Consider the following 123,892-nt stretch of genomic DNA (forward strand, 5'->3'; position numbering starts at 1 on the left):
TTTCTGTTTTAACATTTTGTTATAACCTAAAACTATATTTAACACACTGCTTAAGAAAATTAATGCAGCATACTTTCTAACACAACACATTTAATATTTATTTGAATATTTGCAAAAAGCCAATCATAAAATATGCATTTTTTGCAATCCTGATCCCGTTGTTCTACTTTCAGGCTCCCTGCAGTGAAAATCCACCCTAATGAAACACTTCCCTCAGTAATTGGATTTCCACTGCAAACCAAGTCATTATGCTGATTGCCCTCGTGCTTTTGGAGATGAGACAAGTGGCAGTGAGTGGCAGCTCTGGCTCCTGCATCCCTGTGGTGGAAAGTCAAGTCATGAGAGGAAGAGCTGCTGTGTGTGCGAGGTTCAGGAGTCACTGGCTCCAAATGTTCTGCTTCTTCTCCTAAAAGGGGGCAGGGGAGAGGCTCTGAAGTGGGCAGGGGACTTCCAGGAGCGTGTCCCAGCTGTGGTGGCATTGCCAGGGTGCCCTCCCTGGCTGAGTGACAGGCATTATTCCCAGTCTGTGGTGCAGAGCTGCTCAGGGCAGGGCTGGCTGTGTCCCTGCTGGGAATGCACAGAGCTCCAGCCCACAGCAATGCCAGGTGGGAGAAGGAGCAGGGAAACAATGGGTACCAAAGGTGTGCGCCAGCAGCAGAGCTGGGATCAGACCCAGGCTCCTCTGAGCTTCCTGATTTTGGAGATTGTGGGAACCCAGAACATCCCTCTGGCTGGCCAGGACGGCCAGGACCCTGCCAGGGGGCTCAGAGACCGTGGCACAGAGCCCAAAACACCTGTGGGTTTGATTATAACCCGTGGAGCAAATTACCAACCTTGTATGAAGATCAGCAAGCCACAACAGTTTAGGTAGAATAATAGTGAAGTTATCACGGGGTGGAAAAGTAGATTTTGGGGTTTTTGGTATGGGGATTCAAGAGGCAAGATGAAGGGATCTGGGCATGCCCAGCCTTTCTCCTTCTTCTTCCTGGCCTCCATCTTCTGCTGTGAAGTTGGCACTTTTAGATTGGTTTAGAGTAGAAGCTCACTGCCTAACATAGGTGATAGGTATTGGAAAGTAATTGTAAATATTGTACATGTAGTTTTTAGTATAAAGACATAACACCACCCCGGGGGCAGAGTGCCTGGAACTGTCCTGCTGGACGGACCTCAGCAGGGCAGGAGAAGATTTTTTACAGATAAGATAAAATAAACAACTCTGAGACCGAGGAATGAAGAGCCCTGACTCCTTCTTCAAGTGCAGGGCTGGGAAAAGAGACTTTCTAACTTTTCTTGGGGTCGCTCTGACAAGCCAAAGATCCCAACAGGAGATCTCAGCTGAGCTGGTGCCAAAAATCTACTCCTGCCTGGTGGAAAAGAGGTGAAGGGAATTTTAGGACACTCTTGGAACAACCACAATTCCAGCTGGGGTTCCAGCAGGGCTTTGTCATCGTGGTTTGATCAACAGCACATGTCTGCCTGTGCCATCTCCTCCCCCTTTTGTTTTCCAGGTTCTTGAGTCACACAGGGAAATGTCAGGCTTTAAAAAAAACCCACAGAACAAAATGCAAAGCCCCAGTGAAAAGGAAAATGCAGCTGCAATCCCAAGGTTGCCTTTCTGGTTGGTTGTGACTGAAATCCTTCCAGCAGTGCCATGAGGCCTCACAAAGACAAAATGCCATTGGGAATGGAGGTGCCTGGCTGGATTTGGGACTGGTGAAATGCACAGCACAAGAGGAAATGGTCACAGGTTGCACCAGGGAAGGTTTAAGTTGCACATTAGGGGAAATCTCATCATGGAAAGGGTTATCCGGCCCAGAGTGGTGGTGGAGTCCCCAAAGCTGTGTGGATGCGGCACTTGGGGACGTGGTTTAGTGTTGGCCTTGGCAGTGCTGGAATAACAGCTGGACTCGATGATCTCAGACCATTTTCCTAACCCAGAGCTGATGCCAGTTCCCAGGGAGCTCAGTGCTGGTTCCCATCCCAGCTCTGGGGTCACTCTCCCTCTTCCCTCGTGTCCCCATGGCCAGAGGTCAGTGGGAAGAGCAGAAACCCTGGACATGGCTGGCTGGCAGCTGGCAGGAGCTTCCCAAACCTGAGCACACAGACAATTTATTCCATATCCAACCCAGTGCTGTGACAGATCCCAGTGTCCATCTCCATCCTCTCCACCTCTCCACACACCAGGATGGGCAGATGGACTCATCCACTCATCCCCTCTCCCCACCAGCAGCCAGGTGGGATTGGGAAGCAGGGCTGGATTCAGGCTGCCAAGGGGCAAAGCAGCAATGCCAGGAAGAGCCTTTGAGGAAATCTGGGATCCCAGCCACTGCTGGAATGCTGAGCCGGAGGTCAGTGTGACGTGTGGAGCCCCTGTGTGAGGAGAGGCCATGGCTGGGGCAGCACCTCAGTGGTGCTCTGAGTATTCCAGAGTGGGCTTGGAAAGCCAGGTGTCTGCTGAGGAAGGCAGGAGCCTCCCTGGAAATGGAAAATGCAAACCCCCTCCCTCTGGATTATTGTAATTTTGAAATTACGAGGCTTTCAGGCAAAGATATGGGAGTAGGAATAACAGTTCTTTATTAGGGGAAAAAAAAAAAAAAAAGAGAAAATATACAAATAAAAATGCAGTAATACAAAACAACAGTGAGAGAATCAGAAATGGACCTGGCACTCCGTGGGTCAGTCCCATCCCATGGGGGCTCAGCCCTCCTGCAGTGCCAGCTGTGGCTCTGCTGCAGCAGGGATCCTGTACAAGGGGGGAGTTTTCCTCTGCAGCTCCAGGGCTGCTGCAGATGGGCCTGGGCTCCCTCTGGCAATGCAGGGCAGCAGAAAGCTGCTCCTCTGGCAATGCAGGGGGCAAAGGCTGCTGTGCTGTGCCAGGCCCAGATTGGATCCAGGTAGGAATGCTTGGCTCCTCCCCTGGGCGGAGCATCTCCCCATGGGATGCTGGGATGGGATCAGCCCTGCAGGGACACTCAGTGGCCATGGACAGCAGAGATCTCCTGGAGGGAGGGTTGGCTGGGGGAGAGATAAAGAAAAAACTGCCCCATGGACAGAGAGAACTGCCCCAGCTCTGACAGATGGGAATACAACACACAACCCCAGCCACATCTTGCATTCCCAAGCTAAATCACAGTGCCTCTGGGCAATGTGGAGCAAACTGGGAAAATCCCCTCCAAAGACCTTTGGGAAAGCCAAAAATCACGGAGACAGGGCTTGGGAGGGAGAATTCTGGGGACTGTCCAACAGATAAACCACATACAGGTGAGGGAACACACAGGTGGTGGGAGAACACCTGGGGAATAAATCAAAGGTATTGTCCTGCATGTGTGACAGCATCCCCCTGATCTGAGGGAAGGAGCAGCTCTCCTGTGAGGAAAGGTTGGGAGAATTGGGATTGTTCAGCCTGGAAAAGAGATGGCTAAAGAGTGACCTAATCATGGTCTTCAGGTACCTCATGGGAGCCTGTAAGGAAGATGGAGAAAAACTTTTCACAAGGGCTTGGAATGACAGGACACAGGGAATGGCTTCCCAATGCCAGAGGGCAGGGATGGATGGGAGATTGGAAACTGAGAATTCCTGGCTGGGAGGGTGGGGAGGCCCTGGCAAAGAGAAGCTGTGGCTGCTCCATTCCTGGAAGTGCCCAAGGCCAGGTTGGAGGGAACTTGGAGCATCCTGGGATGGTGGAAGGTGTCCCTGCCATGGCAGGGGGTGGATTGGGATGGGATTTAAAGTCCCTTCCATCCCAAACCACTCTGGAATTCTGTGGTTCTCTGGAATTTTAAGCAGGCATGTGCAGACATGAACCGCCAGTGTGGCCTTTCCCTATCTTATCCAAATGTGGCTTTGAGATCTGCCTGGAAATTCAGGGGAAAAGAGAAGTTTAATATCCCCATTATCCAGCAATGCAGAGGCAATGCAGCCCTGCTGTGCCGTTCCCAGGGGGGAGAGGTGAGTGCTGGAGCCTTTTTGATCTAATGAAAACAGTGCATAATGATCCCCAACGGCAAGGAGCTCCAGCCAGGGAAAAGTTCCAGCTGGAAATTGTTGGTTTTCTCAGCTTTTACAGAGATGGGGCAACTCAGAGGCGTTTTAAAAGATTTTATTCCATTATCAGTCTCGATGAATAGTGAGATACAAGAGATGTAAAACTCAGTGTCATTCTATCAGAAGCCAACCCTTTTCCTGGTCACAATACTTTATAAATGTTTTTCAGCCTATCAGCTTTTGCCGCACAATGCTGCTATTCTAACACCAATCACCTGTATTTTTTTTCCCCACGTGGTCCTGCTACAATGCATCTCTTACAGTTCTAATTCTCTAAAATATCTGGTCTTTTTTGCAAAACCATCTTTTGAAACTTGTTGAAACTTGTTTCTAGTTCAGTGTCTCTCTCAGCAATGTCATCTCTACTCCACGGCCTTCCTAAGGCTTATCAGAGCCTTATCTCAGAGTTTGCATACAGATCGACAAGGCTGTGTGAGCTTTCTGTCAGGTTCTGAGAATAATCCTCTACAAACATATTTCCCACAGAAATGAGGTGCACATTTTTAAGGCAAGGGGATGAATCCCTGGAGCAGCCTGCCCTGGGATGGAATGAAGGCTCTGGCACATGGAGCCTTGCAGCCTCACCTGGATCTGGGAGGGAGAGTCTGTGTGGAACCACCAGCTGTGGTCAGACATCAAAACTGCTGCCCTGAAACCTGGGATGTGTGTTTGCCATGGGAAACAATCCTACATAGGATTTCAGGTTTGGGATGGAAGGGATCTTAAAGCTCATCCCAGTGGCAGGGACACCTTCCACTATCCCAGGCTCCCAGTGCCCAGCCTGACCTTGGGCACTGCCAGGGATCCAGGGGCAGCCACAGCTGCTCTGGCAATTCCAGCCCAGCCAGGAATTCCCAATTCCCAATCTCCCATCCATCCCTGCCCTCTGGCACTGGGAGCCATTCCCTGGCTCCTGTCCCTCCATGCCTTGTCCCCAGTCCCTCTCCAGCTCTCCTGGAGCCCCTTCAGGCCCTGCCAGGGGCTCTGAGCTCTCCCTGGAGCCTTCTCCTCTCCAGGGGAACACCCCCAGCTGTCCCAGCCTGGCTCCAGCCCTTGGAGCATCTGAGGGACAAATCTACACAACCATTTATTTTTCTATACTCTATTTCCATACTCCATTTCCCTAACACTTCTTCTGGCCCCCCACAGCAAGACACCAGGATGTCACCCCACACTTTGACCCATGGGTTTGTAAAGAAGGGGCTGTGTCCCCCCAGCTGGGGTTCCATTGATCACTGAGCCACATCTCTGTTTGCCCAGTGACCCAAAATACCAAATGATCACATCTTAATCCAGCAGCACACGGGCCCAGGGAATACATTTGTAACACTTTCACTTAATTTATTCACACAATCAGATTAGTACATGAATGTGTGCTGAGCCCTGTCTCTGTTACTGTCCAGGGATATTTCTCCCTGCATCTGGATGTCTGACAGTTTGTTTACATTATCACAGACATGAATAACTTAAATTATTTGGCTTAGCATCCTGAACAGCCTCTATTTCAGCCGCCTGCAGTGGCAGCTCCCAGTGAATTTTAATAAGCCATTAACAATGTGTGCAGGATTTGTTGTTGTCAGCAGAAGGATGGGGGCACAGATATTTCCTGAGGGCTACAAAAGGATTAATAATTTCTTTTTCTGTAGAGCTGATCTGCCTGGCAAGGTGGGGCATTCCCAGAGCACAGACCTTTCCCTGACTCCTGAGGGAATGGCTGGGCCAGGGCAGGTTTGGGTCGGATTTTAGGGAAAGGTTCTTCCCCCAGAGGGTGCTGGCACTGCCCAGGGTCCCCAGGGAATGGGCACATTCCCAAGGCTTCCAGAGCTCCAGAAGTGTTTGGACAGCACTGCCAGGGGTGCCCAGGGTGGGATTTCAGGTGTCTATGCAGGGCCAGGAGCTGATCAATGATCCCTGTGGGTCCCTCAGGATTTTCCCTCAGAATATCTCAGGATGTTCTGTGGTTCCGTGACCTGGCAGGGGCTGTGCTGTCACCTCTCAGCTTATTCTCTTTAAGGAAACTCTTTAAAAAGAAAAGGGATCATGGTTGTGAGGAATGAAATCCTGGAGATGGGAGCTCTTTTTCAGGGTAGTAACTGGTAGTTGATGTTAACCAAGTTGATAGGGTCTTAATTTGAAGTGTTGGTCTGTTGTTAAACACTGAATGTTAGAGTTCTAGGACTTGCCTTTAGTTGCCGCTGTTAGATGTTACTATTTTACCCTGTATTTGTATCTCTCCCCGTCATACTCTGTATTTGTGCCCCTTTCCGTCTCACCCCGGATTTGTATCCCTTCCCCTCAGGAACCATTTCCCTGCTCCCCTGCTCCCAGGAGGCCTTGCACCCGGGCTGAATTCAAATGAGAGGCTGTGGGAACTACATGAACCCTCTCAAAACGACAAACCAGCGCATAAACTTTGACTTTAACCCACCAGAACCACACTAAACAACAACATCGCCTTCCTAAGGACTCTCGTGAGGAGGGAAGCCCCAGCTCTGCCGAGAGACAAAGCTGCACTCTTCCTCCTCAGCGTGGTCCTGTGGGAGCAGCGGCGGTGAGCGCAACCCCTCGGGTTCCCCACCCAGACCTGTCTTTAATAAAGGCCTTTTAAAGGAGCTGCTCTCCTGACCCTGTTTATTACAATGGTCACTGCCCAGTTCTTTCCCATCTTTAATAAAGGCCTTTGAAAGGAGCTGCTCTCCTGGCCCTGTTTATTACAATGGTCACTGCCCAGTTCTTTCCCATCTTTAATAAAGGCCTTTGAAAGGAGCTGCTCTCCTGGCCCTCTTTATTACAATGGTCACTGCCCAGTTCTTTCCCATCCTCGTGCAGGTTCCTCCACAGCCCTGCTCTTGTTGCCCACAATCAGTTGTCTGGAATTCCCTGGTTTGGAGCTGAAGCATCCAAGCCATCGTGTGAGTGCCACTGGGGATCTGCCATGACTGTGTGAAAAACGCCAATCACTTGCTTTTAAAATTTTAAAAGTTTAATAGTAATAAAATGGTTATAAAATAGTGACACAATTAGAGTAATAACAATTTGGACAAATTGAATTAGGACAATATGAGACAATAAAAAACAAAGAGTTACGGACGTCCAGGTACCTTTTTCTGGGCATCACAAGCCCGAAAAAGGACACCCATTAACAAAGGATTAACCCTTAAAAACAATAGCCTGTTGCATATTCATACACTTCATACATGATGCATAAATTCCATTCAAACACAGGATTCCGTCTGGTCGGTGTCAGCTCCTTCCTTCTAATCCTAACAGCGCCTCCAAGGTGGGAAGAAGTTTGTTTCTTCTGATAAGAAGGCAATAAATTCCCTTTCTCTGAAAGATTTAGTTGTCCTGTGGCTGCTATCTCGCTGCAAGTCCTTTCTTTTAAACAAAGCATCTTACATAGCATAGTTTCTATTTTAACAATTTTTATAGCCTAAAACTATATTTAACACACTACTTAAGAAAATACAGCATTACTTTCTAACACAACACAATACAATATTCATTTGAATATTTGCAAAAAGCCAATCATAAAATACATGCATTTTTCACAACTGCATTTCCAGCAGCTCTGGGGCTCCTCAGGGCCCTGCTGCAGCCTTGGGAGCGGCTGTGCCCCAAACCCCTCTGTGCAGGAGGGTTTGTAGCCATGGGGTGCCCACATGTGCTGGTGGCTGAGTGCCCTCAGGAGTTACCTGCTCAAAAAGAGAGAAAAGCAGCTCCAGGTGTGTTGCAGACATCTTTTCATTAAAAATCCTTTCCTTGGGATTTTTCCCTCCTGAGAAGCTGAGGGAACAAAATGTAAACAATGGTTATCTGCTGCTGTGGAATGCAACAGGTGCATCTGTGATTGGCCTCGTGTGGATGTTTGGAATTAATGGCCAGTCACAGTCAGCTGGCTCAGACACAGAGCCCGAGTCACAAACCTTTGTTGATTCATTCTTTTCTATTCTTAGCCAGCCTTCTGATGAGAACTTTTTCTTCTATTCTTTTTAGTATAGTTTTAATGTAATATATATCATAAAATAATAAATCAAGCCTTCTGAAACATGAAGTCAGATCTACATCTCTTCCCTTATCCTCAGACCCCTGTGACCACCATCACACAGGTGCTCAGGGCTGGTTTGGGACCAGGTTTGTGCTGGTCCCAAATGGGGGAGAGGCATCAGGAGCACATCCCTGTGCTCAGGATGGAGCAGAACTCCCCCTTCCCAGGCAGCTGCCTCTCCCCCAAAAGCAAAAATCTCCTCCCAAAAGCAGAAATCATGGGGGGCTCCCACATCCTGCAGATCCTGGGGACACCCAGCAGCCCCCAAATCTGGGGGTGAACAGGAGCCCAGCACCAGTGACAGGACAGCCAAAATCCCTCCTGCTCCCTTCTCTGCTCTGTTCTGTGTAAACAGGATGGAAATGGTTCCAGGGTGCTCCCAGGGGGACACTGCCTTCACACAGCCCTGGGAGCTGCAGGGAATGCTGGCAGAGCAGGTTAATGAGGGGTGACACAGCATGTGGGGGTGGTGGGGAGGTGTTTGGGAGTTTGGGTTCTTCATCCCATCTGATGGGCTCCAGGAGAGGCCACAAAAATCATCAGAGGGCCAGAGATGCTCTGCTCTGGAGCCAGGCTGGGAGAGCTGGGAATGTTCACCTGGAGAAGGATCTAGGGAGAGCTCAGAGCCCCTTGCAGCACTCCATGTTCCTGGGAAACTGGGAAAGCCTCAGGCACTGGAAATATCGCTGGAAAGAGGGGGAAATCCCCACTGTGGGTGAGGAGGGTGAGGAGGTGGCACCAGCCTTCAGCAGGGGCAGCTGCCCTGGCAGAGCACAGGAGTCCTGGCTGCTCCAGGGAGGGATGCTGCAGCTCTTTCCTCACATACAGAGCACAAAATTGGAGACTTCGTGATTTTTTTTTAGTTTTATTTGTTGGGGATTTTTGGTTTGGGGATGATGAGCCAAGCAGCTGGTGTTGGGGTAAGCCCTGGGGAGCTCCAGGCTCTCCAGAGCACCACGGAGCTGGAGAGAGCCCTGAATTCCTGCTCTGACAGCCCCAACCCTTCTTTTCTTCAAGGCAGCATCTTCCTAATCACTGGTGCCATGAAACAACCTGCTCCAAGTGTGTGCTGAGGGTCTGTGAAATCTGGGGTGTGGGATGTGCTGCCACATCCAATGGGAGGATTTGGGATGTAAATGGGAGAATTTTGGGGTGTAAATGGGAGGATTTTGGGGTGTAAATGGATTCAAACTGCCAGAGGGCAGGGATGGATGGGATATTGGGAAGGAATTCCTGGTTGGGAGGGTGGGCAGGCTCTGGCACAGGGTGCCCAGAGCAGCTGTGGCTGCCCCTGGATCCCTGGCAGTGTCCCAGCCCAGGCTGGACAGGGTTTGGAGCAGCCTGGGACGGTGGGAGGCGTCCCTGCCATGGCAGGGGTGGCACTGGATGAGTTTTGAGGTCTCTTCCAACCCAAACCATTCCATGATTCCACAGGCTGGGATGGCAGAATTTGTCTCATGGCCAGATCAGGCAGCAGCAGACCTGGAGGATGGGATTTCAAACAGAATGGCATAACAAAAAAAATGAAAAGGATTTTATTAGAACATTTCACAAGGGAAGTTTTCACCAGAGCTGGGGGACTGTGACCAACACATGCAGAAATGGCCTCTCCAGTTCTCCCCAAGTAAAAACTCTTCACAACCAAATCCTGAACTCAAGCAAAGCCACATCTTAACCTCACTCCTCCCACCACCCCGCTGAGCCCAGAGCAGCATCCCAGCAGGAGCAGCACCCACCTGGGCACAGGTGACACCCAAGGGACACATCCCCCATGCCAGGGGTGTGAGACACAGCCCCCCAAGGCTGTGCCAGGCTGGATGAGAGGCAGGAGGCTCGGAGGGAGCAGCTAAAACGGGATTTGCGCACTCTCTCCTATTTTTGCAATGCTTTAGTCACAGCACCACGTCCTCCCTGGATATTTTTATCTGTTGCAGTTGGGAAGAGCATCCTCGGGAATGCGGCTCCTTACGCAACAGCCCCTGCACGCTGCTGGCCCCAGCCCCTGCTGCTCTGGCTCCTCAGGTGCAGCTTTTCTGCTTCTCAGGTGCTGTGCTGCTTCAGTGTGTGGGGCTGGGGGGACATCAGGGGATGCTGAGCTCTGTGCACAGAGCAGGGAGACAAAACAATGCCTGCTCTAGTTGGGCACCAAGGACAGATTGTTGCGTTGTGATTTCAGGGTTTACCTCAGAACCTTGAGTTCTCCCCTGATAATTCCCTGCCAGGTGTGTCAGTCACCTCTCCTTCCCTCTCCCAGCACTGTCTGTCAGTCCTGCAATTCCAGAAGGGTTGGAGTAATTGGCAGATTCACAGGATGGGGGCATTGGGCCATCCAGGTGTCCTTTGTCCCTTGTACCTGGCTGGTGGCTCCCCACCCCTTCCCTGCCCCTCTCCCGGGGTAAAAGGGTGAGCAAACCCTTGGGGTGGGAGTTCTGTTGGAGCTGTTGCTGCATTCAGAGGCCTGTGGGCCAGAATAAAGCTCTGGATCAAAACCCTCCATCATAACCAACTCCTTTCCTTCACCATCACCTTAAAGCTTCTCTGCCAGAGGGAAACCTGAGCTCCTGCAAGCCTGGAACTGTCTCCAAGCTTCCACCTGCAGCATCCAGCTAGCCAAAGGTGTTTGTGGGGTGAAAACACCGCAGTTGCTGCTATTTGGTTCAGCACCAAGGGCCACACAAACTCAGGCACGTCCTGTCCAGCTATATTGGTAATATTCCAGTAATACTGGTAATATTTGTTGTGAATATATACCAATATATTGGTAATATTCATAGCAAATGATCCAAATCTCAGGCCCAAGAGCACAAACAACGTGGGCTGGAGAGAGAAAAACAAGCAGGGTGGGACTGCATGGGCTAAAGCTGGAATGGGACAATTGTGGTTATTAATTGTTGTGGGGGTCCTCAGAATGAGGTGAGAGATGAGAATTGACTCCAAGTTCTCAGAAGGCTGATATTATATTATATTATATTATATTATATTATATTATATTATATTATATTATATTATATTATATTATTATCATACTATACTATATTATACTATATCATATCATATTATAATGGTTTACTAAAACTACACTAAAGAAAGAGAAAAGAGACATCAGAAGGCTAGACAAGAATGATAATAAAAACCCTATGACTGACCAGAGTCCTGACACAGCTGGACTGGGATTGGTCATTAATTAAAACCAATTCACACTGAACCAATCAAAGATGAACCTGTTGGTGAGCAACCTCCAAACCACATTCCAAGCAAGCAGATAAGTCCTGTTTACATTTCTTTCCTGAGGCTTCTCAGGAGAAAAACCCTGGCAAAAAGATTTTTCATAAAATATGTCAGTGACAGACAATGAACTGCAAGGTGCAAATGGAGCAGAACTGATCCCAGGGACAGAGCCCGTGCCCGGCCGTGCATTTTGGGGCCATTTTGGTTGATCTTGGGTGCAGCCCTGGCTGGGCTCTGGTGCTGCCCAAGATGGATCCATGGAGGAGATGCTCTGAATAAATCCCTGCTTTATTCTGGAGCTCCATCCAGCCTCTGCTCTAGGGCAGCCTTCCCTCCGTGTCCTGGGAGGGGATGTGGGAGCTCAGGCAGAGCCTGGGGAGAGTCAGGAGCATTTTATGGCCTCGCTGCTCTGGGTCAGAGGAAGGAAACACCTTCCTGCTGTTTGTGACCTTTGGAATTTGAGCTGTTTGCCCCTGCACAGGTGGTTTTGGAAGGGAGCTTGGCAGGAATCATCTCTCACATGGATGGAGAAGGAGCCGCTGCTCCCTGAGAGTTTCCCTGCACTTATAAAATCCCTGGGAATGCTGGCAGAGCCATCTGTGACTTCAGCCTGACTTTGCCTTCCCCTCCTGCCCTTCCAGAGCATCCCTGGAGGTGGCACCTCCTGCTGGGCCCCTTCCCTTTCCCTGTCACCACATTGAAAAGCTTTGTTGGGAAGGGATCAGCTGAGCTGCCTCCGAGGCAGGCTCAGGTTGGCAGCCCCTGGAAGTGCAAAATGTGTTTTTTTTAAGAATTAAAACCATCACCAGTGGGGCCTCTGACTTATTCCTCTGCCTGGAGATTAAAACTTCCTGGGGCTTCTTGAAATTTTGCCATGAAAAGTAATTTCTCTTATAAATACAATGAGTCAGTGATGCCTGGGAATTGTTGTGTGGAAGAGCTTTCTTCCAGAGTCATCCTCTTTTAAAAAGGCAAATGTCTTGTTTATTCCTTACTTGGATAAAGGTTTTTCTTCACCATTTATTATTTCCTGTGAGTCAGGGCACCTTGTAAGGTTGTCTCATTCTCCAGCTGGTTATTTATATATACAAGGGGTAGATAATGACAACCATTAATTGGGAATTAAGGAATTGTATTCAGTCCTTTCTTGCTGCACAAAGGAAGAAGCACAGCTGTAATGAGCACCAGGAGAGGAGTTCCTCACCAGGGCTATTCAGGGCTAAAGAAACATCCTTAAAAATTGAATTAATGGCCTGTTTTGAAAGCCAGTGTAAAGGTGATTGAAGCCATTTCAGGCACAGCTCGCTGCCACAGAGGCCCTTTCAGACCTTGGAAAATATTTTCAAAATACAGATTAAAGAGAGTAAATTATGAAGTATTTTCAAAACCATTAATCCTCTGCATGAAGCATGGGATCCCTGGAAGTGTCCAGGGCCAGGCTGGATGGGGATGGAGCCACCTGGGACAGTGGAAGGTGTCCCTGCCATGGCAGGGGATGGGACTGTGTGGGTTTTAAGGTCCCTTCCAAACCATTTTGAAAGCTTTTCCATTTTTGTTCTGTTTAGATAAACAGAGAAGCTCCCTTTAGTTTATAGGAATTTTTTCCACAGCCAGGCAGCATTTGCAGTGTGGGGACATCTGTCAAAAATGATTCATTCCTTCCCCTCCTCTCTCCGCTGGTATTTTCCTCCCAGCCATAATGATAATAATCATTTTTCTCTCTTGATCTTCCTCACACTTCAGTATTTGGGGTGTCCCTTGCCCCAGGGGGGGATTGGTGGGGAGAGAGAGGGGTGGGAGGGAGACGAGGAGCATGGCATGGGGACATGTCTGACAGCCACCTCCTCTGCAGGGCACAGAGCCATGGAACCAGGGAATGGTTTGGGCTGGAAGGGACTTAAATCCCATCCCACACCCCCAGTGGGAGGGCCACCCCCCACCGTCCCAGGCTGCTCCCAGCCCTGTCCAGCCTGGCCTTGGGCACTGCCGGGGATCCAGGGGCAGCCACAGCTGCTCTGGGCACCCTGTGCCAGTGAGGTGGCACGGCCAGCCTGGCACTGCCTCCAGCTCTGTGTGACCAGGCCGGATGTCCCCAAACCATCACAGGACCAGCACAGAGCTCCTCTGTTATTATCACTTGGACATTTACACAAAAATGCTCTGAGGGCTGGATTTCCTCTGCTCTGGAGCCAGGCTGGGAGAGCTGGGGGAGCTCCCCTGGAGAGGAGGAGGCTCCAGGGAGAGCTCAGAGCCCCTGGCAGGGCCTGAAGGGGCTCCAGGAGAGCTGGAGAGGGACTGGGGACAAGGGATGGAGGGACAGGACACAGGGAATGGCTCCCAGTGCCAGAGGGCAGGGATGGGTGGGAGATTGGGAATTGGGAATTCCTGGCTGGGCTGGGATTGCCAGAGCAGCTGTGGCTGCCCCTGGATCCCTGGCAGTGCCCAGGGCCAGGCTGGACATTGGGGCACCCTGGGACAGTGGGAGGTGTCCCTGCCATGGCAGGGGTGGAATGGGATGGACTTTAAGGTCCTTTTCCAATCCAAACCACTCCAGGACTCTCTGATATTTAACTCCTCTCAGTCCAGCTGTGGAATGCACATCCCCAGAGCCCCCCAGCCCATGGAGGGCTCAGGCAGCAGCTGCTGAGCAGATATAAATAGGGAGCTTTTGGCTCCTGTTTCCAAGTGCAGCAGGCAGAGCCGGCTCTGCTCCGCTCGGGCGGTGCTAAATATTCCCGAGCTCAGTGACAGAGAAGACAATGGGGAAGATCTCAGGCGTTGGGATCCTGTTCTCTGCTCATTCCCTGTGCCCACCTCCCGCTCCTCCCACTCCCAGGTACAGATGGAGCTGCAGCATCCTCCAAGGGCTGGGAGGGAAAGGGAGCTGGGAATCCACTTCTCCTGCCTGCACAGCCTGCTCGGACAGGCCATGCTCCTGTGAGAAATAGCGACTCACTTTCGTGAATAATGTGTATTTTATGATTGGCTTTTCACAAATACTCAAATGAATATTGTATGTGTGGTGTTAGAAAGTGATGCTGGGTTAATTCTCTTAAGCAGTGTGTTAAATATAGTTTAGGTTATAACATAATGTTGAAATAGAAACTGTGCTATGTAGGATACTTTTTTTTCTAAAGAAAGGACTTGCACTGAGATAGCAGCCACAGGACACCTGAATCTTTCAGAGAAAGAGAATTTATTGCTCCATTATCAGAAGAAATGAGCTTCTTCCTGCCTTGCTCAGCCCTGAAGACGCCGTCAGGATTCAGAGGAAGAAGCTGACACTGCCCAGACAGAATCCTGTGTTTGAATGGAATTTATGCATCATGGATGAGCTGTACGAATATGCAACAGGCTGTTGCTTTTAAGGGTTAATCCTCTGTTAATGTGGGGCCTTTTTCAGGCTTATTTTGCCCAGAAAAGGCACCCGGACTGTCTGTAACACTTTGTTTCTATTGTCTCATATTGTCCTAATTCAAATTGTCCAAATAATTATTACTCTAATTATATTGCTATTTTTACAACCATTTTATTACTATTAAACTTTTGAAATTTTAAAAACAAGTGATTGGCGTTTTTTCACAGGATCCATTGGGGCCATCGCTGCTGAGCAGCCCCAGCACCAGCACTGCTCCATCCTCATTGGGAACGCTCCTCTGTCACAGACACATTTTATGGAAAATCCTTTCATTAGGATCTTTTCTCCTGAGAAGCTGGGAAGCTTCAGCTTCTCCATGTTTTGGTGCTTTGGAATGTGATTTGGAGAATTGTTTACCCAGCATGTGAAATTGTTTTCACTTGATGACCAATGACAGCCACCTGTGTCAAGGCTGTGAGAAGTCACAAGGTTTTATTGTCACTCCTTTCTTTTCTATTCCTTGCTAGCCTTCTGATGAAATCCTTTCTTCTATTCTTTTAGTATAGTTTTAATACATCCTTTTCTTTTAATATAATATATATAATAAAATAATAAATCAGCCTTCTGAAACATGGAGTCAAGATTCGCACCTCTTCACTTGTTGGGGTTGGTTGCAAACTCAACACTCCTGCTCGACCCAGGCCCCCTTGCTTTAAGCCTTTATTTTTTATAATAAATACTGAAATCAGTATTTATTATAAAATAATATCACTTTAGTACCAGGACCCTGCTCTCATTTGTAACAAATCCAATCCCTGAGCCACCAGAGGCCACTGACTTGGAAAAGGGTCAATGTCACTGTAGGACACAAAATAACATGAGGGCACACACTGCTGTTCTCAAGGTGGAAAAAGGAAAGTTTATTTTCTGACTCCAACATTTATAGATTTTCAAAAGTGACAGTGGATTGGAGGGTGACAGTGCCACCTCTCCAGTGACACTGGACAAACCAACAGTCCATCAAGTTTCTCCTCCTCCACAAAAGAATACAAAACAATAAGTTATTTACAGAAAGTGTGTGAGAAAGTTCATTACAAGAGTGTAAACATCAGAAGGCTTAGAAAAATCTTAAAAAATCAGAGTGACAGGTCACTCATTCCCTTTGTGTTCACTGCTGGAGACACTCCTAGCCCAGGGTCCACTGTCAGAACCTTACAGAGAATTACATTCCTCTGGGTGCCCTGGAGGACTCAAACCCCTGCCTGGGGGGCTCAGAGACCCTGGCAAGGAGCCCAAGGCTCCTGTGCCTTTGATTTAGCCCTTGGAAAAAACAATCACCAACCTTTACATGAAGAATTACAGGTCAAGAGAGTTTAAGTAGAATAATGGTTAGTTTGTCATGGGGTGAAAAATAGATTTTTGGGGTTTTTAGAATGGATGTTCAGGAGGCAAGATGGAGGAATCTGGGCTTGTCCAGCCTTTCTCCTTATTCTTTTTCTTGGCCCTCATCTTCTGGGTGGTGTTGGCATTTTTGGATTGGTTTAAGGTAGAAACTCAGTGTAACATAGGTGATAGGTACTGGGAAGTTATGGCGAATAATGTACAGGTAGTTTTTAGTATAAAAAGATAACACCACCTCAACCAGACCTGCCAGACAGACCTCAGCAGGTCAGAGAAAGAATGTTATACATAAGAAATAACAAACAACCCTGAGAACAAGAATAGAAGAGTTCTGACTCCTTCTTTGATTGCCAGGCTGGGAGAAGAGGCTTGTACACACCTCAGAGTCACTGTGAGCAGCAGAGATTCTGAGACTCCACCACCCCTCCATTCTTAAATGGACACTGCTGCCATTCCAGAGCATCCTTCCCCAAATCCCTTCCCTTCTCCAGCCTCCCATCAGCAGCTGCTGCTGCTTTTGATGCCCACTGCAGATGGGATCATTTGATCTCCAGATTTCTCAGTGCAGCCAAGTCGGAGCTTGCAATTTCCTTTCAGCTGCATTAAGTTCCTGCATGATTTTCAATTCACTCCTCCTTTGTGGGGGATGAATAGAGACGGGTGTTCTCTGTCAAAGAAGGTTTATTAAAATGCAAATAAACTTCAAGCTGAAGGTCCATTTCCACTGAAAATCACTTACATCAACAGGGAATATTAAATTTGGTCACAAGGACTGGGAAGCAGAATAAGGAGGGAACAAAGCATCTCTGCCACAAAGAGATGCTTTGGGTTAAGGCATCAGCCCGAGCTCCAGGCAGGCAGAGCTGGCATTTCCCATGCCAGGTGTCCTGCCTGCCTTCTTGGAAAAGTTCAGGCCAGGTCAGCCACTTTTGAGGAAGAAATAAAAGCTGCAGGGGAGGGTGGACGAGTCCATGGTGAGGACTCTGGGGAGAATTGCTAAATTCAAGCAGTGGCACCTTCTCCATCCATGGCTGAAGCTGCCCAGAACTGGCAGGGTGGGAATGGCCATGGATTGCCCTCCAGGGAGGCTGGAGGGAGCTGCTGGTGATGAGGAGGAGGGAAAGGGGGAGGAACGCACCTGTGAGCTCAGAGGGGAGCAGTCTGCAGATTCCCAGCTTTCCTCCTCCTTCCAAGTGCAGCAGCACCTCTGGCTGAGGTCACACCTCACCAGGGACCACCAGGGATGCTCCTGGAGCAGCTCCCACCAAAGTGCCTGGAGAGGGGCTGGGGACAAGGGATGGAGGGACAGGACACAGGGGATGGCTCCCAGTGCCAGAGGGCAGGGATGGATGGGAGATTGGGAATTCCTGGCTGTGAGGGTGGGCAGGCCCTGGCACAGAGTGCCCAGAGAAGCTGTGGCAGCCCCTGGATCCCTGGTTGGACATGGTTTGGAGCAGCCTGGGACAGTGGGAGGTGTCCCTGCCATGGCAGGGGTGGCACTGGATGAGTTTTAAGGTCCCTTCTAACCCAAACCACTCCATGACTTTATGCTTCCATGAATCACGGCACACAGACCCAATTCCTGCCATCCCAGGTGGGCACTGCCCAAAATAATCCCCTCAAATCCCCCCAATCCTGGAGGATCCAGAGGGAGGAGAGAGAAGGGAGCACATCCTGGGGGGGTGAGGGAGGATCCAGCACAATCCCTGCCTGCAGGGCATTCCCAGCCCTGCCAGACCCCAGGGAGCTCTGGCACTCGGTGATTGATGTCCCTGTGGCCATTTGCAGCCAGGGAGGCCAAAGCCCTGACCAGAATCCATCCAGGTTGCCATGGCAGCAGGAACAAAAAATTTAAAGAAAAAATAAAAACAAGAAAGGAGAAAAAAAAATGTCTTAGGTAAGGGAGAAGGAATCTCCAGCAAAATAAAAAAGCCAAGATGATCTCAGTGCCAGCACAGACCTGGTGGAAGCTCCTGTGGGAAGAGGGAGGTGTGGTGGCACAGGGAGGGATGATGGATGGATGCAGAGCAGTTGTGGGAGGAGGAGGAGGAGGAGGAGGAGGAAGGAGGGTGCAGCATTACCAGTTTGTCGCTCTCCTTCAGGGAGGAAAAAAAGCCCTTTAGAGCTTTATGGGATGTCTGGATCAGGTGTCACAGCCCAGACACTCCAAAAAATTCCCTTTTTTACAGACAGAAATGCTGCAGTGTTTCCCTTTTCTTTCCCAATTGCTCATGCCTCACCCTGGCTCTGGGCATCCAGTGACTGAAACATCCCATCAAAGCAGATTTGTTCCTTACCTGGGCTTCTCCAAGGTCTAAAAGGACTGGACTGACTCATTTTAATTCCCTCCATTTTCTTTTTTTTGGTTCATTTTTCCAGTCCTGTTCCCCACACCCCTCTCTGCTCCCAGCAGTTCTGCACTGAGACACAAAATGGAATTACAGGGAATAATTTGGGTTGGAAGGGACCTTAAAGTGCATTCCACTTCACCCCTGCCATGGCAGGGACACCTTGCACTATCCCAGGTTGCTCCAAGCCCTGTCCAGCCTGGCCTTGGAATTTCCAGGGATCCAGGGACAGCCACAGCTGCTCTGGGCAAAGAAGTGTACAGACCTTTCATTTTCCTGGCATTTTAGCAGCCTTTTCACATGGACTGGTTGTGAGTGAAGTCTCCACACAAATTATGCCTTTTCTGCTTTGCTGGAAAGAGCCTTTGGAGTTTCTTTCCGAAAAACACAAAGCCAAAAGCAGGGAGGAAGAATGAAAATCTTCAAAAAAATTGTCCAGTAAATCCCACGGAGCGCTGATGTCCTGGTGTCCACATTTTCCTTTTGCCATGGTCTAGACCTTGCTTTTCCCTCATCTCCTTTGTGCTGGAGAGCTGCCTCAGCTCCAGCACGGCAAAGGCAGCCAGGAAAAAAAGGGAAAGGTTTTTCTTGGAGAGGTTTTGGTCCCTGCATCAGGGGACTGGCAGGTGCCATTCCCTTGGCAGGATCCCAAGGCCTGGAGTCACATAGGCAAGGAGCTCTTCTGTCCCAAAATCCTGCTGGATCCACCCTGACAGAGAGGTGCAGTGAGGACACTCCAGGTGCAGGGAGGTGATCACACAAAATGGCCCAGAGGATGGATCCTTCATCCTTCCCACATCCCCTCCTCTTCACCTGCTCCAACATTGTGACCATGTTCACAGGGGTCTCAGGTTGAGGGGAGAGACGAGGATCTGACTCCATGTTTCAGAAGGCTTGATTTATTATTTTATTATATATGTTACATTAAAACTATACTAAAAGAATAGAAGAAAAGGTTTCATCTCAAAAGGTTTCATCTCTAAGAGTAGAATAGGAAGAAATGAATAACAAATGTTTGTGGCTTGGACAGAGAGTCTGAGCCAGCTGACTGTGATTGGCCATTAATTAAAAACAACCACGTGAGACCAATCACAGATGCACCTGTTGCATTCCACAGCAGCAGATAATTAATGTTTACATTTTGTTCCTGAGGCCTCTCAGCTTCTCAGGAGAAAAAAATCCTAAGGAAAGGATTTTCCATAAAAGATGTCTGCAACACAAAATCTCCTTTCCCCATGTCCGAGCCAGATGGGATGCACCTCTTCTATCCCTGAACCCAGGCTGGATGCTTCAGGGCTAGACCCCCTGAATTTGCAAGGCATGTGCCTGTGCATGGCAGGAACACCCCCAAAGAAGGATTTCCCACTTTTTTGGAATTAACCTTGGCATTGGAACAGCAGGAGGTAGCAGTGGTGTGTGGGAGGACTAACCTTGGCTATCCATGGTTGGACAACGGATTCATCCCAGGATGTTTCCACTGCCACCTGGGATGAGATCAAATCACAAAACCCTGAAATATCTCAGTGTGCCAGTTTCTGTCTGTTTTGCCCTTTTATTGAGATTTAAAACTCTGGTATGCCAGCCAGAGGTGAGTGTGCATGAGGAGTGGGCAGCCAGGAATGGGAACAAGCCTGGTTTGCTTCTCTCACATCTCCTCAGCTCTTCCACCACCACCCCCTGGATTCATCAGAGCGTGTCACTGCAGGCAGCTGGGAACACCCACGCCAGGGATCCGTGCTGGGAACGGGGGGGGGGACACCTTGGGAAGCAGAGATTCCTCTGGGAAGGGCCAGGGACAGCCATCCCAGCCAGGCCTGGAGCATGGGATCCACCACCCCATCCCTGAGGGGCAGCTGAAGGATTTGGGAAGGGTGTCCCTGCTGCTGGGCTTCCCACAGCCTTCAGGGTAGGAGCTTTTGCCCAAATCTCAAGCTGCAGCAAAGGAAATTTAGGTTGGATACTAGAAAAAGTTTTTTACAGAAAGGGAGATAAAGTTCTGGAATGGCTGCCCAGGGAGGTGGTGGAGTGCCCATCCCTGGGTGTGTTTAACAAAGCCTGGATGTGGCACTGGGTGCCAGGGCTGAGTTGAGGTGCTGGGGCTGGGTTGGACTCGATGATCTTGAAAGTCTCTCCCAGCCCAGGGATTCTGTGAGTTCTGTGATTCTGTGGATTCTGTGAATTCCGTGAATTCTGTGAATTCTGTGAATATGGAAGGGTTGATTCTGTCATTGCCTCTGGCACTGTCTGGCCACCACTGTGGCTTCAGGTCAGGTCAACTTTTGTCTGCCAGGCCCTCACATCTGGCCCCCAGACCTGAGTGACCCCAGGGAGAGGAATACCTCTCACAGCACCTGGCCAGGACATGCCCTCTCTTCACCCTTGGGAATCCTCTTCTCATGCTGGAGATCCTGGAACAGAAATCCCAGTGACACCAGCAGCAGGAAACCCAGGCCAGGCTGGAGCAACCTGGGCTGGTGGAAGGGCAGTGGGTTGGGACTGGATGGTCTTGAAGTTTCCTTCCCACTCAAACCATTCCAGGATTCCATGAAGCTCACCTTGAGGAATTGTGGCACCTTCTGCTGACCTTGGCAGGACATTCCCAGCCTCTGGTGAAGGCTCTGCAGCAGGGGAGGCTCCTGGAGCCTGAGCATTCCCTGAAGGCCACTTGGAGCAACTTGAGAAAAACTCATCCCATGGGAATCATCCCATCCATCTCATCCCAGGCCACCATGAAGTCACCCACACCTGAGCAAGTCTCCCAGGCTCTCTTCCCAAGACCCTGTCACAGAATCACAGAATCTCAGAATCACAGAATCACAGAATCACAGAATCAATCACAGAATCACAGAACAATGAGGTTGGAAGAGACCTCTGAGATCATTGAGTCCAATTTATGCCCTAACACCTCACCCAGACTACAGCACCCAGTGCCATGTCCTGTCTGTTTTTAAACACATCCAGAGATGGTGATTCCACCACCTCCCTGGGAAGAGCATCCAGTGCTTTATTATTCTTCTGGTGAAAAATTTCTTCCTAATATCCAACCTATCCCTTCCCTGATGTAGCTGGAGGCTGTGTCCTCTGGTTCTGTCAGAGACCGACCCCACCTGTCTGCAGCCTCCCTTCCGGAAGGTGTGGAGAGCAATGAGGACATCTCTGAGTCTCCTCTTCTCCAGGCTGAGCACCCCCAGCTCCCTCAGGGGTTCCTCACAGGGTTTGTGTTGCCAGCCCCTCTCCAGCCTTGTTGCCTCCTCTGGATCATCTCAACATCCTTCCCAAGCTGAGGGGCCAGTGCTGGGCACAGGTCTCAGGGTTTGGCCTCACCAATGTCAGGTACAGGGGCAGAATGACCTCCCTGTCCTGCTGGCCACACCATTCCTGACCCAGGCCAGGAGCCCTTGGCCTTCTTGGCCACCAGGGCACTCTGCTGGCTCATGGTCAGCCTCTGCTGACCAGCACCCCCAGGTCCCTTTGTGCCTGGGCACTGTCCAGCCCCTCTGTCCCCAGCTTGTAACCTTGTAGGGGATTTTTGTGCCCAAAACATAGAACTTGGCACTTTGACTTTTTAAACTTCATCCTGTTGGACTCTGCCCATCCATCCCTGCCTGATTTCAGCTCTCTGATTTGGTGATGGAGCCCTTGGGCAGAGGCACAGGTCAGGGCTGTCCCACACCTGGGAGGGAGCCCCTAAAACACTCCTGGGGTGTCCTCCCTGCAGGCTGGCTCTCCAAGCTCCCCAGAGCTGCCACCTGCACGGGCAGCTTTTCCAGAAGCCCAGATTTCATGGATTTAGTGGTTTATTTTGTGGTTATTTCGAGCAGATGGACACTGGCACCGGTTTCATGGGTCTCCCCTCACACGTAACCACAGCAGGTGCTGAGCAGCTGCTCTGAGCACCTCCAGCCCATCCCCAACACAAACCCCAAAGAACACAGGGAAGGCAGGTTGGCTCCCAAAGTTGTGCAAAGCATCTAACCTGGAGATAATTTTCCCCTGTAATTAGAGGAATGTTAAACACCGTTACATAATGGCTGCAGATTCCAGGTCAGATCCTCCATACGTCATGGAAGCATGGAGTGTTTTGACATTTATGGGAATGCTTCTTATTTTTAGTTAGTTTGGTTGCCATGGCAGCGAGGAGAAATCTGCACCAGGCTCAGCCATACATTAGATTTGAGCCTCCCACTTGATACATCCAAAAAAGTTTTCAGTTGCTCTCCTCCAAAGTTCTCAGCCAGAAGCTGGGAGGAGTGGAAGGAGGCTTGGAAGGAAAATATCCCACTCCATCCATTAATGGGAAAGCTGCTCCTGAAGGCCTCTCTAACACCTGGGTGACTCATCAGCAGATCCACTTTAATTCTTCTGTTTAGATATAATTTAGAGTTTAGAATTTAAAACTTTAAAATTTAGAGTTTATTTTAAGAGATGTCTGTACTGCAGAGGTTAGGAGATCATTTTGAATGAGCAGCTTTCTGCTCAAAGGAAGCAGAAATTGGCTGAAAATGGGAATATCAGAGAATCCCAGAATGGTTTGGGTTTGAAGGACCTTCAAGTTCATCTCATTCCACCCCTGCCAAGGCAGGGACACCTCCCACTATCCCAGGTTTCTCCAAACCCTGTCTAACCTGACCTTGGACACTTCCAGGGCAGGTCAAACAAGCCTTGAGCTGTTTGTGAAGCCAATAAATTTTGGACAAAGCTTCTTTTTCAATGCCGAAGGCACAGGGAATGTCCCACCTGCAGCACATCTGAAGCACCAAGTGTTCCAGCTGAGCCTTTGGGTAGCAGGGAGAGGAGAATGGAGACGAACTGGCCGTGGGAGGAAGGACAGATTTTTCTGGTGGGATGAATTTAATGTTGCTGTTCTCCAAAATGAGTCACAAGCTGGAGAAGTGGGGCATTAATCCCAGAGGGGATGAGTAAGTGGGCAGGCTGGTCAAAGGAGCATCACAATTTAGACTTGAAGCTCTGCTCTTCCCCTGTATTAGCAATGGGTTCTGCTCGGTTTTGATAAAAAATCAGAAATTTTCCACCAGCTCCTGGGAGTAAGAAAAAATAATGACTTAAAAATAAATGATGTCACCCTTGAAAGTAAGCAGCACATTGAGATGTACAGATTTTTTTTTCAGAACATCTCGCTCTGAGGCATCATTTGAGCTTGAACTTCTCCAGTCAGACATGCCCAGATCCTGGCACCTCGCCAGGCTGGCTCATACTTGATGGAGCAATTTTGCCACCTTATTTTCAGAAGTGATTTCCAGAGATGTTTTTGAGCAGCATTATCCCTGCCAATGCCCATGGTCATAGCTGGAATTCCTCAGGGAAAAACAATCTTCTTTGGCACTGGGGGTTTATCCCTACCCTGTGCTACCAATTAAATGCTGGGTTTAATCAGCAGAGTTTGTGCTTGATGCCTTGTGCAGGCTGCCCTAGAGCAGAGGCTGGATGGAGCTCCAGAATAAAGCAGGGATTTGTTCAAAGCATCTCCTCCATGGATCCACCTTGGGCAGCACCAGAGCCCAGCCAGGGCTGCACCCAAGATCAACCAAAATGGCCCCAAAATGCACGGCCGGGCACGGGGTCTGTCCCTGGGATCAGTTCTGCTCCATTTGCACCTTGCAGTTCATTGTCCCATCCCAGCTTTAGCCCCTGCAGTCCCACCCTGCTTGTTTTTCTCTCTGCAGCCCACGGTGTTTGTGCTCCTGGGCTGAGATTTGGATCATTTGTCCTTGGTGCCCAGCTGGAGCAGGAATTGTTTTGTCTCCCTGCTCTGTGCTCAGTGGTCACCATCCGCTCATATGAAACCCAGACCCTGACACTAAAGCAGCACAGAATGTGAAAAATAGAAAAGCTGAACCTGAGGCATCATGCTCAGCAATTGTAATTAAAGTCTGACAGAGGATAAAACCATTAAATCAGTTCCACAGTTACTGTTGCCATTAGAGTTTCTCAGGACCCTGTGCCAGAGCAAGGAGCAGCCTTGGACACCTCCACAGCTCCTTGGGAAGGGTTGGAGCAGTCATGAACCAGGGGTTGTTTCACACCCACTCCGTGTGGGTGGTGATGAACAACTCTGCTGGTGTTGCTCATCAGCCAAACAAGCCCTGAGTGTTTGGGGAGAGAGAGGGGGAAGCAGAGAAATCCCTGAATCATGGAATGGTTTGGGTTGGAAGGAACCTTCAGGATCATCCAGTGCCACCCCTGCCATGGCAGGGACACCTCCCACCATCCCAGGCTGCTCCAAGCCCTGTCCAACCTGGCCTTGGGCACTGCCAGGGATCCAGGGGCAGCCACAGCTGCTCTGGCAATTCCAGCCCAGCCAGGAATTCCCAATTCCCAATCTCCCACCCATCCCTGCCCTCTGGCACTGGCAGCCATTCCCTGGCTCCTGTCCCTCCATCCCTTGTCCCCAGTCCCTCTGCAGCTCTCCTGGAGCCCCTTCAGGCCCTGCCAGGGGCTCTGAGCTCTCCCTGGAGCCTTCTCCTCTCCAGGTGAGCACCCCCAGCTCTCCCAGCCTGGCTCCAGAGGGGCTCCAGCCCTTGGAGCAGCTCCATGGATTCCTCTGGACTCTCTCCAGCAGCTCCACATCCTCCTTGTGCTGAGCCTCTTTGTCTTCCTCCTACACAACAGGAAAAATTCTGAGTGTTTTGCCATTGGGAAGCTTTCCTTTAACTTCCACAATCCATCCAACCCCAGGAAACCTCAGCAGCTCCCTGCCAGCAGTGAGGCAGCAGAGCTGGCATTGCCCTCAGCCTGCAGCAGCCCAGAGTGGTGGGAAGGAACTTGTCCTGTGTAAAGGGAAGCTGATTCTGGAGAACTGGGCATCAAAATGCTCAAAAACTGCAAGGTCTGGCTACAGGCACAAAGCATTTCCTGGATCCTTTATGTTTGTGACATTGGGCAAAGATGCCACCTGTATTCAATGGATTCGATCATCCACAGAAATCTGGCATCTGAGGAGACTTTAGAAACAAATGGAAAAGGTTTCCAGCTTTCTGAGCTCCTGAAATGGTGCTCAGAGCAAATGATGTCTCCAGTAGAAGCTCTGGAGGTTGTTCTGGGAGGCAGCTCCTGCCAGAACTCTGGGAGCCCTGGAACCTTTCCAGGCACGGTGCCAGCATTCCTGACCATGCTCCTGGCACCAGAGAGCAGAGTGACCTCAGCTCCTCTCCTGCTGCCAGGAGCTGTCCCCGGGACAGGGAAATCAGGATGTGGGTGAGCTGAGGGAGCAGGATGAGCTCAGGGATGCTGATTTCAAGGTCATGCACACAGGGACTCACAAACGAGGATTGCTCCTGTCAGCCAAGAGCTCATCCTCTCAAAAGGATGGAGGAGGAGGAGGAGGAGGGCGTATTGGTTGGTGACAGGATGAATTATGAGCTGCCAATGTCTTGGAGTCATAAAAAGGCAGCTCCAAGCTCTGGCTGCATCTGCTGAGATGTCCCCAGGGGGAACAGGGAGAGGGTTCCAGCACAAGGGGTTCTACAGGAGTAGCACAGATCCTGTGTAGGGACCAGGCTGTCACAGACATCTTTTATGGAAAATCCTTTCCTTAGGATCCTTTCTCCTCCTGAGAAGCTGAGAGGCCTCAGGAACAAAATGTAAACATTGGTTATCTGCTGCTGTGGGATGCAACAGGTGCATCTGTGATTGGTCTCATAGAGTTGTTCCAAATTAATGGCCAATCACAGTCAGCTGGCTTGGACTCTGTCCAAGAGAGAAGCCTTTGTTATCATTCTTTCCTTTCTATTCTTAGCTAGCCTTCTGATGAAATCCTTTCGTCTATTCTTTTATTATAGTTTTAATGTAATATATATCAGAAAATAATAAATCAGCCTTCTGAAACATGGAGTCAGATCCTCATCTCTCCCCTCCTCCTCAGACCCCTGCGAACACCGTCACACCAGACACCACATGTGGGACCTCCAAGGACAAGAGGAAACACATTCCCAGAGCCTGGAGCCCGGTTTCCCTCATGGCAGTGGAAAATCTGCTTGCATCAGACACCTGAGGCCTCTCTGGAAAGGTTCTGGTGCTCCCAATTCTCTCCTCTGAGGAGCTCGGAGCCTTTGTCCATTCTCTGATTTATCTGCTCAAGGTGTTCCGGGTGTGGGATGAATAAAGAGACTGCAGAGTTGTTGTCTTGGTTCATTCTTCTTTTATTTATGAGCTCTAGCCCAGCTCAGATATTTATTACCATTCACCAAGAGGATCCAACAGCACTTATAGAGTCTAAATTATTTTAATTTATCTCAACCCAGTGGTGGCTTCCACATTCTCCAGGGCAGAGCCTGGTTACAACAGGAGATGCACCAACAGCAGGAGATGGAGGAACTTCTACAGCAGGAAAATTCAGGATAATTTTCATCATGGAAAGGTTTGTCAAGCATTAGAAGGGACCCCTGGGGTGGTTTGGAGTCCCCATCCCTGGAGGTGTCCAGGGAATCACTGGAGGTGGCACATTGTTATTGTGGGGACCCAGGTGAAGGAAGGAATGATGAATCTGACTCCATGTTCTCAGAAGGATAATTTATTATTTTATGATGCTGTATTATATAAAAGAATACTATACTAAGCTATACTAAAGAATACAGAAAGGATATAGACAGAAGGCTAAAAAGATAATAATGAAAACTTGTGACTCTTTCCAGAGTCTTGACACAGCTTGGTCAATAAGTCAAAACAATTCCCAGAAAACCAATGGAACAATCATCTGTTGGATAACCAATCTCCAAACACATTCCACATGAGCACAACACAGGAGAAGCAAATTAGATAAGAATTTGTTTTCCTTTTTCTCTGAGGCTTTTCATATTCCCAGGAGAAATCCTGGGCAAAGGGTTTTTTCCAGAAAATGTGATTGCCACGGTGGCACTCAGTGCTCTGGGCTGGGGACAAGGTGGGGATCAAGGCTGGACTCGATGATCCCAGAGATCTTTTCCAGCCTCACAGATTCCATGGCTCTGTGTGAAGGTGAGAGCCACAGGAGAACAGCAGGAGCCAGATGAGAACCAGACAATTTCTCCACCCTTTAACTGACCCCAGCCACGTCAGACGAACCAATGCTGAAGCTGGGTCAAGTAATTATTGCAGGTCCAGAGCTGTGCAGCTCTCAGGGCAGGGACAAGTGTGATGGGGCTGTGTGACAGCTGTAAATAAAGCACAGCCAGAGCGTGAGCAGCACTCAAGCTGCAGTGCCAAGCAGAAATCAGCTCCATGTTCATGACCAGGGGTTGCTTCCAAAGGCACTGGCTGTGCTCCTCTCTCTGCCCATTTCCATGAGCAGCAGCATCACTCCAGCAGGAACGGCAATCCCAGACCTGCCAGGGTGAAAAATGGCCACAGGAAACAAGAGGCAAACGAGGAATGATGGTTTTATTTCAGCAAAGGGCAGCTCGAGGAGGGAGAGCGGGGGAAAAAAATGAGCAGCTCTGAGCAGAGACACCAACAGGGAGCAAATGAGGAATGTTCAGCTGAGTCCAGGGGAAGCCACGGCCAATACAGAGCCTGAGGAAACAGAAAGGGAGGAACAAAGCACACTGGAATGGAAAAAGGAAGCTCTCAGGAAATCCTTTTCTCCTTATCACTTGTCCTTCCTTGTCAGGCTGAGAAATGGTGGTGCCTTCCTTGGGCATCTGGGCTTCCCCCCTGCCTGAAAATCAGTGTGGGAGCTGGGAATTGCAGCTGGTCCCTGAATGCCAGGACCTACCTGGCCCCACGGCAGAGGGGAAGGAGCTCCTCAGTGGGTCCTGACAAGCAGGGGACTCACAGCCCTCGGTGCCCCCAGGATTTTTGCCATCCCTCACCATGGAAACAGGTGCCATGGGCAGGGACACCTTCCACTACCCAAGGTGGCTCCAAACCCCATCCAGCCTGGCCTGGAACACTTCCAGGGATGCAGGGGCAGCCACAGCTGCTCTGGGCACCCTGTGCCAGGACCTGCCCACCTTCACAAGGAGAATTTGTCCCTAATATCTGCTCTAAATCTTCTCTCTTTTAACTTCAATCCATTCCCTGTGTCCTGTCTCTCCATCCCTTGTTCCCAATTCCTTCCCAGCTCTCCTTTAAGCCAGGGGCTCTGAGCTCTCCCTGGAGCCTTCTCTTCCTTAGGTGAACATTCCCAGCTCTCCTAGCCTGGGTCCAGCCCTTGGAGCATCTCCATAGCCTCCTCTGGACTCACTCCAGCAGCTCCAGGTCCTTCTGCTGTGGGGAGATGGTCCATCTGATGTGCCCAGCCCAAAGCCATCACAGGGGGCACAGAGCATCGGCCAGCCCAAATTTATGCACAGAGAGAGGGAAATAGGAGATAACACAGCGGCATCCCGAGCAATCCCATTTTTCCATTGGCTGCGCAGGACCCGCTGTGCCGCTCTGTTGCCAGGAGGGTTTAAGACCTCAGCCGACCTTGGGAGCGAGCAGGGCTGAGAGGCAAAGCCGCGGGAGCCCCTCGGGGCCGCTGTCCCCGCTCTCCAGTGGCGGAGCGCGTCCCCACGGGGGCGTCCCAGCCTCAGCGACCGCGTCCCGCTGCCCACGCCGGGATCACCGCAGGGCACCGGGCACCGCTCCGCTGCCATCCCCGGAGAGCCGCGGCACCGCCAGCACCGCACGCGTGCGGTCACGCCAGTCAGTACAATTACACCCTCACGGCCGCATCCGTCAGCGGGTCCCTTGCACTGCCAAAGTCACCTCGTGAGGGCAGAGGGGAAAGCGCAGGAGCGCTCCTGGATCCCGGGGAGGGGATGCTGCGGGCACAGCGGGGCTGTGGAGCCGCTTCCCGGGAGCCGGGGAAGGGAAGATGAGCGGGCAGAGAAGCGGGAAGAGGAGCGGACAGAGCAGTGTCAGGCCCGGGACCGCCGCTCTCCCTCACGGACCCCGCAGCGGCGCCGCAGCCCCGAGCGCAGCCCCCGCAGCGGAGCCGCGGGGCGGGCCCGCGAGTTGACGGACGGGCGTATCAGCCAATCGCAGGGCGCAGCGCACCCCCGCGCCGGCGGGCGGGCCAATGGCGGGGCGGGGGGGCGGGGCCCGGCGGCGCGCGCGGCGGCGAGCGGCGAGCGGGCGGCAGTCAGCGCCGAGGCGCGGTGCGGTGCGGGTCGCTCCTCGGGCTCCTGCCGCGGCCGTCGGAGCCGCGCCGCCGCCCTCCTCCTTCCCTCCCCTATGGAAGAGATGGAAGAGGAGCTGAAATGCCCGGTGTGCGGCTCCTTTTACCGGGAGCCCATCATCCTGCCCTGCTCGCACAACCTGTGCCAGGCGTGCGCCCGCAACATCCTGGTGCAGACGCCCGACTCGGAGTCTCCGCAGAGTCGCCGCGCCTCGGGCTCGGCCGTCTCCGACTATGACTACCTGGACCTGGACAAGATGAGCCTGTACAGCGAGGCGGACAGCGGCTACGGCTCCTACGGGGGCTTCGCCAGCGCTCCCACCACGCCGTGCCAGAAGTCCCCGAACGGGGTCCGCGTGTTCCCGCCGGCCGCGCCGCCTCCTCCCGCCGCGCTGGCGCCGCCGCCGCCGCCGCGCAACGCGTGCCTGACGTGCCCGCAGTGCCACCGCAGCCTGGTGCTGGACGAGCGCGGGCTGCGGGGCTTCCCCCGCAACCGCCTGCTCGAGGGCGTCATCGACCGCTACCAGCAGGGCAGGGCGGCGGCCCTGCGCTGCCAGCTCTGCGAGAAGGCGCCCAAGGAGGCGGCCGTGATGTGCGAGCAGTGCGACGTGTTCTACTGCGACCCGTGCCGCCTGCGGTGCCACCCGCCGCGGGGACCGCTGGCCAAGCACCGCCTGGTGCCGCCGGCCCAGGGCCGCGTCAGCCGCCGGCTCAGCCCCCGCAAGATCTCCACCTGCACCGACCACGAGCTGGAGAACCACAGCATGTACTGCGTGCAGTGCAAGAGCCCCGTGTGCTACCAGTGCCTGGAGGAGGGCAAGCACTCCAGCCACGAGGTCAAGGCGCTGGGAGCCATGTGGAAGCTGCACAAGGTGAGCCGTGGCTTGTGCCAGCAGCCGCAGCAGAGCCGCCTTGTGCCCACAGGTTCCATCTTCCCCGGCTGGCAGGGTGGGAGCATCTCCGGCCATCCCATCCTCAGCCATTCCATCCTTGGTCATCCTCATCCCTGGCCATCCCATCCTTGGTCATCACATCCTCTCCTGTCCGATCCTCGGCCATCCCATCCTCAGCCCATCCCATCTTCGGCCATCTTCATCTTTGGCCATCCCATCATTGGTCATCGCATCGTCTCCTGTCCGATCCTCGGCCATCCCATCCCCAGCCATCCTCATCCTCGGCCATCCCATCTCCAGCCATCCTCATCTTCGGCCATCCCATCCCCAGCCATCCTCATCCTCGGCCATCCCATCTCCAGCCATCCTCATCCTCGGCCATTCCATTCCTATTCCCTTCCATTCCCATCTTCGGCCATCCTCATCCTCGGCCATTCCCATCCCCAGCTGTCCCATCCTCTCCCATCCCATCCCCGGCCATCCTCATCCTCGGCCATTCCCATCCCCGGCCATTCCTCATCCTCAGCCATTCTCATCCTCTCCCGTCCCGTGTAGTCCCCTTGGCATCGTGCAGATGATGCTCCCCTGATGCGGGTCCCCAAAGGAGCTGGCAGGGTCCCCTGGGGGTGGCTCGGGGACATCCGCGCCGCAGGGCTGGGAAAGCAACAGGAGCGATGGTTTGGGGAGGAGGAGGAGGAGGGAGGCGTGGATGCACCGTGGGAGCCGCTGGGAGCCACCTCCTGCCGCACTCGGAGTCACCGGGAGGAGGAGGAGGAGGCAGCGGGCAGCTGGAGCTGTCCCTGAATACTGATCAGCTGCACTCGCTCCCCACGCGTCCGTGCTGGAGCTTGAGGCAGGGATGTGGCCATCATCATCATCTTCAGCTCCTCCATGCTCTGCCTCCCTTCCCGCCCTGCTCGCAGCAGGGGCCGAGGGAACTGGGGCAGAAGTGAGCGGGACACGGGCGGACAGGGATGGGCGTCATTCCCTGCATGAACATCGCCCTAATTGGCCCCGCTCCAGCAGATGGGAGCAGGTGGGGGTGACCTGTGACACGGGGCTGGGGAGGGTGTGACCTCCCGGTGGGAGGGACCTGGCTGGGATTGCTTTCCAGGAATAACTCGGGATGCTCTGGCTGGATGCAGATCTCTGGGATGGAGCTCTGCACCCCAGTTGGGTCAGTGGGTGCATGCAGGGACAGGCTGTCACTGTCACAGTGCCCCCCAAAAAGGGGATAAGCACGTTATGCTGTGGGGAGAATGTTTGGTGGTGCTTTGGAAGGGTTTGATGGTGCTTTCCTGACCACCTTATGCTGTGGGGAGAAGGTTTGGTGGTGCTATTTGGAAGGGTTTGATGGTGCTTTCCTGACCACCTTATGCTGTGGGGAGAAGGTTTGGTGGTGCTATTTGGAAGGGTTTGATGGTGCTTTCCTGACCACCTTATGCTGTGGGGAGAAGGTTTGGTGGTGCTATTTGGAAGGGTTTGATGGTGCTTTCCTGACCACCTTATGCTGTGGGGAGAAGGTTTGGTGGTGCTCTTTGGAAGGGTTTGATGGTGCTTTCCTGACCACCTTATGCTGTGAGGAGAAGGTTTGGTGGTGCTCTTTGGAAGGGTTTGATGGTGCTTTCCTGACCACCTTATGCTGTGGGGAGAAGGTTTGGTGGTGCTCTTTGGAAGGGTTTGATGGTGCTTTCCTGACCACCTTATGCTGTGGGGAGGTTTGATGGTGCTTTTTGGAAGGGGCTTTTCCTGGCCCCCTTTGCTGGGAGCAGGAGCAGCTCCTCTCTGGATGTTCAGAGCTCTTGTGCAGATGTGCCAGACCAGTTTGGTGTCCCTGTCCCCATCCATGGGGTGCAATCCCTGATCCCAGGGTGCTGGCAGTGGCGTGGGATGCCCAGGGTCAGGGTGGCACAGGTGACAGGGCAGCTGCTGACAGGAGGCAGAGGATGGAGCCAGGATCCTGTGGAGTGGAGCAGAGGGATGAGAAGCAACAGGCAGAGTTTGGAACACAGGGAATTCCACCTGGAGAGCTTTACTCTCCTTGGAAAGAGCTTGGAGCAGCCTGGTCTGCCCTGGTGGGAGGTGTCTGCCCATGGCACAGAGGTTGGAATGAAATGAGCTTTAGCTTTTCCTTCCAAATCCCTTTTCCCAGGGGAGAGCTTTAGCCAAGTGCTGTTTCATTGATGTAACTGACAGATGAGGATAATGTAACATTATTTCAAATTATGATCTTGGACCGTGGAGCATCATCTGTCTGGAGAGAGCTGTGGTTCTGCAGGGTTCACTGCTATTACCTGGTGCTAGTTTGCTTTTTAGGGGAGGGGAGGAGTCCGTGGAGTTAAATGTGGTGTTAAGGAATAATTGAAGGAGTGATTTGGAATAAGGAATAATTGAAGGAGTGATTTCAGGGCCAGAGCTCAGATTGCTCCTTGAGATGCCATCTAACAAAATTAGGGGGAAGGCTTATTTACCTTAATTTTTGTTGCACACAAAAAAGAAAAAATAAACAAACAAAGCCAGAAAAAAATAAAACAAAAAACTACCAAAACAAACAAAAAACCCAAAAACAACACCAAAAAACCAGAACCAATACCCATGATTTCCAAGCTTGCTCCTGGTTGGGACTGGGCATTAGGAACCAAAGCACCTGTGGGCTGGAGTGGTGATCCTCTTGCAGAAGTGTCTGGTGGTGTGATTTTTTGAGAGCACAGTCCCTTGGCAGTGGAACAGATTTGCTGAAGGTATGACTGTGTCTTTTTGCCTGATCTTTTCTCTGTGATGGGCAGTGTAATGATACCTACAGCTCACAGGAGGGAATTATGGAATGTTTGAATTGGAAGGGCCTTAAATCCCATCCTGTTCCATCCCCTGCCATTCACAGGGACACTTTCACTATCCCAGGTTGCTCCAAGCCCTGTCCAGCCTGGCCTTGGACACTTCCAGGGATCCAGGGGCAGCCACAGCTGCTCTGGGCACCCTGTGCCAACCTCTCACCACCCTCACAGCCAAGAATTCCTTCCCAATATCCCACCTAAATCAACCCTCTTTCAATTTACACCCATCAGGCAGCTCCTGAATTCTCTTGCACCATTCCAGCACCTCTTGGTGTGAATGTTCTTTGGGATGCTCTTCCCTTGTGGCCCAGGGGGGCTGGGATTGTCCCCAGAGCCTGGCTGAGCTGTGGTTCCTGAAGGCAGCTCTGTTCGTGCCCCAGTAGGTGATTGCCAGAACCAGGGCAATCAATCCCTGCTAATTGCACTGTGCTCCCCTTGGAAACAAATCCAAAGGGTTTTTCACAGCCCTCTCTGGGAGCTGCCCCAATTTCCCCTCTCCTCCCTGAAGGTTCTCTGGGATGATCATTGAAAATGATCTCTGCTGAAACACAATCAATTGTCATTCAGGGAGCTGGGCTTTCTAAGCTGGACACAGATTGTGGCAAATCCTCTCTGCCCCCATCTTCCTCTCACTTGTTGGGAGCAGGGTGAATATTCAAGGAAGCACAGAGGGAGATGGGTTTTTAATCTGAATTGTCCCAGTTTTGCACAGATATTGCAGCTGTCTGGGTTTTTATCCTGACGAGCTGGAATGCTGCTTGGCATGCCAGGAGCAGGAGCACAAGATGGAACTGAATCATTTATTCCACACACATCTGAGTCCCTCTTCTGCTGGAAATGTGTGCAGAGTGCAGGCTCAGCAGCTGGATGGTGTTTTTATGGATGGATGGGTGCATGGATGGATGCCTGTGTACAAATACAAACAGGCTGGGAGGGATCTCACTGACGCCTTGTGCAGGCTGCCCCAGAGCAGAGGCTGGATGGAGCTCCAGAATAAAGCAGGGATTTATTCAAAGCATCTCCTCCATGGATCCACCTTGGGCAGCACCAGAGCCCAGCCAGGGCTGCACCCATGATCAACCACAATGGCCCCAAAATGCACGGCCGGGCACGGGCTCTGTCCCTGGGATCAGTTCTGCTCCATTTGCACCTTGCAGTTCATTGTCCCATTCCAGCTTTAGCCCAGGCAGTCCCTCATTGGCACAGGTGTCACCTCATTGGCACAGGCGTCACCTGGGCTCAGCCCCTCCCACCCCAGCACAGGTGCAATGAGGGATGCAGGTGATTCCTATTAAGAGCCAAAAATCCCACACTGGGACTTAATTCCGGCTGGTTTGGACGTCTGGGGAGAATCAGGGGTTGGGAAGCACTGCAAGGGCCCCTCAGTTTGTGCCCAGGGGCCACCAGAGCCAGGACAGGGATGAGCAGAGAGGATTTTTCCTTTTTTCACTTGCCAGGGCTCTGTGTTGGCTGCCTGAGGAGCTTTGGAGGGGAGATTTGGACACTGGGAATGTGCTGCTCTGGTGTCCATGGCAATTCCTGCTCCCACAGCACTTGGGGAAGTATCCAGGGAGTTGCTGTATGACCAAGATCTGTTTGCACTTGCAAAGTAAAATATTTGCTGTTTAAAGAGAAGCAGGGTGGAATCCTTAATGCTTCCCAAGCCTTGGTGTGATGGCCTTCCTATCCCACCACCCTTTTCCTATCTGCAGCAGCAGGATCAATTCTTTCCTTCTCCGGCAATGCCCAAATGCCCTTCCCACCTCCTCCATCCCTCTCTGGCCACATCCAGAGGGTGCCAAACGGCCTGAGAGGCTTTGAAGTCAGAAAAAGCCAAGAAATGTCAGGATCTGGAGCAAAAATGTGATTTTTTTTTTTTTTTTGTCAGGAGAGGCTGAGGGAGCTGGGCAGGGGCTCAGCCTGGAGCAAAGGAGGCTCAGGGGGGCCCTTGTGGCTCTGCACAAGGAGGGGACAGCTGAGGGGTTGGGCTCTGCTCTCAAGGAACAGGGACAGGACAACAGAAACTGTCACAGACACATTTTCTGAAAAATCCTTTCATTAGGATCTTTTCTCCTGAGAAGCTTGGAAGCTTCAGCTTCTCCCTGTTTTGCTGCTTTGAAATGTGATTTGAAGAATTGTTTACCCAGTATGTGAATTGTTTTTACTTGATGACCAATGACAGCCACCTGTGTCGAGGCTGTAAGCAGCCACAAGATTTTATTATTCCTTTTTTTTTCTATTTTTCTTTTTTTTCCGATGTCTCCTTTCTCTAGTCTTTAATATAGTTTTAATATATAATTTTCTTTTAATATATGTCATAAAATAACAAATCAGCCTTCTGAAACATGGAGTCAAGATTCTCATCTCTTCCCATGTTGGAGTTGCCTGCAAATTCCACAGGAAACCATCTCAGGCTGCTCTAGGGCAGGTTCAGGTTGGATATTTAGGAACATTTCCTCATGGAAAGAGTGGTTAGGCAGTGGATAAAGCTTCCCAAGGCAGTGCTGGAGTTCCCATCCCTGGAGGGATTTAAAAGCTGTGTGGGTGTGACATCTGGGTGTTCCAATATCTGGGGATGTGGGGATTTAATGATTTAAAAGTCTTTTCCAGCCTGAATGATGCTGTGGTTTCCACCAGCCTGTGCCTGCCCAGCATCCAGAGGTGGTGCTGCTGATCCTGTTCATTTATTTGGATAAAAGCTTCCTGTCAGGTGCTCTTTGCTTTGCACTCCCTACAGTTGGTGGAGTAAGGAGCAGCCCCAGACCCCCCTGTAAATCAAAGGTGGTGTGGTACAGCAAGTTCTGCAGGGGTTTGTGGAGCCCAGGGGGCAGGAGGTGACCTCTGGCCTATCTGCAGATGGAAATGGGCCCAGGGTCATCTCAGAGTGAGCGGAAATCACTGCAGCTTTTATTCCATTCCAGTGGGAAGGTTGGATTAGATATGAGGAACAAATTCTTCCCCTGGCACAGGGTGCCCAGAGCAGCTGTGGCTGCCCCTGGATCCCTGGCGGTGCCCAAGGCCAGGCTGGAGCTCCCTGGCACAGTGGAAGGGGTCCCTGCCATGGCAGGGTGGGATGAGATGAGCTTTGAGTTTCCTTCCAACCCAAACCTCTCCATGGTTCTGTGTCCAAAAATACACAGATCTGACAGAGCAGAGCTCTGTTCCCCCATCTGCCTCAGGCTCTGAAGCACCTCCATGAGCAGATTGAGCTCTGGTGGGGTCCATCTTCATCTGTAAATATCAAACCTTTTCCTTTCTCTCCGATATCATCTCTTCTCTTGGCCAATTGGTGAATGAAGGACCCCCCAGCTGGGTTTTGCTGCATTTTCTGTGGTGCAAATCAGGAGCACCTCTGCTTAGATGGGGGAAATTAACCCAGGGACTGATTCTTGTGTCTCTTTCAAGGAAATTTCTGCAGTATCCATACCCAGAAATTCCCCTGTTAAGGTTTTTATTGACTCAGAGGTGGTGTTTTAAAAACTTTTATTCTATTTTCAGCCTCATGTGAAGGGTGAGGCAATCCAGATGTTATAATTGACACCATTATAATTTGAAGCTCTTTTCTAATTACAATACATTATAAGTGTTTCTTGGCTTACATTACTTGAGAATTAAAATATTTAAGAAAACTTTAACCAAAAAGTAGCTAAACAAGAACAAGTCTGTATAAAAATGCACACTGTGTGTGTGAGCATTCTATCAAGCTTTAAGAATTCTGTGCAAATTCATTTCCCACAACCACATCCCTAGCCTGGAAAAACAGGAGAATGAGGAAGAGCAAACACTGTGCCTGGTGTTAAATAAATTACTTGAGGATGTGGAAAGGCTTTGCTGTTCATTAGGCAGGTTTCACAGGATGCTTTCCAGGAACTGACATTGCTGCAGGGGGGATCTTTGTTGGGAAAATGTTCTCAAGAGGCTTTGGGGCTGCTCTGCATTGCTCATTCCTGCTCCTCTAAATAACCCAGCACCTCTAAATAACCCAGCACCCAGAAATTTTGACTTTTAAAAGGAAAAACTTTGCTTGGTGTCACAGAACCCCAAAATGGTTTGGGTTGGAAGGGACTTTCAGGATCATCTCATCCCAAACTCTGCCATGGCAGGGACACCTTCCACCATCCAGGCTGCTCCAAGCCCTGTCCAGCCTGGCCTTGGACAGAATTCCTTCCCAATATCCCATCTAAATCTTTCCTGTTTTTAATTCTTGCCACAACCCTTTCCCCTATGACCACAAATTCATTTTTGGAGCCCTGCTGTGCACTTTCTAGCAATCCAGCACATAGCACTGGGAGATATTTCCCTTCCCTGGACTTGGAAGGAACTTCCAGCAGCCTTTGATTAACTCGTATTACTCACACAAATTCATTTAGTTCAGAGTGCCTTCAAATTGCATTGCTCTTCCCAGCTGTATGAAAGAGTAATTAAAGAAAAATGTGCCTGAAACATAACAACTCTCAAAGCTGCTCTTTTGTCAGCCTTGGTCTTTGTTTTGTTTGTTCTTGGGACGAGGCTTTTTACACTGGTAAATTGGCTTATAAATAAGCCAGCTCCTTCCCTGTTCATTCATCTCATCCTGCTGGGATGAATTGGATAAATTTCTATTTAGAGCAAGTCCATGAGGCACAGAGAGCTGGGGGGATAAATCTCTGGTGACCCTGGCTCAGGTAATGTCCTGGAAGAGATGGAATTGCTGTGAGGAGTAAAAGCTCTCAGAGTGAGTTTCTCAAATCCAGTTGTAGCTGGGAAGAGCAGGGATGGTTTGGGGTCTGGGACCACCCCTGAGGGTCATAAATGGGAAATGCACTAAACTCTTCAACAGGGAGACAAATAAATAGAAATGAAGCCCAGCTCTCACCCATTCCAGTGGCAGCTCCCTGATTAATGCAGGAAGGAGAGCAGAGCTGAGAGCAGCAGGGCAGAGAATTCACCTTGCCTCTCTTGAAAGGAAAATTTTGTTTGCAGCCTGAACCAGCTCATATTTTGCCTTCAGAACTGAATTCAGCTTTGGGGGCAGCCTGACCTGGAGCTGGCTGGAAAAGCTCAGCAGAGGCTCTGATCAGGGCAGAATTTCTGGGTAGAAAGAACAAGACCCAAGCTGAGCTTGCAATTTTCTTGAGCAGCAGAGGGGTGACTGTGAGGGTGATGCCAACCTCAAACACCATATGCACAGCATGGATTGAGGTTAGGGCCACGTTTTTGTATTTAATTAGCCATTAAATTCCCCGTGTCACAGAAATAGAGGGCTGTTAATAGGAGCCTGCTCAGTTCTGTAGCGGCAGAAATTGCCCTGGGAGGGATCTGGCAGTTGAGGGATTTCCCATCAGTGTTAATTACCCTTTCCCCTTTACTACCCTTATAGGAATTGATGGGTTTAGAATTAAAAAAGCTGTAATTGGATGTGAATAAGGCATGCATGGATGCTGCCTGGAGGCTGAGAGTGGAGCCACAGTTGCCATTCCCAAGGGGAGTGGGGTGGATCTGCAGCTGGGGTGGATGAAGGGAGCACAGATCCATGGAAGCAGCTGCAGCAGCCACTGGAGTGGAAGATCACATTTGTGGCTTCCAATGCCTCCTGAAAATCCCAGGAGATCTCCTGTGGAGATGCCAGCCTGGCTGCCCACGCTGGGGCTGCTGCTTCTTGCTTGGTGTAAAGCCAAAATACGTGGGGAATATCAGTTAAATTATTTGCTTCACCCCCAAAAATGTGAAATATCTTTCAACCAGCGATCCTTTTTATTTCTTTTTGGTCTCCAAATGTACAAATTTAATTTGTATTAAATTCTGTCATTTTTCCCTTGCTCCTGGCCTCTCTGGATTTGCATGGTCAGTTCAGTTCCCTTCTTGTTGCTGTTCCCTGTGGCAGGATTGGGGTTTTTGTGTGTGAATTAATGATGGGTTATGGCCTTGCCTTCAGCTCAGTGCTGCATCCATGGCATCATTCCTGACAGCCTGTGCTGTGGAGCTGCTTTCCACCTGCAGCTCTTGGGGTTTTCTCTGGTGAAATCCCTCTGTTTTCACAGATAACCAGTGTCAAGATGTATTAATTCACTGGTTCTGTTAAATTCACCATTTTCCCTCTCCCTCCTTCCTTTCCCTGGAAGTGTCCAAGGCCAGGCTGGACAGGGCTTGGAGCAGCCTGGGACAGGGGAAGGGGTCCTTGCCCATGGCAGGAGGTGGAACAAGATGAGATTTAAGGTGCCTTCCAACCCAAACAATCCTGGATTCTGTGATTCCCAGGGTCTCTGCTGTGCCTGTGGGATTCCTGCTTGGGAAGGACCTTTCTGCCTGCAGTGGCAAACTCAGAGGTCTGAATGGGATCCGCCTTTCAAAACAGATTTCTGTGACTCTGTGCCTTGGTCTCTCTGGCAAACTCAGAGGTCTGAATGGAAGCCCCCTTTCAAAACAGATTTCTGTGATTGTGTGCTTTGCTTTCTCTGTCAGGGGATGTAAAGCTGGCAGAAGGGGGGGTTGTGACAAGCTTTGAAATGGATTTTTCCTAACAAGGCACATTTATTGATTTCCAGACGCAGCCTCTGCTTTGGGGGCAGAGTTCCCTCCCTTCCCTCTGTGCTCTCCCTGTTTCACCCACATCACCCAGGGATCCAGGCTGGAGCAGGGGAGGACTGGCAGGGAATTGGGGCAGCATTTCCCTGAGGATGCTGGAAAGGGAAGGGCTGGGCTGGAGATCTCCCTGCCAAGGATTTGCTTCATCCTCCTGGGCAAATAATTGCACAAAGCCCCTGTGTGTCCTCTCCCAGGAAATGTGTGTTTAGCACCAGAGCCCTTCCTCCAATTATGGTGGGAATTCATAACAGAACACGTGGAGATGAAGTGGGAATTTCCAAACTTGTGAGAGCTGGGTGAAATCCCATCAAGGGCACAGCAGGAGCATCAGCCTCTCTCCCTCCCTGGGAAAGCACTTCCAGCCTTGCTCAGACAAGGACTGAAGTCACAGAGATTTGAGGGCATGACTGAAATGCTTTCTCACGTTGGGACATCTGAGATGATAAATTGGGAGAGCCCTGGATGTGCAAACAGGGCTGGATTAACGAGGTGCTGGGTGAGGCTGGTGCTGTCCCTTGGCTCGGTGACAAATGCCACCATTCCCTGGGTGGCACGGCACTCATTCTCTGGCAGGGTACAGTGTTGCTGTAGGGATTTGTACTATGTAAAAGAATTTACTAATTTTCTAGAAAAGTGGGGAATGAGACATAGGGTATGAAATTAACTTGGGGTAGAAATCAATTTGAGATTTACATGAGATGTGCTGGTTTAACTTGTTTAGTCTATGGCTTGCTCACATTGATGCCTTGTGCAGGCTGCCCCAGAGCAGAGGCTGGATGGAGTCACAGAATAAAGCAGGGATTTATTCAAAGCATCTCCTCCATGGATCCACCTTGGGCAGCACCAGAGCCCAGCCAGGGCTGCACCCAAGATCAACCAAAATGGCCCCAAAATGCACGGCCGGGCACGGGGTCTGTCCCTGGGATCAGTTCTGCTCCATTTGCACCTTGCAGTTCATTGTCCCATTCCAGCTTTAGCCCCTGCAGTCCCACCCTGCTTGTTTTTCTCTCTCCAGCCCACGGTGTTTGTGCTCCGGGGCTGAGATTTGGATCATTTGTCCTTGGTGCCCAGCTGGAGCAGGAATTGTTTTGTCTCCCTGCTCTGTGCACAGAGCTCAGAACTGCACCTCATCAGAACCATCCCCTGATATGGAGCCCAGACCCTCACACTAAAGCAGCACAGAACCTGAAAAATACAAAAGCTAAACCTGAGGCATCAGCAGAGATGAAGTGTGCTGTGTGTTTAACTTTAGTCTGTGAGCTTGCTGTGCAGAAGGCAGAGGTGTAGAACAAGCTTCAGCCTCCTCAGCAAACGCTCTGCAGCTCAGCCCTGCTGTGTGAGGGAGCAGTGACAGCACCTCTGATTGTCCCCACGTCCCTTCCCTGCTGCTCCTTTGTAGCTCAGCCAGCTCCCTCTTTCTTGTGCCATTTCTGCTCTTTGTGGGGCTGTTCCCTCACAGGAGCAGCAGTGCTGTGTTACTGTCATTTTTTTTGAAAAATCTCTTCACTAGGATTTTTTCTCTTGGGAAGCTGAGAAGCTTTAGAGAAAAATGAAAACAAGATTTGGAGTTTTTTGTGTTTTGTATTTTTGGAATGTAGTTTGGACATTGTTTACCAACTGGTCATTGTTTCATGTAAATTGTTTCAACTTAATGACCAATCACAGTTCAGCTTTGTCAGGAGTCATGAGTTTCATTATCTTTGTAGCCTTCTGTCTGTATCCTTTCTCTATTCTTTAGTACAGATATAAATAATATAATATAATATAGTATAATATAATATAAAATTCTTTTAAGGACATGAAGTCAGATTCATCTTTCCTTCCAATGACAGAAACCCCAGAAAACACCCCAGTGGTGGCTCCTGTCACGCTGTCACACCAAGCCCACACAGCCCAGGCGTGGCTGAGCCTGTGCTGCCTCCATCCTGCACCAACACCTCTCCCATCCTGACGTTCTGTTCCCAGGAAATGAGGACCTCAGAGGGCATTTGCTGAGGTCTGTGCTGCCAGCAGCCCACACCTTGGTGAATCAGAGAGCTTAGACACAGTTTCTCACCTCTGAGATGATTTCTCACCTCCCACGGAGCACAGCAGTTAAAATTCGTGAATATATGAATTTTTATTTTTTTTCATTTGTCTTGGTTTGGAAAGCCAGGTGTCTGCTAAGGAAGGCAGGAGCCTCCCCTAAAATGGAGAATGTAAACCCCTTCCCTCTGAATTGCTATGAATGTTAAATTAAAGGGCTTGCAGGCAAAAAATAAGGGAGCAGGAATAACAGTTTTTTTATTAGGGAAGAAAATAAAGGATAAAATAAACAATGCAGTACACTAGAACAACACTGCCAGAGTCAGAACCCAACCTGACACCCTGTGGGTCAGGCTGTTGGTGCAGTCCCATTGGAATTGTGGCTCAGCTCTCCTGCAGTGTCAGGGCTGGTTCTGCTGGAGCAGGGATCCTGGAGAAGGGTGGAGTCTCTTCCTCTGGAGATCCAGGGGAAGAAGAGGCAGCTGCTGTTCCTCTGGGGAATCCAGTGGAGAAGCCGTGCTGGTGCTCCAGAATCTCCAGATTCTATCCAGGCAGGAATGCTTGGCTGGTGTTCCAGAATCTCCAGATTATATCCAGGCAGGAATGCTTGGCTGGTGTTCCAGAATCTCCAGATTATATCCAGGTAGGAATGCTTGGCTGGTGTTCCAGAATCTCCAGATTATATCCAGGCAGGAATGCTTGGCTGGTGTTCCAGAATCTCCAGATTATATCCAGGTAGGAATGCTTGGCTGGTGTTCCAGAATCTCCAGATTATATCCAGGTAGGAATGCTTGGCTGGTGTTCCAGAATCTCCAGATTATATCCAGGCAGGAATGCTTGGCTGGTGTTCCAGAATCTCCAGATTATATCCAGGTAGGAATGCTTGGCTGGTGCTCCAGAATCTCCAGATTATATCCAGGTAGGAATGCTTGGCTCCTCCCTCTGGGCTCACATCTTCCAATGGGATGCTGTAGTTCTTATCAGCCATGCAGGGACATTCAATGGCTGTTATCAGCAGGTGTTTTCCCAGTTGTGGAAGAGATAAGGAAAACTGCCCACTGAACAGAAGATAACTGCTATACAGATGGCAAATAGAATACAATTTGCTTGACAATCCAGGACATAATTTTAAATAAAAGTTAAATAATTTTTAAAATAAATATTTTTTAAAATAAAAAACAAATAATTTTTGCCCCCTGGCAGTGGATGCTGCACCTTCCCCCTGCCCTAAGGACAGATGGAGGGATGGTAGGTCAGGGAGGTCACATCTGCTGGCCTTGGTGCTGTGAGCCTTGCTGTGCCCCTGGAGCTGTGGTCAGATGATCCAGCCCTCCATCCATCTGTGGCTTGGGCTCTGCACTGATCTCCTGCCGTGGTGCCAGGCTGTCAGATGGACAAGGACAGGCCACAGGCACCTTCAGGAGGATCTTGGCTCCGTTCCTGCCTGGCAGGTGCTTTGCCCATGTCTGCCAAGCTGCCAGCTGAGCACTGCCTATTGCAGGTTTCTGGCTCCTCTTGCCATGCTGTGCTGCTTGATGGTGGCTGGGTGGCCTGGGATGGGATTCCTGCATGAGCTGGAAGGGGTAGGAAGGTGCAAGAAGAGAAAAGGAGGCTCGGGGGGCCCTTGTGGCTCCTGCCAGGAGGGCACAGCCAGGGGGGTCGGGCTCTGCTCGAGGGAACAGGGACAGGAGCAGAGGGAACGGCCTCAGGCTGGGCCGGGGGAGGTTTGGATTGGAAATTTGGGGAAATTTCTTCATGGAAAGGGTGGTCAGGTGTGAGAAACACTCACATCAGGTATTGAAAGGAGCTGCCTGGAGAGGTTTGGAGTGCCCATCCCTGGAGGTGTCCCAGGAATTCCTGGAGGTGGCACTCAGAGCTCTAGGCTGGGGACAAGGTGGAGATCAGCTTGGACTCCATGGGCTGGGAGGTCTTCTCCAACCTCAGGGATTCTCTGGGATGTCTCATCATGGTGGGAAGCCTGAAGGAACTGCAAGGTGGAAAGGTGGGAGAAGGAAAGGGGAAAGGAAATGGGATCCCACCCCATTCTCCATCCCCACCCCACAGGGCTCCAGCACCTGGAGAGGCTTCAGGGGCAGAGATTCTGCTCAGTTTGTTCCAAACTGGGCTGAGCAGGGCTTGGAGCAACCTGGTCTAGTGAAGGGTGGCCTCAGACATGAGCTGTGAGCTGGGGAACACCTCCTGCCATTGTGGGATGGTTCTGCAGCTGAGGGGGAAATCTGGAATTGCTTTTATAGTGTGGTGGTGTTTGCAGGGTCTCAGGGTGAGGGAAGAGATGAGAATCTGACTCCGTGTTTTAGAAGACTGATTTGTTATTTTAACATATATTATATTAAAAGAAAATTATATATTAAAACTATACTAAAGAATAGAAGAAAGGATTTCACCAGAAGGTTAGAAAGGAAAGGAATTGAATGATAATAAAATCTTGTGACTGACCAGAGTCCCAACACAGCTGGACTGTGATTGGTCATTAAGTAGAAACCACTCACATGGACCAATCAAAGATGCACCTGTTGCATTCTACAATAGCAGATAATTATTATTTTTCTTTTCCTCCGAGGCCTCTCAGCTTCTCAGGAAAAAAAAATCTTGTCAAAAAGATTTTTCATAAAATATGTCTGTAACATTATTGTTTTTCTTTTCCTCTTTTCATCTCCTGCTGCATCCAAAGGAGAGGCAAGGAGGAATAATTGATGGCAGGGCTGTGTGTGGTGGATAAAAACCCTTCCTGCCATATGCCAGGTTTGGCTTCAGCAAGGCTGGAATTGGGGAATTCTCATGGATCACAGCAGGTCCCAGAGCTTTGGGTTTCACCAGCCTGACAGTGACCCTGCCAGGGAGGAACAGACATTGTGACAGGGCCTGTTGGCATAGTTTTAAACTCAAAAAGGGTTGATTGAACCTATTTTAGGGACAAAATTATTTATTGTGAGGGTGGTGAGGCTGCCCCCGGATCCCTGGAAGTGTCCAAGGCCAGGTTGGATGGGCTTGGAGCACTCTGGGATAGTGGAAGGTGTCCCTGCCATGGCAGGAGTGGAATGGGATGGGATTTAAGGTCCCTTCCAACCCAAACCATTCTGGGATTTATTCAGAGTAAACATCAGGTCATGGCTCAGTTTCCTGCCACTTACACACAAGAAAATAAGTGTAAATTAAACCAACCAGTGGGGTTTGGGTTTATGCAGTGGGATTTGTGTTTATGCAGCCCTTCCTGAAGAGATCACATCCCAGCAGGGCTCCTGAACCCAGGAAAAATACACTTTCCTTGTATGTGCCCCAAAATACAGCTATTTTAAATTAAATAAATTAATTAAATTATTATAATTAACTAAATATAATAATATTATATAATCAATATTATATAATATATAATAATAGAAATATATAATAATGTAGAATATATTATATATTATATAATACATATATAATATTCATTATATGTTATGTGATAATTATAGAATAATCAATATTTCATAATATAGAATATAACATAATTTAAATATATAATAATATATAATATCATTAATATTTATAATATATTACACATATGTTATATAATTATAAAATATTTTGGATATTGTATTAAATTATTATATAATAATTGTGTAATTATTATATTGTTTATGTTGTATTTTAAATTTTATATTTTTATTTTTTAATTATTATATTTTTTAAATTTTAAATTAAATATAACAAAGCATATGGAGCCAACACCATCACATGCTGCATGTGGAGTTCAGGGGGGCTGTGCTGGTTTAGCCTGATTCAAACTCCACTATAAAACATGTCCAGTTCCTAAATGTGCTTCACAGGGATCCAGAGCAAGGTTTTGTGCCTAATCTCCATCTCTGGGAAAAGCTTTTAACCTTGGTGAAACACTGATGAAATCAGTAATTATTATTTTATTGCAGCCATTTGATTTAAGCAGATTACGTGGTTTGGGGTCTCCAGGTTGATTTGCAGTTCCAGTTTGAAGGAGCCAGGAGATCTCTGAGTACAAATAATGTCACAAATAATGTCCAGGGTGGGATGTAAGGCCTGATTCTGCCTCCTGCATTTCTCCTGGCTGTCAGGAATATCTGTGGTAACTTACCACAGATAAGTGATTGATTCCTTCAGCATGAGGTTGGTGGAGTTGGACTCTGAGCGTTTCTGTGGGGTTGGGAGGTAATTTATGTAACATTTTATGTAACAGCTTGCTGCCTTCACCACTTTGCATGTGCACAAATCCATCAGCCAAGCTCTTCCTGGAGCAGAATATTTTAAAATCAGGTGGTCTTGGTGGCTGCACAGCCCTGCAGCAAAAAATAGGTGTTTATTCTGAGGCAGGGGTGATGTAGAGATGCTGATTTTGGATGCCTGTTCCCAGATATTATGGTCTGGAGTTAAATACATGAGACATTGCTGGCCCTGGAGGGAAAATGGAGATAAACCAAGGCTGGGGGAGCTGGGAATGTTCCCCTGGAGAGGAGAAGGCTCCAGGGAGAGCTCAGAGAGCCTAAAGGGGCTCCAGGAGAGCTGGAGAGGTGTGGTATTTTCAGGGTCCCCAGGGTGAAGGAGGAATTGAGAATCTGACTCCATGTTCTCAGAAGGCTAATTTATTATTTTATTATAACATTACATTACATTACATTTTATTACATATTACAATACATTACATTTTATTACATATTATATTACATTATATTACATTTCTATTATAGAATGCTATACTAAAGCTATACTAAAGAATAGAGAAAGGATTCATCAGAAGGCTTAATAACATACTAATATTACAATATTATATTATATTATATTATATTATATTATATTATATTATATTATATTACATTATATTACATTATATTACATTATATTACATTATATTGTATTATATTTTTATTCCCTTGTATTATTTTTTTTATTATATTATGCTATATTAAGCTATCGTAAAGAATAGAGAAAGGGTACATCATAAGGCTTAATAAGATACTACTTAAAAACTCAGAGTCCCGACACAGCTGGACTGTGATTGGTCATTAACTTAAAACAATTTACATGAAACCAATGATACAATCACCTGTTGGATAAACAGTCTCCAGACCACATTCCAAAGCAGCAAAACACAGGAGAGAAAAATGAGATAACGTTTTTTTTCCTTTTTCTCTGAGGCTTCTCAGCTTCCCAGGAGGAGAAATCCTGGTGAAGGGATTTTTCCAGAAAATGTCATGGTGACAGAGAGGGACTGGGGACAAGGGTTGGAGGGACAGGACACAGGGAATGGCTCCCACTGCCAGAGGGCAGGGATGGATGGGAGATTGGGAATTGGGAATTCCTGGCTGGGAGGGTGGGCAGGCCCTGGCACAGGTGCCCAGAGAATCTGTGACTGTCCCTGGATATCCCTGGCAGTGCCCAAGGCTTCTTTAGGGCACACAGGTCCTTCCTTGGTGGCTCTCCATGTTGGAAGTGCCAGTGAGAGCTCCGAATTCATGGAGCTCTTGGCTCCTGGTGCTGCTCCATGTGCAGGGAATGGTTTTGGTGCTGTCCAGGGAGCCCCTGCCCTGGGATTGAGAGAAAGATGGGCCTGGACAAGCCTTGCTTTATGAGCTGCTTCTCCTTTGTGTGCTCAAAACCGGTTGTAAGTTTATATGGAAACATCCTTAAATAAAGCAAAGCCTCCCAGGGAAAGGAACAGGCCTCGGCACTTCTGTGACTCAGCCCTTGCCTTGGAAAAGCCAAGGAAAAATGGAAAAAAGCCACTGGAAAAAGGCCAAATTTCACATTTTAGGGTTAAATTGAAACCCCTGGTTCTCGGTGACATTTGTGTGCAGACCCTTTGTCCCTGTGAGGAGCCAGCAGAGCCTCCTGGCAGTGCCAGCTCCCAGGCTGGAGGTGAAGGCACAAGGGCTGGGTGGGACAGACAGGACAAAGGGCACCCATGGGACAAATCCAGGCTTGTCGTGTGCCTCTGGAGTGTCACTCCAGTGGGTCATGGCAGGGACACTCAGGCTGACCACCTGGGAGCTAATTAAAATCTAATGAGCTCAGGCTCACTGGGCTAATCCTCCTGTGCAGTGAATATCCCACACAGGGGACAAGAGGAAACAGCCTCAAGATGCATCAGGAGAGGTTTGGGTTGGATATTAGGAGAAATTTTTACCCAAAAAGGGCTGTTCAGTCACAGCACTGCTGCCTGAGGTAGTGCTGGAGTCTCCATCTCTGGAGGGATTAAAAGCAGTGTGGATGTGACACTTGGGGACATGGAGCAGTGGTGGCCTTGGCATCCTCAGCACTGTGAAAAACGCCAATCACTTGGTTTTAAAATTTTAAAAGCTTAATGGTAATAAAATTGTTATAAAAATAGCAATATAATAAGAGTAATAATTTAGACCATTTGGATTAGGACAATATGAGACAACAGAAACAAAGAGTTACAGACAGTCTGGGTACCTTTTCTGGGCAAAATAAGCCTGAAAAAGGCCCCATGTTAACAGAGGATTAACCCTTAAAAACAACAGCCTGTTGCATATTCATACAGCTCATCCATGATGCATAAATTCCATTCAAACACAGGATTCCGTCTGGTCAGTGTCAGCTCCTTCCTTCTAATCCTAACAGTGCCTCCAAGGTGGGAAGAAGTTTGTTTCTTCTGATAAGAAGGCCATAAATTCCCTTTCTCTGAAAGATTCAGGTGTCCTGTGGCTGCTATCTCGGTGCGAGTCCTTTCTTTAGAAAAAAACCTATCTTACATAGCACAGTTTCTATTTTAACATTATGTTATAACCTAAAACTATATTTAACACACTACTTAAGAAAATTAACACAGCATCACTTTCTAACACAACACATACGATATTCATTTGAATATTTGCAAAAAGTCAATCATAAAATACACATTTTTCACAAGCACCATGTTGTGTTACACCTGTATCTTTGACTCCTTTCCTCCTTAGCCTGGTTTTTCTTTCTTTTTCTTGAAAGTGTTTTCCCCTAGAAAAACCCACCTCTATTACTGAGGTAAATGTGAATTTTCCCTCCACTCCCGTCCCCTGATATTTCCTGGGTTCTTCTCCATAAATGCTCATGAATGATTCAGTGAGCCCAGCGCTGGCTTCCCTGGTGACACCAGGATGGATTTCTCTTCCAGTGGTTCAGATTGTGGGGATGGAACCCCCTCACTCCTCCTTCTCTGTAGAAACACTGACAAGTTATTCATTACTTCCTAATTAGCCAGACATCCCTTCTTATTAAAGATTAATTTTTTTAAAAGGCAGTCATTATCTCAGCTCTTCCAAGGGTTATTGATTTATTCTTCTTCCTTTTTTATTAATGGATCTACAACCTCCTCATAATCCATCCAGTGCAGTGGTTCCCCTGCCTCTCATCCTCCCTTCCCTACATCATTAATGTAGGAAATGGCTTTGTAGAAAATTTTTAAAGTTTGATGGAAGGTTTATATAGCATGTATTTGTATGTAAATTTTGAGATAAGAAATGGTAACTTAGAAATTATATGGAATAGGATAGTCATTGTTGAGAGAGAAATGGAATTAGAAATGTTTGAAAAGGTGGTTTTATAAATAAGATAAGATATTTTGGAGAAATAGAATTATGAAAGATGTATTGTAGTAGGACTTAGGAAAAGTAATTTTAGATAATTAACTTTAAAACATTTACAACATAGTGTAGCTAATGCTGATAGGCCAATAAATGCTTATAGTGTATATAAATAGGAAATAGATGGCTTCTGATAGTAATAGCATAAATTATAACATCTGTATTCTCTCACCCTTCGCATGAGACTGAAAATGGAATAAAAGTTTTTAAACACCTCTCAGTTACCCCATCTGTGGGTCAGAACAGGGAATAATCCAACACATTCCCAGTCTCCTGCTGCCTTCAGTGCTTTTCTCACTCAGTGCCTCTCTCTGGGCTTTATTTTCCTTGGGAATCTCAGTGTGGGTTCCCAAGGGGCCACTTCCAAACATCTGCTGAGCTTGAGGGAGTGGGATTTCCAAAGAGAGCTTGGGTTTGTTTTCCTGTGGCCATTCCAGAGGAGGAAAAGGTTGTGAAATTCCTCCTGTGCCCAGTCTGCTCCCTTTCTCAGGTGGGATTTCTGTTTATTCTCAGTCTGGGAATTATATGCTTTCTCATCTCTGTAATTCCAGTTTTCTCCATGTTTTGGAGCCTCTGTAATCCAGGCTGCCTTTTTGGGTATCTGCAGCACCAAATCTGCAATCTGGTTGCTGTCACATTTTGGGATAAATTCCAAATTCAGCCCTTTCCAACCTGGGATGCTGGCATCCAGCTGCAGGGGCTCAGAGCCCAGTGCCAGGAGGAAGGAGTTAACAGAGAAGAAAAGCTGAATGACTGTGTTTTTCCTGTGATTTCCTGCATTTGAGGGGAGATCTGAGCTCCCTAGGTGTGTTTTCCTGGCAGCATCCCCCCAGCCCAGCCGTGGTGAGTGGTGCATTCCCAGTGCTCCAGTATCCATGGTGATGGGAAGGATTTCTGAAGGGCTGCTCTGAAGGAAATGTGAAATCTGCTCCTTGGACCTTCCCTTCAGTGTCTTGCAGAGCAGGACTGTGTGGGGCCCAAGGGGTCTGGGTGGGCCTGCTCAGCTTTGTCCCCTCTGAAACCACAGTGGGGACAAGGTGGGAGCAGCTCTGCTCAGGCAAAAATGTTCCTGGCAGGAAAAATCTTTTTTTTTTTTCTAGTCACAAAGCTTTGGTCATAAAAAACTTCACATTAGGAGGGACCTCAGAGCTCAACCTTCCTCCCAGAAGTAGCAGCAGTAACTGAAGGAGTTTTCCAGAGTGATTTGGGTTGGAAGGGACCTCAAATCCCATCCAGTGCCACCCCAGCCATGGCAGGGACACTTCCCACCATCCCAGGCTGCTCAAAAACCCCAATTTCCAACCTGGCCTTGGACACTTCCAGGGATCCAGGGGCAGCCACAGCTGCTCTGGGCACCCTGTGCCAGGGCTTCTCCATCCTCACAGGGCAGAATTCCCTCCCAATCTCCCATCCATCCCTGCTCTCTGGCACTGGGAGCCATTCCCTGTGTCCTGCCAGCTCTGCTGCTGAGAGCTCAACATCTTTCAGGCTGCCTGGAATGTTCTAGAGGCTCCTGGCTGAAAGCTCTTTACTGCTGAGATCTCCACATCTTTCAGGCTGCCTGGAATCTTCCAGGTTGTATTTGTCCTGGCTGAAAGCACAGATCCAAGGTGATGCTCTCCAGGGAGCATTTCCCATCCTGTTGGAGGGGGGAAGAAATGCAGCAGCAAGAGCAGGTGATTCATATTTTCCTCCTCCTCCCTGCTGCTGTGTGAATCCAGCAATGTGATTAAAAGCAGCATCAAATTAGTGATAATTAGCTGATGAGCAGAGCAGAGATGCTGCAGTGGCTGTGAGTCAGGTGGGCAGAGCTGCTGGTTCCTGAAGATGTGAGGAGAAGCTCAGGGATGCTTCTGGGGATGCTCAGGTCCCTGAAATGTGTTTTGCTGCTGGCTCTGGGCATCCTGGCTACAGCAAGGGTTTGAAAGAGAGATGTGGGATTTTAGGCAGCTCTTCAAAATGCAGTTTATTGCATCTAAGACATTACAGCAGCCCAGGGCCGTGGGTGACAGAGCTGTGCCTACATCTGTCAGCTCCAGCTGCAGACAGGCCTGGAGACCCACATCCCTCATTCAGGCGCTTACTGATGGTGCCCCACGTTGGGCGCCACTGTAAGAGCCTGAATGAGGGATGTGGGACTCCAGGGGCTCTCCAAATGCAGTTTATTGTATCCAAGGTGTCACAGCAGCCCAGGGCCGTGGGTGGCAGAGCTGTGCCCACAGCTGTCAGCTCCAGCTGCAGGCAGCCCTGGACACCCTTAGTTTAGGTTACAATGCATTATAGACTTTTCTGTGCTGAGCATCTTCATACAGCAGAACCAATCTATACCTTAACTGTTACCTATAGCCCATCATAACTGCTGTAATTACCATAACTACTGTAATTACCATATTCATGTTACTATTCTCCAGTCACTAAAAGTTAGCACATTACAGTTTAAGCTAGAAGATATTTTTCAGTTTTTTTGCAGTAGAAAATTCTGAGACCTTTTTTCTACTTGCAACATCAGCAAGCTTGTTTGCTTGTGTTATTTTTCTGCTTAGTAAAAACATCTTCTTGTTTGGGGTGGGTTTATCCTTTGCTCTAAGCCATAAAAACCCCTTCTAACTTAACACACCCTTTGCCTCCTTGGTCATCCAGTAAGACTGGCTCAGCAATTCTTTTCTTCTGGATCAAAACTTGCTTCCATCTCTATTCCTTCTTCAGATTTTACATTCAAAAAGTCTTCTGCTAAGCATAGATATCTGTGGGACTTTCTTGTCAAACTTTCATCCTTCCCAAGAGGTCACCCAGAACATCTCAGGAGGTTTAAGTTGTCACTTTTGTGCTCTTCAGGCACTCACTGTGGAGCACCAGAGTTTTAAAGCACTGGCCAGGAGCAATGTTGAGTGAAACACCAAAATTATGTTTTTAAGAGAACCCACATGGTCCTAAAAATGTGCCAGGCAAGCAGAGGGAGGGGCTTGCTGTGTGCTTGGAGGTCAGGGACACCTTCCACTATCCCAGACTGCTCCAAGCCCTGTCCAACCTGGTCCTGGACACTTCCAGGGATCTGGGCACCCTCTGCCAGGGCTTCCCCACCCTCCTAGGGAAAAATTTCTTCCATATATTGAACCTAAATCTCTCCTCTTTCAGCTGAAATCCATTCTACCTTGTCGTGTCCCTCCATCCCTTGCCCAAATCCCTCTCCAGCTCTCCTGGAGCCCCTTCAGACCCTGGAGAGGGCTCTGAGCTCTCCCTGGAGCCTCCTCCAGCCTGGACTCTCCCAGCCTTCATGGTCACCACCCAGCCACTCGCAGCCATGGGATGTGTTCCTTTCCCTTCTTGCCTCAGTGATTGCTCAGAACAGGAGAATTCAATACAATTTGCATTTCTAGGCAATTAAATGTCAAAGCAAAGTCAAGATGCTGGCGAGCTGTCAAGGCTGTTTATGGCTGAGGCTGGCTCCAGAGCCCAGATGGTAATTAAAGCTGTAGGACAAGACAAAAGGATGGTCAGGACACTCCCTGCAGGAAGAGGAATTGCCCCACAGGGCTCTCAACCCTGGGTTAGGGCCAGGACTGGGAAAAAAATCATTGTTTATGCACTTAATCAGGTTTAAATTTAATGTAATCAGATTTCAAGACTTAATGCAATAATGGGATGGGAGAGCTGAAGTGTGAGTAACCACTGGAGTGGGATTGGAGCAGATGGAGCAGAATTTTAAGGCAGGAAGCAGCAGATCTGCAGGGTGCACATTTCTGGGTGTGCCTGGACCACAAACACTGCCTGGATGGAGATGGAGGAGGTGCTCACAGGCAGTGGTGACCACATCTATGTGTTCCGGTGCCAATTCTACCCCAAAAACTGTGTTTTCCCATCCCCTGACAGCTTCATGGCCTTGTTTTGTGCACAGCACCTTTATCCTGTACAGAACACAGATCTTGACCCATGGGATCATAACTCAAGTCTTTGCTTCCATGTTTTCTTCATCCACCATGAAAGGAGCTGTGTCTGAGGAGACAGTGTGTGCCTGCTGAGACTTCCCTCACCACTCACAGCAACATCCTCCAGACTTTTTTTTTTAATAAAAAGATGCAGCAGTGATTTGTGTCCTTCAAACACAGCAGGAACCAACCCTTTCCTCAGCACTGACCAGGCTGGGAATAGTTTAGGTTGGAAATGGTTTAGATTGGAAGAAGTGATTTGGGTTGGGAGTGGTTTGGGTTGGAAATGGTTTGGGTTGGAAGAGATTTAGATGGAAAGTGGTTTAGGTTGCAAGAAGTGGTTTGGGTTGGAATTGGTTTTGGTGGAAGTGGTTTGGGTTGGAAGAAGTAGTTTAGGTTGGAAGTGGTTTATTTCAGAAGTGATTTAGGCTGGAAGTGGTTTGGGTTGGGAGTGGTTTAGGTTGGATGTGGTTTGAGTTAGAATTGGTTTAGTTTGGAAGTGGTTTTGTTTGGGAATGGTTTGGGTTGGGAGTGGTTTAGTTTGGAAGTGGTTTTGTTTGGGAATGGTTTGGGTTGGGAGTGGTTTAGTTTGGAAGTGGTTTGGGTTGGAATTGCTTTTGGTGGAAGCGGTTTGCATTGGAAGAAATGGTTTAGGTTGGGAGTGGTTTAGGTTGGAAGAAGTGTTTTGGGATGGAGTTGTTTAGGTTGAAAGTGGTTTAGATTGGAATTGGTTTAGTTTGGAAGAAGTGGTTTGGGTTGGAAGTGGTTTGGGTTGGAAGTGGCTTATTTCAGAAGTGATTTAGGCTGGAAGTGGTTTGGGTTGGGAGTAGTTTTGTTTGGATGTGGTTTAGATTAAATGTGGTTTGGGTTAGAACTGGTTTAGTTTGGAAGTAGTTTGGGTGGCACAGATATATTTTATGAAGAATCCTTTCATTAGGATCTTTTTTCCTGAGAAGCTGAGAGGCCTCAGAATCAAAATGTAAACAATTATTATCTGCTGCTGTGGGATGCAACAGATGCATCTGTGATTGGTCTCATGTGGTTGTTTTTAATTAATGGCCAATCACAGTCCAGCTGTCTCAGACTCTCTGGTCAGTCACAAGATTTTATCATCATTTCATTTCTTTCTATTCCTTGTTAGCCTTCTGATGAAATCCTTTCTTCTATTCTTTTAGTATAGTTTTAATATAATATTTATCATAAAATAATAAATCAGCCTTATGAAACATGGAGTCAACATTCTCATCTCTTCCCTTGTCCTGGGACCCCTGTGAACACCACCACAGTTTGGGTTGGGAGTGGTTTAGTTTGGAAGTAGTTTTTGGTTGGAATTGGTTTTGGTAGAAGTAGTTGATGTTGGAAGAAGTGGTTTAGGTTGGAAGTGGTTTGGGTTAGAATTGGTTTAGGTTGGGAGAGGTTTAGCCTGGACATGGTTTAGGTTGGAATTGGTTTAGGTTGAAATTGGTTTAATTTGGAAGTGGTTGAAAGCTCCTTGACCTTCTCTAGCAGTCATTCCCCCAGCACTCATTTGTCCTGCATAAACAGGAGCATTTCACAGCAATCCCTGAGGAGCTCATTTCCTTCTGCATGAGCTCAAACCCTCAGGCCGGCAGCAAAAGGGAGGTCAAGTGGAGCAGTGGTTTTTTTTAGGGAGATGACAGCAGGTTGCTGAGGAAGACAGAGGAGTTTGCTGCCTCCAGGATATAATTAAGGATGGCCATGATACCATCAGGGCTTCGCATTGTACTTTTCCTGTTGTGGGAATCCTTGGGAAGAGCTGAGGTGCTGGACCATGGCTGGACAGAGGCTGCTCTGTCCCTAATTTTTTTTTTTTCTTTCTTTTTCTTTTTTGTTTCCCTCTCAATTCTAAAACTGGTGGGAGTTCATAGCTTGAAACACAGAATGGTTTTGGTTGGAAGGGAACTTCAAGCCCATCCCATTCCAGCCCTCTGCTCATGGCAGGGACATCTCCCACCATCCCAGGCTGCTCCGATCCCACCCAGCCTGGCCTTGGGCACTTCCAGGGATCCAGGGGCAGCCACAGCTGCTCTGGGCACCCTGTGCCAGGGCCTGCCCACCCTCCCAGCCAGGAATTCCCAATCTCCCATCCATCCCTGCCCTCTGGCACTGGGAGCCATTCTCTGTATCCTGTCCCTCCATCCCTTGTCCCCAGTCCCTCTTCAGCTCTCCTGGAGCCCCTTCAGTGCCAGGGGCTCTGAGCTCTCCCTGGAGCCTTCTCCTCTCTAGGGGAACATTCCCAGCTCTCCCAGCCTGGCTCCAGTCCTTGGAGCATCTCTGTGGCTCCTTTGGACTCTCTCCAGCAGCTCCACACCCTTCTGATCCAGTTTTCTTTTGCTCAGCCTCCTCCATTGCCCCTTATTTAATTGCAAACCTCCTGCAGAGGCAAATCCCTCTCTGCTGTGCCCTGAAGATGACACACTGGGATTTTTTGGTGTGGCCACTGTTCCCTGTGAGGGTGACCCAGAGGGAGTTGTGAGCTCTGCACCTCAGAGGGCAGCGCTGGGGGAGCCAAGGGAACCCCTGGAGCTGACCCTGGAGCTGAGGACAGCACAGCTGAGTCTTTAATACCCATTCCCTTCTGTCTGCTGCCCCGTGGTGAGGGGAATCCAGGGCTCTGAGGCTTAGGAGTGAAGGGAAAATGCCACAAGGAGCAGGGATCAGCCGTGGGGGGATTAGCTGCTAAGCAGCCTGCTCAGGAAATGCAGCTCTGGCTCCATTAAGGGCCTTTCTCCCTAATTAAGGCTCTGCAATGAATTTGTTGCTTATTAAGAACAACAGGAATGCTCTTTCTGTGGCTGCCTGAGATGGGAGAGATCTTCCTTGAGGATCAGGGATATTGGGAACTGGGAATTCCTGGCTGGGAGGGTGGAGAGGGGCTGGGATGGAATTCCCAGAGCAGCTATGGCTGCCCCTGGATCCCTGAAGTGCCCAAGGCAGGCCCCTGCAGGATCCCAGGACACAAGGAGCAGCCCTTAGCAAAGCTGGGGCTCTTCTTGCCAGGGCTCAGCTCCCCAAAAAAGCCAGACTCAACTCCAATGGATTTGGAATTCTCTTGTCCTGGTTCTCCACCCTGGTGGCTGTGCAGGGCTGCAGCACCTCCTCTCAGGGACACAACCTAAAGCATGGAGAGTGAACTTCATCACCAACTCACTCAACAAGGGGATATTTGGAGTTTTTACTCTCTGTCCTTACCTCGTTTCCCCTCTCTGTGCCTGTGGGAGAGCAGCAGCTCCTGGCTGAGTTTTTCTCAGCATCCCTGTAACACATCCTGCAGTTCTGTGTGTGCTTTCAAAGGGCCCTGTGTCAGGTGCTGGCAGGGGAAAGCTAAGATCATTTTCTGTTGATCATTAGTGAAGCAAGCCAGGAATTAATTGGACAAAATCAAAGGGCTGTTGCGAGGTGCTTACATTTCTTCTCCCCAAAAATCAAAGCAAAGACTGGATCCTGTATCAAAGCAAGGACAGAGAATATTTAATACATCCTCACAGCCAGGAGCAGCCCAGGACATCCCATAACTCTGGTATTTGTTCAGCCTAAACACCAAGGACAGCCAAAAAAGTCAAATTAGTGATCCACACTGAGTGTCCCTGAGGGCAAAACTGGCCTTGCTCGGCTTCAGCCAACCTGGAAGTTGGACTTGATGATCTTGGAGGTGTCTTCCAACCTTTTAATGATTCTAGAATTCATCAAGGAATCCTCCTAGAGCATTTTCCAGAGGGATGAGAGAAAATGAGGCTGATCCCACTGCAGTGCTTGAGGTGGGGAGGGTCACTGCAGCTCTGATGCAATCTGGTAACTTCACCTGGTGCCTCCATGGGTTTGGAAGGCTGGTACCTCACAGGCCACTTGGGTTTGTGTCTTCTGCTGGGGAATTCACAGAATTCACAGAATCCCTGGGTAGGGAGAGACATTCAGGATCATGGGGTCCAACCCAGCCCCAACAGCTCAACTCAGCCCTGGCACCCAGTGCCACATCCAGGCTTTGTTAAACACACCCAGGGATGGGGACTGCACCACCTCCCCAGCAGCCATTCCAGAACTTTATCACTCTTTCTGTAAAAAAACTTTTTCCTAATATCCAACCTATTATCTCAACCTGTTATATCAACCAAAATCTCAACCACAGCTTGGGACTGTGTGCTCTGGTTCTGTCAGTGCTGCGTGGAGAAGGAGGCCAGCCCCAGCTGAGAGTTTTGCTTGCCTGGTTATTGTATTTGTGGGGACCCCTGAGGAGGGAAGGAATGATGAATGTGACTCCATGTTCTCAGAAGGCTCATTTATTATGATACTGTATTTAAGAATACTAAACTAAACTATACTAAAGAATACAGAAAGGATACAGACAGAAGGCTAAAAAGATAATAATGAAAACTCTGGACTCTTTCCAGAGTCCCAACACAGCTTGGCCCTGATTGGCCAAACAGTGAAAACAACTCACAGCAGAATCCAGTGGAACAATCACCTGTGGGTAAACAATCTCCAAACACATTCCAAAGCCGCAGAACACAAGAGAAGCAAATGAGATAAGAATTGTTTTCCTTTTTCTCTGAGGCTTTTCAGCTTCCCAGGAGAAATTCCTGGGAGAAGGGATTTTTCAGAGAATGTGAATGCCACACCTGGTTTGCCCCTCAAAGAAATGGGATCAGAGAGCAGGGATGCTGGAATTTGGGGGTTCTTTCTCCCAGATCCCACTGAGGAATCACTGCAGGCTGCAGGGCAGCAGCTGGCCTGGCCTGGGAGCCAGGGAATGGCAGGTCCAAGTGAGCACAAGGATTCCCAGCAGGAACAAAGCGCTTTAAACACTTTTGCTGTTCCATTTCTGCAGCGTGTGACCTGTCCCTGAGCATCCCAGTCATTCCAGCCAGGCCCTCACCCACATGGCTCCTGGCAGGAGGGCTGCGGCCCAGATTTGTTCTTTCACAGCTCTGACATAACTGTTGTGTGACTCAGAATCCATGCCAAGAGAAGAATTGCTGGGTTTTACCCTCCTGCTTCCAGCAGCGTCCCCAGTGCAGGGCTTGGCGACCAAATAATTTTTAAAAGATGAGAAGTCTCCTTTCAGGGATGACCCCCAAAGCTGGGGGCTGGTCAGGGTGTGGGGTAAGGGGCTGTGGGCAGCCAGCTGGCCTGGGCAAGCACAGATGGATGGCAGGCACTGCCACTGCTGCAGGATTGTCACTGTCACCAGGCTGGATAAACCCTAAACCCAGCATGGCCTGGGAGAGCACTGAGACTGCCCACGGCCAGGGGACCCCACATGGGAGGCAGTGAAAGGCTTTCAGGAAGGTCATGCTTGAAAAGAATCTATCCTTGCTTTATTTGCAGGCTGGAGCTTTGAATCAGCTGTGCCTGCTGAGGGAACACAGTGCCCCTGTGTGTGCCTGAACAAAGCCAGGCCAGGGCCATCTGTGCAGCCCAGGCACAGCACACGGGGCTGGGGCTCCAGCTCTGCCTGGGCTCTGCCAGCACCACCCCACAGCGAGCTCAGGCCACCCTCAGGCGGGGGGAATTTTGGAAAGAATTCCATTTATTTTGAATAAATTTTTACAATGTATTTTTCTTTCTATATAAGCCGGAAGGGTGAGTTGGGCTCACATCTTCACTGTTCAGAAGGTCCCAAGACCCCTTTTAAGGATTTATTGACCAATAAAACACCAGGCTATTTATGTTTTTGACCCAATCCTTAAATATTTCTTCTTATTTCTTCTACAGTGTGAGCTTTCTTAGCCAATCCTGTTATGGCACACAAACCCACAGTGTTGCATTCTAAACTCCTTGTTTACCTCTGGAACTACTTTTATTTCTATATCTTGAACTCTAAAACTCTGTGCTTTCTTCTTCTTAACTTTAAACTACAAATCCACATTCCCACTTCCAGCACCTCAGTTTGGAAGCCTTTTCCAAGGCTTTATGGAGCTGCTCTCCCAGGGGCTGTCCCACCTGAGGATTTACATTTCACCTCGCTCCTGCACACCTCAGATTCCGTGGGGTAACTGCAGTGAAGGAGAACCAAGGCCCTCGTGGAAGGCAGCAGGGGAGTGGGATCCATGCCTAAAAATTCCCTTTTCTCCTACAGTTTGCACCCAGGTTTGTGCTCACAAACCTGCCTCTGTCTGTGTGTCCTTCTGGTGACAAGTGTGGGCACTTCCTTGATTTGTTGTTTGATTTGCAGCTTTCTGGCAGGGTGGGATATTGTATTTGTGGGGTGCCCCATGGCAGAGAGGAAGGAATGATCATCTGTCTCCCACGATCTCAGAAAGCTAATTTATTATTTTATGATACTATATTATATTAAAGAATACTAAACTAAACTATACTAAAGAATATGGAAAGGAGACCTACAAAAGGCTAAGATAATAATGAAAACTTGTGACTCTTTCCAGAATTTTGACACAACTTGGTACTGATTGGTCATTAAGTCAAAACTATTCACATGAAACCAATGAAACAATCACCTGTTGGATAAACTATATCCAACCACATTCCAAAGCAGCAAAACACAGGAGAAGCAAATGAGATAAGAATTGTTTTCATTTTTCTCTGAGGCTTCTCAGCTTCCCAGGAGAAGGATCCTGAGTGAAGTGATTTTTCAGAAAATGTGACTGCCACACTGGGATCACACCTTCTTGTGGAAAACCAGGGAAAGCTGAGCTGGAGCCATGTGAAATGCTCAGCAGCAGTGGTGGAGCTTTGGCAGAGGGGCAATTCAGCCCCTGTTCCTGTCACCTGCTTTGGCTCAGTTACAGATATTTGCAGCTGAGACTGCAGAATCACAGCATCAAGGAGTGGTTTGGGTTGGATAGGATGTTCAGGACCACCTTGTTCCATCCCACTTCTGTGCCATTCACATTCCCTGGAAAAATCCCTTTGCCCAGGATTTTGCTCCTGGGAAGCTGAGAAGCCTCAGAGAAAAGGAAAACAATAATTATCTGATTTGCTTCTCCTGTGTTTTGCTGCTTTGGAATGTGATTTGGAGATTGTTTATCCAACAGGTGGTTGTTTCATTGGTTTTCTGTGAATTGTTTGAACTTATTGGCCAATCAGGGCTCTGGGAAGAGTCACAAGTTTTCATTATTATCTTTTTAGCCTTCTGTAAGTATCCTTTCTGTATTCTTTAGTGTAGTTTAGTATAGCATTCTTTAATATAATATAGTATTATAAAATAATAAATTTCCCTTCTGAGAATATATGGAGTCAGATCCATCATTCCTCCTGCCCCACAAATCCAATACACTTCCACCTAGTCCAGGTTGCTGCAAGCCCCATCCAACCTGGCCTTGAGCTGGAGAGGGACTGGGGACAAGGGATGGAGGGACAGCACACAGGGAATGGCTTCCAATGCCAGAGGGCAGGGATGGATGGGATTTTGGGAACTGGGAATTCTTGGCTGGTAGGGTGATGTGTCATTATAGGACACAAAATAAAATGACACAGACACACAACACTCTAAGGTGAAAAAGAGGGAAGTTTAATTTTTGACTCTAACATTTATAGATTTCTAAAAGTGACAGTGGATTGGAGGGTGACAGTGCCACCTCTCCAATGACACTGGACAAACCAACCGTCCATCAAATATCTCTTCTTCTAAAAAAGAATGCAAAACAATCAGTTATTTACATAAAGCGTGTAAAAAAGTTTGTTATAAAAATGTAAACATCAGAAGGCTTAAAAAAACAAGGCAACAGTGGTGAAAGGCTGGGATGGAATTCCAGAGCAGCTGTGGCTGCCCCTGGATCCTGGCAGTGTCCCAGACCAGGCCCCTGCAGGGTCCCAGGACGTGGCACTGTCTGACCCCTCAATCTCAAGGGGCAGGATCAGCCCAGGCTGCAGCTCCTGGTTCCTTTCCAGAGGCAGCCTTGAATCCAGAGGTCAGGCACTGGAGCCAAAAGCCAATTAGCAGCAGTTTAGCTTCATCAACTTCCTGACTGAATGCGAGTTTTAATTAAACATCCCATTTTAATTAGGCAGCCACCACGTACAGGGGGCTGGCCTCAAGACTCAAAGGCTGCAGGTCCTGTGCCTTAATTAAAAGGAAGATTCACATGAGTTCAACTCCAGCATCTGTGACAGCTCCTGATCCTTTGGAGGGCAGGAGAACAGCTGGGAACAGCTCCTGCCCTGCCATGGGGTTCTGTGGTGATGTTCAGTGAAGGAAGAGATGAGAATCCTGACTCCATGCTTCTGAAGGCTGATTTATTACTTTATAATAATTATATTAAAGAATATTATAATACATGTCAAATATTATTAAATTATTATATTATGGAATACTATACTATACTAAAGAATACAGAAAGGATACTTACTGAATGCAAAAAAAATAATAATGAAAACTTGTGACTCTTTCCAGAGTCCTGACACAGCTTGGCCCTGATTGGCCAAAGAGTGAAAACAACTCCCAGCAGAACCCAATGGAACAATCACCTGTGGGTAAACAATCTCCAAACACATTCCAAAGCAGCAAAACACAGGAGAAGCAAATGAGATAAGGATTGTTCTCCTTTTCCCTGAGGCTTCTCAGCTTCCCAGGAGAACAATCTCGGGCAAAGGGATTTTTCCAGGGAATGTGAATGCCACATTCTGCACCGGCTGCTGCCATCCCTGTGCTGGCACAAGGGAGAATCAGTGACAGAAATGCCTTTGTCAGCCTGCCTGGGAAGGAGGAGGGTTATGGAGCTATTAGTGAGCACAAAGAGAGGACAGATTCTCTCCTAAGTGCTCTGGGGACAGAAAGATTTAAATGCTTAGCTGCCATTAATGCTGATGTGAATCACAGAGGTCTCTTCTTACTGCCTTGGACTGAGAGCATTGAGAAAAGAGCGCAGCTTTCCACAAAGAATTAATTCCCTTGATTTTAAGGCACCGGGAAATGGGATTTTTCTTCATTTCAGACTCATTAATTCCCCTGCCTGTGCTGGTTGGGGGTGGGCTCAGCTCCACTCCAGCCCCCCATGATGGTGTCCCCAGAGCAGGGTTCCTGACCCCAAAAAGCCACAACGATTTTCTTGTCACGTGGAGATGCAAAGTGCAGCACTCCAGGTTGCTGCAGCGTGCCAGAAATACTCACACTTATTTGAATATATCACACAACATTCCTTTTGGGGAGGAATAAAATGCCTAAAGGATCTCCAGGAGAGCTGGAGAGGTTTTGAGTTTGTGAGGGTACCCAGGACGAGGTCAGAGAGGATGAATGTGACTCCATGTTCTCAGAAGGCTGATTTATTTTTTTCTCATATATATATGAGATAAAAAAGTATATATTATAATATATAATAATAATATATATAATTAATATAATATAATATAAATTGTATAATTACATTAATTTTTATTAATTAGTTTTATAATTAATATTGTTTATATTATATTATATTATATTATATTATATTATATTATATTATATTATATTATATATACAGACAGAAGGCTTAACAAGAATCAATAATAAAAACTTGTGGCTGACTCCTCAGAGTCCAACACAGCTGGCTGTGATTGGTCATTAAATAAAAACAATTCACATGAAACCATTCAAACAATGACCACAATCTCCAGACCACATTCCAAAGCAGCAAAACACAGGAGAAGCAATCAGATAATTCTTGTTTTCACTTTTTTCTGAGGCTTCTCAGCTTCCCAGGAGAAGAAATCCTGGTGAAGGGATTTTTCAGACAATATGACAGTGACAGAGAGGGACTTGGGACAAGGGATGAAGTGACAGGACAAGGGGGAATGGATTCCTGAGGGAAACCCATCTGGAGATGGGAATGAAGCTCTGCTGGGGAAAAGCCAAACCTTGGAGCTCCTGTGCCCACCCATGTTTAGGAACTGTCCTGAAAATTCTGGAAATCCTTAAAAGTCTGGGAAAATGACACTTTTCAGACTAGATAATGCTCTTCTCTCACTTGCCCTGGAGGCATCAGGAGTACCTGGAGCAGAGGGAAGGGCTGAGCTGAGACAGGGGTGCAGGGAGCCCACCGGCAGGGATGCTCTGAGCTCCTGGACCATCTTTTTGTGGGCACTCCAGGCTTGCTGCACATGTGGAGCTGCTGTGCTGTGAGTCTGGGGGTGCCTGGGGTGAAGGAACCTCCATGGACAACACACACAAGCACCACAGAGCTCTTATTAAATTTTAAGCCCACTTTTAAAAAGCTTTCCCATCAGGAAAGCCTCAAAGAATTATGCTGATCTAAAGATATCCGTTATGAAATTCATGTTAATGGGAAAAAAAAAAAAAGCCTTTTAAAAACATTAAAGGGAAAAAAAAAACAAACCCAACATGCTGCAATTTTAATGAGGAGCTTGTAAACACAACCAACCCCTGCTGATTTTTTCCATTAATTGCCTGTGTTATCAGGGACCTGGGCCCTGCAGCAGCACAGCTCTCAGCAAAACACCTTGCAGGGCTTGGGACATCTCCCAGACCCAGCAGGGCTGAGGAAGGTGATGGAGGCTCTGCAAGAGGCAGGGCTGGTTGTCCCTGCAGGGCCCTGACCTTGTCTGGGGAGGGAGGAGGGATGGGGGAACTGCTGAGCTGAGTTAGCAATCCCATTTCCATTAGAGATGCATTCCCTGATTAGCTCCACGTCCCAAGGATAAATTACAAAGGGAATGCAGGAAGCACTCGGGTGAGATTAAAGTCTCCCCGGGAAGCAGCAGCGAGGTCATTTTCTGGGCCATTATTTCTGGGCCATTAAAGGGCTGCCGCTGCTCTCCTCAGCAGCAGAGCTGGGTTTTACTCTTGATTTCAGCCCAGAAGGAGCAGAGCCCTTCTCTGTTGTGTTTGTGGGGTTCCCAGACAAAGGAAGGAATGATGAATCCGACTCCATGTTCTCAGAAGGATAATTTATTATTTTAAGATATTATATATATTAAATTATTATTATTATTATTATTATTATATAATAAATTTTTATAAATATATGTATATAAATGTATTAAATTTCATATATTATATATAATATTATATAGATATATGTTATATAATATATTTTATTATATATTATGTCATATGTAGATAAATATTATATTATATTATATCATATCATATCATATCATATTATATCATATCATATCATATCGTATCATATATTGTATCATATCATATCATATCATATCATATTATATTATATTATTAATACTGTACTAAAGAATACAGAAAGGATACTTACAGAAAGCTAAAAAGAGAATAATGAAAACTTGTGACTCTTTCTAGAGCCTCCACACAGTTTGACCTTGATTGGTCATTAAGTCAAAACAATTCACATGAAACCAATGAAACAATCACTTGTTGGATAAACAATGTCCAAACACATTCCATGTGAGCAAAACACAGGAGAAGCAAATGAGATAAGAATTGTTTTCCTTTTTCTCTGAGGCTTCTCGGCTTCCCAGGAGCAAAATCCTGGGCAAAGGGATTTTTCCAGAGAATGTGAATGTGACATTTCTCCCCTCTCCCATCTCATTTCCCATCTCCCACACTGGCATCCAGGGAAGCACAGCTCAATGCCCACACCCTGATCCCTGGAAGGATGGGCACAGCACATTTTTGGAGATTTGGGCACACCAACCACCATCCCAGCACCTTTCTGTGTCTGCCTCAAAGAAAGATCACCCCCAAAACCCACGGGGTGTCTGCAGCCAATTTGCAGCCCACAAAAGAGGCAAAATCTCTCCCAGAGGAAAATTGCTGAGGGTGGTTTGGGCAGCTCTTGAGATAATCCACACACTGCTGTGATGGCAGAAGGGGGAGATGGGGAAGATTCCTGAGTGAGTGTTCATAAAGAGCCATGGAAATGAAAAAGAAAAAGCATTTGATGAACATAATGATTGTTATTACCACGTTCTGGTGCTCAGGGCCAGGGCTGTGGGAGTGTTCCCACTCCACAGGGAGAAGGAACAGTCAGTGTTTTGCAGGAAAACCTTTACCTTCTCTTGGATAATGTTTTTTTCTGACCTAGAGATGGGGTATCTGAGAGGTATTTTAAAACTTTTATTCCATTTTCAGTCTCATTAGAAGGGTGAGACAACACAGATGTTATAATTCACACCATCACAATCAGAAGACAACTATTTCTTAATTACAATTCTTTATAAGTGCTTCTTGGCCTATCAGCTTTTGTCACACCATGCTGTAAATGCCTTAAAGCCAATCATCTAAAATTACCCCTTGTGAGTCTTACTACAATACATCTTCCACAATTCTATTTCTCCAAAGTATCTAGTCTTTTTAGCAAAGCCATGCTTTAAAACTTGTTTCTACCTCCATTTCTCTCTCAACAATCTCTATCCTATTCCATAACATTTCTAAATCAGCATTTCTCATCTCAAAGTTTTCATACAGATACATACTATATAATCTTTCTGTCAAGCTTTAATTTTCTATAAATCCGTTTCCGCCAGGGTGTGATGGTTCACCCTCCTTTTCCTCTCCTTGCACTCAGGCACACCTTGGTGGGATGCTGGAATCCCCAGCCCAAATCCCCCACAATCCTGTCTCTTGGGCCCATTTCAGATCAAATTAAATCTCCTTCTGGTCTCTTACATCTTGTGGGTGTCCAGTCCATCAGCTGCATTGCAGGAGCTCTGATCTGGGTGTGGTGGGAGAATCTGCCCACATTTCCATAGCTTGCCTGTTAGCAGGGCAGGGTCTGTGAGGATAACTAAAGTTGTGCATGTTGCTTTTGGTTTTCCCTTGTTTTTCCCTTGTTTCCATGGATTTTCCTGATTGTTACAAGCTCTGTTTCTGCCTGTTAGTTCCACTACTTAGAGGGCTTGAGAGGGAGCTCTGTGGAGTCAATTGTGTTTGTACTGGGGGATGGATGAGTCCTGGACGTGGAAATGACCTTGCTCTTTGTTTCCCCTGCAGAGCCAGCTCTCCCAGGCCCTCAATGGATTGTCAGACAGAGCCAAGGAGGCAAAGGAATTCCTGGTCCAGCTCCGCAACATGGTGCAGCAAATCCAGGTACTGAGTCTGAACTGAGGAACTGCCCCTTCCCACCAGGATGAGCCATCCCGGTCCCCCTTCCCAGGCTGGGTTGGGTGGGTGCTCTCCCAAAAGAACCTCCTTTTCCATATTGCCCCCCAAACCCTCCCCAAAACTGCTGATTGTGGAGGGAGCAGCAGAGTCTGAGCCCTTCCCATCTCTGCCAAGGGTGGATCCAAACCTGATCCTCATCTGCCACTCATGCCTCAGGGCTTAGATTTTATATTTTTCACATTCTGTGCTGCTTTAGTGGGTGGGTCTGGGCTTCGTATTATGGGATGGTGAGCTCGGTGCACAGAGCAGGGAGACAAAACAATTCCTGCTCCAGCTGGACACCAAGGACAAATGACCCAAATCTCAGCCCAGGAGCACAAACACCGTGGGCTGGAGAGAGAAAAACAAGCAGGGTGGGACTGCAGGGGCTAAAGCTGGAATGGGACAATGAACTGCAAGGTGCAAATGGAGCAGAACTGATCCCAGGGACAGACCCCGTGCCCGGCCGTGCATTTTGGGGCCATTTTGGTTGATCTTGGGTGCAGCCCTGGCTGGGCTCTGGTGCTGCCCAAGGTGGATCCATGGAGGAGATGCTTTGAATAAATCCCTGCTTTATTCTGTGACTCCATCCAGCCTCTGCTCCAGGGCAGCCTGCACAAGGCATCAATGTGAGCAAGCCATAGACTAAACAAGTTAAACCAGCACACCTCATGTAAATCCCAAATTGATTTCTACCCCAAGTTAATTCCTAACCCCATGTCTCATTCCCCCCTTTAGTAAATTCTTTTACTCAGTACAAATCCCTGTGATAACATTGTACCCTGGCAAAGAATGAGTGCCGTGCCACCCAGGGAATGGTGGCATCTGTCACCGGGCCAAGGGACAGCACCAGCCTCACCCAGCACCTCGTTAATCCAGCCCTGTTTGCACATCCAGGGCTCTCCCAATTTATCATCTCAGATGTTCCAACGTGAGAAAGCATTTCAGTCATGCCCTCAAATCTCTGTGACTTCAATCCTTGTCTGAGCAAGGCTGGAAGTGCTTTCCCAGGGAGGGAGGGAGGCTGATGCTCCTGCTGTGTCCTTGATGGGATTTCACCCAGCTCTCACAATTTTGGAAATTCCCACTTCATCTCCACGTGTTCTGTTATGAATTCCCCCTGCCCAGGGTGGATCTTTTGAGGAGATCCTTTGAATAAATCCCTGCTTTATTCTTTAGCTCCATCCAGCCTCTGTCCTAGCTCAGCCTTCTCAAGGCATCCCCACCTCCACATTTTCCACCATCCCAGGCCGTGCAGATCCCACATCCAACATTGTGGTTTCATGGGGTGCACTGATGCAGCTGCATGTGCAGAAACGACCCCTGTGGCGCCATTAAAAAGGCAAACCCAGTTTTGCAGCTGGCCTGGGGTTGTTCCCTGATCTGTGACCCCTCTGTGCCCACAGGAGAACAGCGTGGAGTTTGAGGCCTGCCTGGTGGCGCAGTGCGACGCCCTCATCGATGCCCTCAACAGGAGGAAAGCCCAGCTGCTCTCCCGGGTCAACAAGGAGCACGAGCACAAGCTGAAGGTGAGCCTGGGGTCCTGCAGGGGATGAGGACTGGGATGCTGTTTTTTGGGGAGCTCACTCCTTTTCCACGTGAATTCCATCTTGCTGCAGGTGCCCAGCCCGCTCACAGCATGTCCCTGACAAAGTGCTGCTTCCTCCAGGTGGTTCCCACCGAGTTGTTGGGTTCATTTCTAGTCCTTAGGTCAGCAGAACCACATGGAAAATTACTTTGTTCATCTCACATGTTGCTCCCAAGCTTCTGGAATGATCCTGCAGGATCTGCTTGTAGCTTCTGCTGAAGCCCTGAGCCACTTGGTGTCATGAGCTGTCACCAGGAGCAGGACTGGCTGTGATTTCTCTGCTGTCATGGCCTCGGGATGGTGGTGGCACTGAGGTTTCTGGTGCTGGGGAGCAGCTCAGTGGGAGCTGTGGGAAGGGGCTCCTGGTTTGTGCCATTCCCACCACACCACGTCTTTCCAGCTGATGTGGGGCTGGGAAGGGAAGCAAAGGAGCAGATCACACCTGGGAGCAGTGGAACAGGGGCAGCCATGCCCAGAATTGTTGGACAGGGGAGTTGCACCCTGGCCATCAGTGATGGAGTCCAGCTGAGGGGTGTCACACCACATTTAGGACTCCTCTGCCGAGGTCATTTCAGTGTTCTGTCCTTCTCTGTCCTTGACTTTGCTTTGGGCCACCCAGGAGCTGCCAGGGGGATTCCTGGAGCTGCCTAAAACGAGGGTGAAGGCCACCGGTCCTGTCTGCATGCACACCATGGGCAGCACGAGGACATTTCCACAGGACAGGGACAATGGCAGCTTTGTGGGACCATCAGTGCTCACTGCCAGCAACAAAGCACAGCCCCAAACAGCCCCAGCACAGAGGGACCCCCAGTGCCTGGTGGGCTCCCTGTCCCTCGTCCCCTTCAGGGCATGGTTAATTAAACTCTCACAAAGGCAGGCAGCACAAAGCAATTTCCCTGCTCAGCACAACCCACAGAGGCTTTGGCTGAGGGAACGGATCTGCATCCCCCTGTTTGCTCCCATCCATGGATCTGCATCCCCCTGTTTGCTCCCATCCATGGATCTGCATCCCACTGCTTGTTCCTGTCCTGTCCATGGATCTGCATCCCACTGCTTGTTCCTGTCCATGGATCTGCATCCCACTGCTTATTCCTGTCCATGGATCTGCATCCCACTGCTTGTTCCTGTCCATGGATCTGCATCCCACTGCTTATTCCTGTCCATGGATCTGCATAGCACTGCCTGTTCTGTTCCATTCATGGATGTCCATCCCACTGCTTGTTCTCTCCATGGATCTCCATCCCACTGCTTGTTCTGTCCTATCCATGGATCTTGTTCCTGTTCCATGTCCTCCATCCCACCCCACCCACCCTCGTTATCATCTGGGCTTTGTCACTGCCCAGGCCTGGTCCTTAAAGCAAGAAGCAGCCCCTGGGTTTGTGACTGGGCTCCTAAATTAGCCCTGGAGCTCCCCAGCTCCACGTGCTGAGGGAAGGGCAGGAAGGGCTCTGTGCTGCCCTGGCAGATGTGGCACCTGGGCCTCATCCAGGCAGAATCAGAACCATGGAATGGTTTGGGTTGGAAGGGACCTTAAATCCTATCCAGTGCCACCCCTGCCATGGCAGGGACACCTCCCACTGTCCCAGGCTGCTCCAAGCCCTGTCCAGGGACATTCCAGGGATCCAGGGGCAGCCACAGCTGCTCTGGGAATTCCATTCAAGGGCCTTCCTCCCTCCCAGCCAGGAACTCCTTCCTCATGGCTCATCTAAACTTCTCCCTGCAGTGGGTGAAGCTGCAGTGATCTCCACTCACTCTGAGGTGACCCAGGGCCCATTTCCATCTGCAGAGAAGCAGGAGGTCACCTCCTGGGCTGTGCTTTGGTGGGGCTGTGAGCAGGGAGGGCCCTGCAGGGCTGTGGGGTCTGTCCTGGCCGGTGTTCCCATCAGCACAGGACACTTTGGCCACTTGGGATGGGACCTTTCCCACAGGAGGCCTCTCCTGTGTGTCCCCTTGTCACTGCCCTGTCCTGGAGCATCTTCCCCTGGGAGATGAGTGCCCAGAGAGCCTTGGCAGTGCCAGGGAGCCCTTCCAGGTCCCAGCCGGGACGGAGCCACCGTGTCCTGGCTCCTGTCCTGGAGTCTCCCTGGGCTGCTGCTCCTGCCCAGTGGGATTTTGGCCATCCTGGCACCGTGGGATGGAGGGAGCAGGAGAAGCACAGGGCACAGAGCCCTGGCACAGGGCCCCAGGCACCTCTCAGGACACGTTCCCAGCCCCAGTTCCCATCCTTGTGTGGCTGGCGCCGGGATTTGGGGTGGGTTTGGCTTTGGGGCTGCCCTGCCTTGCCCTGACACACATTCCATGGAGGCAGGCACAGATCCAGGCCTGACTCTGGGCCAGCACTAATTAATTGCTGCAGAGCAGGGAGAGGTCTGTGAGGACACCAGCTGGGAAAGGACATCTCCCTGCCCTTCTGCAGCTTTCAGCTACTCAAGAATGAGAAGCTGGGCTTTAAAACCCAACATCTGGAGGAGCCCTGGGGCCGGGGCAGCTCCTCCTTGTGTGTCCTTCCCAGTGCTGGGCCTGGTTTCCAGAGGAGCAGTGGGTGATGTCCTCCAGCTTGGGCAGGTTTGTGCAGGGCACACAGAGTGCTGTCCCTGGAAGAAATCTCTCCTCAGCCCACCGCACACACAGGCTGAGCTCTGGGTGCTCCTCTTGAAGCTCTCAGCAGCATTGTGAACCATTCCAGTCTTTTTCAGGCCATGGGATGCCTTTGCTCCAGGTTTGCTCCATGATTTCTCCAGGCTGCCGTTTGCCGCGTTTCCCAGGAGAGCACATGGCACAAAACACTCCCCAAGGCTTTCTGTCCATGGCACTGCCTCTCCATGGGTGAAATGCTGCTCCTTCTTCAGGGTTTCAGTCAGGATTTCCCAGTGGAACCAGGTGTTCCCTGTTGGATCAGGTTCCTGGAGGTGCCAGCACTGCAGCTCTGCTTTCCCAGCCCCTCTCCTGAGTCACCATGGGAGCACCCACCTGGAAAAAGCTCTGGCTGTGGGGTTCTGCACACTCAGAACCTCACCAGGGTCTCTCCTGGGGGTTTTCCAGCTGGGATTTTTCTATCTGGCCGTGCAGGTGAGCCAGGGTGAGGAGGGTGACATTCCATCTGTGTCCTCCGTGTGACATTCCCAGCAGGACTCACCCCAGGCACTGGGAAGGTTGAGTGCCTTGAAGTCTGTTATCCACCCAAGCACTTGAAAAAGGAGGAGGACACTTAAGTGGAGATGTTATTGCCTTCTAGGAGCTGTATTAAAATTAAAATGTAAATTATAGTTAATGCCATCTCAGGGAAGAAAAGCTCTTGAAGGAACTGTCCTATTTTAAGGTTGTTGTGGAGTGCTGTGAGTGCACAAAAACCCCTTTTATAGGCTGGAATTAGCAGCCAGATTCTGGCTGTCGCTTTATTTAGCACTTAAAGGGGGGGAAATTGGTATTTGGTGAAAAATTACCACCAAAAAAAATGTGTGGAGCTTCCCAAATCCCCCCAAAATCTGAGCCAGGCTGGGCTCAGTCTCTTCTCTGAGCAAAGGGAAACAGCCTCAAGGTGCTTCAGGGCAGATTTAGATTGATGTGAGGGAAAATTTCTTCATGGAGATGGATTTCCAGGCCAGCAGTGGGATCACCATCCTGGATGTGTTCAAACCCCTGTGGATGTGCCAGGTTTTCCTGGGAGTCCCTCCTGGCCCCAAAGCTGCCCCTCAGCCCAGCACAGGCTCTTGCACAAATCCAAGGCAGAGGAACCCCCAGATTTCCCTTCCAGCTCCCTCCACCAGCAAACTCTGCATTTCTGGGGTCCCAGGGAGTACAAATCCCTCCTGCATGAGGAGAATCCCAGCGTTCTGTGGCTTAGGAATCACGGGATTCAAGTGGCTTCATGCCACATGGGAAATATTTTAGCTTTGGTGACCCCACTGGGTTTAGACCAGGCCTTCAAATGTGTGAGAGATGTTGATGTCTTATTTCTAAGACCTTTAATTTTACTGATCAAAGTGACTGATGGAATCCTCCTGCCCTGTGTGCATCCCATTTCTTCTTTAAAGCCCCAACCAAAAATCCTTTTTATTTGCCTTAAAAGCACTTTGGTGCTGGTGAAGGCAACTTGGATTTCTGCTTTTGGCTTTTGTGCTGAAGAAATGGTGAAATTAAAATGTTGTTTTATGCCCTGGTTCTCCAGATGGGTGATGCTGGATCCCTGAGGGGATCAGAGTTAGAGAAAGGCTGGGACAGGGCTGCAGCTTTGGATTCACCTGGAAAAGGCTGCTCTGGGAGTTTGGAGTGTCTCTGCTGCTGGAGCCTCTTTCTTTCTGGTCTTTGACCACCTTAATAGGAAAAAAAAAAGCTTTTATTATGTCTTCACCCAGCAAATGCTGTTTCCTGGAGGCAGCAGATGGCAATTGTGCTGGAAATCCTTGGAAAGCAGCAGCTCCAGCAGGGAGAGGTTCACAAATTCATTATCCTGGGCAAAACAGACAGAGATTTAAGCTGCAAAGAAGATAAGAAGATTGGTGTAGCAATCCCATCTTTGCTGCCTTCCCAGTGGCACGTGCATTTCCCCACAGAGGGGTCGGGGTGGCTTTTCCAGGCATTCCACATGGGATCCCCTTCCCAGCAGGCAGGGAGTGCAAATCCTGCCTCTGCCATGGCTGGTGCAGCCAGGATGAGCTCTGACAGCAGGGCTGGACCCCACAGATTGGTTTTATCTCATGGTCTGCAGCTGGGAGATCCAAAATCCACACAGGCAAAAACCCTTCCAGGGGCAGACAAGTTCTGAGCATGGAGGGGTCACACAAAGCCAAAAAGCTGCTTTGCACCTTCTGGATCCTGTCCTGGGGGACTGAGAAGGGAAATCCAGGGGCTTGCCCTCTTTCAGGAAGGTCAGGGTGGGAATGGGATCCCCAGGAGCTGCTGTTGGCTCTGCTTTACCCTTGCAGGGCCTGAAGGGGCTCCAGGAGAGCTGGAGAGGGACTGGGGACAAGGGATGGAGGGACAGGAGCCAGGGAATGGCTGCCAGTGCCAGAGGGCAGGGATGGGTGGGAGATTGGGAATTGGCAATTCCTGGCTGGGCTGGAATTGCCAGAGCAGCTGTGGCTGCCCCTGCATCCCTGGCAGTGCCCAAGGCCAGGCTGGACATCGGGGCACCCTGGGACAGTGGGAGGTGTCCCTGCCATGGCAGGGGTGGCACTGGGTGGCTTTTATAGATCCTTTCCCATCCAAACCATCCTGGAATTGTGTGATTCCACCCTGGAATTGTGTGATTCACGCCAGCAGAGCTGTTCCAGTGCACTCAAGCGTCACAAACTGGAATTGAATGAACTCCCCTGTCTAACAAGAGCAGTGTTTGAGCCAAACCCAGCCTGTGCAGGTCCAGCTCTGTGTCAGAGCATCTCCACCAGCCTCTGGACAGTGTCCAGGGCCAGAGGAGCAATAGGGGAGCTCCCTCTGCTGCCCTGTCCACCCTGCATCCCTTCCTCCCTCTGCCACAGCCTGGCATTGCTGAAAGCAGCGAGGAATGGCTGCTCCCTAAAAATCTGCAGCTCTTCTGGAGAGTGGCATTTAATGGCATTTCACACAAGCTGTGTTGTCGCAGATCTCCCAGGGAACAGGATGAAAGGGAACAGCCTCAACATGCACCAGGGGAAGGTTTGGATTGGGTATTAGGGAAAATTTATTCATGGAAAGGTTTGTCCAGCCCTGACACAGGTGCTCAAGATCTCCATGCCTGGAGGGATTTAAAATTCGTGTGGACCTGAGGACTTGAGTCAATGTGGATTCTTTGTTTCCTTTTTTTGTTGTTGTTGTTTTTTTGTTTTTTGGAGTTTTTTTGGGGGGGGGTTGTTTTGGTTTTTTGGTGGGTTTTTTTGTGGGGTTTTTTTTTTTGTGGTTTTGGTTTGGGTTTTTTTTCTTTTTTTTTTTTTTGTTAAGGTTGTGGTTAATAGTGTGAGATGTGTTTGAACTCAGATGTTTATAGGTTCTTATCTATGTCAAAGTCTCACAAACCCTGAGTTCTACAGCACTCTAACACATTAAAAATGGAGTCATATCTTTCTCTCTACAAGGCCTTTTAAGGCTAAACTGTTTAATTAAGTAATGATACTTAAATTTTTTTTACTTTTAACTTAATGACTAACTACTCATGTCCCACAATATGGACATTTTTATCAATTACACAATATTACCTAAACTTATGAAGAAGAAGGTGAAGAAAAAGGATTAGCTTCTGCTTTAAAACTTCTATCTTGTTTTTTATGTATATATATATATATATATATATAAAAAATTATATTTTATACATTATGTATTACTACATTATATATATATATTACTACATTTTATATATTTATATATATATATATTACTACATTCTAAAACTTTAAGCTCTACGTTTTTTACTCTGTGATGTTACACACTTGTATTCAAACTCCACACCCATAATCTCAGTTCTGTCATTCCATTCTGGAAGCTTTTTCTACAGTCTCAGGTCACTGCAGTGTTCTCTTGGGGGTCACAGCCTGTGAGCACAGAAATCTGAAATTCTCAGCAATTCCCAGGGTTCCAGCAGGGCAGTCCTGGGGGGACAGTCATCCTGGGTGGTCTTTGAGGGCTTTTCCAACCTGAAGGAATCTTTGCTTCTAAGCTGCAAGGCTGGTAATACTTTTCTTCCTGCAGGGTGATTAAGTAGAGGTGATTAAATTTTAATTAACCAACACGTGATGGCACTGATGGCCCTGCAGGACTCACAGGTTCCCTCACTGTGCTTCCTTTCCCCTGCCCATCCCTCAGACAGCAGTGCTGGCAGGAGGAGCAGCAGGCACTGAGCTCCCAGGAATGTCCATCTGCGGCACTCATATTTTTTGGAAAAATCCTTTTGCCCAGGATTTTTCTCCTAGGAAGCTGAGAAGCCTCAGAGAAAAAGGAAAACAATATTATTTCATTTGCTTCTCTTGTGTTTTGCTGCTTTGGAATGTGGTTGGAGATTGTTTATCCAACAGGTGATTTTTTTTTTATTGGTTTTATGTGAATTGTTTTAACTTAATGACCAATCAAGGTCAAGCTGTGTGGAGGTTCTAGAAAGAGTCATAAGTTTTCATTAGTATCTTTCTACCCTTCTGTAAGTATCCTTTCTGTATAATATAATATAATATAATATAATATAATATGTATTATATTATATTATATATTACATATACATAATAATAAAATATTATGTGTATTATTTTATATATAAAAACTTATATATTTGCATAGATTTTATATTAAAATCTATATATTATTTTATTTTATATATTATATCACAAAACAAGAAATTTGCCTTCTAAGATCATGGAGTCAAATTCCTCATTCCTTCCTTCATCTGGGAACCCCACATATACAACATTCATCCCTGTTTATTGCAGCTTTTCCCATCTGGCTGCAGCTGCCAAGCTCATCCTCACAGCTCATCCTCGCTGTAACACTCCACAGAGCTCACAGCTTTGTTCAGTGCCAGTGGAGGGCTGTACACAGCTTTTTAAAGCTCTTCCACGAGTAGAAAATAAAAAATCTTCTGTGAGCACTTGAGCACATTCATCCAAAAATAAAATCTTTCTTCCTGAGCTGCTCTGCCAGTGAAATCCTGGACCTGCAGGATTCAGCGTGAAGGAGCAGCCAGCTTCAAATAAATAAATAAAAATAATCCTTGTGGCATCCAAATAAATCCTTGTGGCATCCAGCCTGGGCCCTCTGCTCCTTGCTGTGCTTCAGGGAAGGTCAGCAGAGCCCTGAGGCACCAGCAAACCTCACCCTTGGGATGCTGGGATGTGATTCCTTGGGGAAGGAGCTGTGAGTGCTAGAGGTGCCTTAATGTGGAGCTTGGGCAGCCCCAATCCAGGCTGAGCTTGGATTTATTTTATTTATTTATCTCCTTTCCCTCAGAGCTCATCCCCAGTCTGTGGAGAAAAACAAAAAGGGAATTCTGCAGCATTGTCCCTGCAGCTGCTGAGCATCTCAAACACATCCTCAGGGATGGAGCTGTGGGAGGTGACGTGTTCATCCCTCTGGCAAAGAGCAGCTGCCAGGGTCACTCCTCATCCTCATGAGTGCAGCTGCCCCAGAGCCAGCCCCACAACATGGCTGCATGCCCAGGGATGGATAGGGCAGCTCTGGATCCATGGACGTTGGCATTTGCTTGGCATGGAGCTCACCAGCTGCCATTTGGAAGCTGGCTTAATTAAAGGCAGGGCATGGAGCTGCCCTCCTGCTTTGAATAATTATGTGTGTTAATGATGATTTTGGGCTGAACAAAGCTTGTTAGAACAGGTTGCCCTGAGAAATTGTGGATTCCCCATCCCTGGCAGTGGCCAAGGCCAGGTTGGGCAGGGCTTGGAGCAACCTGGGATGGTGCAAGGTGTCCCTGCCATGGAAGGGGATGGAACACGATTCTTTTGGGTTGGAAGGGACCTTAAAAACTTCCTGTGATTCTACACTGTTGTTCCCCAGGTTCTGAAGGGTCTGGAGCCCGGTGTGTGAGTGTGGGCCAGCCCTGGTGACCCTGTTGTCCTTGTCCCCTGCAGGTGGTGAGGGACCAGATCTCACACTGCACGGTGAAGCTGCGCCAGACCACGGGGCTGATGGAATATTGCCTGGAGGTCATCAAGGAGAACGACCCCAGTGGCTTCCTGCAGGTCAGGCTGGGGCCTGGGGGTGCTGCAGGGCTGGGGCTGCTCCAGGGGAAATGGCACCATGAAATCCAGGATCTGCCTCTGGTCAGCTCCTCGTTCACAGCAGGGCAGGGACATCTCTGGAGGAGAGTGTCAGGAAAATTAATCCACAAACACCAGAGGTTTATGTCCAAAAAGGAGACAGAGCAGTCCTTTGGCTCTATTCAAATAAAGGGAGAGGCCATGGGGCATTCCCCTAGGATCCCTCACATTTTTGGAGGATACAGCCTCCTTTTTATCCCAGTTTCCTGGCTGCATTTCCCTTCTCTCTTCCCCATTTCTGAGGTACAGACTTCCCAAAACACCTGATACCAGAGATTCCCCTCTAATGTATAACCCTCCCTTTTAATTTTTAATTCTTACATAATTTAAGGGTTTTTCTTCCCCATTGTTTATTTCATCTTTCAATGTCTAATTTCATTTATCAGCAAACCTAAAGTTTATTTCTAAAGGCAAATATATTTTTCCATTCACAATCAGTGGAATCCTTCCCATTGTTTCTTTTATCTCCCAATGCTGGTTTTATCTACCAGCAGACCCACAGCTTGTTTGGAAAGACAAATCCACCATTCCTCTCAAGAAGAATGGAGCAGGGGGTGGATGGTGCATCTCTGGAGCAGGGATCACACCGTGCTCCTGTCTCTCCACTGAGACACCAACACACCAGGCATTCCTGGGCTCCCTTTGCTGTGAAAAAAGGATTTGTAAAGGATTCTCAAAACCTGGCAGAAAGCTCACACAGCCTTGTACACCTGTGTGCAAATCTGAGATGAGGTGTGCTGGCTTAGAAAGGCCATGGAGTAAAGATGACATTGCTAAGAGAGAGACTGAACTAGAGACAAGTTTCAAATTATGGTCTTGCAAAAAGACCAGATATTTTAGAGAATTAGGACTGTGAGAGACGCATTGTGGGGAAAAGTAATTAGGTGATTGGGGTGAAGTATTAGCAGCGTTGTGAGGCAAAAGCTCATAGGCTGAAAAACATTTATAAGGCAATAGGTTGGCTTCTGATGGAATGGCGTTGAGTTTTACAACTCTTGTGCCTCACCCTTCTATGAGACTGATAAGGGGATAAAATCTTGTAAAACGCCTCTCAGTTACCCCATATCTTTAAAACTGGGGTTTTCCAACACTTTAGCACAAAACCCTGCCATTAAATAGCACCCAGCACTCCAGGGTTCCTCCTCCAGCCCAGTCTGCAGGGAAGGGTGATGCTGGAAACCTCGTGTGACATCCCACCCTTCAGCCTGGGAGGCAGAGGGACGGGGACAGCAGGGTGGGGACAAGGCATGGGACACCCCAACAGCAGCTGAGGCTGCTCCTGCCCTGCAGATCTCAGATGCTCTCATCAGGAGGGTGCACATGACCGAGGATCAGTGGGGCAAGGGGACGCTCACCCCCCGCATGACCACGGACTTCGACCTGAACCTGGACAATGCCCCTCTGCTCCAGTCCATCCACCAGCTGGACTTCGTGCAGATGAAAGGTAAGGATCCTTCCAGTGCCTTCCTGCCTGGGTTTGGAAAGCCAGGGGTCTGCTAAGGAGGGCAGGAGCCGCCCCTGAAATGGAGAATGTAAACCTCCTCCCTCCAAATTGTTATAAATTTGAAATTAAGGGGCTCTCAGGCAAAAATAGGGAAGCAGGAATAACAGTTCTTTAATAGGGAAGAAAATAAAAGGATAAAATAAACAATGCAGTAAACCAAACCAACACTGCCAGAGTCAGAACCCAACCTGACACCCTGTGGGTCAGGCTGTTGGCAGCAGTCCCATTGGAATTGTGGCTCAGCCCTCCTGCAGTGTCAGGGCTGGTTCTGCTGGAGCAGGGATCCTGGAGAAGGGTGCAGTCTTCCTCTGGAGATCCAGGGGAAGAGGGAAATCCTCTGGGGAATCCAGTGGAGAAGCCGTGCTGGTGTTCCAGAATCTCCAGATTATACCCAGGCAGGAATGCTTGGCTGGTGTTCCAGAATCTCCAGATTATATCCAGGCAGGAATGCTTGGCTGGTGTTCCAGAATCTCCAGATTATATCCGGGTAGGAATGCTTGGCTGGTGTTCCAGAATCTCCAGATTATATCCAGGCAGGAATGCTTGGCTGGTGTTCCAGAATCTCCAGATTATATCCAGGCAGGAATGCTTGGCTCCTCCCTCTGGGCTCACATCTCCCAATGGGCTGCTGTAGTTCTTATCAGCCATGCAGGGACATTCAACAGCTGTTATCAGCAGGTGTCTCCCCAGAGGGAGGAGTGATTGTGGAAGAGATAAGGAAAACTGCCCAATGAACAGAAAACAAGTGCCACACAGATGGCAAACAGAAAACAGTTTGTTTGGCAATCCAGGACACTTCCCAAAGCTCAGCTCTGCTCCTGCTGGGAGCTGCCATGCTAGGGGAAGGGCAGAAAAGGAGAGTTTCTCACCTCCTGTAAGATATTAATTCATAGAGAATTCTCAGAGTTTAACAGAAGGCTGTCATAGAGTGCATCTGTATGGAAACCTGGAGATAGGAAATGCTGACTTAGAAATGCTGTAGAGTAAGACAAAGATTGTTAAGAGAAAAATAGAACTAAAAACAAATTTCAAAGGCTGGCTTTGCAAATTAAACTAATTAAACTAAATACTTTGGAGAACTATAAAAGGTGTATTGTAGTAGGACCCACAAGGGGTAATTTTAGATGATTGGCTTTAAGGCATTTACAGCATGGTGTGGCAAAGGCTGATAGGCCAAGAAACACTTAAGAGTGTATTGTAATTAGGAAATAGTTGTCTTCTGATTGTGATGGTGTGAATTATAACATCGGTATTGTCTCACCCTTCTCATGAGACTGAACATGGAATTAAAGTTTTAAAATACCTATCAGTTGCCCCATCTCTGGGTCAGAAAAGGGCCTAATCCAACAACCTCCCAGCAGGGCTGGGCACCCCAGACCCAGAGTTGTGCCCATTCCTGTGGGTTTTGCCTCCCTGGGCATCTGTGTGCCAGAGCAGGGTGCCAGGGGTTTGGCTTTGCCTGGAAAAGCACTCCTACTGCATTAAAAATTAACTAGTGCATTAAAAAGTGCTCTGACAAAGTTATTAGTGCATTGAAAAGTGCTCTGCAGGTCGGGACCCCTCTTTTGAGAGCAGCACAAGGCTTTTCCCAAACCTCTCCTCACATCCCCGTGCTCAGCAGCATCTGTCACAGAGCAGATGTCCCTGCAAACAGAGCCAGGTCACCTAGCCTGGCCTCTGCCCTCCCTCCCTCACCTCCCTGTTGGTTTAGATCATCATTTTGGCATTCTATTCTATTCTATTCTGTTCTGTTCTATTCTATTCTATTCTATTCTATTCTATTCTATTCTATTCTGTTCCAGTTCTATTTTTCTCTATTTCCTTGCTGTTCCCCCTTAGCTCTGTGCTCCTTCTCCTGTCCCACCAAGGGCTGCTGCAGCCCATGAGGAATTTGGGGTTTGGGAAGCCCAGGGAAGCTGACAGAGCTGCAGAGGGGCTGTGACACAGGGAGGCTCAGGGGGACACTGAGCCTGGCCTGGACCTTCAGCCACCAGCCAGCTGCAGCTCTGGCACTGCTCTTCACCCCACCACAGCTGGAACTGCTGGCCCAGGAGCTGTCTGCACAGCCCAGGGTGTCTCAGGGGACAGGGACAGGCAGGATTTTGGCCACACTGTTCTCTGTCACCTCAAGGAGCATCCTCAGCTGATGGTGCTGGTGGCAGTGAGGAGCTGCCCGTGCTGGCTCCTTCTTAGCCAGGCTGTTCATCTGAAATGTCAGGAATATTTTTGGATAGCAAACCCAGGGAGGGCTGGATTGCTGTTTCACACCCCTGTGTTCCTGCCCTCCCTTCCTGCAATTTAGCCCAGAGGGTTATTTTTAATTAATAAGAGCAAATCTGCTGCTGGTTCAGCCGCCCACCCGCCTCTTATCAAATCCCTCCTCCTCCTCTTCCTCCCAGCTCAGCCTGGCTGTGCAAATCAGCTGTTGGTTTTGCAGACTTGCAGAAGGTTGGGTTTGCATCCCAAATCTGTGTCACAGCACCAGGGGAGGGAGGGCAGCACCTGAGGCCTCCATAAAGAACAGTCCCAAAACATCCCACACCCTCTGCCAGCCTGGAGGATGCAGCCCAGGGGGTGGAGGAGTCACAGAGAGGGAATGCTGAGCAAATCCAGCTTTTTCCCAGGCATCCTTGGCTCCTCCATGTCTGCTTCCAGTGGCTCTTGTCACTTTGGGCAGTGAGGATGAGAATGGTGGATGAGAGATGTGTCCCTATCACTCTTCCCGTGCTTTTCAGAGCAGGAGTGTGCTGTGGGACACATGTGGAGATGCCCAAACACAGCAGGAAAATCCCTGGCACTCCTTTCTGTCCCCTGTGCAGCTGATGGCAGCCAAGGGGGGTGCTCAGCCCCCCCAGTTTTGTTGCAGTGGATTTATTGAAGGGAAAAGCAGAGCTGTAGATAAGTCCAGAACCTTTGGGAGATTTGTCCCAGCTTTGGGACTGGCTGCATGAAAGGTCCAGGCAGCTCAAAACAGACACGTTGTGCTGCCATAATTCCCCAAAATCAATTAGAAAATGGGAAGAAAGCAGAAAAGCTTCACCAGGCTGGCAGGGGGGAGGAATTCAGGGGGAGAAAAATCCTTTCTGCTGCCGTCCCACCCAGGCAGGACCTGCACCCTGCTTCCCCTGGGGTCGCACTAATTGCACTAATTGGTGATTAGTGTCGTCCCCAGTGCCGGCGCCGCCGATCCTGCAGCTGGAGGAGTGCTGCACCCACAACAACAGCGCCACGCTGTCCTGGAAGCAGCCGCCGCTGTCCACCGTGCAGGTGGAGGGCTACATCCTGGAGCTGGACGATGGCAACGGCGGCCAGTTCAGGGTGCGTGTCTGGGACGGGGCTCTGCCTCCAGGGATTGCCTGCAACAGGATTTGTGGGGATGTTCTGCCCCCAGGGATTCCCTGCCATGGGATTTGGGGATGTTCTGCCTCCAGGGATTCCCTGCCATGGGATTTGGGGATGTTCTGCCTCCAGGGACTCCTGAGACAAGATTCGGGGGATGTTCTGCGTCCAGGGATTCCCTGCAACAGCACTGGGGGGATGTTCTGCTTCCAGGGATTCTCTGACACAGGATTTAGGGATGTTCTGCCTCCAGGGATTCCCTGTCGTGGGATTTGGGGGATGTTCTGCCTCCAGGGATTCCCTTTCACAGGATTTGGGGATGTTCTGCCTCCAGGCATTCCCTGCCATGGGATTTATGGGGGTGTTCCAGCTCCAGGGATTCCCTTTCACAGGATCTGGGGGATGTTCTGCCTCTAGGGATTCCTGAGACAGTATTTGGGGATGTTCTGCCTCCAGGGATTCCCTGCCATGGGATTGGGGGGATGTTCTGCTCCCAGGGATTCCCTTTCACAGGATTTGAGGGGTTCTGCCTCCTGGGATTCCCTGCCACAAGATTTATCCTCATACTATTTTTTTAGGTCCTGTCTTCCCTGCTGGGTTGCCCAGGGAAGCAGATGGTGCAGACACACAGTGGGGTTTTGGGGTACAGGGTGATTTGAGGGGGTGTAAATGCCTTTCCAGTGGCCACCTTGGCTTGGAAACTCAAAGTTTGAAGCTCTTGTTACCCAGAGCAGCTGTGGCTGCCCCTGGATCCCCGGCAGTGTCCAAGGCCAGGTTGGACAGGGCTCAGAGCAGCCTGGGATAGTGGGAGGTGTCCCTGCCCATGGCAATAGTGGAACAAGATGGTTTTTAAGGTCCATTCCAATCCAAACCATTCCATAAAATCCATATTTTTAGGCTGCTGAATATTTCATGCGAGGCATGCTAATTGCCATGAAAGCCTCATGGTTTGCCAGCTGCCAGCAAGCAGAGGTGTTTAAGGCCTGAGGGCTTTTAAATTGCTGTAATTACACAATTAAAATATGATTTTTCTCTGATCCAACACGCCAATAATTATCCTGGCGTGTTCACATCCACGGAGGGCAGGCACAGGAGCAGCCCAGTGCACTCTGAATTCACCCACAATGAGCTCAGGGGTGGGACCTGCAGGAAAGGGAGCAGCAGGATGGGTGTGGGGAGAGCAAGGTCAGTGCTTGCTGCTGGTAATATTCATCCCCAAAATCCATCCATCGCTGCCCTCTGGCACTGGGAGCCATTCCCTGGCTCCTGTCCCTCCATCCCTTGTCCCCAGTCCCTCTGCAGCTCTCCTGGAGCCCCTTCAGGCCCTGCCAGGGGCTCTGAGCTCTCCCTGGAGCCTTCTCCTCTCCAGGGGAACATTCCCAGCTCTCCCAGCCTGGCTCCAGCCCTGGAGCAGCTCCATGGATTCCTCTGGACTCTCTCCAGCAGCTCCACATCCTCCCGATGTTGTACCCCAGATCTGGGGACAGAGTTCCATGTGGGATCCCAGCTGAGCAGAGCATAGGGGCAGAACCCCCCAGCTCCTGCTGGTGCTGCAGCCCAGGGAACAAACCCCACCTTGCTCAGCCTCAGCCCTCCCCTGTGCCCCCCAAGGCGTGCCAGGCTGTTCCCTGGGGGGGGGGCTCACAGGGGTCCCAGGGGGGAAGAGATGAGGATCTGACTCCGTGTTTCAGAAGGCTGATATATTATATTATATTATATTATATTATATTATATTATATTATATTATATTATATTATATTATATTACATTATATCATATCATAACGTTACATTACAAAATATTACACTATTTTATTATAGTATATTATTGTATATTATATTATTATTGTATATTATAGTATAGTATAGTATATTATAGTATATTATATATTAACATATTATATTATATTAATTAATATATTATATTAAAAGTATATTATATATTAAAACTATACGAAAAGAATAGAAGAAAGGATTTCATCAGAAGACTTCAAAGGAAAGGAATAGAAAGGAATGATGATAAAATCTTGTGACTGACCAGAGAGTCAGAGACAGCTGGGCTGTGATTGGCCATTAATTAAAAACAACCACATGAGACCAATCACAGATGCCCCTGTTGCATTCCACAGCAGCAGATAACCATTGCTTACATGTCATTTCTGAGGCCTCTCAGGAGAACAGATCCTAGCAAAGGGATTTTTCATGCAGTGTGTCAGTGGCATTGCCACCCCTGGCACTGACAGGAGCCGTCTCTTGCAGGAGGTGTACGTGGGCAAGGAGACCATGTGCACAGTGGATGGGCTGCACTTCAACAGCACCTACAGTGCCCGTGTCAAGGCCTTCAACAAGTCAGGAGTCAGCCCCTACAGCAAGACCCTGGTGCTGCAGACTTCCGAGGGTAAGGACCGGCCTGGACACGGCCCGGGAGAGCCCAGCCCGGCTCCTGCTGCCCACCCTGGGCCAGCCCTGCAGCAGCACCAGCGCTGACCCGGGCACAGCTGGGCACAGCTGGGGCAGGAGCCTCCAGCAGAGCCAGCAGCTCCCTCCCAGCCCTTTCCTGTGCTCTCTGGGGAGGCACGGGGGGAGTGTGGAGTGCAGGGACACCCCGAGGGCTGGGAGTGACTGGGTCTGACTCCATGGTTCAGAGTGCTGAACAATTAAGCTATTCTATATTGCTAATACTAATAAATATATAATTATTCTGTATTATAGAAAAGTATTAGTAATACAGAAAATATAATATATATTCTATATTACTAATATGTATAATTATTCTGTATTATAGAATAGTATTAGTAATACAGAAAATATAATATATATTCTATATTACTAATACTAATATATGTAATTACTCTATATTATAGAATAGTATTAGTAATACAGAATATATTATATAGATTCTATATTACTAATACTAATATATCTATAATTATTCCATATTATAGAATAGTATTAGTAATATAGAATATATTATATAGATTCTATATTACTAATACTAATGTATTATTAATACTATACTAAATGACATACTAAACAGATACCATGCTAAAGAAAACTGTACTTATGTTTTATATTATACTAAAGAAAAACCCGTGGCTGTCTGAGCCAGCCAGGACACAGCTTGGAGTGATTGGTTAATTAACACAAACAACCATCACCAGAGCCCAATTACCAAATCCCTTCAGGTAAACAATCTTCCTGACACATTCCACATGTGCAAAAACAACAGGAGCAGTGAATAGAGATAAGAATTGTTTTCTCTCCTTCCCTGAGGTTTCTCAGGACCGGTCCTTGGGAAGTTGTGCCTGCTGCTCTCTGGGAAGGGAGGTGTTCAAATTTGGGGTGATGTGACACCAAAGCAAAGCTCAGATGCTCCCATTGGGGCCCATTTAAAGCAAAGCACTGCCAGCACTGCTCCTGCACAAAGCCATGAGCACAGGATCCAGGCCTGGCAGGGCAGGCAGGAGCAGAGGGGCCATGGAGCAGTGTTTTGGTGTCCTGGTGTCCTTCCAGAGCCATGGAGCAGTGTTTTGGTGTCCTGGTGTCCTTCCAGAGCCATGGAAGCACAGGAGCCCTGCAGCATCGTCTGCATCGCCCCCACACCCACTCTGAGTATTAAACCCTCCCTTGCAGGCTGCAGAGGGATCTCCCTGCCTGCCTTTAAGTACATTTGTCACAGCAGGCACTTAATCCATGGTGGAAAATTGGTTTATTCCTGCCGTGCAGGTGGAGAGTGGCGGGGCTGGCTCCGGCGTGGGAGTGGGGAGCTGCAGCTGGGCAGGGATCAGCCCCCTGCAGGCACAAATCCCTTCTGTGGGAGCTCTCCACGCTCGCTGCAATCCCTTTTCCTTGCTCCCAGATGAAAATCTCTCTTTTCCAAGCCGTGTGAGGGTTTTTGACAGCAGCACCCAGCTGGCTGGCAGCTGGGATCAGAGGGGAGCACACACAGATCATGGGACTGCTGGGGGTGGAAGGAAGGGGAGAGCCACAGAGCAGCCCTGGGGGCTTTCAGCAAGGAGGAAAATGGGATTTTTGCTGGAAAAATAGAAGACAAAAGCAGAGCAAGCTTGTTTCTCTTAGAGAAATTAAGCTAGTTTCCCCTGCTGCCTGCAGATCACCATTCCAGTTTGGAAAGGGCAGGTCAGCCAGGAATGGGATTCACTCAGAGCTAGAGCAGACAGCAAAACTGTGACAAACTTCTCACAGGAGAGGCAGGGAGGGCACAGCACAGCACAGGGGCCTTGGCACATCTGTCAGAGACACCTCAGTGCCTGTTTGCAAACTGAGCACCAGCAGCACAGGAGCTGCAGGAGTTCCTCTGGAGATCCAGGGAGGGGATGAGCTGCATCCAGCCCCGTGCCAGGTTGGCCAGGACGGCTCCCAAAGCCTGAAGGTCAACAGCTCCCACGCCAGCCTTAGCAGGAGACAGCAGAGCTGTGACTTCTCATCTCCTTTGTGCCTCACACGACACATTTGAGGCACAATTTCCTCATCAAAACCAGCTGGGCTTTAAGGTGTCCCAGCCAGGAGTTGACAGGGTCCCCTCTATGATCTTCCCAGCTTTGATTGCCTCTCAGAGGTGTTCCCACCTTGAGCCAAGCTCCAAAATACAAAGGAATCTGGGAGAAAATAGCTGCTTGTGGTCCCAGCAGGGCTGTGCCACCAAGGAGAAGTTCCATCTCCTTGGCTGCATTCATTCAGCCTTTTCACTTGAATGAGCTCTTGCATTTGTTATTCCAGCACAAAAAAAAAGAGCAGGGAGAAAAAGTCAAACGGGCCTGGAGCATTTTGTGCTCTTAGAGGCTGCCTGAGCTCTTTGGGATTGAAAGAGAAATAAATCACATCTGTGTGTGCAGCTTCCGGATATCCCAGTGCCTGTGAAAGGAGCCCTGGCTTGGGCTTTTATTCCTGGCTTTTAGAGCACCATCAGCCCTTCTTAAGAGCTATTTTGTCTGAAGTAGGCTGAGCTTTTCCCTTCAGCCAAGCTCTGCAGCTTCCTGCAAAGTGGTTGTGTGGGAAGAGAGGACAAAAAAGGGACAGGCTGGATGTGAAGAGAGAATCTCTCTGAACTGCTCTGAATCTCTGGCTGTCCTGCTCTAAGTGGCTCTGAGGAATTCTGGCATTGAAGAGCTGGTTTCCAGCTCTGGCCCATGAGATCTTTGTCTGCAGCCTGTGGAAGGGAACTGAAGCTTTTCCTCTGCTTTCTGTGAGCAGAGGGTAGTGGGGAGCAGAAGGCCTTGCAGGGTTCAGCATCTGAAGAGAACCAGGATGAGAAGAAGGGGATGGGTCTGGGGCTCTGGGGGTGCTGCCCAGGCAAACAGCCACAGCAATTGCCAGGTGGAAAATCCCATGGGAAGGCAGCACAGGCAGGAATCTGCAGCAGGAACATCTGCCCAGCCCTTGGGAGAGGCACCTTCTGCTCATCCCCAGGGAAACTGTGGCAGGTCACTCTTCAGAGCTGGTCCTTGGTGCCACCAGCAGGACAAGGTGATTCCTGGCTGGGAGAAGGTCTGAGCTCCTGAGCCCTTCCGTGTGCTGGGGCTTCCCCGGGATGGAGATCCCTGTCCCCAGCACTGCCAAGGGGCAGCAGGGTGGGAGGTGACGTCCTTGCCTTGGACTCTGTCCCCTCCTGAGCTGATTTGGGGCTGTTCCACACAACCCCTGGGGGTGGCTCTGTCACATCTTGGCCCAAGGCTCTGCCTTAACCTCTGTTTCTCCAGCACCTGAATGAAGCTCAGCTGTGGGCTGGGAAGTGAATCTGGAAGTTCCCAAGGTGCCCCAGGGCACAGACATGTCCCAGAGCTTGGCTGGTGTCAGCTCTGCTTGGCTGCCCTGGGCTCTCTCCCAGCCTCCTCCCTGAGCTGGGCAGCCCCTGCTCTCCTGCTTTTCCCTCATCCTGCAGATTTCCTGGCCTCTGGCCAGACCCCTGCTGACCTCTTTCCATGCTCTGGGTGTCAGGATGAAGGACCAGGTGGAGATGAAGAAATGGAGCTCAGCAGTTCCTCCCAGGCTTCTCTCGAAGCCAGAGCTCCCTCCTCCCTTCCCCAGCCAAGCCAAGCACCAGAACCTTTTCTTTCAAGCCCAGCTCCTCATCTGGAGCCCAGCTTTAAATTCCTGACCATCCATGGAGTGACCCTGAGCAGCAACCAGGGTTTTTAAAGGGTGAGCAGCCCCAGGGGGACCAGCCTGCAGGGAGCCTCAGGGATGTGAGGGGTTAATCAGGGAGAGCCATGAGCACAGCCACTCGTGGTAGTAGTTACTCTCACTCCTGGTAGGGTTAGAAGCTAAACTAATAAACAAACTTTGAGCTCTGTTTATTGGCTGTTGTGCAATAATTTCTCTCCTCTGACCCCACTGACACCCTTTGCTTCCACAGCCTGGGCAAGAGCAGCAGCAGCGAATTGCAGAAGTTACAACCACCATGCAAGGAAATGTTCCCTTTTTTATCTGTTTTCACACAATTCCCAGCTCAATCCATTCTCACAGCAGAGCTGGGAAGGCTGGGGGATGCAGTGTGAGTGTGTGTGGATGGTGGATTCTACATTTTCATGTTAACACAACCCTGGAAGAGGTCAGGGAAGAAACTGTGGGAGGTGACTGTGGTAGCAGGGAACAGGAACCAATGACCCCAGAGGTTCCCTCTGCTCTGACATCATTTTTGCTGTGAATGCCACAGGTTGAATTCTTGCTGTAAGGCTCAGATGTGTTTTGACAGGTACAAAGGGATACCAAGAACACAACCTCCCGAACAACCCTTGAGTAAGGTGGGTGCTTGGTGGTTCTTAGGGTGCTGGAGCTTAGCACAGCCCTGCAAAATGTCACCAGCTGGGTTTCCCACCCCTGGGAAAAGGTTTGGGATGTGTTAAAGCACGGTGGGACGTGTGCATGGTAACCTGTGGATTCTTTTAGGTGCATTACTGTGAAGAGATGCAGAACCCTCCCCCTTTACAGAAAACCAGTAGAATTTTTGAATTTGTCACGGGGACACTTTGGAAGATGAACTTGTTTTCCTTGCTGCCAGGCTGCCCTGAAGGGTCTCTGTGGGCTGCCCAGCACCAGCCATTCCTCAGGGACCTCTCAGGGACCTGTTTGCTGCTCTGTGCCCAGCAGCAGAGAGCCCGTGTCTGATGTGCAGTTTGCCTTGATCTTACGTTTAGACACGCAGTCAGAAGAGCAGACCCTCCCTTTCCCAGTGCCTTTGGAAAGATCGCAGCTTCGTAGAATGAGTCCTTTCTCCTCCACCCTTAACCTGCAACCCAGCTTCTCGGGGAGATCCTACTTTGAGCTAAGATCTTCGGCCCACCAGCTGAGCTTGCATTCCTCCTTACAGTCCCTGAATTCAGCCGGTGAGCTGAGCGCCTCTGGCCTTGCCTCTTGGTCTGTGCTTCTGGGCATCTCCAAACTCTCTGTTTGTTCTGTTCTGTTGTGTTTGTTTTTGCCATGACATGCAGAATGGCAGTGGGAATTCTTTCTGTTTGTCAGTGGCCTGCTCCTGCCACCCAGCGGGGTCAGTGGTTGCTTCTCCTGGGGTGTTTCAGGTGTGGGCTGATGGAGCAGCACAGTCATTCCTTACCTGGGTGCTGCTCTTGGCAAGGCTGAGCCCTTTGGTGATCAGAAATCCCTGAATGGGTTGGGTTAGAAGGGACCTTAAAGCTTCCAACCTCCTGGTATGGGCAGGGACACTTTCCTCTAGAAGATTCCTCATTTCTGGTTTGTGTTGAGCTTGTGTCAAGGGTTAATCAGAAAAGGCATTCCCTGGGTGAAACCTGAGGGAATATCCCCAAGCTTTCCTTTCTGAGCACAACCAGGAAACACAGCCTCTGCTGGGAGATTTGGTCTGTGAAATGAGTTTGGTTGGTTAAATCTAGACCCCTCTTAGGAAAGAAGCGAGTCTGGACACAGGCTCTGGCTTGTTGCTCAGAGAGACTGAGGACTCCCCATCCCTGGAGTGTCTGTCCCAGGCCAGGTTGGAGCAGCCTGGAATGGTGGAAGGTGTCCCTGCCCACATCAGGGGTGTGGAATGAGGTGATTTGTGGAATGAGGTGATTGATTTCTGTCCCCTCCAACCCAAACCAGTTTGGGATTCTGTGATTCCGGCTCACAGCCCGACTTAGGGCCTGGAGACGTGGGCTCTCTTCTGCTCAGCTTTGAGCACTGGGCTCGGCTTTTCCAACCCCAGATGTGCCCATCCCAAGGCCCTGTTTCCTGCAGAGCAGAGGACACCACCCCTGTCCTGTGCTGCCTCTGTGGCCCGGCAGCCCCACACGAGCTCGATCCATGTGCCCAGAACCGTGGGCTGTGCTGGGATGGGGGCAGCTCAGGCACAGTGAGGGATGGATTTGGGCAGCCAGAAAGGAGCCACAGGGATCTCTCAGAGCTGTTTTCTAACCAATCTTTGCACATCTTCTGTTGCTAAAGATCCTGGGCCCTGATTCTTCCACCACTCTGGATTTACACAGCTCCAAAGGAGGCGATCATTCCCAGCTTTCTCTGGTGGAAGCCCTGGAAGAATGGGGGCCCCCGATTGTTTGACTTCCATCCCATAACACGGAATGAGGAATGCTGCAGCATGACCCTTGCCAGAATAACCAGGGTGGGGTGGGGAGGACCCTGCAAACTTTCTTTTCTTTGTGCTTTTTGTGTTTGATTTCTCATCGTGCTGCTGTGAGCTGATGGCTTCCAACGCTGTTTTGTTACGGACGTTCCTTCCTTTGTGTCCGGGGTCCCGGGACCCTCCCGTGCTGCCCGTGAGCCAAACCCGTGTGTGCACCTTGCACCTTCTGCAGCCCCACTCTGGGGTGGGGGGACAGGGAAAATCGGGGTGCTGACAGCCACAACAGGGTCTGTGTGTCCCTCATGAGCGGCTGGAGCGCAGCGATGCGCGGAGCCCTGGAGGAGCGGTGCTGGAGTCGGGACACGGGGCAGGATTCATTAAAGCAGCCTCAGGAGGAGCCTCTTGGCACAGCACGGAGCACAACCACAGCCAGGCGCCTTCCCACCAACACCCAGGGCAGGAGCGGGAGACCAGGCACAGAGCTGGGCAGGGCTGGCCCTAAAATCCAGGCACAGAGCTGGGCAGGGCTGGCCCTAAAATCCAGCGCCCTTCGTGAGTGCTGCCCCACACAGCGCCAACACAGGGCTTGTGTTGGTGTCTCCTCCTGGTGAGGATGAGCTCCTGGATCAGGACAAGCCCCTAGGTCAGGACAAGCTCCTGGATGAGGACAAGCTTCTAGGTAAGAAAAAACTGGATCAGGGCAAGCTCCTAGGTCCTGATCCAGGAGGATCAGTACAAGCCCCTAGGTCAGGACAAGCTCCTGGATCAGGGCAAGCTTCTGGATCAGGACAAGCTTCTAGGTAAGAAAAAACTGGATAAGGACAAGCTCCTGGATCAGAACAAGCCCCTAGGTCAGGACAAGCTCCTGGAACAGTCCCTGGCTCCCATGAGGTGCATGCAATGAGGCACAGGAGCATGAAGGGCTCCCCAACACATCCTGCCCTTGGAGCTGATGAAGCTACAGCCCTTTGTGGTCTGAGGCAGGTGTCAGCCCCCAGGGATCTCCATTCCAGCTCCATTCCACCCCAGACCCATCAGGAGCTGCCTTTTCCTCCATCCCTGTCCTTCAAGGAGTGGTTTTTCAGTCAGTTTAGACAATCCTTACCAAGCAGCCAAGATACGCCACCAAGGCTAAAATTTCCTGCCTTTTTTCTGGAGAAAAGCAGAATAATTTGGCATCCTGAGCAGTCAGGCTTTATCCAGTCCACACTCAAACTCCCAGGCTGTGTTTGCCACCCCTCTCCGTGCCCTCTGGCTTTTAATGAATCAGGCCTCCCATGGCTGCTGGATGCTTAATTAGCAATGAAATGCTCAGAGTGTTTGTCAGGAGGTTGTTGTTCCTTAGCTGTGATGTGTGAAATGTAGTATCTCTTTATAGGATGCAATTTTGACTCACAAGGATCGCCTTACTCCCAATTAGGCAAGTATTTTAATTACAATTAACTGGCACCTCCTGCCTGTTGCTTCATTCTTTTTATTCTTTTTGCTTTTTTTATCTTTTCTTTGGCGACTGAGCAGCGTTTCTCGCTCATATCCTGCTTGCAGAGCACTCCTGGATGTGACAGAATCATGGAATTGTTGAGGTTGGAAAAGTCCTCTAAGACTGAGTCCAACTACTCCCCAGCACTGCCAAGGCCACCACTAAGCCATGTCCCCAAGTGCCACATCCACAAGGCTTTTAAATCCAAGAATGGGAACTCCACCACTGCCCTAGGCAGGAGGCAAATTTGGAGAAGTTATGGTGGCTGGATGTTGTAAAGACATTTTGGTTTTCCCAATAATGGTTTTAAAGGGAAGCCTGAGGTCAGTGCTCTGGAAATGGCCCTGCAATTGAGCTCTGATCCTTCTGCTCTTCTCCTCTTTTGAACTGAAAGAGGGCAGAGTTAGGATGGATATTAGGAAGGAATTCCTGGCTGTGAGGGTGGGCAGGCCCTGGCACAGGGTGCCCAGAGCAGCTGTGGCTGCCCCTGGATCCCTGGAAATGTCCAAGGCCAGCTTGGAGCAGCCTGGGATAGTGGAAGGTGTCCCTGCCCATGGCAGTGGGTGGAACAGGACAAATTTTAAGGTTCCTTGCAACCCAAACCATTCCATGATTCTCAGTGCACATCCCTGCTCATTAAGGCACTTGAACATGGGCCAAATGCCATGGATGCAATTAGCCCCTTTGCAGCTAATTAAAGCAAGGTGGCTGCTGCTTGCCTGTCCTCTTCAGACTGTCTGCAGGGCCGGTCCTGCCCATTCCCCTGGAGAAGGAGCCTGCAGCCCTGTGGGGTTCCCTGCTCACCCTGCACCCTCTCACAGCCCCAGCCATCCTCGCGCCTCTCGCCCCACCTCGATGCAAAATGCCAACAGATCCATGCTCTGGCTGGAGTCACAGACAAGCAGGAATGGTTTCTCCTTCTCTCCCCCACCCAACCTGACGTGCTGTTTTCTCTCCTGCATGCCTTTCCCTGGGGATGACCACAGTTGACATTAAAAAAATGGTGGCAGGTACGGCACCCCCGTGCGCGGGGAGCGCGGGCGGCGCGGGGCGGCCGCGTGCATGGCAGCTGTCCTGTGCCACCTTCCAATAAACCAGAGTCAACCGGTCTCACATGAGTGGTTTTGTTTTTCAAGCCGCCAGAGTGTTCTGTTGGATGTGTCAGTTCACGTTTTCAGCTGGAGGAAACCACCTGGGGAACCGGGCTGGTGGCTTGTCAATGACTCCCTGTCCCTGTGTCTTGTCGGGGACGTGACACTGTGTCTGTCAGATTTGCAGTAACCAGGTCCTGTGCATTCAAACCAGCAGCCCTACGGAGTCCTGGAGGTTTTGGGGCATTTTCCGGCCTTCCCATGAGTTCTTGTCTTAGGTGTGGCTCGTTGCTTGGCAGGGAGGTTTCTTTGTGTGACTCAGTGAATGAAGATCTATGTGTGTGCTTTTTTTTTTTTGGTTCCCAAAAACAGCCCTTAAATACACACACAGAGTTTATCTGCTGATCCTCAGTCCCCTTCCCACACTGATCTGACTCTGCAAAATGAGGACACTTGGTCCTGAGAGTAAGTTACGTTCCAGGCCAGGCTGGACAGGGCTTGGACCAGCCTGGGATAGTGGAAGGTGTCCCTGCCATGGCAGGAGTTGGAACAAGATGGGCTTTAAGATCCCTTCCAACCCAAACTCTTCCACAATTCCATAATTCTGTTAGAGCCTGGAGACCTGGTGAGGATCACATCTCCTGCAAGGGCCAAATTTTAGGAGGCCTTGAGGATCCTGCAGGCTCACGAGCTGAGACATTGGCAACCACGGAGCAGCAAGAGCGAAACTCCTCCAAGTGCTGGCCATAAAACCTCAGGCACACTGGCAGCTGCAGCTCTGGAGCTCAGAGCATCCCTGCGTGGTGGAAGTTGTCCCTCCCTGGTGGAAGCTCCGTGTCCTGCATGCAGCATGCCCCGTCCGTGTCGCTGCCCGTGGCCCCAGCGCGTCCCCACCGCGCTAACCCCGCCTTGTTTGTGTGTTCCAGTTGCTTGGTTCTCTTTCGACCCCTCCTCTGCCCACGCTGACATCATCTTTTCCAATGACAACCTGACTGTCACCTGCAACAGCTACGACGACAGGGTGGTGCTGGGCAAAACGGGCTTTTCCAAAGGGCTGCACTACTGGGAGCTGTCCATCGACCGCTACGACAACCACCCCGACCCGGCCTTCGGCGTGGCGCGCATCGACGTGCTCAAGGATGCCATGCTGGGCAAGGACGACAAGGCCTGGGCCATGTACGTGGACAACAACCGCAGCTGGTTCATGCACAACAACTCCCACACCAACAGGTACGTGGGCAGCTGGGGTGCTGCACTTTAGTTCAGTGGTTTGCCCTGTCTCACCCCTTGAAAATGTAGGGGTTATTGCAAGCCTGACATCCTCTCCCCTGAAGTGTTGTGGATCTGTAATCCCATTGGCACAAGATTCATTCTGTGCCCACTTGAATCTCCCTGTTAAGCTTTGGGGGGAGACCAGACTCTCTCTTGGCCCTTTTCTCCCCAGTCTCTCCCTCTCCCCCTCCTTCCCTTTTCTCCCTTCTCCCTCACAAACCATGCTGCTTCTGGGGATGGGACCCCCAAAAAACCCTCATCTAATGAGCAGCCTCAGAAGCCATTTGGAGTCTCCTTGCCTGCCTGCTGTTACCAGTGAACACACAGCTTAGGGGGCCTCCCAGGGATCCCCCAAACAACCTGCATCAGGCAGGGACAGGGGCTTTCCCCCGGACACCACAGCCCAAAGAGCCTGTGCCTTTGAGAGTGGCACCTTCAAGTGTCCACGGGGAGGGTGACATCAATCCTGGTCATCTGTGTTGGAGGATGTGCCCTTCCCTGAGTGGGGATCAGGCCCTGCCTGCTCGGTGCTGCTTTGTTCAGTGTTCCTTCCCTGCCTGCCACCACTTTTTTCCACGCTGGCTCTTCCTGTTGGCATCCCCTTCCCAGTAACAGCCAAATCCTTGCAACTCCTGCAGCAACATTTGCCTTGATCCCTGAGCCACTGCTCGTGTTCCACGTGGGACTGGGGACTCTGGGGAGAGCCTGGGGTCACCTTCCTGCAGGCCTTTCCCTGGTGGATCAACAGGTCCTGGTGTGGCTTTGCTCCACAGTTCCACCTGCTTTCCCCCGTGGTTGTGTGGCTGTGGCTGCTCTCAGGGTGGCTTTTCATGGCAAGAGGAGAGCAGCTCCATGGGAGGGTAGAGGAGGGGGTTCCCAGGGAATGGTGAGCATGGCTGGGATGGGAGCAGGTCATGGCCTGGCTCCTGGGTGAGTTGTGGTGTTCACCATCATCAGTCCTTGATCTCCATGGCCTGAGCCAGGAGCCCGGGGGCCACTGAGCCTTTTCCCCCCACAGAACGGAGGGTGGGATCACGAAAGGCGCCACGGTGGGAGTGCTGCTGGATCTGACCAGGAGGACTCTGACCTTCTCCATCAACGAGGACCAGCAAGGGCCCGTGGCCTTTGAGAACCTGGAGGGTCTCTTCTTCCCCGCCGTCAGCCTCAACAGGAACGTGCAGGTACGGCTTGGTCAGGCTCTCTGGAGCAGGGTGACATTGCCAGCACTGGAAATGGTGACCTTGCTGTCACACTGCCCCTCACGCTGCTGTCACTTGCAGTGGTTGCTGCTCAGGAGCAGGAGGGTTCTTGTGCAGCAAGGTGGCTTGGAAGGAGCTGAATTTACACTCTAAACCACCTGGGACTCTCCAGAATCAGGACAGGTCCCCCTGTAGCCTCATCTCTCACTCCAGGTTCCTCCCTCAGGGCTGCTGAAGCACCAGGGTTCTCCAGCCCTCCTTGATAACTGTGTTTGTGATGCTCCCTCACCAGCTCCTACAGCTCTCCCAGGTCCTGGATGGACCCTCACCAGGGAGAAGGGCACCTTTCAAAGCCTGTTTGCCTCTGGGACATTTCAAACCCTTCTTCTCTCCCTCTCTCCCAAGCTCTCAGCTCTCCTGAACATCCCCAAGTGGTGCCACCAATCTGGTATTTCCATCTTTCATTTCTCTTCTCACTGACCACATCCCCACTCTCCTGTGTCCCAGGGAATCCTGCACACCCTGACCTGGGCACATCCCCCTGGCACTGCCTGCACCCCAACCCTGCACAATGCCCAGGCACATCCAAGGACACGGGATGGATCATCTCAGGGTGCCCAGTGGGTGTCAGATCTGGAGAGGGGCTTTGGAACACAGCCTGGAGTGACAGGAGAAGGGGGAATGGCTTCCCAAAGGGCAGGAGGAAATGGGATATTGGGAAGAAACTCTTCTCTGTGAGGGTGGGGAGGCCCTGGAATAAAATTCCCAGAGCAGCTGTGGCTGCCTCTGGATCCCTGGAAGTGCCCAAGGCCAGGTTGGACATTGGGGCTTGGAGCAGCCTGGGATAGTGGGAGGTGTCCGTGCCCATGGAGGGGGTGGAATGGGATGGGATTTGAGGTCACTTCCAACCCAAACCATTCTAGGATTTTATGATCACCTCTGTGCAAGGGCAGAGGCGCCAAGTGGCCTCTGTAATCAGGGATCTCTGGATTAGGACATGGTGTGTTCTGTCCATCGGGATCATTGTGATTCAGGGATCTATGGATTAGGACATGCTCTGCTCTGTCCATCAGGATCCAGGGCTTGCTGTGCTGTCACCAAGGCAGTGACAATTTTCCAGCAGCACTGGGACAAAGGTGTGATGGGACCATCCCAAACTTTGGGAGCATCCTTGCCAAAGTGTCCCACCCCAAGGGTCTCACTGGCAGGGGAGTCTGCATGGCTTGGAGAAATGTTTAATTAGGAAACACTAACGAATCCCTTGTTGTCTGTGCTGGGTTTAGAGGTGGTGTATTAATTTGGTGTGGTGAAAGCATCCTGCTGAGTGCTGGGTTTAACTCCTACCTCAGTCCTCTACACTGCCATAAGGGACAAGGCATCTCTGGAGCCCCTTGGCTTTGCCTAAATCCCCTGACAGCACAGGAATCCCTTGGGATGCTGATCAAAGGCTGCTAATTAAGCCAAGCCATTTATTATGCGTTTTCAGAGGTATATGCCTAATTGAAAGCAACTCTAATTAGGAGGGAAATCTCTGTATTTTAGACAGTTTTCTTCAAATGTGTATCTGAAGGGGGAAATACTGCAATTCCTCCTGCAATAAAAGGAGGAATTGTGCTCTCCTCCCAAATGAAGGGAGGGAGGAGAGGGAGGGAGCTGAATTTCACCAGTGCCTGTGTGAGCATGGCCCTGCCCCAACATCCTGATGTTGCTCATCTTCCCCACCACAAAGCTCCCTCCTCCCTCCAGCAATCAGCCACATCCCCTCCACTGTCCCTGTCCCCTATCTGTCCCCATCCCCACTCAGTTCAGGGGCTTCTCCAGGATCTCCTCTGATGTCTTCACTGTCCTTCAATGGAGGTCCCTCCATTCCCTTTGTCCATGTCACCTGCACAAAGCCCCAGCTCCTGCCATGTCCCACCTCTCTGGCAGCCAGCTGTGGGATTTGTACACAGCCAGCTGGGAATATTTGGGGCTTGCTACCAGCAGTCCCAGCTCACTCCAGCAGCACAGAAAAATGAGGAACAAGCCAGATGGAGCCACTGCCGCCCTTGTGGGGACACCCGCATCCCCAGTCACACCCTGCCTGTCCCCAGCGCTGCTCCTGCCCTCTCTGGGGACCATGTGCCAGCTGCCACAGCAGGCACGCTGGGACACAGCTGAGGCCCGCGTCTGTCCCTGCAGGTGACGCTGCACACCGGGCTGCCCGTGCCCGAGTTCTACGCCTCGCGCTCGGCCATGCCCTGAGGATGCTCCCGGAGCCGGCTGCCTCTTCTCGGGCTGAGAGGAGCCGGCCCGTTCCCTCCTGCAGGACAAGGCCAGGTCCCTGCCCAGCTGCCGGGTCCCTCTGGCCGGAGATGGGGAAGGAATCAGGAAGGAAGATCCCGGCTTTGGGCCGGCCCCGCTCTCCGGCCTCCGCGCTGTCCCGTGTGTGTGCGCTTCGCTCTTTAGCTCTCCTTGGCTGATGAAGTACCTAGGTAGCCTGAGCTGTTCTCCTGTGTCTGCTTTTAGTTTGGTTTTCCTGATTTGAGTTGGGGTTTTGGGGGAGGGGGGCAGTTCTGTCTCGCTTTCCCCGCCCGTGGGGGCAGCCCGAGGGACCCCACACGGGAACGCTTCTGCCCACGCCAGCCCGGTTACTTTGCAGGATTATTTCTTTCCCCTGTGGCCTTTCTTGCAGAGCACCCTCGGTCATGTGTAGAGGTGGGTCCTGGATTACCAGTCAGTCTCCATGTCCTTACCAGAACACCCCACTCTGTCCTGTGTCCCCTGGGGCACCTGTGCGGGGCAGGGGGTGGCCGTCCTGTCCCCAGGTGCCCCGGGTGCTGGCAGGCCCTTGGTCGGGTGCTGAACGCCCACGGGGGGCTCTCCAGGGGCCCCCCACACCTCGGTGCACAGCCATAGACCAGAGAGCCCTCGCCCGGCTCTTTGGAGATTAGTGTTTATTTTTTTATAGTTGCCATATAAAGCCTAGCCTTAAATTGAACTGATAGTGTCCTTCCAATCACCGGAGAATTCATCCTGCAGCGAGGGCCTGACCGAGAGCCCGGGGGTGGGGATGGGATGGGATGGGATGGGATGGGATGGGATGGGGAGGAAGGAGAGCTGGCCACAGCCCCGCACTCAGGAACGCGCGCCTGCTGCCGGCAGCAGTTCCCATCGGCCGCCATGCCCTGCTCGACTTTCTGGTAATCCAGAGGCAGGAGAGGAACGGTGCCAGCCCCGTGTGGAGCCGAGAGCGCCTGCATGCGCTGTCCCCTCGCTTCGCTTCGCTGTCCCCACGGAGCCGGGACGGGCACCGGGAGCGCTCCCAGCCCGGCTCCGGGCGGGATGCGACGGGAGCGCCGGCCCAGCAGAAAGACAAATGTAAATAGCCCATTCCCTGCCAGCCTGCCCTCCTCTAGGACAGCCCCTTGTTGCTCTAGCATTAGGTTTTCCTAATTTATTGGATGGGTGCTATCTCGTTGACTCCCGGCGAGGAGTTCCTCCCAGCTGCCCGAGCCGTGTTGCGGGACAACGCCGGGCAGAGCTGCTGGGTGGATTCCTGAGGAGCCCCCGTGGCCGGCTCACCCGGGGCTCCTCTCTCAGCCTAAGTCATCCCCCGTTCTTTAGGGTGTCCATGGTGCTTCTTAGAGTCCCAGTGATTGTAAGAGTCGTCCCCCCGTTGCGCGATGGTAGCCGCACACAGCCGCTGTACTGACGACAATGTCATGTTTGCCGTTCTAATAAAGGACTTTTACCAGAGAAGGGCAGAGCTTCCCGAGCGTCTCTGTGCCTCGCTTCCCATCTCATCCCCCCCGGTGCACATCCCTCACAGGCAGCAGCAGAGAACGGACAGAACTCGCTCAATGGGAGGGAGAGGGCCGTGGGAGCTGCTGGAGAAGGAATTCTTGGCTGTGAGGGTGGGAGGCCCTGGCACTGCTTGCCCAGAGAAGCCCCTGGATCCCTGGAAGGAGGGAGGAATGGATACAGAGCACCATCTCCCCAGGGAGATGAAATAGAGGCAAAATTCAAAGGGATCAGTGGAGGGGGAGCCATTTCCAAGGGAACAGCGTGGAGAGTTCTCCCAGGGCCGTGAGAAGGACTCGCTGCTGGGATGTCAGTGCCTGCTCTGTTTTCCCAGAGTGGCTCAGGAGAGGTTTTCAATGTGCAGCCTCTGAGCTCATCACGGGCTCCAGTCCAGGGCTAAAGAAGAAAATGCTAATGCATGAAGTGCATCTCAGAAGGATGCTTGTTCCTTCCAGAGTGGGAATGTGCCAGGAACACCGGAGATACAGGAAACTGCATCTTCCCTGCAGCATGTAAAACCAGCCTGAAAGTCGTGTACAGCACAGGGAACAGCCCAGAGCCAGAGCATCTGTGGCACTGGGACAAGGGGGAATGGTTTTATACTGACAGAGGAGAGATTTAGATGGGTTATTGGGAAGAAATTCTTCCTTGTGAGGGTGGTGAGGCCCTGGCACAGCTTGCCCTGTGGCTGCCCCATCCCTGGAAGTGTCCAAGGCCAGGCTGGACAGGGCCTGGAGCAACCTGGGATAGTGGAAGGTGTCCCTGCACATGGCACGGGGTGGAACTAAATGATTTTTAAGCTCTTTTCCAACCCAAACCATTCCGTGATTCTGTGAGTCTGTTACTCTCTGGGTGGAAGCCTGTGCATGGATCTAATCTAATCTAATCCTGCCCTCTGGCACTGCAAAACCATTTCCTCATCCTGCCACTCCAGGTCTTCCTCCAAAGTCCCTCTCCAGCTCCCCTGGAGTCCCTTTAGACCCTGCAGTGGGCTCTGAGCTCTCCCTGGAGCCTCCTCCTCTCCAGGTGAGCACCCCCAGCTCTCCCAGCCTGGCTCCAGCCCTTGGAGCAGCTCCAGGGCCTCCTCTGGCCTCACCCCAGCAGCTGCACATCCTCCTGATGCCTTCCCAGGGCTCGGTGCAGCACTGCAGGCGGGGTCTCACCTGAGCGGGGCACAGCAGCACAATCCCATTTCCTTGCCTTGCTGCCCACCCTGCTGGGCATGAGGCCAGGACAGGGAAAACAGCCTGGAAAGCCTGGCTGGAGGAGGAGGAGGAGGATAAGGAAGAGGGGGAGGAGAAAGCGCTGCGTTGGAAGCTCATATCGGATATTTTTGCCCTTGGGAGGAAGCGGAGGCAGGGCAGGGCAGGGTCCTGCGGGCAGCCACGGTGCGGGAGGCAGCCGGGAAGAGCCCGGAGCGGGGGAAAGCGACCCCACGCCATTTCCAGAAGGATTGCGGGCAGGCAGAGAACAGTGAGGAGAGCGGGGGGAAAGGGAGGGGGCCGGGAAATGCTGCGGGGGAGGGCGGGGGACACTCGGGCAGGAAGGGGCCGTGACACCGGAGAGAACCGTAACACGGGGGTGGGACCGTGACACGAGGATGGATCGCGACAAGGGGGGGACACAGCACGACCCTTTCCGGGTTTTCTCGTCACCTTCCTCGTACGTGCTCCGGCGGAGCTGCCCGCGGGCGGGGCCACGCGTGGGGCGGTCCCGGCCGGGGGCGGTCGCTCCGTGGGAAGCGCTGGGGGGCGGCGGCCGCGCCCGGAGCGCTCCGCTCCGCTCCGCCCGGGGGCTGCGGCTCTGCCCCGGCCCCTCCTCTGCACCGGCCCTTTGCACATCCCCGCACGGGCCCCTTTGCGCGTCCCTCTGGGACCCCCGGCATCCCCCGTTTGCAGACCCCCCTGTGCCCTGCGAGTTCCTCCTGTCTTTGGCACATCGCTCTGTCCATATCCCGGGTCCCCCTCCCCTGGCACACCCCTCTGTGACCCTCGGGCTCCCCCCTTTGCACAGCCCTCCGTGACCCAGCCAAGGGGCGGTCCCCGGGACACCCCCCGGCCGCATTCCTGGAGTCCCCTCTTTGCACTTCCCCCCGTCCATCTCTGGGATTCCCCCCTTTGCATCCCCCTCTGTCCCTCCTCGGGGTCCCCCCTTTGCCCCCCCGGTGGCGGCCGCCGCTCCCGCCCCACTCGTGGGCGGCCCTTGGCGGGGCCCGTCCCCGTCCCGTCCCCGTCCCGTCCCCGTCCCGTCCCCTGCCGGGGCGGTGCCAGCCCGGGGCGGAGGCGGAACGCGGCGCCGGAGCCCAGCCCGTGTGTCCGTGTGCCCCCTCCCCGTGTCCCCGCAGCCCCGCCGCGATGTCGCGGCCGCTGTCGGACCAGGAGCGGCGGAAGCAGATCAGCATCCGCGGCATCGTGGGCGCCGAGAGCGTGGCCGAGCTCAAGCGGGGCTTCAACCGGCACCTGCACTTCACCCTGGTCAAGGACCGCAATGTGGCCACCCCACGCGATTACTACTTCGCCCTGGCCCACACCGTGCGGGACCACCTGGTGGGGCGCTGGATCCGCACGCAGCAGTACTACTACGAGAAGGACCCCAAGGTGCGAGCGGTGGGGTATCGGGGGAGCCCCCCGTGCAGGGCGGGGTGCTGGGATCCCCCCACGGTGGTTGTGGCTGGGGTGGGAACCATGGGAACCCCGTGGATGGGAGCCCTCCCTCGGCGCTGGAATAGAGGGATTGGCGGGGCTCGGTTTTCCGTGGGTTTGGGGCTGTTCCGGTAACTTTTCCGAGAGGAGGGACTGGACTTTACCAAGCGAGGCCACTGTCCTTTGCTCTGCAAAACAAACAGAGCCCGGCTTGGCCGGCAGCGGGGTGCAGGGCATGGGAACGCCGCTTGTTGTCCCGCGGCGCCGGCGTGGGTGCTGTCTACCGAAAGCAACTCCAAAGCCTTCCCGGGGGAATTATTGGAAAGGCTTAAAGGCACCCGAAAGCGACCGCAAACAGATCTTGTTTAACACAAGTGATGCCAAGCGTGAGAGATCCGGTTTGTGCAGGAGTTGCTGTGCTGCTGCTCGTCCCGCTGCCTTGCTCCGGGCTCTGCCGGGGGGGATTAAGCCCTAATCCCCCTCCTGACACCTGGATGTCCCTGTCGGCATCAATTTCCTCCCTGCCAGCGCCTCGCTGGGAGCGTGCCAGCCGCGATAGCAGCTCGGCGCTCCCCGGTGCTGTGTAGGGCTGAGGAAAAGGAGCCTCTTGCGGGGTTTGGGGTTGGGATTCTCCCGTGCAGCCCAGGCGAGCCGGGCGCTGCCTGCCTCGAGTCGCTGCTCCCGGCTCTGCTGGAGTCAAACCAGTAAATCCCAGTGGATCCTGCCCAGCACATCCTGCCCGTGACAGGAGCGTTGGAACGAGGCGATTTGTGCTTCCTCCCCATCCAAACCATTTCAGGACTCCAGGATTCTATCCCACCTCCATTCCCCGCCCGACCCCGCGCAGGTCCTGGGGAGGGAAAGCTGTGGAGTCAGCGACTTCCCCGGCCTAAATCCTTCCTTAAAACCTGCCGGTGCTGACGCCGTGGCTCGGCTTACACAGGGCCGGAGCGGCCGCGTCCTGCGCCCGCCGTGTCAGCGGCAGTGTCCCCACGGCCCCAGGTCCCCACGGCCACCGCCTGGCCCCGGCTTTGCAGCCCCGAGTGGCATTAGGGAACGGCTCCTCTTTGAAGTTTAACTTAGTGCTGCCACCGGTGACCGTCGTGGAGCTGTCCCCACCCTGGGACAGGGCAATGGGACTTGTCCTGAGCAGGAGAGCAGGGGCTGCAGGGCCACCCAGGAGCCACAAGCTGGAATTCCTGGTGCAAACCACCCTGCTGTGTTGAAGCTGGGGATTTTCCCTGTTTGTTTTTGAGATATCACACAACAGCAGCTTCTGGAGTCCAGGGCAGACTCCTCCAGCCCTGGGCAAGGTGACCACAGGGTGCTTTTCTCCTCCAGAGGATTTATTACCTCTCCCTGGAATTCTACATGGGGCGGACGCTGCAGAACACGATGATTAACCTGGGGCTGCAGAACGCCTGTGATGAGGCTGTCTACCAGGTGAGCATCCCACGAGGGCTGAGGGCCTGCCCTGGGAGGGATCCATGTTTCCCAGCTCCTGGGAATGTCCATGTTTTAGTACATTGGCTGCAGACTGCTCCCTGAGCCACTGGGGATGGCTTAGGGGATAAAGGCTGCTCTAGAACCTGCCCTCCAGAGGCCTGGAGCTGCCCAGCCTGGCTGTGTGTTCTGGGAATGCAGCAGGATCCTGGAAGGACACTGGTGGTTCTGTGGATGAGGCTGTTCATGTCCATGATCAATGGCAGGGGGAATAAAACCTTGAATTAAACCCAGCACCAAGTGGCACTGAGGTGATCAAAGGGTTTTGGGCGGCTTCTTTTGTCCCCACCCCTGTCACCTCTTGTGTTCAACATCATCAGATGTGGCCAGGGTGGTTGCACAAGAGCAGGAACAGCTTTTGTGCAAACACTGCAGAGGAGAGGAAGTTATTTTTAGGGGGGGTTACATTTTTATCCCCACTTGCTGCGACCAGGGGACATCAGGACAGGGCAATGACCAAAGGTCTCCACCTGAGCTGCCCAAGGAGTTTTGCATAGGCAAAACCACTTCCTCCTACAGCAGCCTGGGCTGGAAAAATTAAATTTCCATGGAAAAGGGGTGTAGATGCTTCTCACCCTAAAGGGAGATGCCTGCAGTGGGAGGAAGGGCACCAGGTGCCTGTTCCAGAGGATGGAGGTGCTGAGGGAAAGGAACACAGCACTTGGATCCGGTTCCCAAGGGATTGGGGTGCTGGGGCAGCAGGAGGGTGGCACCCAGGTGCCTTCCTGCAGGGAATAGGGGTGCTGGGAGTGCAGGAATGTTTCACCTGGGTGGCTGCCTCAAGGGGTAGGGGGTTCTGGAACCGGTAGGGAACAGGAACCCGGTGCCACGGAGAGAGGGAGCAGGCCTGGGAATAACCTCTCAGAGCCCTTGGAAGAGTCTGGAACCCCAAGGACTGCACTCTGGTTATAGTTTGGTGCCACCCACCCCCAGATCTTGCCCATGGTGAGGTCAAGGGTGTGAATATCCCTCATAAAGCCTGGTAGAGAGATTTTAAACATGGGAGAAGGCCCCTGCCATGGCACAGAGACACAGCTGAGGGGAGAACAGCTGCTTTGGGTGCAAATCACAGTGTCCCACCTGCAGAGATGGGTCTTGTGGAACTGGGTGCCTTTCCAGCCCTCCTGAAACCCACCTGCAAGGGACTGTGTGCCAACGTCTCCCCTCTGTGGGGCTGGACACCCTGACAATCTCCAGCCCCTCTCCTTTTCCCATCTGCAGCTCGGGCTGGACATGGAAGAGCTGGAGGAAATCGAGGAGGATGCTGGGCTGGGCAACGGGGGTCTGGGCAGGCTGGCAGGTGAGTGACCCCTCCCAGGTGGTGGGCACATCCCTGAGGGCTTTACATCCACTGTGGGAGCTTCCTAATCCTGGGGGTTGCTGCTCCAGCCTTTCCAGCACGGAGCAGGGTGCTGCTGGGTGGCTGCTGGCCCTGGCTCCTGTGGCACTGGCTGCTGTCCCTGTGGGTCCTGTGGGTGTCCCAGGGAGAGGGATCCATGTCCCAGGGCTGCAGGAATCCCAGCTCACTGCTCCCCCCTCTGCTGGCAGCCTGCTTCCTGGACTCCATGGCCACGCTGGGGCTGGCAGCCTACGGCTACGGCATCCGCTACGAGTACGGCATCTTCAACCAGAAGATCCGGGACGGGTGGCAGGTATGGATGGACATGTGTGGCCCTCACTGTCCCTTGGCACAGCTGGAACCCCACATTCACCTCCTCCCCCTTTAACTGGGGGGTACAGACACTTCCCCTCAGCTCAGAGGCTGCTGCTGCTGTGATGTTTAAAATTTAGCAGATATTTTCATGGACAAATGTAACTTCTTAACCCAGTGCAAGTTCACAGCTTCATTCCTTGTCCACATCCTCAACATGGGCCACCCCAAGAGCTCAGGGCCACCCCAAGAGTTGCTCCATGGCTGCCTGGAGCGGGTGAGGATGGAGCAGCTGTGTTCCTCTTGTGGAAGAGGCTGGTTTGGAATGCAACATTAGCAGTACACCTTGAGTTTGTCCCCATGCCCATGGAAGGCAGAGCTCAGGGTGGTGCCTCCAGGTGACCCTGCTTTGCCAAAATCCAGGTTTAGGGTGGACACCCTCAGAGCATCCTCCCCTTTGCCATGAGCAGAGCCTTTCCCAGCCATCCTGCCGGTGGGGGGATCCCAGGGTGGGTGGCCCTGTCACTGCTGTGTCCCCCTGGCAGGTGGAAGAGGCTGATGACTGGCTCAGGCATGGCAATCCCTGGGAGAAGGCCCGCCCTGAGTACATGCTGCCCGTGCACTTCTACGGCCGCGTGGAGCACTCTGCCTCTGGTGCCAAGTGGATTGACACCCAGGTAAGGGCTGGGGACAGGAGTGTCGCTTGCATGGCTTGTCCTGTCATTTGGGGGGCTCTCCCTGGCTGGCTGCACCCCAGGGATGAGTCCTGCAGAATCTCTGCCAGGAAGGTTGGGCTGCGATGGAAAAGGCAGTGGTGGGGCAAACTGGGGAGGAGATGGACGTGGGGATGGAAAAGGCAAACTGGGGAGGGGGTGGACATGGGGATGGAAAAGGCAAACTGGGAGGAGATGGACATGGGGATGGAAAAGGCAAACTGGGGAGGGGGTGGACATGGGGATGGAAAAGGCAAACTGGGAGGAGATGGACATGGGGATGGAAAAGGCAAACTGGGGAGGGGGTGGACATGGGGATGGAAAAGGCAGACTGGGAGGAGGTGGACATGGGGATGAGGACAGATTTGGCTGCTCCACATCTGCAGTCAAGCTCTGCATCCCTGGAAGTGTCCAAGGCCAGGTTGGATGGAGCTTGGAGGAATCTGGTCTAGTGGGAAGTGTCCCTGCTCATGGCAGGGGGTTGGAACAAGATGGACTTTAAGGTCCCTTCCAACCCAAACCGTTCTGGGATTCTCTGAAATACCAAAAGCAGCTCCAGCAGGAATAAATTAAACCTAAATTAAGCTGTTCCTGACCTTTACAAGACCCTCTCCATGCCCTGAGCACTTCTGGCAGACACCAGCCAGCAGGCAGAGCCAGAGGGGTGTCCCCATGCAGGGGTACCAAGGACGTGCAGGGTCACCAGACTGAGCTCAGCCCTGAGCAGGAGCTCTGTGGGATGGGAGGGCTCCAGGGGGAGCACGAGGGGATCCCAGCCCAATTCCAGCTGCCCTGGGGATGTCCCAGGTGGTGCTGGCACTGCCCTACGACACGCCCGTGCCCGGCTACATGAACAACACGGTCAACACCATGCGCCTGTGGTCAGCCCGCGCTCCCAACGACTTCAACCTGCGCGACTGTGAGTGGAGATGTGCAGGGTGGGGTGGGCACAGCTGGGGGGTCCCACGCCCACCTCACCCTCTGCTCCTCCCCAGTCAACGTTGGGGACTACATCCAGGCCGTGCTGGACAGGAACCTGGCCGAGAACATCTCCCGGGTGCTCTACCCCAACGACAACGTGAGTGGGGGTGTTTTAGGGGGTCCTTTAGGGATGGAGGGGGAAAGGGAGCAGCTCCTCACTCCAGGATGCTGCAGAGATGTTTTGAGTTGTGTTTCAAGCTGCCTGCAGTGCTTGGATGAGGGTTGCTGCCTCTCACCAGGATGAGTCTGCTCCCCTGAGCTTTGCCCAGAGGGAGTGGGGATGAGCAGGCCCTGCTGCAGAAACATTCCTTGAGTCTCAGAATGTAACATGAATCAAACTGCTGAACGCTGCTGGTGTTACCCTGGTGGCTCTTTGCAACCCTGGGACCAGAGGTTGTGCCTCAAAATTGCTGTTTGCACCCACCCCTCTTGCAGTGGGAGTTCCTCCCAGGCTGGCACTGAGGTGTGGTGGGACACACAATCCTTCCCTAGCCACAAACCAAGCTATGGAGCAGGAAGAAAAAAAAAGGGAGGCTCCCCTTGCTCTGCAGCCTGTTTGAGGCAGGTCCTGATGGTGTTTTTCCCATTTAATCCTTCTCCAGCCTTCCCAGCTGGTGAGGAGAGCTGGGAGCACTGCAGCTCCAGTGGTGAGGTCGTCTTCTGCAGCTTTTCCTTTGCAGACCAGCAGGTTGATGGTTTTTGCTGCATGAATGGTGGTGAAATCCTTGTCTTTGAAATGGCTCCTATAGCTTCCCTTCCCAGTGTCCCGGTACCTTTCCTTACAGCCAAAAAGTTGAAACCACTGAGAACAGGTTTTGACAATGCTCAGCAGGGATTTAACCTGATTGTACCAGCACATCCCAAACCCTTGTGCTGGAATCTGGGAAGCAAGAAGAGCTTGGGATTATACCTGAAGCTCTCCTTGCCCTGCATCCTCTTTGAGGCAGGTCCTGGTAGTGTTTTTCCCATTAATCCTCCTCCAGCCTTCCCAGCTGGTGAGGAGAGCTGGGGGCACTGCAGCTCCAGCAGTGAGGTTGTCTCCTGCAGCTTTTCCTTTGCATTTGATTTTTTTTGCTGCATGAATGGTGGTGAAATCCTCATCTTGGAAACAGCTCCCTTCCCATTGCCCTGGTACCTTTCCTTGCAGCCAAAAAGTTGAAGCCACTGAGAGCAGGTTTTGACAATGCTCAGCAGGGATTTAACCTGTTTGTACCAGCACATCCCAAACCCTTGTGCTGGAATTTGGGAAGCAAGAAGAGCTTGGGATTCCAAGTGATGCTGGGGGAAGCACACCCTGGGAAAACCTTCCCCCAGGAAGTGCAGTGAGTCCTGCAGGAATCCTGCAGCTCCCTGCTCCTCTGCCCACAGTTCTTCGAAGGGAAGGAGCTGAGGCTGAAGCAGGAGTACTTTGTGGTGGCCGCCACCCTGCAGGACATCATCCGTCGCTTCAAAGCGTCCAAATTCGGGAGCACGGACAGCGTCCGCACCGTGTTCGATTCCTTCCCGGACCAGGTACGAGCCAGGGCTGCTCCCACCTCTGCCTTGGAGCTTGTTCCCACACCTCCCAGATGATGCAGATATTTGTAGGCCCTCAGTGGGGTTCCCAGTGTCCCCGCGTGCCACCCTGCTCTCTCCCCCAGGTTGCCATCCAGCTGAATGACACGCACCCTGCCATGGCCATCCCTGAGCTGATGAGGATTTTTGTGGACATTGAGAAGCTGCCGTGGGATAAGGTAGGGACACCCCACCCGGTCTCCTGCACTGGCACCCAGCTGTCTGTGGTAGAGGAGCCAGTTCTGTGGCTGCTGGGAATGATGTGGAGCAGTCAGGCTGGGTTTAACTGGTGTGGACTGGGAGGAGCTGGCTGGGCTGTGCTGTTGGGAGTGGTGGGAGGACCAAGGGTGGGTTCTGGCACTTGAGGTGTGACTGAGCACTGCCTCTTCCCTGCCAGGCCTGGGACATCACCAAGAGGACCTTTGCCTACACCAACCACACGGTGCTTCCCGAGGCCCTGGAGCGCTGGCCCGTGGACCTGGTGGAGAAGCTGCTCCCCAGGCACCTGCAGATCATCTACGAGATCAACCAGAGACACCTGGATGTGAGTGCCTGGGAGCTCCTCTGGAGAGGGGCACGGGGATGTACTGTCAGGATGAGGGGCACGCACAAACTGGTGAGGTTGGGTGTGGTGCTGGGGGATTCCAGCTGCTGTTTTGGGAAGTTGATGTGTAGGAGAGCCATTCCCACCAGCACATTGCCATCCTGCAGTTAGTGACTGTTGAAAGGCTTCACCTGTTGCTTCATGGACTTGAGAGCTGGCATTTCTTTACTCCCTAAATTCATCCTGGGCAAGATGATGTTGGGGGTGGTTTGACCTCCTGGTCTGACAGCACAAGGCTTTTGCCAAAATGGCCTCACTGGCCAAGTGTGTGTCCCCAAACCCCTCTGTGTGGCAGCTTAGGAGGGTCCTCCTATCCAGAGACATCCATGCTGAGAAAGGGATGTCTGTCCTTCCTTTGGAGGGAGTTTGCACCACCACAACAGAGTAAAAGCCACCACTCTGGCTGGTGTGAGATGCACTGGGGACATTGGTGTGGCCCCTCCTTGTAAGCCATGGGGTGGGACACCCCTCAGTGCCACCCCCTCTCAGCACCTGCCTGGCTCCCCCGGCAGCACATCGCGTCCCTGTTCCCCAACGACGTGGACCGGCTGCGGAGGATGTCCCTGATCGAGGAGGGGGACACCAAGAGGATCAACATGGCCCATCTCTGCATCGTGGGCTCCCACGCCGTCAACGGCGTGGCCAAGATCCACTCCGAGATTGTCAAGACTCAAGTGTGAGTGAGGGGAGGGAGGTGCTGATGGGTCCCCCTGACCTGGGGAGGGGTGCTGGTGTTAGGTGGGCAAGGCTGGAGCTGTGCCGTCCTCACCCTCGCAGGTTTGAGGACTTTGCGGAGCTGGAGCCGGAGAAGTTCCAGAACAAGACCAACGGGATCACCCCGCGGCGCTGGCTCCTGCTCTGCAACCCGGGGCTGGCCGAGCTCATCGCGGAGGTACCGGCACGGGGGGAACACCCTGAGGCCACCAACCCGTCCCTGCTGAGCCCAGGGTGCCAGGGAACCTCAGCCATTCATTTCTGGATGGCTGAGGAGTTCAGGGTCGAGGGAGGGGATTCTGCCCTTGTGCTCTGCTCAGGTGAGACCTCAGCCCTGGCTTCAGCCCTGGGGTCTCCAACAGCAGAAGGATGTGGAGCTGCTGGAGCAAGTCCAAAGGAGGTCACAGAGATGCTCCTGGCTGGGAGTGTTCAGCCTGGAGAAGGCTCCAGGGAGACCTTAAAGCCCCTTCAAGTGTCTAAAGGGGCACCAGGAGAGCTGGAAAGGGACTTTGGACAAGGGACAGAGGGACAGGAGAAGGAGGAATGGATGTGAACTGGCAGAGGACAGGGTTAGATGGGATATTGGGAAGAAATTCTTCCCTGTGAGGGTGGGCAGGCCCTGGCACAGGGTGCCCACAGAAGCTGTGGCTGGCCCATCCCTGGCAGTGTCCAAGGCCAGGTTGGACAGGGCTTGGAGCACCCTGGGCTAATGGAAGGTGTCCCAGCCCGTGGCAGGAGGCTGGAACTGGATGATGTTCAGGATCTCTTCCACCCCAAACCATCCCATCCCACCACCAGCATGTGCCCTTGCTCCTGTTGCAGAAAATCGGGGAGGACTACGTGCGGGACCTGAGCCAGCTGACCAAGCTGCACAAGTTCGTGGATGATGACCTCTTCATCCGGGAGGTGGCCAAAGTGAAGCAGGTGAGGGGCGTGGGCAGGGGGAGCACAGAGCGGGGCTGGTGTTCCCTGGGGGCTGACGTGGTCCCTGCCCTGGCCCAGGAGAACAAGGTGAAGTTCGCGCTGTACCTGGAGAAGGAGTACAAGGTGAAGATCAACCCCTCCTCCATGTTCGACGTGCACGTGAAGAGGATCCACGAGTACAAGCGGCAGCTGATGAACTGCCTGCACATCATCACCATGTACAACCGTAAGCCACCACTCCCTGAGGGGACAGGGTGCCCCGGGGCTGCAGCAGCACCCCTGTGCCCCACATCCCACAGTGACCCTGCTGTTTCCTCCAGGAATCAGGAGGGATCCTGCAAAGCTCTTTGTGCCCAGGACAGTCATCATTGGAGGCAAGGTAAGTTGGGTCAGGGGTTTTAGAGATTTTGGAGGAAGTGTCCTGGGGTGGGATGTGGGTGCAGATGTGTCATGGGGCCACATCTATACAACTCCCTGACAGGAGGGTGCAGCTGGCAGGGGTCGGTGTCTTCTTCCAGGGAAAAAGGGACATGACAGAGGAAATGGCCTCAAGCTGTGCCAAGGGAGGGTTAGATGGGATATTAAGAAAAATTTCTTCATCAAAAGGATGGTCAGGCATTGCCCAGGGCAGTGGTGGAGTCCTCATCCCTGAAGGAACTTAAAAGACATGTGGATATGGCACTTGGGGACATGGGTCAGTGGTGGCCTTGACAGTGCAGGGGGAATGGCTGGATTTGAGGCCTTTTCCAACTTAAACAATTCCATGATTCCATGGTGTTAAGTCCACAAAGTTGTCCCAAAAAGCACAGGAGTAGCACTGGTGCTTCAACTCAAGCAAGTTTGTGTGAGGTTTGGACAACCATCTGCTGTCTGTACTCATGGAAGCCCCCAGAAATGTTGTGGTGTAACATGTTGGATTAGGTGATGGGAACAGGGATGAAGAGGTTGTCCCCTGGACGCTGGGAGCTGGCTGTGCCTCACCTGCCCCTGGCACCAGCCCTCCTGGCTCACCTGTGGCTTTTCTCCCAGGCTGCCCCGGGATACCACATGGCTAAAATGATCATCAAGCTCATTAACGCCGTGGCTCAGGTGGTGAATAACGACCCCGTGGTGGGCAGCAAGCTGAAGGTCATCTTCCTGGAGAACTACAGGGTGTCCCTGGCAGAGAAAGGTACCTGGGGTGGGACATGCTGTGGGGAGGGGGTGTCCCTCCATCCTGTGGTTCCCACCATGGTCCTTCAGCAGGAAGAAACCCAAAGGTGGTCACCACGAGCCCCTGGTGTGTTTTGTTGGCAGTGATCCCCGCGACCGACCTGTCGGAGCAGATCTCCACAGCGGGCACCGAGGCCTCGGGGACGGGCAACATGAAGTTCATGCTGAACGGGGCTCTGACCATCGGCACCATGGATGGAGCCAATGTGGAGATGGCCGAGGAGGCTGGAGAGGAAAACCTCTTCATCTTTGGCATGAGGGTGGAAGATGTCACAGAGCTGGACAGGAAAGGGTGAGGGCTGGGGATGCCACAGCGCTGCCACCTCAGGTCCCTGGGGCAGCACCATTTTATGGCCTCCTTCCCTCCAGGTACAACGCCCAGCTCTACTACGACCGGCTGCCCGAGCTGAAACAGGCTGTGGACCAGATTAAAAGTGGCTTCTTCTCCCCAAATGACCCCAACCTCTTCAATGATGTGGTCAACATGCTCTTCCACCACGACAGGTGAGGTGCTGGGGTACCATCCATCCATTCCCTGGGCTGGGACCACATTGCACATGGATGATGCTCCTGAGGCACAGATTCTGGCCATTGTCACATGAATGCCTTTGGGTGCACAGCCCTTCCAGATGATTTGAGGCATCTCAAGGGCTTTCCTGGCCACAGCACTGGTCAGCCATGGCCATTGGGATAGGAGAAATGCTTTTACTGCATTTCCCTGCTGGAGCATCCAGGGTTCTTTACCAACAAGGCATGGGGAGAGGTAATTTGGCCAGAGGCTTTGTGTTGGAGGACACCTGTCAGAGACAGGATTAGATCGATGTCTGGAGCCATTTGGGGGGTTTTTGGGACACCTCTGTGTGTGTGGGGCTGGGGTCTGGCCCGGCTCTCTGCTGAGGCAGTGCCCAGACCGCCCAGCCTGGCAGAGCTGTCAATCATGGCACTTCTTGTGTGGGGCTGTGCTAACCGAGCCTCTGATTGGCCGAGCTGTCAATCAATCATAGTAAGCAGCCTCTGATTGGTCGTGCAACAAGAAGTCCCGCCTAGGGGCGGGCCTACAAAGGGCTACGGATATAAAAGGGGCTGAGGGCGTTATGGCCGATCTTCCCCTGACGTCTTCCTTGGAGTTTCTGCCTCACCCACGCTGGAGCCCAGGAGTTGGTAGCTGTTTGTTTTTTCTGTACCTTTTCCATCTTTCCCTCTCTCTCTCCTTAATCCTTTTAGGCAGCTTTATGAGTAACATAACATCTTAAGGTTTTAAAGGTTTCCCAGTTAAATGGGCTAAGCAAATGCTAAATAAATCCTAACTAAATGCTGAATACTAAATTAATGCTAACTAATGCTATGATAAATGGTTTTACATTTAATTCAACATTGTATTTACTTTGAATACAGTGTTGTAATTTTTGCCAGTTTCCTTAATTTGCTCTGTTTTTGCAAGTAAAATTTTGTGTGATTTTTTTACCTCGAGAGTATCTGGTGGGGATTTCTCCTTTGCACCAAAAAAAAAAAAAAAAAAAAAAAAAAAAAAAAAAGAAGAATAAAGGAACCTTAAGTTTAACCCCTGGATTTAAGGGTCTGGGGTGTGACAACATCTCACATCAGGGCATTCCTATTTCTCCTGCTCTTGACTCCTCCTTTCTTTCCTGCTCCAGGTTTAAAGTCTTTGCAGACTATGAGGCTTATGTCAGGTGCCAGGAGAAGGTCAGCGAGCTGTACCTGGTGAGTGCCAGCCCGGGGACAGGGCAGGGAGCCGTGCTGGGTGACAGAACCCTGGGGACAGGGCAAGGAGCTGTGCTGGGACACAACATCCCATCCTGGAGAGGGGACATGCTGGAGATGAGGCTGATCTCATCCTAGGGCATCATCCCTGGCTGAGAACCCACCTTGGGGTCAACCTCACCCCTCTCTTTTAGAGAAAAGGAGACTCAGGGGTGACCTTATTTCACTCTCTACAGCTCCTGAAAGGTGGCTGTGCTCAGGTGGGGCTGGGCTCTTTCTCCAGGCAACACTGACAGAACCAGAGCACACAGCCTTAAGCTGCCTTAAGGGAAATACAGGCTGGATATGAGGAAAAATTTTTTCCCTGAAAAAGTGATAAAGGCCTGGCTGGGGAGGTGGTGCAGTCCCCATCCCTGGGTGTGTTTAACAAAGCCTGGATGTGGCACTGGGTGCCAGGGCTGAGTTGAGCTGTTGGGGCTGGGTTGGACCCCGTGATTTGAAGGTCTCTCCCAACCTGTGACCTCCTTGCAGAACTCCAAGGCCTGGACCAAGATGGTCATCAGGAACATTGCAGCAGCTGGGAAGTTCTCCAGCGACCGCACCATCAAGGAGTACGCGCGGGACATCTGGCACGTGGAGCCCTCGGACCTGAAGATCCCCCCGCCCAACGAGCCCCGGGACGCGGGGCAGGACAAGACCCCCAACGGCACTGCAGCCTAGGGGGGCTGAGCACACACCTGTACAATTCCCTGCTGTCTGAGTCTCTGTGTTCCTGCTGCTGCTGCTGCTGGCTTTCCCTGGGGGTGGGCAGGAGGGGAGGGGTTTTTATAACTCAGGTGTTGTCGCGTGGGAAGCGAAAGCGCGTCGCCCCGTTGCTTGCATTAGGTGCTGGAAATAAAAAAGTGCCCTTGGAGTCCAGAAGGGGCTGTTTGCTGGAGGCTGAAATTAGGGCTGGGCTTGCTTCCACCACCTGGACACAGCTGGACACAGCTGTCTGAGCCCTCACAGGTGCTGCTGAAACAGGATAGGGGTTGCCAGGCCCACCAGTGTCCCGTGGGATGCTCCCAGTCGTGGCTCTGGTGGCCCAGCCCACACCAGTGTCTCCATCCCTCCAGTAACCTGCAGCATCCTGGAGGCAGAGGGTGACTTTAAAAGTTTCTTAGTAGTTTTTATTACTTACAGCAGTAAGTTCAGTGCCATGGAGGGGAGGGTGGGTCCTGGAGTGGATTTGAGGGAGCATGGGATCAGTGCAGGCAGCAATTGGCATCACTTGATGTTTAAGAAGTCTCTGCAAGAAGATGTAATAAATCTTACACTGTGTCACTGACCCTCCTGTGCTGTGTCAGAGCCTGATTTGTGAGGGCTGAGCTGGGCTTGGAGCATCTCTGCACCAGGGCAAAGAGGAGCTGGTGTCCCCAGAGCCACCTCAGCTGAGGACAGGCTCAGGGCAGGGGGCAGTGACAGGTTTGGAAAGTGATGCCAGCAAACACCGTGGGGAGGGGAAGGAGCAGGGGGCAGCAGTGAAAGGGAGGCCAAGGCTCATGCTGTGTGTGCCCCCCCATTTCTGTGGAGCAGCACTTACTTCACCAGGGCAGGCAGCTCCGGGTGGAAGGAGATGTAGTCGTGGCCCAAGCCCAGCTTTTGGGGGAAGGTGATTAACTTCACCTTGGATTTGTCCCTGTAGGCCTGCAGTGCTGTCTCGTAGAGCTGCCACGGGGCAGGAGCGTGGTTACTGCACCAGCAGGGACCCCACACCCCTCCTGCTGCGTGGCCACCCCCTCTCTGGCCACTTCAGCCTCCAAAGCCAGGCTCAAAGCCCGGGTGCCCACCTGGTGTCCCAGCTTTGGAGGCACGACTCCATCATCGTCTGCGTGCAGGATGAGGAGGGGGCAGCTCAGCACCTTCACACTGTGGGCAGCAAGCACAGCCCTGAGGATGCTCCCCAGAGCCTCAGGAGCTCCCCAGTCCTTGTGAAAATTCCCACAGCACCCTGACCCCCCAGCACTGCCCCTCAGAGCCATCCTCATGCCCATGCTGCCTGCCCTGGCATGGCAGCACCCAGCACCCCAATCACCTTAACCCCCAATTTCAAAAGCACCCATAAATCAAACGGATTTTGGGCAGGCTCTGTGTGCTACCAGGAACAGGAGTGCCAAAAAAAGGGTGGTGGCTTGTGGACTTTGCTCAATAATCAAACTGACATTATGCAAACAAAAAGTCACTTTTGAAGTATGAGTAAGCTGGATAAACACAGGAGGGCAGGAATTTCAATGGGGTGACTGACACCTCTCCTCAGCCAGGTGCTCCTGGCAACATTCCCACAGCCCCTGTGCCCCTTCCCACCAGGAACTCACTTCTCATCACTGGGGAAGAACATTCCTGCCCGAGCCATGGAGTCCAGGATGAGGTACCCAAAACCTGGGAACTGCCGGAAGATCTGGCAGGGAGAGAGAGAGAGAGTTTGGGGGTGCTAAACTATGGCTGAATCCAGCTGTGAGGGGGGAGAGCCAGGAATCTGGGGCTGACACTGCTGGGGGACCCCAGAGGCAGCCCCCGGACTCACCTTGGTGACGGGGATGTTGGCAGCTGCGTCTCGGATGTTGGTGTAGGGAGACTCCAGGACAACAGCACCAATCTGGACCCCTGAGGGCACAGGGAGGTGAGGGTGGGCATGGCTTTGAGGGGCTGTCCCCCCTGCCAGGCTGCAGTGGGGCCAAGATGTCCCCATCCCAATGGGGAGGGCTGCTCATCCCACAATCAGGCCAGGGCAGTGCAGAGCCTCAGGGTGACACTGCACGGGGACAGCCCATCCATGCTGGCCCTCACCTCGCTCCTCCTGCAGTTTCCTCGCTGCGTTGGTGGCAATCCTGTGACAGGAGAGGTGACAGTGAGGGGGAGCAGCACAGGGGGGACACACAGCTCCCTCAGGTTCCCCCTTGTTGGCTGTGTTTGGCTGTGCAGGGGCCTCCACCAAGGAGCTGCTTGGTCCACCCCCAGGTGGCACCAGCCTGGCAGCAGCATCACAGGGCAGAGGGTGGGCTCTGGAGTGTCCCCATCCTGCCCCCTGCACCTACCCTGTCCCCAGGGAATGTCCCCAGAAGAGGATGCTGCTGTTCCCACTCCGTGCTTTCACCCAGTCATAGAGTGCCAGGACATCTGTGTTGAAGCCATTCTCTGAGGGGTATCCAGTGGAGTCCCCATAGCCTGTGGGGACACAGCTCGGTGTCACAACCCTGTGGGGACAGGCCCCAAGAGGGGGATCACCCAGCAAGAGGCAAGGGGACAACTGTACCTCTGTAGTCGAGAGCCAGGATGTGGAAGTCAGCAGCCCCCATGGTCTGTCAGACAGCACTGAGTTATGTCCTGCCAGGGGCTGCCCCCCAGACCCCCCAGCATGGCCCATTCACCCTGCACAGGGTCTTTGTGGGGTCCCCAGGGCCAGCAGGAGCCTCACTCCCAGCAGGTCCCAGTGTCCCCACAGGCCACCACTTACCTTCAAGAACTGGACACGGTGTCCCGCAGCCCTGATGGGGAAAATGGGGTTAGAGCTTGGGGGGACCTCTCCCCTCCAGCACCAGGGCAGGTGAGGAACCAGGGTGACCTCATCCCAGAAGGATGCTGTGGGGTGGGTGGATTTTAACTTTTCCCTTTATTTTATAGAGATTCTCCTTCACTGCTGGGGTCAGAGACCACCACAGCAGCCCCAGCCCTGCAGCACTGCTGCTGCTGCCTCAAGTCTGCTGCTTCTCAGCCCAGAGCAGCCACCCTGCCCTGCTCCTGGCCCTGCAGCAGCAGCTCAGGACCTCACCTGGTGCCCCCATTGCCGTGCAGGTAGATGATCACAGGGTGGGCATCAGCCAGAGCCTCCTCGTACCAGCGCTGGTCCTTGCCCTGCGCCTCGGCCCCTCTGCTGCTCGGCACTGTGTGCCTGGGGGGACAGGGGTCACCCTGGGGGCTCCACCAGGACACTGCTGTCCCCCTTGGGATGCTGGGCATGTCCTGAGGACACCCTGCTCACCAGATGCCAACTGTGACGCCCGGCTCGGTGGTGAGGTACAGGTTGATGGTGTTGTTCACCAGCAGCTCCGGCCGCCGAAAGTCCACAAAGAGAGGGAAGGACACTGATGGAGAAACCACAGCCATCATCCAGAATCCTCTTACCCAGCTGTTTCACACAACTCTTTCTAAATCAATGTGTTATTTGTTCCAGATTATCAAGGGCCACGCTGAGCCAGACGAGCTGAGCCCTCTGCCACCTCCTCCTCCTCCCACCCGAGTTCCCAGCCCCGCTGATGCTGAGCGTGCCTGGGCGTGCCGTGGCTGCAGACAGCAATCAGGGTGGGCAGCAGCACCTAATTAGAGCTTGCAAAACACGGGCAAAGATCCTAAGATCCTTCCGTGCCTCCTCTGCTAGCCCAGGGCACAGCAGGATTAACGCTGTCCTGATGCCACCCTGGCACAGCGCCACCCATGCTTTAGGGGGTCTGCAGCAGCCAGCTGAATCCCTGTGAGGGTTCTGTGAGGTTCTCCTGGTCAGGACAGCCCCGGGATACTCACGGAAGTTCAGGTAGACAAATTTGTTGAGCAGGCTGGGGAAGAGGCGGATGAGGAAGGGAAAGGAGACGTAGGTGAGGAGCGGGGCCAGGAGGAGCGTGCGCAGCCATGGCAGCCACCAGCGCCCGGCCCTGTGAGGGAGAGAGACACCTTCAGCACATCCCTGCCCATCCCGAGGGATTTGGGGCGCAGTTCTCCAGCCCCAGTCCCAGCCATGATGTTGTATTGCACTAAATTATTTAGTTGTTGTGAGGAAGGGAAAAGGTGTAGGTGAGGAGCTCCAGGAGGAACGTGCGCAGCCATGGCAGCCACCAGCGCCCGGCCCTGTGAGGGAAGAAATGTCAGCACATCCCAGCTCATCCCCGCCCATCCTGAAGGATTTGGGGTGTAGCTCCCCAGCCCCAGTCCCAGCCATGATGTTGTATTGCACCAAATAGTTTATTTAGTTGTGAGGAATGGCAGGGAGGTGTAGGTGAGGAATGGGGCCAGGAGGAGCCATGGCAGCCATGGCAGCCACCAGTGCCCGGCCCTGTGAGGGAGGAATTGTCAGCTCATCCCCGCTCATCCTGAGGGATTTGGGGTGCAGCTCCCCAGCCCCAATCCCAGCCATGATGTTGTATTGCACTAAATTATTTAGTTGTTGTGAGGAAGGGAAAGGTGTAGGTGAGGAGTGGGGCCAGGAGGAGCGTGCACAGCCATGGCAGCCACCAGCGCCCGGCCCTGTGAGGGAGGCACCCTCAGCTCATCCCCGCCCATCCCCAGGGATTTGGGGTGCAGCTCCCCATTTCCCATGAGGGTTGGATACAGCTACAAGGGCCTCAGGGTGATCCCGACCCCTCTGGGGAATTGGATCCCCACATCCCCACACCGGTGCTGTGCTTGGCTTTTGGGGACGGAGCCGAGCAGCCCCACGGTGACATTGGGTGACACCAGCTCTGATTTGGTCCCACGCCCTCCCACGGGTGCCTGGAGGCAGGAAGGGCAGGGAACATGCCAGGGCTGGCAGCTGCAAGTCAAACCTGCAATAAGGAGCAACAGATACCCTGTGACAACACCCCGAGCCCCAGCTGGCCAGGCACAGCCAGACCTGCCCCAAGCCTGGCATTAAGAGCTCCTGCAACACTCCGGGGACAAGGAGGAAGGAAGAAAAAGGGCTTGGGGGTGATGTCGCCCAGGGCCACCAGCACCAGCTCCAACAGTGCCCTGCCATTCCAGGGCTGCCCCACAGTTCTGCTTAAACCAGGCCTCGCTGCTCCACATGTGACCCCAAAACACCACCAGTGACCCACAAGTGACCCCAAACCCCCTTAGCAACACATACGTGACCTAAAACCCCATTAGACACCGTCAAGTGCCACCCAAACCCCATAACTGACCCACAAGTGATCCCAGACCCATGGGTGACCCCAAACCCCATTAGCAACATGTAAGTGACCCTAAAACCCCCTTAGTGACCCACAAGTGACCCCAAACCAGCCCTTGCTGCTTCACAAGTAAGCCCAGAACACCTAAAACCTCTAAGTGACCCCAGGACCCCAAAAGTGACCCGAAACCAGCCCCAGGTGGGGAAGGAAAGCCAAGAGCTGCAGCTTTCCCAGCACCAACACCCCCGTGGGCGAACGGTGATGGGGAAATCAGTCTGGGCAAGGGGGATTTGGGGCAGAGGGCTGTGCTGGCAGCCAGGCACTGCTCAGTCCCTGCCACACCAAGAAAGCACCTGGCCCATTCCCTGCCATGGAAGGACTGCCAAGGGGTGCCAGGGCACGATGGCACCGTCCCCAGGGAATGGGGACATCCCAGGATGGTGTAGGGTGGCAGGGGCCGTGCTGGAGGCACGGGGAACCCTCAAATCCCGGTTGTCCCCCAGGACATGGGGCTGGGCAGCCATGGGACAGCCGGGAATGCCCCGGACAGGCTGCGGGGAATTGTTGGGTGCCCCCTGCACAACACCTGGGGCAGGTGGGACCGCGGAGACAGCCCCGAGTGGGACAGCACAGGGTGACAAGGCACAGCACAGGAGCGTGGCCACGGCACGGTGACACAGCCACACGGGGTCACGGTGCCGGCACGGTGACACGGGGACAGGGCCACTGCAGGGGTGACGGTGCCGGCACGGTGACACGGCCACATGGGGTCACGGTGCCGGGAGGGTGACACGGGGACACGGCCACACTGTGGAGTCGCAAGATGATCCAGGGACACGGCCACAAGGATGGGCTGGTGCCAGCCACAGGGTGACACGGCCAGACACGGGGACACACACGGGGTCACGGCCCAGCAGGGTGAGCAGGCCACGGCGCGGGGACACAGAGCACGGGGTGACAGCGCCAGCGGGACAGCACGGCCACTGCACGGGGACAGAGCCACGCACGGGTGACAGCACATGAGACAGCACAGGGACGGGGGACAGGGCTGGGGACAGGGACACGCGGCTCGGTGTCCCCACGGTGATGTCCCCATGGTACTCACCGCCCGTGCTGGGCCACGCCGAGCTTTCCCTCCGCCCGGACAATGTCGCCGCCGCCGCCGCTGTCGCCGACCCCGCCGCGCCGCCGCATCGCTGTGCGCACGACACCAACGACAGGCCACGCCCACAGCGGGGACACGCCCACGTCACGGGGACACCGCGGCCGTGTCACCAGGACACGCCCATGACACGCCTCGGGGACGGGGACACCCGCGGTGCCACCGCCCGCGCCTGCCTGGGGACCGGGGGGACACGGCCGGGCTGCAGCCCCTTGTCCCCCAGGGTGGCATCCCCTTGTCCCTGGCAGGGTGACATCCCCTTGTCCCCCAGGGTGGCATCCCCTTGTTCCCCAGGGCTGACCGGGCGTCTCTGGCAGGGTGACATCCCCTTGTCCCTGGCAGGGTGACATCCCCTTGTCCCCAGGGCTGGCCAGGGGTCTCTGGCAGGGTGACATCCCCTTGTCCCCCAGGGTCCTAGGAGGTCTCTGGCAGGGTGACATCCCTTTGCCCCACAGGATGACATCCCTTTGTCTCTGGCAGGATGACATCCCCTTGTCCCCCAGGGCTGGCCATGTCTAGAGGGTTGCCATCAGGGTGGCAGTCCCCTGTCCCCCAGGGACCCCAGGACATCTGTAGCTCTCTGTCCCCACCAGGACGGGCAGGTTTAAGGGGGACCCCAGAAAATCTGCAGTCCCCAGGGACCCCAGGAGATCTGCAGCCCCCTGTCCCCCAAAAGAGGCCAGGGGGAGCATGTGGCCAGCAGTAAGGTGACACACCAGGGAAAACAGCCTTGCCACGGGCAAGGAGCACAGAGGGAAAGGTTCAAAAATAAAAATAATTTTAGATTCCAGGTTCAAAAACAAAAATAATTTTTAAAATGGTTTAACACTGAGCGTGGTGTCCCCAGGACTGAGCAGGAAGGGTGGGAACCTGCTGCTGCCTGCCCTCCCAGCTGAGCCTCCCACCTGCAGCTCTGTCAGGGTGAGTCAGGATGAAACCTCCCAGCAGGAGATAAATACCCCTGTTTCAGCAGGAGATAAATACCCCTGTTTCAGCAGGAGATAAATACCCCTGTTTCAGCACAATCCCCTGTGCAAGCCTGCCAGGTGCAGCAGGATGTGCTGCTGGAAGGCACCCACAGCTGGGCCGGCCCTTCAGCACCTCCACAGCAGGGACCCCATAAATCATCTATGGGAGGGCTGGGGACAAACCTTTCCCCAGAGGAGCCACCACCCAGGCTGGCATTTGGAGCTGCTTTTATCCAAAGTAAGGCGTGTGCTGCTTTTCCTGAGTTGGAATCATGGAATCCCAGAATGGTTTGGGTTAAAGGGGCTGTGAAGACCATCCCACCCCACCCCTGCCATGGGCAGGACACCTTCCACCATCCCAGGGTGCTCCAAGCCCTGTCCAAAAGGGCCTTGGGCACTTTTAGGGATCCACAGCTGCTCTGGGCACCCTGTGCCAGGGCCTCCCCCCCCTTCCAGGGAACAATTCTTTCCCAATATCTGATCTAAGCCTGCCTCGGCAGCAAAATGCAAATACAGAGACAAACAGGTCCAGCCAAACCGGGGCTGTGGGCAGGCACAGCGTGTTCCCCACCAGCAGCTGCTGCCAGGAGGTGGCACAAGGCAGCCCCGAGCTGCTCTTCCCATGCCTCAGGGGCAGGAGAACAGGGAAATGACCAACAGACCCAGCTGGTTTCACAGGCCACAGCTTTTCCTTCCACCCCTGATTTCTCCCCATTCCCAGCTGCTTCCACAAGCCAGAGCTTTTCCTTCTACCAATTTTCCCCATTCCCAGCTGGTTTCACAAACCAGAGCTTTTCCTTCTACCAATTTTCCCCATTCCCAGCTGCTTTCACAAACCAGAGCTTTTCCTTCTACCAATTTTCCCCATTCCCAGCTGCTTTCACAAACCAGAGCTTTTCCCTCTACCCCCAATTTTTCCCCATTCCCAGCTGCTTCCACAGGCCAGAGCTTTTCCTTCCACCCCATTTTTCCCCATTCCCAGCTGGTTTCACAAACCACAACTTTTTCTTCCACCCCCAATTTTTCCCCATTCCCAACTTCTTTCACAAACCAGAGATTTTCCTTTAACCTCCAATTTTTCCCCATTCCCAACTGGTTTCACAGGCCAGAGCTTTTCATTGTATCCTGAATTTTTCCCCATTCCCAGGTGGTTCCATAGGCCAGAGCTTTTCCTTCCACCCCTGATTTTCTCCATTCCCAGCTGGTTTCACAAACCAGAACTTTTCCTTCCACCCCCATTTTCCCCCCATTCCCAGCTGCTTTCACAGGCCACAACTTTTCCTTTCACCTCCAATTTTTTCCCCATTCCCTGCTGGTTTCACAAACCAGAGCTTTTCCTTCCACCCCCAATTTTTTCCCCACACATTCCAGAGCTTTTCCTTCCACCCCAATTTTTCCCCACACCCAGCTGCTTTCACAAACCAGAGCTTTCCCTTCCATCCCTGATTTTTCCCCATTCCAAGAGTGCCGGGGCTCCATCTGGGCAGTGATTTCTCATGGGAAAGATGACCCCCAAAATCTCCAGCCAAACCCACAGGGCTGGGCAAGATGCCAGAGGGGTCTGGAGCTCCTGAAGGGGCTGGCACAGAGCTCGGGAAGCTCAGAGCGCTCACCAGGACGGGGCATCCACCCAAATATTTCTCGCCATAAGGAGCCAGCACAGCAAACACGAGGTTTTCCCGGGCTGAAGGGAAAATCCTCGGCCGGGATGGGGCAGGACGAGGCCGGAGAGGCGGTGCTGGAAGGAGATTTGTGCGCCGGGAGCCGGACGGGGGATGGCAGCAGCGAGCCGAGGAGCGGCGGCGCCACTGCGGCTGAGCAGGGCTCGCCTTTGTTTAGCGCAAAAAAAATAGCAAAGTTTGGGCTTATGTCATTCCAAACTTCTCCCGGCACCAGCTGGGAGGTGGGGAGGTTCCCTCCAGCTGTTTTTTTGGTTTGTTTTTTTTTTTTATTATTATTTTCTACAGTGTCTTTTCCTTTTCCCCTTTATGTTTTGCTGATGGGTTCATGGCGCTTTTTTTTGCCTTTTTTTTTTTTTAATTATTATTTTTTCTTAATTTTGGCTATTTGACGACCCTCTTCCCCCTGTCCCGAGCGGGATGAGGGGTTCCCGTGCCCAGCAGGGCACAGCTGGGAACACCCCAGGAATGCAGGAGCAGCTCCCGGCGCAGGCAGCCGGACTTTTCCTCGCCCTAGAACAAAGCGCCCCATTGTTCGGGGGAAATGGGAAGGAAAGCGTGACGGAGCGGCCAGAGCCAAGGCGGGAGGGAGCTCCTGCGGGAGCCGGGCACCCACGGCCTCGCACAGGGGTCACCCAGCGCCCGCCCCTGCTTTCGGGTGGCTCCGTGCCGGCCGCGGCTCCATCGGTGGCAACGATGTCCCGCGATCCCTGTGTTCCCCACGTGTCCCGGTTTTTGTGACGCTGCTTGAGCCGAGGTTTCCTTCCTTCCGAGCTGGCTGGGAATGCCATCCCGGAGCGCAGCTGGTCGCTGGGAAGGGGGGCTCCAAAAATAGGAGATTCTGTTGCGGCTCCCAGAAACGCAGAGAGCCCCTTTGCCATTTTCTCCTGTGGGAAATAAATGTGAAAAACGCCAATCACTTGGTTTTAAAATCTTAAAAGTTTAATAGTAATAAAATGGTTATAAAAAATAGTAATATAATTAG

At 51.5% G+C, this 123,892-nt stretch overlaps 3 protein-coding genes across 5 annotated transcripts; 2 read left to right on the top strand and 1 right to left on the bottom strand.

The window, feature by feature from the left end:
• The first annotated feature begins 29,499 nt into the window (after positions 1 to 29,499).
• TRIM9 (tripartite motif containing 9) lies at positions 29,500 to 98,918 on the top strand. 3 transcript variants are annotated; one of them, XM_054286877.1, is made up of 13 exons: positions 29,500 to 30,397; positions 66,270 to 66,365; positions 67,826 to 67,948; positions 76,551 to 76,661; positions 78,030 to 78,183; positions 81,404 to 81,561; positions 83,841 to 83,979; positions 88,739 to 88,927; positions 91,514 to 91,555; positions 92,602 to 92,625; positions 93,633 to 93,936; positions 94,997 to 95,159; positions 97,359 to 98,918. In XM_054286877.1, the coding sequence occupies exons 1-13, from the start codon at positions 29,582 to 29,584 to the stop codon at positions 97,419 to 97,421; spliced, it is 2,382 nt and encodes a 793-aa protein (XP_054142852.1). In that variant the 5' UTR covers positions 29,500 to 29,581; the 3' UTR covers positions 97,422 to 98,918. The 3 variants fall into 3 exon arrangements, with proteins under 3 accessions (XP_054142852.1, XP_054142853.1, XP_054142854.1); XM_054286878.1 differs by having other exon boundaries at positions 81,416 to 81,561; XM_054286879.1 differs by lacking the exon at positions 92,602 to 92,625.
• A 1,468-nt stretch (positions 98,919 to 100,386) lies between these two features.
• On the top strand, positions 100,387 to 114,117 carry PYGL (glycogen phosphorylase L). The gene is made up of 21 exons (XM_054286874.1): positions 100,387 to 100,433; positions 101,305 to 101,557; positions 102,944 to 103,045; positions 104,327 to 104,405; positions 104,654 to 104,757; positions 105,302 to 105,433; positions 106,277 to 106,388; positions 106,465 to 106,547; positions 107,819 to 107,962; positions 108,091 to 108,183; positions 108,402 to 108,548; positions 109,121 to 109,284; positions 109,386 to 109,500; positions 110,145 to 110,246; positions 110,325 to 110,472; positions 110,567 to 110,625; positions 111,276 to 111,417; positions 111,543 to 111,750; positions 111,828 to 111,962; positions 113,114 to 113,180; positions 113,712 to 114,117. The coding sequence occupies exons 2-21, from the start codon at positions 101,315 to 101,317 to the stop codon at positions 113,898 to 113,900; spliced, it is 2,568 nt and encodes an 855-aa protein (XP_054142849.1). The 5' UTR covers positions 100,387 to 100,433; positions 101,305 to 101,314; the 3' UTR covers positions 113,901 to 114,117.
• Positions 114,118 to 114,323: 206 nt separating this feature from the next.
• On the bottom strand, positions 114,324 to 120,292 carry ABHD12B (abhydrolase domain containing 12B). The gene is made up of 13 exons (XM_054286897.1): positions 120,204 to 120,292; positions 117,738 to 117,865; positions 117,199 to 117,301; positions 116,989 to 117,108; positions 116,674 to 116,704; positions 116,473 to 116,518; positions 116,255 to 116,384; positions 116,007 to 116,047; positions 115,744 to 115,823; positions 115,535 to 115,617; positions 115,010 to 115,088; positions 114,763 to 114,887; positions 114,324 to 114,468 (listed from the first exon to the last, which is right to left on the bottom strand). The coding sequence occupies exons 1-13, from the start codon at positions 120,290 to 120,292 to the stop codon at positions 114,447 to 114,449; spliced, it is 1,077 nt and encodes a 358-aa protein (XP_054142872.1). The 3' UTR covers positions 114,324 to 114,446.
• Between the last annotated feature and the right edge of the window lie 3,600 nt (positions 120,293 to 123,892).

This window comes from Melozone crissalis, unplaced genomic scaffold (assembly GCF_028551555.1).
Source record: "Melozone crissalis strain CALT ecotype California unplaced genomic scaffold, PUWL_Pcris_2 ptg000056l_1, whole genome shotgun sequence".
Taxonomy (NCBI): domain Eukaryota; kingdom Metazoa; phylum Chordata; class Aves; order Passeriformes; family Passerellidae; genus Melozone; species Melozone crissalis.

Bases quoted from the DNA above. Each gene is read 5' to 3' on its own strand.
- TRIM9 (XM_054286877.1), top strand. From the start codon at position 29,582: ATGGAAGAGATGGAAGAGGAGCTGAAATGCCCGGTGTGCGGCTCCTTT. The intron at 66,366-67,825 runs GTACTGAGTCTG...CTGTGCCCACAG, and splicing joins ACATGGTGCAGCAAATCCAG to GAGAACAGCGTGGAGTTTGA. The intron at 95,160-97,358 runs GTACGGCTTGGT...CTGTCCCTGCAG, and splicing joins GCCTCAACAGGAACGTGCAG to GTGACGCTGCACACCGGGCT.
- PYGL (XM_054286874.1), top strand. From the start codon at position 101,315: ATGTCGCGGCCGCTGTCGGACCAGGAGCGGCGGAAGCAGATCAGCATC. The intron at 101,558-102,943 runs GTGCGAGCGGTG...TTTCTCCTCCAG, and splicing joins ACTACGAGAAGGACCCCAAG to AGGATTTATTACCTCTCCCT. The intron at 110,247-110,324 runs GTGAGGGGCGTG...GCCCTGGCCCAG, and splicing joins AGGTGGCCAAAGTGAAGCAG to GAGAACAAGGTGAAGTTCGC.
- ABHD12B (XM_054286897.1), bottom strand. From the start codon at position 120,292: ATGCGGCGGCGCGGCGGGGTCGGCGACAGCGGCGGCGGCGGCGACATT. The intron at 116,705-116,988 runs GTGAGGTCCTGA...TTTCCCCATCAG, and splicing joins CACGGCAATGGGGGCACCAG to GGCTGCGGGACACCGTGTCC. The intron at 116,048-116,254 runs GTAGGTGCAGGG...CTCCTGTCACAG, and splicing joins GGACATTCCCTGGGGACAGG to GATTGCCACCAACGCAGCGA.